The 138676-nt window shown below is 42.1% G+C and overlaps 3 protein-coding genes and 1 non-coding gene across 6 annotated transcripts; 2 read left to right on the forward strand and 2 right to left on the reverse strand.

The window, feature by feature from the left end:
• Positions 1-23637: 23637 nt before the first annotated feature.
• Positions 23638-96264, reverse strand: TXNRD1 (thioredoxin reductase 1). 3 transcript variants are annotated; one of them, XM_030856206.3, is made up of 14 exons: positions 96068-96264; positions 74825-74947; positions 73290-73362; positions 71602-71721; positions 57069-57211; positions 56540-56655; positions 52885-53110; positions 50530-50622; positions 49864-49940; positions 48419-48575; positions 41895-42002; positions 38988-39083; positions 35223-35357; positions 23638-25457 (listed from the first exon to the last, which is right to left on the reverse strand). In XM_030856206.3, the coding sequence occupies exons 2-14, from the start codon at positions 74909-74911 to the stop codon at positions 25395-25397; spliced, it is 1494 nt and encodes a 497-aa protein (XP_030712066.1). In that variant the 5' UTR covers positions 74912-74947; positions 96068-96264; the 3' UTR covers positions 23638-25394. The 3 variants fall into 3 exon arrangements, with proteins under 3 accessions (XP_030712066.1, XP_030712067.1, XP_030712068.1); XM_030856207.3 differs by lacking the exon at positions 96068-96264 and adding an exon at positions 95909-96047; XM_030856208.3 differs by lacking the exon at positions 96068-96264 and adding an exon at positions 94604-94726.
• On the forward strand, positions 63594-65395 carry LOC115852915 (kelch-like protein 15). Its single transcript, XM_030856201.2, is given in 2 exon segments — positions 63594-64260; positions 64263-65395. Coding segments are annotated over 2 exon segments (1776 nt in total). The 3' UTR covers positions 65372-65395.
• Positions 83309-84645, reverse strand: EID3 (EP300 interacting inhibitor of differentiation 3). Its single transcript, XM_030856215.2, has one exon. It carries the CDS (start codon positions 84550-84552, stop codon positions 83446-83448), a length of 1107 nt encoding a protein of 368 aa, XP_030712075.1. The 5' UTR covers positions 84553-84645; the 3' UTR covers positions 83309-83445.
• Positions 96265-103242: 6978 nt separating the features above from the next.
• Positions 103243-103314, forward strand: TRNAA-UGC (transfer RNA alanine (anticodon UGC)). The gene has a single exon. It is a non-coding gene; the product is annotated as a tRNA-Ala (tRNA).
• Positions 103315-138676: the final 35362 nt, after the last annotated feature.

Genomic DNA, 138676 nt, shown 5'->3' on the forward strand with positions numbered 1-138676 from the left:
TTCAGCAGGTGAAGGAATAAATAAATTGTGGTACAGCCAGACAATGGAATATTATTCAGCGCTAAAAAGAAACAAGCTATCAAACCATGAAAAGACATGGAGGAACCTTAAATGCATATTATTAAGTGAAGGAAGCCCGTGTGAAAAGGCTACGTCCTGTAGGATTCCAGTTGTATGACATTCTGGAGAAGGCAAAACTATGGAGACGTACAGAGATCAGTGGTTGTCCGTGGTTGGGGGGAGGGAGGGGTAAGCAGATCACAAGGCATCTTTTGGGCAGGGAAACTATTCTGAAAAATAAAACAGCTCTACCTGTGAATTCCCTCAGGACTCCACCCCTCCCCATGGTCCCCATGACTTGAGAGATCAAAGAGGAAGAGAGCCCCCTGGGTTAAACGGGCAGGAGCCTGAACTGTCTTCTTTGTCACCATCCTTTATTAGGGACGTAACATGAGGGCCCCTTTGTCCCAGCACCTCGAAGGCATTTACCCTCTTTGCTCCAAGGCACTGAATAAGCTCGTTCATTGCGCTGGCGCTGGCGTTAACCATGCGGTTAGGCATAATGAGATCATCCATCCAGAGAGAGTGCTTGTGAAACCAATAAAGGCTGAATTAGCCCCAGCCCTCCCCTCCCCCTGTCCCCCCAGAATAAATCTTCCCTCCTGTGTATGCCCCCCACCTTGGGACATGCCACCAACTGCACTTCATCAGGCGTATTTCTTCATCTGTTTCCCTTCCCTAGACCCTGACAGGGACCCTGTTCATCCGTCATTCGTCGGGCCAGCCCCACCTAGGAGAGGGCAGGTCCCATGCTAAACATGGCAGACAGAGATGAATTAGACGCCGCCACAGCCGCTGGGCAGCGTACAGTTCAGGAGCCTCCTGTCTCATTCATTTCCACACCCTTGGCATTGAGCACAGTGCCTGGCAAAGACAAGACATGCTTGTTGAAGGAAGGGGTGAAAAAATCCCTAAATGACCCCACATCAGTTTACAGAAAGTGCCCAATTAAAATCTGCTTTGGCGCTTTGGCCACCTATGCCCGGGGCCCCTCACCCGGGAGAGCAGTGATGAAGACGGGAAGGGTCCTAGTGACGTAAGGACAGATGGTGTCCTTTGTCATCACAGATCAACAGCCAGTCCAGCCTGCTCAGCGCTCTGATGGCGCAGTGCTGCCCTTTGTCTGAGAGAAATGCAAAGCAGACAACGTTCTTCCAGGAGTGCAAATGTGCCGACACTGTTCTTTCTTGTCATTTTATCTTTTTCTTTTTCCCTTTTCACAAAAATGGGACCATAGAGTACGTACCATTTTGTAAATTTGGGTTTCCCACACCCCAGGCCACGTAACAGCACACAATGAGTATTTTTCCATATTACCAAATTTACAAGTCAAGCAGCGATTTTAATGGTTGCATAGCATTCCACTGTATGAATGTATTAGCCCTTATTTAAACTGTTTCCCTAGTTTGGGATGTTTAGGCTGTTTCCAGATTTTTGCTGGGATGAATATCCTTATTCCTAAATCCTGAGAAGAAATTCCTAGAAGAGGAATTGTTGAGTCAAAGAGCATGTACATGTCAACTTTTGACATTTATGACCAAGTTGCCTACATCTGTCGAGTTCCTGCAGGGAATGGGTAAGCAGGGGGGCCCTGTGAGGTGAGTGGGCAGTTTTATACAGGTCCACGGCTCTTACCTGAATCCCCTGGGACCAGATGTATTTCAGAATTCAGAATTTTCCAGGTTCTAGAGAAGTACCATAGCGTACCTTCTATGTACCGTATTGTATCTCCAGCAGATTCCAGGACAGACCCACAATCCAAGTCATCATTAAGGTTTCCTCCGTGGCCTGTATGAGAACAGAATCTAAAAAAAAGAGTGGATATATGTATAACTGAGTCACTTTGCTGTGCACCGAAACTAACACAACATTGTAAATCAACTATACTCCAATAAAAATTTTTAAAAAATTTTCCTCAGTAAAACACATGAACGTTCACAATAAGTGAGATAAATCAAGATCACACAGAGCCTTGTGGCAGCTCAGGGCAGGTTTTGCCAGTAGATAAGTTTTGGAACTAGAAGCATGTTTAAGAAAGGAAAAGCAACTTTCAGAGGTCAGAATTTTTGCAGTGTAGATTTATGGAGAAGAGAGCGTGGTATATATATATCATTCCGCTGCTTTGTGAGGGATATTGGCTTAGCGGGACAGGAGGACGGAGCGCAGAGTGAGGACGAAGTCGTCAGCTTGGGAGGAAAATCCATCTGTGTTTGGATCCTGCCTTCACCAGCTGCAAGCTGGGCGTCCCTGGGCCAGTAGCTTGCCCTTTCTGGGCCTCATCTCTGAAGAGTACACATACCCCAGAGCTGTGGAGAGGATTACAGAGGACGGAGCATACAAAACACTTAGCGTATCCCTAACTAGTGCTGCATAGATGACAGCAGTTATTAAACTTGCCCTAGTAAATGGTAGCACTGGGAAATACAAGAGAAATGAAAGCCTTTGCTTGTCCTGTGATGTCAGGTGGGACCAGATAAACACTGAGACGCTTCTAATCTGTCAGCCCCCAAAGCTGACCTTCAGGGTTCTGCTCTAACTCTACCCAAGTGGAAGGCCCAGAAATTTGGGTAAGAGGAAGGGGCCACCAGGAGATGCGGTGGAATTTCGCCCAGGGGTCCTGCTTGGCTTGTGCCCACCGTGGTGGTGCTGGGGCCCTCTGTCTCGCTGGCACGCCGGCTGGAGGGGCAGAGCCCAGGCCAGCCCCCCGGACCTCCTCAGAGACCTACTTCGCTGTCCCAGGGTGCAGTTGTTGCAAATGAAGCCCTGGATAGTTCGAAGGCTGCAGTTCCAGAGGCAAGTTACCCCAGTGCTTGGGCAGGACCCCAGCAGGTCCCACACAGAGTCAAGCTGTGGCCTTAAGGACACGGGCGGTCCAGCTGGAAGAGGTGCGAGAGCGGGCGCAGGTTGGCTTTCCGTGAGCGCTGGGGTCCTCTGGGAGACCGCAGGCGGGTGCCAGGGTGGGAGGGGTGGATGAGGGCAGCCGGAGTGGCTGGGGGAACAGAGGCGGGGGGGTGGAGTCAGGACAAGGCATCCTTCCCTGTGTCCCAACCACATGGACCTGGAGGAACGCAGGACTACACCCCTGGGTTGTTTACCAAAATTGAAAAACAGAAAAGGAGAAGGAACAGACTTGTAAAGAAAAGCCTGAAAAGCCCTCTGTCAAATCCCCGCTCTGGACCAAGTTTTACCAGCACAGATTATAGCACCTTGGTTGCTGGACGCTCTCTGCGCTGAGGACTCAGACGGATTACATTTGCCAAGAATAACTTTGTCAGGTCCGAACTGCTTTGCACCAGGAGGTGGGGAGATGGAAATTTTCAGAAGCCCCCTATCCAGTGGGGCCTTTCACAGCTTACCAAATAGACCCCGGAAAACAGCAGACAACTGGCTCATCTGTTTAGAAAGGACTGCTGGGGTTTCTTTAAAAGATTTTTAGAAAATATTCTAGAATCCACTGTGAGACTTCATCAAGTGTTTCTTCATTGCTCATAAATTTTACACAATAATTTGCTTCTAAATGCGCCTTCCTATCTTAATCCGTATAAATTTCCATTCATATTGTTTTAATCACAGTGTTACTAAATTTCATTTATATCCTTTCCCTTTCTATTCCATAAACAGTTTTTCATGTTTTTTATAGTCCTCATGTTGATTCTAATGATAGCATCCATTTCATTGTATTCAATACCACAGGTTTCCTCACCAGACTATAAAAACTCATTTTTCATTATTATAAATAATGCTGCAACAAACATCTTTGTACATAGGGTATATTCACAGACTCACTACTTAAATAAATTTTCAGTTATTTATTCAACAGATGTTTATTGGATTCCTATTATGTTAGGCCCAGGGAATAAGTGAACAAAACAGACACAGCCTCTGCCCCAAAGGCTAAACAGTCTATCCTTTAATAATTTTCAGATCTTCCTGAGCGAGTCTCAAATACAAAAAGGACCCTCTGGATGAAAAACTGTAGGATTTGCAGCCAAGAAGCATCAACTGGGGCCTGTAGAAGTGATGCACAGAGTTGGGGGGAAGCGGGATACCCCTCTCTTACCCCCCCACCAGAGCCTGCAGGAGTCACAGGATGGAGAGCAAAACAGCAGCTCATTTCATTCGTTTGTCTTTTTGTTGAAGTATAATTGACTTACGATGTTGTATGAGTGTACAGAAAAGTGATATCTATATATATGTACGTATATATAGGCATCACTTTTTCACATTCTTTTTCATTATGGTTTTATTTTTTGGCCAGGCCACTCGGCTTGTGGGATCTTAGTTCCCCAACCAGGGATCGAACCCTGGTCCTCAGGAGTGAAAGCGCAGAGTCCTAACCAGTAGACCGCCAGGGAATTCCCTCATTATGGTTTATTACAGGATACTGAACATAATTCCCTGTACTATATAGTAGGACCTTGTTGTTTATCTATTTTATATGTAGTAGTTCGTATCTGCTAATCCAAAACTCCTAATCTATCCCTCCCTCCGTTCCCCTCTAGTAACCATCAGTTTGTTTGCCATTAACAGCAGCTCATTTCTACACGAGCCAGGCTGGAGGCCAGGAGACCAGGGACCATGCACAAGGTGCCTAAGAGGCCACTGCAGCATGAACTTGCACCCCATCATGGGGGCAGGTCTGGGCCTCTGCAGGCCTCTCTCCACCCCCTGGGCCTGCCCCTATAAACTGCTAGGATGTTGAGTGCAGGGTTGGTGGAAAGTATTCTTCCTGAGGACAGGCTGCTCTCAGAGGGGAAAGGATGTGCCGAGCTGCTTAGTACCTTCTCCTGAGCTCCCGGATTGGATAACTGGCTTCTCTCCCGACAGAGGGAAGGATGCGATTGCATCCGGAGCCACTCTCCCCGCCCTCACGCTGCATGGAAACAGGAATGGGGACTCCAGAGGCAGTGGGGAGGTCGTCCAGTCTCTTCTGCTTACAGCCCCCTTCCCCATCCAACACCAGCTCCTGACACCCACCTCCCCTCAAAGCCCAGCCACTGGGACTGGCCCTCCAGGGTTCCGGGACCTTGTCAGCAGGCTGAGGGGTGACCGGAAATGAGCAGACTGGGAAAATGGCAGCATTCCACCCAAAGCCAGGGCCTAAGCAAAACCTCCACCTGCACTTGGTCTGGGTCTGCCGTTTGGTGGGATGACAGATTACAGGGCAGAAAATCGGGACGCAAATCCCTCGGCCACAGGCTGCTTTTGACCGAATTATCGTTACTAAATTAACCTACGGAACCCTTATTGTGTGCCAGGCATGGTGCCAACCTTTTTACATCATTGTCCTATTGAATCTTCTGAGCAGCCCCCTGACCCAGGAGCATTTACCAGCTCTGCTTTACACATGAGGGTAGATAACTTCCCCAGGACCGCGCTAGTGAGTAGCAGCGACTGAGCTCAAACCAAAACATGTCTGATGGCGAAGCTTGGATTCCTAGCCTTTGGGCTATGCCACTGACCAGCACCTGGTTACCCCCGTCGCTTGTGCCTTCCTTCTTGAAAATGCATGATTGCTTGAAAAACCACTGCTCCGGTTACCAAAGAGGAAAGAAAGAAAAAACGTGTCTTTTGACTGATTACATGAGACATTCATGGGCGTGGCTGGGGAAAAGCCAGTGTCTCCTGACGGCCAGATCCGCCATCTGCCAATGGTTCACGTACAATCATGATCACTAACACCAACGGAGCACTTTCTGCGGGCGAGCTCCGTTGTCAGTACCCTACTGACCAAAGTTAACTGATCTAGTCCGCATGACAACCATGCGAGGGAGGTACTGATGTTTTCACCTCATTGTATAGCTGAGGAGATTGAGGTACAGAGAGGTTAAATGACAAGCCCAGAGTCACACAGTACGTGGTAAGCTAGGTTTGAGCCCAGCTTGTCCAGTTTAAGAAACTATTGGTTCAGCCACCCTCCCCTAAATCCTTTTTGACTGAAGAGGAACAAAGCAGCCAGTCCATTTCAGGACACAGGACACTGTGGTGATTCATAGAGGTGGGTCTCCCCGAGGCCCTTTTGGCATAAACACCTCTAGATTTTTCCACAAAATTGTTCCTGGGAAATGCCCGTTATTTCTTCAAATGGGGACGTGGGGCAGTGGGGAGGGGTAGGTTACAAAGTCTCATTTTATTTCTCAGCCAGTAGACTTGTCTGTGCCTTACTCTTATGCACAGGTACTTAACCCTCCGAGCCTCTGCGTTGACCCTCTGATTCTAAAATATCTCTCTGCACAAAACATTCCATTTCCATAATGTGGCCCTTCTTATTTGTGGAGACTTCGCTTCTCTGCAAATATTGACAGAGGTTGTTTTTTCCCGCTGATGAATTAACACACCCCAGCCCAGTCGGCATTCTCTGCGCTATATATGCCTTGAAGCGTACATGGAAGTTTTCTCACTGATTTTATTTGTAGAGAGAACTGACTGGTCCCTGTTGCACTGAGAACAAAGAATGAACAGAACAAGGAGGGATCACAAGAGGCGAGGTTTTCAAGCAAATGCTGAAACTGTTTAATGATAATTTAACTCAAATCCAAACTTTCTAACAAGTAAACGGGGGAAAAGCAGCCTGGTTTAGGATGGTTAGTTTTGCTTTCCCTCCTGGCAGCTCTGATATTCTTCGTGATGACTATAACTTTACGAAGCTCTTTCATGCACACAATCTTTTTTGAGTGCTACAACAACTGTGAGGGGGAGTGATGGAGGCTGTAGGAGGAGGATGACATGAAACAAAGATTAGTTTCTGCTCTGCCTCCCTCCACTACCAAAGGTTGTCTCTGCTTTACATGCTGTTCATGGGCTAATCCACTCACTAGACTAGAAAAGCTAAAAAAAAAAAAAAAAAAAGAAAACCTCACTTCCCCAGACTCCCTTGCAGCTAGGGGTGGCCATGGACACAGCTCTGGCCAAGGAGATAAAAGCAAAAGTCTGCTGGAGAATGTTGGGGCAGCTGAATTAAGAGTAAAGAGGCAGTTCCACCCTTTTTTGCCCCTTCTTCTTACTGCCTTGAATATGGACTTGATGCCTGGAGCTGCAGCAGCCATCCTTTGACCATGAGGGAAAGAACAAGAGAATTGCGAAAAAAACATACTTGGAACCCTGATATCACTGAGCTGCTGCTCCAGTAGCCAAAACCACTTGCCTTGGGACTTCTCTTTATGTGAGAAAAAGAAACATTCCTTTAAGCTCCTGTTACTGAGTGCTTGTTACTTGCAGCCCAAACCGCTCCTAAACAATACCCTTGGGTGTTATTATCTCCATTACTCAGATGAGGAAAGCAAGGCCAGAGACACTGTGTGTCTGGTTTACAGTCCCATTGCTAATCAACAGAACATGAACAAAAGTTTTCTCATGCCTTTTCCTGGGCTCTCCCCACTGTTTCACAGCTGCCTCCACAGTGGTGGCAGAAATTCCATGTAGCAGAAAAATCTATTGGCTATGAATGTCTAGTACTTCATTCAAGCAATTGATATGTCTTCCTGGGTCAGTGGTCCAGGTTTGTGTGCAGCAAGAGGGCATTCTCAATTAATTTCAGACATTAACCAGTAGGGACTTTAGTCACAGAAAGGAAAAGTAAACTGTCTTAGCTGTCAGAAGTCTGGTTTAAGTAATACTGAGCAAATCTTCCCTCCCATCTTAGAGGTATGGTTGAATGCAGTCACTGGTACCCTTGGGTCCTGGCCACCGCCTTCTTGGATGATGTCAGGAGAAATGGACAATTGCTATGTGCGCAAAGGGACATAATGACCCTCAGCCTCCATCTGCCTGTGTAAACACTCACGTGGTCCCATCCAGTTCCCATGTCCCCACCCCCCCAGACTACAGTGGTTCCCCCTGTTCAAATACTCAGGTTCTCTTCAAATACTCATTGTATGTTGTCTCACTTATTGCAATGTAATTAAATAATTATTTATGCAATTATTTGTTTACGGTCTGTTCCCCCCACTGGACTGGAAGCTCCCCATGGGCAGGGACCCTGTTGGTCTTACTCACAGATGTGCCCTCAAGTCTGGCACAGAGCCTTGGTCTCTGAGTGAATAAATGAACAGATAACTAAACGGCGTCAGTGGCTCTTTCTCCTTCCTGTAATTCAGAACCCTAGTCTTTCCACCTAGTTCGGGAAGTTTCTCTTGGCAGATGCAATTTTCCCTCCTCTTATAATCTGGCTTCTATCCTAGGCCTTGAAAGTATAGAGGTGACTCAACCCAATACCAAATGCCTGGGTCCCTTTAGAGTCCTGTGGGGTTTTTCGTGTGGAGTCTTGGAAACAGCTTGGAAAGACATTCTAAGTAGCCCTGAGCTGGGTTTCTCAACCTTGACAAGGCTGGTCATCCGGATTGGATAACTCTTTGTGGCAGGAACTGTCCTGTGTATTACGGGATGTTTCTCAGCATCCTGGCCTCCGCCCACTAGATGCCTGTAGCACTCCCTCCCTACCTCCTCCCCAAACTGGCTCCAGACTCGGCTGAACGTCCCCTGTTGGGGACATTCAGGAGTTGGGAACTACTGCTCTGGAACCATCGGGTTAGAAATTCCCAAACAGCCAAAACATCTGTTAATCAAAGGAAGGATCCTTCAACCTCGCATAAGACCTGAGGCTGTGAACTAACACGTGGCCAAAACCTAGTCCTGGGGCTCCACTTTCTAGGGGAGAGACCACCTCAAAAATGACAGAGAAATTAGGCCTGATGCACATTCCAGTCTTTGAATCATCTTAACAGTTGGGAAGGAACACAACCTGAACAGCAGAGGTGCCCTGGAGCACACATCATCAGCGCCTTATCTGTCTTCAGCACCTTCTCAGTTGATGTCAGAAATTCCCATTTTCCCATGGTCAGGGCGGAGCGCCCCACGCTCGGGTTGCTTTGCTTTGCACGAGTGTGACATTCGACCACTGTGTAAATGTTGGAGCCATGAGCATCCTCAAAGCTACTTCTCTGGGCCTCCATGCCTCCTTTGGAAATTGAGGCTAGGAAGCCCTCACCTGCTCCAAGGAAGAGTGCTGAACAAAATGGGTCCTTGCAGGTTAGAGATCTAGGACCACTCCCTACACCCATGACCTCACTAACGTGTCCAACAAGAGTTTGCTGACAGACGCCACCGTGGTGGGGAGTGGTGAGCTGCTCATCACTCCTTTCTGAGCTTCAGTTTCTGCTTCTGCAAAGTGAGCAGCTTTGAAGCCACAAACCTCTTTGAGAATCTGATGAAAACCAGGCACCATCTCCCTAGGAGATACGCGTGAGCATAAAACATTGCATAAAGTTTCAGGAGTTCACAGGGCCCCTTTGAGGATGCCTGGACCAGGGCAGGAATAGTTGGTTAGAGGCCTCTAGGACTGCTTTCCATTCCTACTTCCTGGGGCCTGGAAGCAACGCTGGAGCAACGCTGACAACACTAAGTCAGCTCCAGGTTGCAGCAACCTGGGGACAGGATGACCGAGGGCAGAAAGGAAGGTGGAGTGAATGACAGCGTGGGAAAGATAGCGTCTTACTGTGCTGGGTCCTTTCATCACATCAAGTCTCAGCTGGACGCGTGTCACCTCCTTACCGCCGCCCTGAGCTGCTGAACCTCTATCAGCGAGAGGCCTCAAGCTCGTCACCTTTAGGAAGCAACGTATCTAGCCAGAATTTAAAGCCAATGCTTTGCTTTCACTGCATTTTTTCAAACTGTTTTTATTGAATTCCCAAAGCAGAAAGTATCAATGGGGATATATAGGAATAGCCACTAAACGTTGTCCCCACCTCCATCCCCAGCCACCAGCTCTTCTCTCCATAGGAGATCCGTATGCCCTCCTTCCGGAAATATTTTATGTGTATGTAAGCATATGCAAATATGCTTTTGCATTTATTTAAAAAATTAATATCTATTTATGGCAAATGAGGCTAGTTCCCATTTACGATTTTGATATATATTTTCTTTTCAAATAAATGTGTTTACATTTAAAAGAAGGGGAGTCACTTTAAGGTATAGTGCTAAGTAAATACACAGAGGTGACAAAAAGTACGAATCGGGTATGGGATGACATGCACAGGAAGTCCACGGGGATCTCTGCAGGGGAGGGGGCTGGGGGGCAGAGTCTTCACCCCCGCCTCCTCCTCCCCCCAGTGAGAGAGGCTGGAAAGTGCTTTGTTGAGGTTCAAGAGTAGCCCCTCCCCAGGACCCCTTCTCCCCTGAAGGAAGGGGAGCCCAGGCAGAGGGCACAGACCCTACTGAGAAGGCTCCCAGCCACAGAGGACATCTCTTGGTAGGACCTGGGCCTCCTGTCTCCCACAGAACGTCAGACCATTTGGGGTCTCTCTGTTTCTACGGTTACATCCAAGTAATGGCGGTTCCATTAGATCACACCTGACATGTATTTGCTTCCAGAAAGGATGAGTCACCTGGACACCGTCCTTCTTCCTGCTGTGCAAGGGGCCTTGGTGCAGACGTGTATACTCGTGCCTGCGTGAGTACCTCTGGGTCCCTGTGTGTCTGAACAAAGGAGCAGGGAAGCTGCAGAAATGCAGCAATAGCTCAAAATTCCTTGTACCCAGCACAGTGCTGGCCTGCCTCGCGGCCCTTAATTGTTATGAATAAAATATTAATGCATTTTATTTATGCACTAATGAATTTCATTATAAATACAATTAACACTCTCATTCTTCTCAGATACAACACCTCATGGATCTAATGAACAAAGTTTAGAGAGAGTCAAATACTGTCATTATCCATAACTGAATTCAGATTTCAGAAGATATCCGCAGACTCTCAAAATCGGCCCTTATAACTCGAAGCGTGTACTTCTCAGAAATAGTTTTAGGAGCTGTGTTGAATTCAAAAGAGGTGGGGCATGCTTACCATTGCACAGAACAATGCTAAGATTAATTTCAAAAGGATCAGATGAAGGGCTTCCCTGGTGGCGCAGTGGTTGAGAGTCCGTCTGCCAATGCAGGGGACACGGGTTCGTGCCCTGCTCCGGGAAGATCCCACATGCTGCGGAGCGGCTGGGCCCGTGAGCCATGGCCGCTGAGCCTGCACGTCCGGAGACTGTGCTCCGCAACGGGAGAGGCCACAACAGTGAGAGGCCCGCGTACCGCAAAAAAAAAAAAAAAAAAGGATCAGATGAAAACATACTCAGAAATGCCTACAACTGTCATAAATAGTCACTCTGTGATATGCCACGTGTCACGCCATTCTGGTCACTTATGTAGTAACAGGCTTGATTTTCTTGCGATCACTGGATTCTTGCTCATTCACTGGTTGGAGGGATGCTGAGACCCTCAGGCCCAGCTGAACCTACCTGAGCATCTTACATAGAGAGTTATTCACTGGAACACAAAACCCCAAGTCCCAGGCGCTGCCTTCAGTAAACACGTGGGCCTCTCAAGGAGCTGTGGGAAGGCTGAGGCCACACCCCAGAAAAACATGTGAGTCTTCTATATTTGGTGTACACCTGTGTAGCTGGGGTTTTTAAAAACTAGATTTTTTTATAGCAGTTTTACGTTCACAGTAAAATTGAGCAGAAGGTAGAGATTTCCCACATACTCCTTGACCCTACACACACACACACGCACACACGTATGCACACACGGACACACAAACATGAGCACGTGCGCACACATGCACGCACACACACGCAGCCTCCCCCACCATCAACATACCCACCAGAACGGTCCATGTGTTACAGTTCATGAACCTACATTGATTGACACATCGTGATCACGCAAAGTCCATAGCTTACATTAGGGATCACTCTTGGTGTTGTACATGCTACAGGTTTGGACAACTGTATAATGACATGTATCCACAATTATAGCATCATACAGAGTAGTTTCACTGCCCTAAGCATCTCCTTTAATATACTGACTTTTCCCCTGATCTACAATCTATAAGCTTTTTCTCATATCATTAAATATTTTCTGGAAAAAAAATTTTAATGGCTGCATTAGTTGAAGTACAGGCTAAGCTGCTATATCAAAGAGTGGTCCAGATAAGATACATGTCTTTGTCTCTCATCCAGCAGATGGAGGGTCCTTGAAGGAACCCTGGTTCCTTCCATCCTGTTCCCCCTTTTGCACTTTATTTGCTGAAGAAACCATGTGTTACCTTTCTACACATGTGTTACCACCCAGAGGTTCTTCTGGAAAATGGGATGATAATGGCCAGCTCTTGGGTCCATCTGGGAGCTGAACGAGATGATGCATGAAAGTGCCTCAGATGGTGTGCAGAGAAGCGGTGCTTTTCTTAGAGTATCCTTATTTCATAGGTTCAGGGGAGAGTAGAGTTTATAACAGTGACAGCGAGCTAAGCCCTTGTGAAGCACAGCTCTTCAAATTCTGCATGTGGCAGTGGGGGAGTTCCACCTCAGTCTTCCAGAGCTGCCTGACACCACACCTACCAAGAATGACCCCTGGCAGGCCCAGCCCTGATCAGCTGCTGATGGCCTTTTCTTCCCTTCCTTTGCTTAATGGCCCTGAATGTGGACTCCGGCAGAATGCCACAAGAATCATAAACAGAAATTTAGACCAAGGCAGTCGTTAAGCTGTGCAAGCCACACAGGAGGCAAGGTAATTGAATTCCTAATCACGTTCCTGTCTTCTCACTTCACCATGAGAAATTCATTTCACCAACTATTAGGCTCAAATTCACTACAGCAGGAAAGGGGCCGGGGAAGGGAGGTGCCTATGACGAAGTCAATCACCACCCCACACCCTAGAGCGGGGACTCGTCCCACAAAATCCCCTTTCCACGCTAGGGCTTTGGGGAAGGGCTGGGGGGTATTGGCTCCTGATAACACCCACCATCAAGTTACCTTACAGGGTTCCTAAACAGGAAGGCACAAAGCAAGGCTGTGCTCTCGTTTAATTTTGTAACTACTCTCAGATGAGGCCTATGTGGGTTCCCGCTGGCTGATGGGGGCCAGAGCATGGAGGGGCCTTTTCTTCCCTGGCTTCCGTGCTTGTCCCCAAGGCAGGGACAGGCCTTTCCTTCTGGTCTCCCTCCTGCTGGCCCCACGCTTGCCCTGGGGTCACCCTCACGTCGTTGAGCATCAGCGGAGGCTCTGAGACACACCCCACGTCAGCTGGGCTCAGGGTCCCCTGGGAAGGTATGAAATATGTAGTGCCCTCTCAATTCCCAACAGACTCCTGGCCTGGGGCCCAGGAATGACAGACATGCGGAGGCTCTAGTCGTAGGTGGGAGTGAGTGGGGCTGGAGTAGAGAGACACGGAATTGCCCTGAACGTGAATCTCAGTGCTGCCCCTTCACATTTTTGGACCTCATCTGCTGAGAGCTGGGTTACTCACACTCAACTAATAAGAATAATAAATAATAAATAATAATAATAATAAATAATAAATAAATGACAACAGCATCCACTCACCCAGCACCGCCGGCCTTGTGCCCCCTGTTCTAAGTGCTTGATCAGGTGCGTAACCAACTTGATCCTCAAGGCACCTCTGGGAGGTGAGCACTGTTATTATCCCCATTTAATGGGGAAGAAAAGAGAGACCCTGAGAGGCTCTCTTTTTCTTCAACTTCCCTGCAGTGCCATAGCTCCACAGTCGGCTGCTCCGATCTGCTGGATATGTGCTGTCTGCGGGGGTCCTTGTAAGACTCGGGCCATGGCAGTGTGTGCCTGCATCTTTAACGTACACAGGCAGTTGTAGGGCTCATTCTCTCTTTTTTTTTTTTTTTTTTCCGGTACGTGGGCCTCTCACTGTTGTGGCCTCTCCCGTTGCGGAGCACAGTCTCCGGACGCGCAGGCTCAGCGGCCATGGCTCACGGGCCCAGCTGCTCCGCGGCATGTGGGATCTTCCCGGAGCGGGGCACGAACCCGCGTCCCCTGCATCGGCAGGCGGACTCTCAACCACTGCGCCACCAGGGAAGCCCTGGGTCAGATCTTTTGATGCAGTCGTTTTGCCTGTGGTTTGTGCTTTTGTTTTTGGCCGCACCTCTCAGCTTGTGGGATCTTAGTTCCCCAACCAGGGATTGAACCCGGCCGGGCCCACGGGAGTGAGAGCGCAGAGTCCTAACTACTGGACCGCCAGGGAATTCCCTATGGTTTGTGCCTTGAGGTCACGGTGTATGAAGTCCTTCTCCGTCTCTAGATCACAGAGATATGTTTGGTATTTGTCATATAAACTTTATGGTTGTACCATATACATTTAGGTTTTTACTGTTTCAAGCCTAGCTTTGTTATACGGTGCTTGATGACGATGCAGTTTTATAGTTATACATAGTGATCGAGTTTCTCCAGTATTATCTGCTAAGGTGTTTGTCCTTTTCTTTTGATTTGCAAGCCCTGCAACTTTTTAGCTCTGCGGCTTTATTTATTCAAGAGGGTAGTTTGTGTTCCAAGCAAAATAACGGAGCACTGCGAAGCAGAAGCGGCAGCCTGCTGTTCACAAGGGTGGACACTAGGGGGCATACCTTCTCTTTCTGCTCCACACAAGCCGTCTGAGCTTGGACAAGACTAAGTAACACCCAACCTCATTTTGCTCACTTGAAAAACGGGTACCACAGTTCTAAGGGCTCTTACAGAGATGAAAACAGAACCACTCACTGCAAAGGAAGTGGCCTGGGGGTGCAGTTGTTTCTCCTTGTCTGCAGCCCCCATTAGTAATGCATCTTCTCTTCATAGTTCCTCTCGGGGCCACTTCAAGGCCTTTGTTCCCCCCAGGCCCTAGTACTTGCAGAGCTACCCCGTCATTCCAAACATAGTGAACTGCAGCCCTTCCTGTGTTAAATATAATGTTTATAAATATATGGGCATTGGATCCAACGGCAGTTGATTGGCTGAAATAATATTACGGAGGCATTTAAAGACTCGTCCATTGCAATTTTTGCTGCACCAATTTTTCTTTTTTTTCCTTCATATTTTGAAGCATTTTGTAAAAGGTCTCAAATGTCTTTATAAACACTAGGTCTTTTGCTCATAGTACTTAGTGGATAAAACAGCCCAGCCTTCTCTGCCTCAGCAACACTAACTCACCTTGTGGCTGTCGATAGCCCTGCTGTATAGATACTGGCTCAAACCCGGCACCTCCCCTGCCTCCTGAGTCTGAGACCCACCTACCCATCTTCCACTCAATCGACCCCACTAAGTCCACTCGAGGACGTGCGGTATTTGTTTCTAGTGCAGGAGCCAAGAACGCAGGCCCTGGGCTAGGCCAAGTGCAAATTCTCGTCCCGCCATTTTCTGGCTGTGATCTTGGGCAAGTTCATTAACCTCTCTATGCTCACTTCCTAATTTGTAAAATGGGACATTAATGACACTGACCTCAGAAAGGCAGTTGTGAGGATTACAGAGAAGGAGTCATGTGTGCAAAGTACCTGGACAAGTACTAAATTCCCTTTTGCTATTACTACTGTTCTGTTCAGAGAAGTTGTCTTCTCCACAGGATGTACCCTAGTGTCTCCAAGATGGGCTTGCTCATAAAAATCACCTGGAGTACTTGATAAAAATACACATTCCCCACGGTGGTTGATTCCCTTGAGGATCTGATTCTGTTGGTCTAGGGTGAGACACTGGAATCTGTATTTTAACAAGTGCTCAAAACCTAGATTCAATCTCGATTTTGTAATCTAAGAATCATATACTGTTTGGCAAATTACAGAATCTCTCTAAGCCTGTTTCCTCCTATGAAAGATGGGAATAAGACCTATGTAGATTATTGTGAGAATTAAAAAAGTAAAGCCTGTATCATTCTGCATAATGCCTGGTGCATAGCTTCCTTTCCTTTTTCTCATCTTAGTCACTGCATAAAAACAATAGCTTCTTGAACTATTTCTTTCTATATTTTCTTTATTTCATTTTGAAAATTGTTTTTAACAATTTTTCTGGGTTTGTGTTTTCTTTTTTTGAAAAAAAAAAGCTCTAAATATTCCTCTGAATACAACTTTAACTGTATCCCATAAGTATTCTCCTTTCTGTTATTTTCAGTTATCATAGTTTTAATCACCTCTTTGATTCAGTTTTTGAAGAATGTTTCTCAATTTCCAGGTGGGTAAGTTTCCTGAATTTATATTTTTGCTTCTGATTTATGTAATCAGATATTATAGCTGTTATATCACATCTCTGTGAAATGGACTCAGGTTTCTTTTGTGGTTTCTACAAATGTTTCATGGACATAAAAGAAAAATGTGTATTTTCTATTTGTAAGGGCAGAGTTAAACAAACTGAATGATCATGTCGGTCAAATAGTCTGTGTTCTCACTGCTTATTTTGGTCTTTTTCAGTGTTTTCTAAACTGGAGCCATTAAAAAACTCACCTTTGTGATTTTTCCTGTATCCATGTATCAGCTATACTGCTATTTAATACATTTATTTTAAAGGGAAACCAATGTCATTTGTCCTTTTAGCTCAACATGAATATGGGTCTAGCACAGGGCGCTGTAGGTTCTGAAATGTTTGAGAATGAACGTGTTACGGGCTGAACTGTGTCCCTCCCCACCTCCAAATCCCTATGTTGAAGCCCTAAGTTCCAAATGTGGCTGTATTTGGAGATGGGGTCTTTAGAGACGTGATTAAAGTCAAAAGAGGGCATGTGGTCGGGTCCTCAGACAACATGATTGGTGTCCTAAAAGAAGAGGAAATTTGGACACGGACACAGCGATGCATGCACAGAGGAAAGGCCATGTGAAGACACAAGGAGAAGGTGACCGTCCACATGCCAAGGAGAGAGGCCTCAAAAGAAACGAAACCTGCCAACACCTTGCTCTTGGAGTTCTGGCTTCCAGACTCCGTCGTTTAATCTGCACAGTCTGCGGTATTCTGATACAGCAGCCTGGGCAAACTAATACACAGTGAATGAATGGGTAGTTCCCTTCTCAGGTGAGACCCGTCACGGAGACCAAAAGTACTACCTATGACCCAACCTCCACTTCAGCCTGCCCATTGTGGGTTTGGGGCCTCGCGTGCGACTCAAAGAGCAAGTGGACTTGCCTCGGAGCTCACGGGGCTCAGACCTCGCTCTTTGCTGAGGGACCCATGCATGGGTCAGGCCGCCTTGGGCAGCAGCGGTTAAGTGTTGCCCCAGGCCCTGCTGGAGACTCAAACCTTCCTCCTGTTTCGAGACCCACAGCCCCTAAATCACCTGGGACTCCCTTTAGCCCGTTTTTAGGCTTGTTCTGCTGAACTGCCCAGCTGGAAGTTTGGGGATTGAGCTGAGGCCACTTGTCTCCTTCTGTCCTTCAGAGTCCTTTTTGGAAGACTAGACTTTCCCTTGCTTTCCAATCAACCAGCTCTCAGAACAACTCCAAGTTCACAGTAGTAACTTTACACATAATTGTGGAATGAAAGCACAGAACTGGGTCCCACTGATTTTATCATTCTTGATAACATCCATCACCTCATCTTTTCATGACAAGTTCCCTCTTTAGCCTCCTTTTATCTCTTACTCTGACCTGCAGTTGCCTAAAATTTCTCTCTCCAACCCTCCTTCCACTCTTTATTCTGACCAAACAGTGCGATAATAACGGTCGACTTTATCACATGCTTACTCTCAGTGCTTTACGTGTTATCGGCTCATTTAACCCTCACAGCCACCCTAGGAAGGTACAATTAATATTCTCATTTTGAAGATGAGGAAACGAGGCAGAGTGAGGTTAAGCAACTTGGCCAAGAGGTGGCAGAGCTGTGACTCTAACCTACACTGCATGGGTCTGGAGTAGGGGAGGACGCTAATCTGCACCGAACCTGGCTACTCATCATTTACCCAGGGCAGGGATTAGGGTGAAGTGAGTGAGGGGCCGAGGGTGCGGAATCTAATTCTGAGTCGTGCAGGGGCCGCTCCTGCTCTTACAGGACCCTCAGTGTGCCTCTCCTCACCCCGTCTCGGCCCCGCGGTTGTGTACTTTCTCTGCTTCCCAGAGCCCCAGGATGATGCCCCAAAGCGTTGGCCCGCTGTTTGAGGCAACTTACACCTCATCTCTCCACCTTTCTCTCATTTTCTATTTCCATGTCTTGACTGCTTGTCTGTGTGGAACATCCTTTTTCCACCCCTTGAATCTTTTACCACCCCTTGTGGATCTAAAACCTGCCACCTGGCACTACAGGAAGGGTCCCCAGGAGATCCCCTTGAAACAGGAGGGGAAGGGGGCAGGGCACGACATTTTAAAAGAATGACAGCCATAGGACGTGATAAAAACTGGTTAGAACCAACTAGGTCCAAGATGGCAGAAGATTCGACTTCCAGTAGACCTTGAGCCTCATTATACGCTCGCTGCAATACATTAGCTAAATGACACACCCACAGGTGCCATGACAGTTCTGACGCTAAAAGGTCAAAGTGGGCGTGGCCCAATTCCTGGAAATCCCCGCCCCTTCCCCCAAAATAGTTGGTATGATCCTCCCACTCATCAGCCTATGAAATTACCCAGCCCATATTCAGGGCCTCTAGCCTTCTGAGATGGCCTGCACTCTGTCTGTGGAGTGTGTTTCCCTCTAAATAAATCCACTTCTTACCTATCACCTTGTCTCTCACTGAATTCTTTCTGCAAGGAGACATCAAGAACCTGAGCTTCATTAAATCCCGAGACCAAGTGTGTGATCTCAATTAAAAGGCCTTGGGTTCAAGTCCCAATCTGGGTTCTGGCTGGGTTCGAGTCCCAGCATGTGGGTTCATGTCCCAATCTGAGTTGCACAGTTTCACCCTAGTCCTGCTCTGTTCTCCTGGCATGGGGTACCTTCCTTTGGGGCAGCTGCTGGTTTCTAGCAGAGCTTTTCTCCTTTTTATCTGCACTCATGCCCTCAGGGCCTCATCTTTCTCAGGACTTTAAACATCCTCTCTGGGCTGACGCCCTGACATTTAACTCTCTATCTTGAACTTCTTTCTGGAACTCCAGCCTCATGTGTCCAGCTAACCGTCCAAAACCTCTACTCGGATGTCTACAAGGCATCTCAACCTCGGCACCTAAAACTCGAGCTTCTGATATTCCTCTCAAACCTGCCCCTCCTCCGCAGTTTTCCCATCTCAGTGAAATGGCACATCCAGCCTCAATGCTTCCAGTGTTGAAGCCCAAAATGTAGGAGTCATCCTTGAACCTCTCTCTCTCTCTCTCTCACATCCCACATCCAATCCAACACTAAGTCCTATTGGTTCTCCTCTCAAATTATGTCAGACTGGGATTTACTCACCATACCTACTGCTACCACCTTGGACTAAGACATCATCTTCTCACCTCTATCACTGCAGCAGCCTCCACCCACCCAAAGCCTCAGGCTGCCCTCAGACCAGCCACCCGTGTGCTCCTGACCACCTGGAAGTGTGATCAGGAAGTGGGGTCACACCCCTCCTCTGTTCAGAGCCCTCCAGTGGCTCCCAATGCTGCTGCTTCTTACTACAACCAACAAGACCCTACCTGATCTGTTATCTCTTGACCTTGACTTTTATTCTTCCCCTCCTTGCTTGCTGGACTCCGCCCACCATGATGGACTTAGACTCATTCCCCCAACATCCCAGTCATTCTCTGCCTCAGGGCCTTTACACCTGCTGACCTCCCTGCCTGGAATGTTCCTTCCCCCAGGATCTCCTTCACCTCCTCCAAGTGTTCAGTCAAATGCCACCTTCTCTATGGGGTCTTCCCTGACCACCTTAATTAAAATTCCACTCCCCACGCCCCACACACCTCCCCTGCTTAGATTTTTCTCCGTGGCACTTATCACCACTTATTCAATATAATGACTTATGTTATTTTTGCCTATTTCCCTCAACTATAATGTAAACCCCTTGAGGACATGGATTATTGATGTTTTTGTTCACTGCTGAACTCTCCTGCCTAGAACAGTACCTGGTACATAGTATTTGCTGAAAAAATGAGGGAGTAACTGTGTACATTCACCCACCCTACCTGACTGCACACACCTTCAGAGTGAGGTCTGTGTGTGTTTCGGTCAAAGTTCTCTAGAGAAAGTGGACCAGTAGAAGATAAGACAGATGACAGACAGACAGATTCATTTATTATAAAGAATTGGCGCATGCAAATATGGAGGCTGGAAGTCCCACCATCTGCCATCTGCAAGATGGAAAATCAGGAAAGCGTTGGAGTAGTTCAGTCTGAGTCTGAAGGTCTGAGAACCAGGACCGCGGAGGGTCAATGTTCCAGCTCAAGCAATCAGGGAGAAAGAGCCAAATTCTTCCTTCCTTTTATTAAGGCCCTCAATGGATTGGGTGATGCCCACCCACACTGGAGAGGGCAAACCATTTTACTGAGTCCACTGATGAATGCAATTTCATTCAGAAACATCCTCAAGACACTCTCAGAAATACTGTTTAACCATCTGTCTGGGCATCCCTGTGACACAGTCAAGCGGACACATAAATTAACCATCAGTGTTCATTCACTCTGTATCCACTGTGCCTTGATGTACAGCACATGCCATGCAGTTTGTTTCTTGTCTCTTCACTCCTTTAGCAATTGCTCTTCCAAGGTGCTGCTTTTGCAATTACGAGGCAGGCTCTACCTCATTTTCCCGACAGACAAGAAGGCGTCCCCATCATGCACGCAGGAAAGCCAACACGGAGGGCTCTGATGCCTCCCTTCAGGTCAGTCTGCATGCATTTCCTGCACACCTACTGTGTGCTGACCACAGGGCCAAGGACCTACCTATTGGCTTTTTCAGAGTCAACACATGCTTCCATGCCCTTCAGCTTCACAGCAATCAGAGTGTGCTTACATGGCTGGGTGTTTTTAAGCACGTAGGAGAATTTACAAAGGAGATGGTGGCAGGAACAAAGTAGCATCATGTTGTAGAAAAGCACATAGTTGGAAGCCAGATGGCTTCTGGTCTCAGATCTGTGTTTAGCTGTTTAACCTTGACCTTGATGTTGATCAGTCAGCTTCACCTGTCCAGCCCTCAGTTTCTGCATCTGTAGACGGACTTGGAGAAGCTGACCTCCCTTGCCAATCTCAAAGCCTATGAAATAGCGCCTGAGAAACGAACAGCTGCAGTAAGGTTGTGCAGTGATGGGATCAGGCTCAGAGACAGCCAAGGGGTCCAGAAAACCCTGCTCTGCTCAGCTCCTCCAGAGACTCTTAGGAGTGCCCAGAGGGCAACGTACGGCATCAGTGATACAGGGCATCAGCAGAACAGGGTCTGCAGGAAAAACCTTGGCTCCTTAGAGTGAATTTCAAATTAAAAACAAAAATTTTTTTAAGCTCTTTTCTTTTTCTAAATAAAATCTTTTGAAATGTTAAAAGTTGAGTGCTCTGATTTTAAGTGGGTTTAAGGAAAGAGGACCTGGCCTGCTTGTTGTGCGACCCCTCCAACTCCCACGTATTCATTATCGACTGCTGTGTCACAATTACTCCCAAACTTAGTGCATGTTTAGCCCATTCCCAGACCTCATATCAAGGATGGACTCATGGATGGTCAGGAAAGGCCTTCTGCTGGATTCTCTGTCTTTAGAGTCTGGTCTCCTAGCTCCTGCGTGAGACCTTGATGGACACATTCCTGCTCCGGGCATTCTAATACTCCCAGCTACCCCCTCCCCACCTTTTAAAGCTATTTGAATAAACTACTGAGTAGATACAAAGGAACATTTGTAACAAACATATATAATGATGCAACAAATGCACAAGTCCTCCACTTGGGTTAGGAGAGAAGCCTTTAGGTCCTGGGTGCCCCTTCCTGACTCCAGCCTCTGCCCTGTCCCTTCATAGGTAACCACCAGCTTAAACTCCAGATTTTCCATTTTGAATTTGTTTCCCTTGTGGTTCTACTCCAACTGTCCATCCAAACACACATACATATTGCTTAGTTTTGCCTGTTTATGTATATAATGGAATCACACTGTACATATGCCTTTGACTTTTTCACTCATTGATCCACTGTTTGTAACATGTATCTTGCTGTTACTTCGTCTTCTGTTGTATGGATACACCGCAGTTGACCTGTCCATTCTTGTTCTGATGAATATTTGGGTTGTTTCCATGTTTCGTTTTTTTGCTATTGCTAACAGTGTCGTGTCTTTTGGTGCATAGATGTGCATCTGTGCTGGGTACATACCTAGAGTATGCACAGGATCTTGACTTTACTGGGTCATGTCAAATCATTTTCCAAAGTGACTGTACCAATTTACACTCCTCACAGCAATAAATGTGTCCCATTTGCACCACAGCTTTGCCAACGTTTGATACTGTCAGACTCTCTAAACTGTGCCACAGAATGGGTCAGAAGTGGTATTTCACAGCAGTTTAATTGTATTTCCTCAACAAGTGACGTTGGCCATTTTTATGTTTATGCCCTTTCTACTTTCATTAACATTTGGGTCAAAGGTTCCTGACACGAGAGATTAACAGTGTCCTGAAGTGGTCATCTCTGATAGGTACAGATCCAAGTGGTAAGGCTCTACCTGCCCACCCAATTACACGAAGCTTTACGTGCCTCCGTAGTGCACGTGTAGGCTTCGTGCTGGAAGCTACGCGGCACACAGACGCAAAGAACCCTAATTATCTAGAAGTGGGCTCGTGCAGGGTAACCTGAAGTGCTCTAGAGAAAGTACAGAGCCCTGTGGAGTACACGCAGAAGGAGCTCTGGCTGGAGGCAACCCAGCGCAGGGGGGTTAGGAGCGGTGTCTTTGGGGCAGAGGTCAGAGGTGCAGGTGACTGGCCCAGGGTCTGACAGAGGGCCCAGAGCCTATTTACAGGGCTTTGGAAGACCCTGAGGACTCGGGGCAAGGGAAGTCTGAGGAATAAGATCCTGGCAATAGTGTGGAAATACACCGGCAGTGTTACGACCAGTTAGAAAAAGCACTAAAACATCTCAGACAAGGTGTTTGTTAGTTGTGCGGACCACACTGCTCGAGGGCACGTGAAAACACGACGGGACCCCAGGCTTCAGCTCAGTCGCCCTTCATGAAAGCTCCCACCCGTCAGAGATGAATGAGGCAGACTGCAAGGTGGTCGAGAGGTCTGGGCCTTTGAAGTCACAGACTTCTCTGGCTTCAAAAGTGTGCTATACCACTACCTAGCTGTGTAACCCTGAGCAAGGATTCCTACCTCTGAGCCTGCTCTTCCATCTGTAAGCGGGCACAGGAGCTTCCTGAAAGGGCTGTTATGTGCCTGGTACATGCTGCAGTAACAAGCACTTAGTGGTACTGTTAGCACTCTGCAGTTACTCAGGACAGAGAGGAACTCTGGGAAGGTTTTTGTTAAGGATTACCACAAGATAGGAGTTTCTGCTCATCAACTGATGCATCAGAAAATTAAGTGCATATGAGTGAATAATCTGGGCCTGACAATAAACATCAATGTAAACACTTACTGAACCCCGGGTATGTGCCCGATCCAGTTCAGAGAGAAAGGAAGGCTCATGTACCCTCACAGTGCTGTTGTCAGGTGGGGCAGGTGGGGCGGTTTTGCCACCTTAAAAACTAAGATGGACAGATCAAGTGGGGATAAGCTCAAAAATGGAATCTGGAATGCCAACACGGCTAAAATGTGAACCTCAGCACACCCACCAGGCCCCGCAGCACAGCATCGATGAAACTTACTCAGCACCTAGTTCTCACGATCGCCAATAGGAGCCCGGAAGTCCATTTGCCTGTCAGCTGAACAGTCCCAAGACCACCATTCAACAAGAGCCACACAGGGTGGATATTAACAGCTTTTAAGGTTTCACATGGTTTCTTTTCAGAAGATTTGTAACAAAAATACACGGAATTTAATACGAGTTCTGATACACGGGGCAATTACGCAGACAAGTCTATAAAGTAGAATCCTTCTCGTGGGGGCAGAACATTCTATTCCACAAAGAAGACAGAATCACAACATGATTAGGCATGATCACCCCGTACTGCCTATCTTCTAATTTCAGAGACTGGCAGACTTGGAGAAAAAAACAAATTTAAAAATAAATAAAGAAAACTGAACACAGTCAGCTGTCGCAATTCCCCTCCCCTCTTTTCCTTTTCCCATTGTCTCCACACAGCCAGATGGGACGGAGGGTGAGGCAGGGCTGTGAGGCAGACAGGGTCAGGGGATCTGCTGACTAAATGCTGGGCAGGCGCTGAGTTCCCTGAGGTGACAGAGAAACGTACTTTCAATCAACCACTCAGTGCTGTAGCGAGATACACACACAGAGGGGAGGGAATGAAAAAGGAGCTACAAGAACTGCTGGTGGGAGGTCTGACGTCCACAACATGTTTAAAATCCAACTTCTGTAGTGGGAAAACGGCCTAAATATGATCCGTCGCCAGTACATTTAGGCAGAAATCTGTAACTGTAGGGTTAATACCTCTTTGTGATAATACGAGTTGGAATGCTAATGGAGCAGAAACACTTCTGCCCAAATTCCACCAAGTACAGTCAACAGAAAAAGCCAAAACCATTTGGTTTTTACACGAAAGTCCTTCATATCCACCTGTGTTCAAAAATAATAAATTATGATATTAACAGCTTTCTTTAAAAGAGTAATTACCACAAGAGTTAAATTGTTAAGTGTGGAAAGACATTTCTCCTATGAATATAGTTCTTAGGAAGGGATAGATGCATAACACACATGAAAAATAAAGCTGTAGTATTTTGTGATTTTAGCTTAAAGCAAAAGCCACCCCCCAAAAAGTCTTTAAACAAGCGTTAAATGTTTCCCATTGCAAAAGAGCTCAGCTCACTTAGACCAGCACACAATGGACTAAACAACGACATTTATTGTTTTTCCCCATTTCGGCTGTGCATCTGCCTCCGTGATGAAGAACAGTGGAGATCACGCTGTACGACCAAGTTCCCTGCATTGGAATATTCCTCCTAACAGGCTGGCCAGGTAGCCATTTCATCATCAGTGGTATAGTGCCTGGGAGCACACCTGGCCAGTGGTGACCACTTGTTTTGGGGAGATGCTCTCTCCCCGGGACAAGCCTAGGAGCCACGGTGCGCCGTCCCAGCAACGAGCCACCTTATTTGCACACGGTGGCCACGACTTGCTTTTGGATAAAAACTGTCTGCTATCATCTCTACTTTCACTAACACGGCGGAGAAAAAAAATTACCAACCTGAGAAAGGTTGACAGTGAGAATAAGAAAACCTACAAAGGAAAGGCCATGCAAAAACTGCTTCGACGGTTCCATCACCACCCACCGCGCGGGCTTGAGGCTGGTGACTTCATGGACGCCCCTCTGCGAAGCGCTGCCGAAAGCCAGTTTCAAGTGCGTCATGCTGACCCCAGTGCGATGCTGCCTGCCACCCACGCGTCACCTCCGGCCCATGAGATCCAAGGGGGCCTCGGGGCTCTAAGCACAGGACACGTGGCTGCTGAAGCCCCAGAACCTTCCGCAAACTTCGCCTTGGACTTGGGCAAGAAATACGTCAGTGGTTTGGAGTCCTGGCAGCAGCACCCACACTGGGGCTTAACCTCAGCAACCGGTCTGGAGGATGTTCTCCCCCGAGCGCTTGGTCACCGACAGTGTCGTGAATACCTGCAGGGAAGGAGACAGCATGAGACTCGGACACGGGCGCAGAAGTTAACTGGGCGCAGCTCAGGTAACACCACGGGACTAAGAATGACTTGAGTGAGTACTTACAACAGAGATGTAATATGACCAAGGTAAGCATTTCAACACCAACGTGAAAGAGAAAAAAATGTAGCTTATATCTAATAAAGCACTTACTTGCATGAGGGTGATTAAAATAATACCCTGGTTGTTTACCAGTTCTCTAAAAGAAATGTACCATGAAATATTCTGGACACATAGAAAGAAGTGAAGTGTACTATCATGAACACCCTTGTGCTCACCCAACTCAGGGAGCTTCGTAACACATGGTTCGAGCCCCATGTGTATCCCCTTCCTGATAACTTTCCCCCTCCCCGCCCCCTGACTGGTGCTTTTCTTTTGTAGGTTTTTAAAAACTTAATATGCAAATGGCAAGATGGTATATACATCCTCTTCTGCTACCTGCTTTCTTGGCTCAATACTTTATTTCTATTATTCACGCATACGGACACAGATAGCTCTAATTCTTCCATTTCTCACTGAATAGTATTCAATTACTATAGTATACGATACCATATTAGAGTATAGTATATATACTATAGTAGTGCTCTCCAACCTTTTCGGCACCAGGGACCGGTTTCGTGGAAGACAATTTTTCCGTGGCTGGAGGGGGGCGGGCAGGAAGGGGGTGACGGTTCAGGGAGTAATGCAAGCGACGGGGACTGGGAGATGAAGCGTCCCTCGCTCACCTGCCGCTCACCTCCTGCTGTGTGGCCCAGTTCTTAACGGGCCACGCCCAGGGGTTGGGGACCCCTGTACTATAGTATTCAATCACTCAAATAGTGAGTATATTACAAATTACATACCCAGGCTCCTTTTGCTGGCCACTCAAGCTATAACCAATATGCTATCTGCAACGTGCTATGACATTCTGGTACATCTCCCTGCACCTGGAGCTAGAGGTACAACTGCTGGGTGCGAGGGCAGGATTGGCTAGATTTCCAAAGTGCCTGACGAACTGATGCTCTCACTTGCAGTGACTGACAAGTCCTCCTGGTTTCACACCCTTGAAACATTGGTCCTTGTGGACTTAGAGCCTAAGAACTTTAGTTGGCTTTGATTTGCTACTACTGAGGATTGCCTATACCAAAAAAACAAGGGCTCTCAAACCTTAAAGCCTGTTCACGCTGATTAAAATACACGGAAATTACAGATTCTAATTTGGCAGATCTAGGGTGGGCCCCAGGAATCTCATTTTTAGCAAGAGTCCCAAGTGATTCTAACGCAGGTTGCCTAAAGACCACAGATTAGAACTTCTTGAGGAACACCAGTGTAGGCAACGCACTGAGAATTTAACGCAGAACTCAAAGCCTAGAAGCCCACTGCGTGGTAAACTAACCATTGGTCGCTTAACTTTGTAGTCTCCCCAAACAGGAAACCTGCAGCTCTCCTACAGTCTATCTGTAACAGTAACTAAGTTGCCAAATCCAGAGGGCACCTTGCCGCTCTCATTTCTCAGCCTCTCTGTAGCATTTCTTGTTGTCGATCTCAATGATCTTCTAACAATTCTTTCTTCTTTTTGCTTCCGTGAAAGCACTCTTTCCTGTTTCCTTCTTTTGTGGCTACTCCTCAGCCATGGCTTAGAGGTGTGCTGCTGAAACACCGATTTTTTTTTTTTAATTAATTTACTTATTTATTTATTTTTGGCTGCATTGGGTCTTGGTCGCTGCACACGGGCTTTCTCTCATTGCGGCGAGCAGGCGCTACTCTTCGTTGCGGTGCACGGGCTTCTCATTGCAGTGGCTTCTCTCGTTGCGGTGCACGGGCTCTAGGCACGCGGGCTCAGTAGTTGTGGCTCGCGGGCTCTAGAGTGCAGGCTCAGTAGCTGCGGCGCACGGGCTTAGTTGCTCCGCCGCATGTGGAATCTTCCCCCCGGACCAGGGCTCGAACCCATGTCCCCTGCAGGCGGATTCTTAACCACCGTTCCAGGTGGCACGTCCCTGAAACACTGATTTTCCCCAGCCCTTAGGGTGTTCAGAGCCCCAGGGCACGTGGGCTGCAGAACCAGGTGCCTGATCTGCTTATTCCAGTGCCACCGTCCACACGTGCACGACATGAACAAGGCCAGGCAGCATGGCCCTAAGGGTCCTTCCTCAGCTCTCTCCCCTTTAGATGCTCTCGTCATGGTCTCATTCAGGCAATTACTCCCTTTTAGGCAGATGGCTCCCGGTGAATGGCAGCGCCACTACTTGATTGACCAGGCCACGCGCCACGCATCTGGAATTGACCCTTCATTGACCCTTAATTCCTCTATTTCCATTACTGCTGATGTACCATCAATTAGTAAGTCTTAGATATGTTGTTTCTTTTCTGTCAAATCTGATCCCTCTTCATGTTAAGTCTGACTGAACTATGAGATTTTTGTTAGTTTCCAAAACATATGGTGCCTTCACCTCCCTGTGATGACACTGTGTGGACCACACATTATACATTCCCGCCCTACTGGACACAGACGTGGAGGGCAGGGGCTTGCTCTGGCCAAGGATACATGTGGAAGTGGGAAGCATCACTCCTGAACAGAAGCCTTGGGCACCAAGGTGCTTTTCCTATACCTCCTGTCCCTCTGCCATTCAGCCAGCTGTGCCCCTAGGAGAGGCTGCCCCACCAGCCAGGTCCTGGAGTGATGATGGAATTGGAGCTGAGCTGCAGCTGTTCCATGATGACCTTAGAGCACCACAAGGAATAAACCTCTGTTTTTATAGGAAAAAAAACCCAAACAAAATCACCACCCAAACTGATCATCTATACTGTCCAGGCATGAAAACATAAAAGGACTTTGTGTAAAATCAATTAAACTTAGAAACTTATTTGGCTGCTGAATACAATTAAGATTTCAATCCAGGGGCTTCCCTGGTGGCGCAGTGGTTCAGAGTCCGCCTGCCGATGCGGGGATGCAGGTTCGTGCCCCGGTCTGGGAAGATCCCACATGCCGCGGAGCGGCTGGGCCCATGAGCCATGGCCGCTGAGCCTGTGCATCCGGAGCCTGTGCTCCGCGACGGGAGAGGCCACAACAGTGAGAGGCCTGCGTACCGCAAAAAAAAAAAAATTTCAATCCAAATCTTTTTGGTCACACCAAGTAAGTTGAAAGGTAACTCTAAGTAAGATTCTGCAGAGTCCATTTGTCCTACTCTAACCCAGACCGACCTTTGAGAACCACTGAGTAAGTGTCATACTGAGACAGGAGGCTATGGCTGATTTGGGAGAGACCCCAGTGGAAGCGAGACTCATCAAGTGCTTGTATCACTGTCAGCACACCTGGACAAGCTTTTTGGTCAGCTGCATTCTCTGATTCCTGAGAAACAACTGGTCTCCTGATTTTTATTTTTATTTATTTATTATTATTATTTTTTTGCGGTACGTGGGCCTCTCACTGTTGTGGCCTCTCCCGCTGCGGAGCACAGGCTCCGGATGCGCAGGCCCAGCGGCCATGGCTCACGGGCCTAGCCGCTCCGCGGCACGTGGGATCCTCCCGGACTGGGGCACGAACCCGTGTCCCCTGCATCGGCAGGCGGACTCCCAACCACTGCGCCACCAGGGAAGCCCTGGTCTCCTGATTTTTAATACAAAGAGGAAAGAGCACAAGAAATCGAGGCCACTTTGACTTATATAGGTCAAAGCAACAGGAATCAACATCAAAAATACTTGTGAATAAAAGGGGAAAATACTTTTGTGTAAAGGAGGAACAATACTGAGAAAAACCCGTGGTCTATTTTAGCCTTAAAAGCAGCAACAAAGCCTTTTTTCTTCCTATATATCAGCAGCGCCTCAAAAAAGTCAGACCCAAGTAATGATGGCTAGTAAAACATTTAAAGTATGAACCCAGAAGAAAAATGTGTGAACAGCTTGCATCCAAAAAAACAGTAATTATAAGAAAAAAAAGGTTCATCCTTGTTAATAAAGATGTGTGAAAATCCTTGAAATAGTTATCTTTCATACTTATTAAAGAAAAAGTTACACTGAATTTTGCAACGTTTTCATTAGCACTCAAATTCAACACTGATGACACTGTAAACTAGTACAATTCTTCTTTGAAAAGCAATACAACTCCCTTGTTTAAAAAATGTGTGACTGTGGATGAGGACAGAACAGAAAGATAATATGCGATAATGAAAATAGCTGTGTTCGGATGATGGTATCACGGGCAATTTAAAACACCATCAAACATGCTCTCTCTCCAATTTTCATAAAGGAAGAAAAATAATGAGGTAGGGAATACATTAAAGCAAATTCCAGGCTTGTGAATTTGCAAGCTTATGTTTTATTTCTCAGGAATTAATTTAGAAATAGAACTTGTAGGACATGTGGTTAAAAAACTAAACCCATCAAAAATGGAAACAAATTAAGGGGGAAAAAAAGAGCTCTTATCAATAGCCAGGACATGGAAGCAACCTAAATGTCCACAGACAGATGAATGGATAAAGAAGATGTGGCACATGTATACAATGGAATATTCCTTAGCCATAAAAAGGAACGAAATTGAGTTATGTGTAATGAGGTGAATGGAACTAGAGTCTGTCATACAGAGTGACGTAAGTCAGAAAGAGAAAAATAAATAACCGTATGCTAACGCACATATATGGAATCAAGTGACTGATGAACCTAGTGGCAGGGCAGGAATAAAGACCCAGATGTAGAGAATGGAGTTGAGGACACAGGGAGGGGGGAAGGGTAAGCTGGGACGAAGTGAAAGAGTGGCACGGACATACATACACTAACAAATGTAAAATGGATATAGTGGGAAGCAGCCGCATAGCACAGGGAGATCAGCTCAGTGCTTTGTGACCACCTAGAGGGGTGGGATAGGGAGGGAGGCTCAAGAGGGAGGAGATATGGGGATATATGTATGCATATAGCTGATTCACTTTGTTGCACAGCAGAAACTAACAACACTGTAAAGCAATTATACGCCAATAAAGATATTAAAAAAAAAGAGCTCTTATCTATTTTTCTTATACTGGAAACCATGCTGATGTTAAAGAGATGGGGGAAGCCAAACTGCTGCTGCTGGTTAGGCTAAACGGAAAAACTGATGGGGTCAGTTCTTACACATATTTTATACGTGCAGAGCTGCGTTAGAATTTTCATAAAAATACATGTAAAAAAAATGAGCAGAGGCAGCTTTTCGATCCCAGCACAAAGAACACTCACAAAAGGGCAAATGCGATAGGCACGTACCTCACATTTCTTATCTGGCCAACACCTCCCAGCCTCACAAGACCCCCTTCACTGAAGACTGTGATCATGTTGACTATTAATAAAACAAAACTTCTGACGTTTGGCACTACAAGTCATTTTAAGACATTTCACAGGGTCTTCTCTCTGATGCTCCTTCTTCTTGAGCCATTTTTTTCCCTCTACAAATAAACTTAAGTTGAAATTATTACTCAAAATGATGTGTAATCAGTTTCCTATTCAACTATTACTGCTCAGATGTCCAGAATAAATTATCACCGTATCGTCCTCACACTGAATAACGCTCGTGCCATCACTGACACCCGAGGCCTTAAGACCCCCTCTCTCGTACTGAAACCAAGGGGCCTTCAGTCAAAACAACAGGAGTCCCTCCTCCTCCTCCAGCAATTCCAGAAGGAAACCCTTTGGAAACTATTTTGCTCCAAAAAGCAAAGCCTCCACTGAGGAATTCATCAACTTTTGTAAGCAATTACTTCTGAGAGCCAAAGGTTGTGCAATTGCCCAGGTTATTCTATCGAAATGGTACAGAAGAGTTCATTCAATGAATCATTCTGCAAACCACCCACAGCTGGCACGGGAGCCGGGCTAGTTCTAAACACTTGAAAGCAATGCCCAGGACCAATTTTCAAATTATTACTGTTTCTAATCCATCCAACGGACTGACATTTGTGAAGTTTGATAAAAATGATTAGGAAACAAACTTTTAAAAGGCATGTAAAATTAAAACCCAAATTTTCTATTATATCAGATACTGTCAAATTACCCTTTAAGTTTCTAAACCTTTTTTCTTCATTTCCATCCCGATCTCATTACGGACTAGTAACAAACATTCTCTGGACTGCATTTTGAGTGGCACTCCTGTACAGCACATGGCTGTTTGCTAAAAAAACAAACAGAAAAAACAACCAGTGGGTCCACTAGCAAATCCAATTACATACTATGCCAGCCAGAATCAGCATTTAGCAAGAGTGCCCCTAAAAATCCCCTACTGATCAAATTTTACTTTCCCTTAATCAAGAAGCTTTAAGGAAGATTTCCGCAGTCAGAATTTTGTCATAAGTGTTTGGTTTTTCAAAATCTAGTTTCTAAGCAAGTTGCTCAAAACCAGAGGTAAAAGCAATCACCAGAGGAGCTTTCTCGAAATATACCTCCTTGCTCCACCTCCCCTCTCCCCAAAACGCTGTAACGATGACTTTTTAGTCAAGCCACATCTTCTGTAATGAAATACCCTGGGGAAAACCAGCTAACACATGCAGTTACTGAGTATCTGCCGAATGCCAGGGACTCCCCTAGATACTTTCTGCACAGCATGGCCCATTGGCCCTGTGAGTTATAGCATCTCCACGTCAAATGCTGTGGGAAGGTGTGTAGAGCATCGTCTGCACTGCGTGGTGTCTCGGAAGCCAGCCTGCCTGAGTTTGGATCTTGGTTCTGCCACTTCCAAGCTGTCAGGTCACTCAACCGCTCTGTCCTCAATTCCCTCAGGTGTTAAATGGAGACACTCCTGCCACCCACCCTGTGGGGTTCCTGTAAGGACTAATAAGTAGGTCAGCACGCGGAGGGCAGGGTCCTGACACAGTCAGTAAGCCCTCAGGAACCTCAGCGCTTCTGCAGTGTGATTCCCCGGGAAGCTGCTCTTTCTACGACTGCTCCCTACTTCAAGCCGCAAATGTGAACCACTCTCAGTTCTTCCCATTTCCAAACAGCGGGCTAGTGCGACCAACTCCATCTCCTATTCCCTCCCGCCTGGACCGTGTCTTCTGACACACACTGCCACGACCCCGGTCAGGCCCCTGCCCCTGCCCGCCTCCAGACGTGCCTCGGAGGGACCTCTCCCCACAGCGCAGGCGGAGGGATTTCTCTCAGTAAGGTGTCTGATCACGTCCCCCCCACCCACCCCTGGACCCCGACCCCGACCCAGCTTTAAAGCACTCTTAGCTGAACTGCAATGGCCCCGGGATAAAGTCAAAATGTCCCGCCTTGGTTTATGAGGCCATGACCTTCCTACCTACTTCTCCAGCCTAATTTTATCATTTTTCTTAGCCCTCTCTGAGCTCTTCAAGCTACAGCAGCGCTCAGGGACCTGAAAGGCCATGAGCTCTTCCACAGAGCTCTCGTATCTGGCGTCCCCTGACCCTAGGGCTCGCCGCACTGGACTGCAACTGGCACTTCCCTCACCTGCCTCCCTGCTCCGACGCACATCCTAAATCCTTGCTGCTCCCCAGGGCCCAGCACAGTGCTAGGCACATGGCTGCACGACAGGTGCGCTCAGAGGGTGAGAAAATAGCATCCAGGGTTTTAATCTCGTTAATCAGCCGCCAGCTTGGAAAAAAGAAAAAGAAAAAAAAGCCCCATCAGAGGAGAAGAACATTCACCTCTGAGCTTCAAGGTCATAAGAGAACCAACAGATGGAGAGGCACAGTGGCAAACATCAAGACTTAAAAAGGGTTCCCATGGTGCCAGGCGTACGGCGGGAACAGGCCTTTGGCTGGCCTCCCTGCGGGCCCGGGCTTCAGGAGGACACCTGCCTCTTCACTGCACCTCTCTGCCCAGCTGGCAGTCATCCTGCCAAGAAGCTGCCGCGCTCTCACTGCTGCTGGCTCACAACACAACACGACACGACACGATACAACACAACCAAGTGAGGCGGCAGGAGGCAAGCACACGTCAGCCTTTTCAACCAGCCCACTGAGAACCAAATTCAGATTAAAAAGTTAGACACTCGCAGAACCAAGTAGGGAAGTTACGTCTTCATCTCTGTCAGAGATGACTGTTCTTATTTTAAAGTATCTTAGACTTTTAAATATACTCACTGTCGTGGGTTGAATTAAGTCTCCCAGAAAGATGTTCAAGTGCTAAGCCCTGGTAATGTGCACATGACCTTATTTGGAAACAAGGTCTTTGCAGATGTAACCAAGTTAAAATGAAATCATGCTGGATCAGCGTGGGCCCTAATCCAAAGACTAATTATCCTTACAATAGGAGGGAAATTTGGCTCAGATACACAGGAGACAAGATCACATGAAAAGCGGAGGCAGAGACTGGAGTGATGTGTCTACAAGCTGAGAAATGTCAAGACCTGCAACCCCAGAAGCTGAAGCGGCAAAGAAGCCATCCTCTCTAGAGCCTTTGGAGGGAGCACAACCCTGCTGACACCCTGATTTCAGACTCTAGCCTCCAAAACTCTGAGAGAATAGATTTCCATTGTCTTCAAACGCCCAGTTTGTGGTGGTTTGTTACATCAGCCCCAGGAAACTAACACACTAAGTGTTCTTGAAAAAAAAAAAAAAATTAAGTTAATTGGCTCCTTCCCTAGACAGTCTCAGTCATTACACTGAATAAAAGACATACTGGGCTTCCCTGGTGGCGCAGTGGTTGAGAGTCCGCCTGCCGATGCAGGGGACACGGGTTCGTGCCCCGGTCCGGGAAGGTCCCACATGCCACGGAGCGGCTGGGCCAGTGAGCCATGGCCGCTGAGCCTGCGCATCTGGAGCCTGTGCTCCGCAACGGGAGAGGCCACAACAGCGAGAGGCCCGTGTACCACAAAAAAAAAAAAAAAAAAAAAAGACATACTGCCTGTTCTTTAAGAGCTTTTAAAATCTATTCTCTTTTCAATTTTTATTTATTATGTTTGAAATTTAGTTTTGCTTCACAAGAACAACAGTTTTCAAAAAAAGAAGAAAAAAACCCCACACAGAACAAAACAACACATACACACAAAGTTTTCTGTGAATAATGCCACTAAACAGGTGCTTATTAATACAGAGGAAGACACTATCCCTACTCAGGGAAAAGGCAAAGAAAAAGGAAATGAGAACATTTTTCCAGGCTGCAGTTCTCAGTTCCATGCCTAAGCCTCTTTATGAGATAACCTCTCCCCACCTCCAAGTTCTCCAGCGTAGACACTTTTTTTGGTTTCCAGGCCCTACTTGGTGGTATCACAATATTCGACTCTTGGAATGAGCACTGACAGGCATGAAGAAACACTGACACCCAGAGGCCCACATTGGTCAATTTCCAGTTCTACTGCCATTTGCTTGATCTTTTACAAGCCTCACTTTCATTCTCATTCTTTAATGTCAAAAGCTCACAAGGTAGACATCATTTAGCCTCCAGGTAGCTCAGGGATAACTAGGATTGATGCTCTTTCTGGGTATGAACAGCATTATTAGCTGACTGCCAGGAAAATAATTTAGGACACATGATAAATAAAAGATTTGAGGCACATCTCTATAAAGCACTCTCATCATTTTTACCATTTAATAGCATGACGGTACTATCTGGTTACCAGGAATGAGAAACATATGAAAGAGAAAAAATCATTTCTAGAGACAAGGCTTTCTTTTGAGATATTCTCCACCACTAATAAGCTCTAAGGAGGTAAAAGTAGCTCGAGTACAGCAGAAAGAACACCAGCTGCAGAGTCCTAGATCTGCCTCCTGTAAGCCAGGTGACGCTGTCACTTTGAAACAGAGCCTTTAAAACGTAGTGACCCACCTCTGCGCAGACGGGGTGGATTCCGATGGTGCCGTCCAGCTGGTCTTTGGTCAGCCCGCACTTGAGAGCTACTGCGAAGCCCTGGGTAACTTCTCCAGCATTTGGACCCAGTACGTGGAAGCCCACAACACGCTCCTAAGGTACAAAAAAGTAATAAAATTATGCGGCTTTTCCCCCCTTAACAGACTGGAATATTTCCCCAGTCTAATCTAAAACCCCCATTCAGAAATGGCCAAGGCTTATACTAATGCTTGCTGCTAAAAGCTGTCTAGGCTGCAGATACTCCAACGTGGGCCAGTACAGCACGTGTGGTCACATCAAGCAAGAAGGGAAAGACAGGAATCGGCCATGGATGATGATGAAGAGACACATGAAAAGCAAAAATGTGTGCAACCCATAAGCAGCAAAATGTTCTGGAAAATGTTTTCAAAGGGCCGTTCCATTGTGCCCTCATCTCCTCTATCTGATTGTCTCAAAGCTCCAGATAAACGACCTGTGGTAGCTGAAACATTGAAGAGCAACCATTCAAATTAAAAAATCATTTACACTAAAGTTTTGGGGGTAGATAGCACAGACTTAAGATCCTTCCAATGTGAAAACACTTTTAAAAAAATTTCTTATTGGAGTATAGTAGTTTACAATGTTATATTAGTTTCAAGTGTACAGCAAAGTGAATCAGTTATGCATATACGTACTTTTCTAGATTCTTTTCCCATATAGGCCATTACAGAGTACTGAGTAGAGTTCCCTGTGCTATAAAGTAGGTCCTTATTAGTTATCTATTTTACATATAGTAGCGTGTATATGTCAATCCCAATCTCCCACTTTATCCCCCCCCTTACCCCCTGAACCACAAGTTTGTTTTCTACATCTGTGACTCTATTTCTGTTCTGTAAAAAAGTTCATTTGTACCTTTTTTTTTAGCTTCCACATAAAGCAATATCATATGATATTTGTCAATCTCTATGAGTGAAAGCAAGAAAAAAAAATATTTGGCAACTCTGAAATACCTGTGTGGGAATTATTTTGGATAAATTCTAAATCCCAACCTCAGGCTACCTCTGCCAAGAGCAGGGAAGCCTGTTGCGTTCTACTGCACAGACTTTCCGAGCCAGCTCGGGGGAAGTGCATCCAGTCCAGCACCCTCACAACAGACCAGGTAGCTCGGGTGGTGAGGTGCAGAGCCTGACCTAAGGTGCCATGCTCCCTGGAAACAATCAGGAAAGGCATTCTGTACGTGATACATTCCATGTTAGACTCTTACATTATTCATCCTGACAGTCAGGGGTTGTGTATATGGATAAATAAAACACAAAATATACTAGGCTCTTAAAATATGCTAGATTTACATGTAATAATATGGATAAATCTCAAACTGAGATTCAAAAACAAAAAAGTGCAGTCTTCTATTTAGCTGAGGATACCACTCTTCTTTAAACCACACTGTATGACATTTATGGTAAGTAATAGGCAGCAAACGTATACGAATATGAACAGGTGAGAGAGTCCAACTTGAGGACAGTGCTGCCTCTGGAGTAGGGAAGGAATGAGGGGTAGAGGATCAAGAAAGAATACGAAAGACAGCACCGGCACCAGCTAGTGGTTAACAGCACAGATTCTACGTTGCCTGGGACTGAATTCCAGCTCTGCCATTAACTAGTAAGTACCCTGGCACAACTATTTAACTTCCACGCTTCAGTTTCCTCGTCTATGAATGGGGATAACAATAGCACATACCTCATAAGGTTATGTAAGGATTAAATAAGTTCGTACATGTGGACCATTAAGTAGTCTCTGGCACATTTCAAGTGTTCAATTACATATAGGCTATTATAAACTGCCTCTGTGATGGTTTATCTCTGATAAGAGAAAAGCTCTGAAGCAAATACACCAAAATGTTAATATTCATTTGAGTCTGGATGGTAGGTACATTCTCCCAACCCTTTCTGTAAATTTTAAGTATTTCGTGTAAAAAAAGAATAGCACACAAAAAGCATAAAAGCCTGGTAAGCAAGTATTATCTAAAACCAAGCACATCTAGACACTGTGAAGTGACCGACTCAAAATGAATAAAGCAAGCCCCAAGGATGGTCAAGTTCCAGAAGCAAGCTTTTGTATGAGACGGCTCATGACAAAAGAGCAATGACAAGTATTCGTCTCTTCTAATACTATCTTTTTTTTGTATTTTTTTTTTTGCAGTACGCGGGCCTCTCACTGTTGTGGCCTCTCCCGTCGCGGAGCACAGGTTCCGGACGCACAGGCCCAGCGGCCATGGCTCACGGGCCCAGCCGCTCCGCGGCATGTGGGATCTTCCCGGACCGGGGCACGAACCTGCGTCCCCTGCATCGGCAGGTGGACTCTCAACCACTGCGCCACCAGGGAAGCCCTAATACTATCTTTTTTAATGAAAATAATTGACAACACTGTCATCCTATTTATCGCCTCAGTCATTTTAATTAAGGTGAGTTTACCGGTAATGAAAATTATTTTTCATATTATATAAAAAATGCCAGGCTTCCCTGGTGGCGCAGTGGTTGAGAGTCCGCCTGCCGATGCAGGGGACACGGGTTCGTGCCCCGGTCCGGGAAGATCCCACATGCCGCGGAGCGGCTGGGCCCGTGAGCCATGGCTGCTGAGCCTGCGCGTCCGGAGCCTGTGCTCCACAACGGGAGAGGCCACAACAGTGAGAGGCCCGCGTACTGCCAAAAAAAAAAAAACTCGATTTGAACAAATGACACGGCAGTTCAAAAAAAACAAGGACAAAACAACTGGATACAGTTAAAATTAAAGACTTGCTCAGTGTGAAACTTTTGAGGTTTCATTGATTGCCTTGTGCAAATGAAGTATCTCTTGCTAGACATAAGGCTGCCAATGAGAACGTCTGACATTTTCTCCTTTTCTCCTTTCTCTTCTACAGTAGCATGGTATCTAATGTATACTCATACAAATGACGTTATTAAAACTTACGTCTAAAAAGATAAAACTCTACATGAAATTGTCCTCTATTTCTACTCTGTATAGCTTGTTAGAGGTTATCATAGTATGTCCAGTTTTTAAATGCATCTATGATGACCTTTTTTGTAGAGGATCCAGGTTTTCCTAGAACCTTGGGTTCTGCAAAAAGCAATCTGCAACTGTGCTACTGTGTACAGTGGTAGTTTCTAAACAGGATATATCAGTTAATTATACTCAAATCCCAAGATAAGAAAATGAGTTTATTAGCCTTTTAACATATGGATTCTTTAGCATTGTTTATAGTTTTACTGGGGACACTTTTTTAAAAAGTAAGATCTCAGTTAAGTTAAAAATACCAATTCTCATAAAGATTCAATCCACATAGGTGAAGGGATATCAGGAGGTACAAACTTCCAGTTACAAAATAAATCAGTCACCGGTATGAAATGTACAATGTGGGGAATATAGTCAATAATTATGTAATATCTTTGAATGGTGACAGATAGGATACAAACTTGGGTTATTACTGTTCTTTTTTGTTTTGTCATTATTTGTAGACAGTTGACAGCTTCGTTGGTCCCCTCTAATAAACACAAGCAGTTCTCAAGTTGTCCCTCTGGTTCCTTCCTCCAGAAAGTTCTGACTGCCTGCCCACTACATCCACTGCAGACGTGAGTCAAGCAGTGTCATCATGGGCCTCTCCCTGGGATAACATCCCAACAGGAGACCTACAGGTTGAACGCTAAAGGAATGCAATGTATGTACCATGTGAAAAATTAGTAGAAAGGTGTAAATAAGATTAGCACTTACACTGTCTTTGATATTGCAGACTATTTTTGCATAACATTTGTTGTTATCTCTTGATGGAATCGTCCATTCCAATGGCCAAAAGTGACTATGGTAAACCTAAGAAGAGGGAAGCACAATTTAGACCCATCATCTTAAGAAGTATGTCTGTCAAACATGAGTTGTGGTGTGAAGACGGTGGAGGCTCTTTAATGTTTAGTAATTAGACTTTCATTAAACAGTAAAATTCATGGATACATAGGAACCTGGTCAGAAGGTAAATAACTTTAAACTCATAGGTGACAAGCCCTTTTGCTATAAGCTCATCCCTTAATTACATTTCAACCTCCAACGAATAGACCTTATGTAACAAGAGCAAACAAATGAGAGAAAGAAGCCATGTAATTACTTGCTGTCTTGCATTAGAAAAAAAACAAAACAAAAAAACACCATCTAGCTACCTCACAGGAATGACAACTTTGGGCAAGAAACAAGTAAGGTGCCAGGAACAATTATAGCAATTATCTAGTTCTCTGACTTAATATTTCCAAAAATTTTCTCCTCTGAAATTATTCACCAAAAGTACTGAAGGAGAGAAGGAAGGAGGGAGGGAAGATGGTACATAGAAGGACAAACAGACATCCTTACTGACATTTCATAAACTTAAGTCTTGGATGACTAAAGGGATTTTTTTCTCCTCCAACTGCTAGCCTCAATTCAAAACATATATGGTTGGCAGGACCTTTTAAAAACATACTGATTATGTAAACATTATATAACATTCTTTTATCTTGTAATATGATGTGATTTTTTTTAATGTGTGTTACAATATTGAATGTGTAGTATCATAGTACTGCAACCATTACACCGAGAAAGAATTGGTTAAAGCAATTACCCCCAAAGGCTAACAACTGCTGCGTTGTAAACATAAGCCTATGAGTAACTGTTTACTATTTCCCTTGCAGTTTTCAAGATTTCAACTCAAATGCATTGTTTTTATAATAAAAAATCCAAATTCTAATAAAACGAATTCCAAAGATTATCTGTGAAGAAACACAGAATATATACATTAAGAACCTTAAAAGTTAAATACCTTCTGATAGCAATCTATCCTCAGCAAAAAATCAGAGAAAGAGACAATGAGTAGCAAAGATGTTCACAATTCTATTTATAACAGTGAAAAACTGTAAATAATCTAATAAAAGAAAGGCTTACCAAATTACCATACAGCACCCCTAAAAGGAAATATTGCACAAGTCATTTTTAAAAGCGGTGTTTTTAGAGGGAAATGGCTTGTGACCTAACGTTAACTGCAAAGTATGACAGAAAACTGCACATAACTTAATCACGCTTTAACTAAAATGTATATACCTACACAAAATTATATATACACACAATATATATATAACATATAAATACTTAGAGATTAGCATATGCAAAAGCATTAATAGCAGTTATCTTTTCATGAATTAAAATTTGTTTTTATATTTTCCTAATTTTTCAAATTTCCTATGAGGATATATATATATATATATTTTTTTTTTTTTTTTTTGAGAATATATTATTTTTTACAATCAGAAAAGAAGTGTTGGGCTTCCCTGGTGGCACAGTGGTTGAGAGTCCACCCGCCGATGCAGGGGACACGGGTTTGTGCCCCGGTCCGGGAGGATCCCACAGGCCGCGGAGCGGCTGGGCCCGTGAGCCTGCGCGTCCGGAGCCTGTGCTCCGCAACGGGAGAGGCCACAACAGTGAGAGGCCCGCGTATCGCAAAAAAAAAAAAAAAAAATGTAGAAAGCTCCTATTTAATACAGTCAACTCATGTTTAGCATTCCTAGTGGAAAAGATGAACATAACAACAAATTATATCATTTTATTATTTTTCAATCCAAAAACTAACTTTCCTAATTTTAGAATGCAACCTGTGATTTTATTTAAAAAAAAAAAAAAAAAAAGATAAGAAGAAGGATTGCCTTCCAAAGCATGTTGGCTTTAGGCTAATATTTTATTTATGTTTTTTGATTTTTGAATTTTATTTATTTTATTTTTTTATACAGCAGGTTCTTATTATTCATTTAATACATATTAGTGTAATATGTCAATCCCAATCTACCAATTCATCAAGAAATATGAAAATAATGTGTTACTGATAGACTGATATTACATGCTACTACTGAAGCATATAATAAAGAAAAGATTAAGAAATTTAAAATAGACTTTTATATTACAAAATTTACTCTGATTCACGAATCTGGTCTTTTAGAAGGTTTTACTGGAAACTTTTTTCCCAAGTGATTTAAAACAGCAGACCCTATGTGCAGCATTATTCGTATATATAAAAGTGGTTATTTCATGTGCATTTTCCTTGACTATATACAGGATAAAAGGTGACTGGCAAAGTTAGTATAAATTAGAGGGTAATGGTAGAAAAAAAAAGTTAATAAGACAGTAGAAATGTAGGTACTTTTTAGTTTCCTTCCTTGTATTTTTAACCATATAAATAATAAAAAGAAACCAGTAAAAGTGGTTTTGAAAAGTAGAACTAAGTATTACTGGGTCAACTGATAAAACTGATAAATGGAAGGCAGGTCAGATAAAAGTATTGTATCAACATCACATTGTCTAAAAAATAGTAACCACTGTGTGGTTATACAGGAAAATGTCCTTGTTCAAGGAAATACACATTCAAGTATTTAGGGGTAAAGGGGCATTCAACTTACTCTCAAATGGTTCAGGAAAAAGAAATACACACAGATGCACAAAGAAAGAGGAAGGGAACATGCAAAGTATAAAACAAATGGGCAAAATGTTAATAATACATGAATCTGGATAATGGGTATACAGAAATTCTTTGGGCTATTTTTCAATTTCTCTGTATGCTGAAAATTATTTTAAATTTTTGGGGGAAAAGTAGTAGTAAAGAGTAGAACTTACCTCAATATTTTCTTCCCCAAATTTCTCCACAGCTTTCTCTTCAGAAAGACCACAAGCACCATATTCCAAAGGAGTGAAAACGGTCGTTGGAACATTTTCATAGTCACACTGTTTCAAAATGGAGGAAAAGAGTTATGACAGAAGGAATTATAACTCAAAAGAGCATATACTTCAAAAAGGTTCAAATTTAGGAGAGGAAAACAGACTAATAAAAACCTACTATGCTGAGAACCATTAACTGATATGATAAAATTTCAGCAGCGGTTTAAAGTCCATTAATACTAGTCATGAATAAACAATTTGCGTGGCCTCTCCACCCATCTACCAACAGATATTACAAGGACATCTTTTCTCTCCCTTAAATAAAGCAGCCAAAAACACCACCAGTGCACCCAATGCTTAAAGTCTCCTATTATCAGTGGCAGAAGTTAACAGACTTTATTGGAAAATCAATCAGGCAATACAAATCAAGAGCCATAAGAACATTTAATAATTTTTGGCCCAATAACACCACTTTTAGAAATCTATAATAATAATTTAATACATAGCAAAAGCCACATGCATTAATTGAGCAATGCCGCAGTTCTTATCAACAGTGGCAATATTGGAGCGGTTTTAAAATGCAAATAAGGAAGTGATTCTGTAGTACATATTTCCAATGCAAACTTATGCAGCCATTAAAATGGTAATGAAGGCCACAGCAACAAAAAAGTTCATGATTATGACAGTATTTCCAAAGCACATTTTAATAGGCGTAGATGTCGGAAGGGTTCTGAAGTGAAACAAGTTTGTAAAATGCTGTAATTAGCAAATAAACAGGTTTCTCAACTATCAGATTCCTCAGAGCCTTTGATATGCTGATGTGAATTGTGAAAAATGTAATTATGTAAGTGCCAAATATGTTTGCCAGTGCTATTTGGTAAAAACCTACCCAGTCACATTTGGACATAGAGGTAAAGCCTAAATTTAAGGTAAGCGCTTAAAATATGAAAAATACAATTCTCCCTCTCTAACACCATAGGGTGAGATTTTTAAAATGTGCCTCCCTCTAGAAATAGCATATATACTCTTTTTTCTCTAAAAAGAGCACAAACCCTTGGAATTCCGATTCAAAAGTAAAGGCAGACATCCACTTACAGCCATAATGGACCAGGTTTACTTCCTGTTTTAAACAACTAAAAAACGGGACAAATATGCAATACTTTTTAAGACACTGATGGTAGGGTGTGTGCGGCACTGTGGTCCCTGTGAGAAGGGAAACAAATGAGGTGAGACCAGCGATTGCTCTAGCCTCCTGCCCAGAGCAGTTTCCAGGGCTTGGTGCAAAGAGAGGGAACAGAGTGCAGGGTCTTCCTGAGTTATGGAGACAGAGATCCCAGTTCAGGGAAGCCAATGTGGCCCGAAGCCGCAGGGCAGAACACCAAAGTGGGTAGAGCTGCACAAGGAGAACTTAAGATCTGCAGAGAGGGCCTCCTGAGATTTGGGCTGAGGACTGATCTGTAAATGGATGCCAGAGGAAAGCACTCAAGGGTGAGGAAAGAACCACTGGAAATCAGTGAGCCCCCAAATGACCAGAGCTCTTACAGGACGGGAATCAGTTTCTGTTCCCACAGGCCAGAGTAGAGAAAGAGTTCGTAGTAAGAGGAACGGGGGCAGAGTCCTTGAAAGGGGAACAATTGAGTAGTGGAACTAAATTGGGCCTAAATGAAAGGCTGCTGTTGACAAACCTTAAAAAAGCTGAAAAGCAAGCTACACGAGGATAAAATTAATCCCCTGTAACATAACGGGCCACCAGAACAAAGTCCAACACTATATAAAGGAATTCAACAAAACCCAGCCCCCAACAGTGTAAAATGCACAAAGTCTGCATCCATCCAAAGTAACACAACATGCAAATGAGCAAGAACACACAAACTAATACCAAGAGGAAAATCAATCAACAGAAACAGACACTGCAAAAGAGAGAAGGGGATTAGCAGAGGACATTAAAAGAGCTATTACAAGGACTTCCCTGGTGGTGTGGTGGTTGGGAGTCTGCCTGCCAATTCAGGGGACACGGGTTTGATCCCTGGTCCGGAAGGATCCCACATGCCATGGAGCAGCTGAGCCTCTGCGCCACAGCTACTGAGCCTGCACTCTAGAGTCCGCGAGCCACGACTACCGAGCACGCGTGCTGGAATTACTGAAGCCCGTAATTACTGAAGGCTGTGAGCTCCGCAACAAGAGAAGCCACCGCAATGAGACGCCCGCGCACCGCAACGAAGAGTAGCCCCTGCTCGATGCACTAGAGGGAGCCTGCGCACAGCGGCGGGGACCCAACACAGACAAAGATTAAATAAATAAATATTTTTGGTTTTTTTTTTAAAAAGGAGCTATTATAAATGTGTTCTGTAGACTCAAGAAACTAGAGAAAAATAGGAATCCGCTGAGGAGAGAAAAGGAAAATATATTTTAAATAAGTAAAACTCGTAGAGATGAAAGAAACTGCTTGAAGTGCAAACTACACAGAATGGGATTTATATCCCAAGACAGTGCAAAAGAAAAGATCAGTGGACTTGAAGACATTGCAATAGGCTCTCTAAAAAAATAAAGCACAGAAACAGGGAGAGAAAACATGAACAGAGCATTAGAGACCCACTGAGGGAACCAACATTCATTAATGTGAGGCTGAGGGGGAAAAACGAGGGGGAAAGCAGAAAAATTGAATGGCTAAAAAATTTCCAAATTTGATGAAAACTATGAACAGATAAACCCCAAATCTCTACATACCACCAGCAGAATGCCGAAACATGCAATGATCAAAATGCTAAAAAACAGTGATTAAAAAGAAAATCTTAAGAGGAACAAAGATAAAAATGATGGCATATTCTCTTTAGAATCTATGCAACCAGAAGACAAGGGGCAAATACTTAAATAAACACTGTAAATCTAGAATTCTACATTCAGCAAAAATATCTTCAAAAAAATGAAGGCAAAATAAACTTAAAAATAAAAAAGCCAAGGAATTCCCCTTGAGCAGACATGCACTAAACAACTGTTAAAGGAAGTTCTTCAGGCAGAAAATGGTATATCAGACGGAAATCTGGATCCACATAAAAGACATTTTTTCTCCTTGGTCTCAAAATTCAGTTTCCAATTGGCTTAAATAGACTATTGTGGCCTAGCCTGAGAAATGTAATCCTTGTTTTTAATACTTTATTTGGATAAAATACTTTGCAGTTTTCACAATAAACAACGTAATAAGCTTCTAGAACACAACCCATCCTCAAGTTGCAGATATGTGTACCGTGGTTTCTCTGTAGTTTCCACATAAAATAGTTTTACATTTACTGTAAAATTGAACTAATTTACAAAGAACCACTTTAAGTAATAATAAAGATGCTAGGGCTTCCCTGGTGGCGCAGTGGTTGAGAGTCCACCTGCCGATGTAGGGGACACGGGTTCGTGCCCCGGTTCGGGAAGATCCCACATGCCACGGAGCGGCTAGGCCCGTGAGCCATGGCCGCGGGGCCTGTGCTCCGCAACGGGAGAGGCAACAGCAGTGAGAGGCCTGCGCACCACAAAAAACAAAACAAAACAAAACAAAGATGCTAACATTTGCTATTTGTGAAAATAAAAGTATTTCAAGTGTTTGAGAGCAATTCTAAAACGATCCAAGAGATAACTACTGGTCCTTGGAGATGACAGCTGGAGTGCCCATCACACTGGGTTCTAAAGCTGGTACGTGTGCCTTATCATCTGGCTTTTTAAAGAGTTTAGTGGAATGTCCATCATCTACAGGCTGACTCAGCTTTATGATCTGTTCTGTTTTTGAAATGATAAAAACATTTTTTTCATTCCTTCATTTATGTATGTTCCCAAAATAACAGAATATTTAGTGGCAAATATTTTTAGCAGCTTTGAAAATGACTTTAATCATCTTGTTAAAAAAGATTCATTTAAATTTTTCCAATATATTTTCCACTTCATTTTATTTAGTAGAAGCACCTCTGTACTTGGTGGTGGATTCTTTAAGTCTTGAGACATCTGCTCTATCCTCAGCACATTTTATAATCCATACTTCCCAAATCTTCCTTATCTCTTAGGCAATCAGATGTGGACTGGATTTATGCCTTGGCTACCTCCAAGCACTGTGACCTTGGACAATTACCTAATTTCTTGTAAGATGTCATCATTTTCCACAGCTGCCCTAAGGTGGAATGAGGTATGTGTATACAGCACTTATTAGCACAGTGCCAAGCACGTCAAACATAGCTGCTCTCTGTCCCCTTTCCTCCCAACACTCTTATGAAGCAATGAATATGTTATCAATTTTGAGGAAAGGCACAAACACCTATGATTCAATTTGGGTTCTCTTAAAATCCCATAACAGATTTAATTTAGGCAGGTGTTTATGTTAAGCTGAATTTTTCAACGGAGAGCTGCTCCTTTAAAAGGAAGGAAGGGGGCTTCCCTGGTGGCGCAGTGGTTGAGAGTCCGCCTGCCGATGCAGGGGATGCGGGTCCGTGCCCTGGACCAGGAGGATCCCACATGCCGCGGAGCGGCTGGGCCCGTGAGCCATCGCCGCTGGGCCTGCGCGTCCGGAGCCTGTGCTCCGCGGCGGGAGAGGCCACGGCAGTGGGAGGCCTGCATAACGCCAAAAAAAAAGTAAGGAAGGCAGATGTGGATCCTCTGACGTTCTCAGATATGTGGGAATGTTCTATTAATACATACTGGGCAAAATTAAAAGGATTATGCAGTTCTTTAAAAACAAAACAAAACCGTGTAATTTCCCCAAATACAATTAACCTAGATATCTATTAGCATTTCAGCTTTGTTTACTGTATTTGAAGGACAGACTGGTGAGATTTCAAACTCAGGGACTTAGCACCACCTGTTTATTTTCCTGTTCGGTAAAGCACTTGTCATATTAGTTAGACTAAAAACAGGGGAAAAAGAACAAACAACAAAAAAAGAGTCCTTTAATTTCAATTTACATTAAATTCTGATGCTGATAAAAGCTTAAGGCACTTTAAGAATTTGCTCTACCTGGCAGATGCTAGAATACAGTACTATTCTCACACACAGAAGAATATGTCCAAAGTAAGTGGATTCACTATTCTTTTTTTTAAGGAATTTTGTGCTACAATAATTTTAAATTTATTTAGTACCAAATTTTTGTATATTTGCTCTCTGGTTATTATTGGCATAAAAAAAATCTCCTTCCATTTTAGGAAATCACAAGGACTCAAGGTCAAAAACAAATGCACCTCACATTTTATTTCTTAATACCCCTTTCTTGGTTTACCATTACTCAAAAACTCCAACAGTTAAAGAGGTAGATAAGTTTATTTCAAATAGTGATATGGGGGCTTCCCTGGTGGCACAGGGGTTGAGGGTCCGCCTGCCGATGCGGGGGGCGCGGGTTCATGCCCCGGTCCGGGAGGATCCCACGTGCCATGGAGCGGCTGGGACCGTGAGCCGTGGCCGCTGGGCCTGTGCGTCCGGAGTCTGTGCTCAGCGGCAGGAGGCCGCAGCGGTGAGAGGCCCGCGTACCACACACACACAAAAAAACAGTGATATGAACCAACTACTATTCCCTGGATGATCAGACAACCCTGGATTAAAAACCCTTTTTAACCTCAATCCTGTTATCCTCAAAACATAAGATTTTATCATGCTACAATCCAAACCAACCCCAGGTACATTCAAAATGCTTGTCACAAATTCTACTAGCAGTATTCTTTGAAGTTTCAGTCGCTGTAACCCAACTAAATCAACCCATGATGTCTTATGCACAAGGAAAATGGGTAGTGACTAAATTCTTTACAATCGATATTTCTAGAATCCTTTTAAAAAAATAGTTAGGGAAGGAACGTTGGTAATGGGTAGGGGATATAAGGGAAACCTCTATACCTTCCTCTAAATTTTGCTGTGAACCTAAAACTGTTCTTTAAAAGGTCTTAAAAAACTAATTAGAGCATATTTATTCTTTTCTTGCCATCTAGTCCCATGAGACACAACCAAGAGTTTCCATTTCCTGCAATGACTTTTAAAATCACTTACATATTCAACATTCCAAGAGCAGAAGATCTGCTTTTGGAAAGGACAAGGGAAGAAAGCCTGAATATTGGTTTAAATAGCTCTGCACATTGACATTACTACCTAGATCCCCAAATCCTTTTGCAGCCTAGACAGGGGCCATAAAAAGATTTAGAAAATTGTAACTCAAATTGGTAATAATGAAATTGATGTAAAGTGCAACTATTAGGAGAATATGGAACATAATAGTGCTGAAACTTGATTAACCAGGCTCATTTTATTCTTAGTGTGATTCTAAGAGTGACAATTTCCATAATAAATCACAAAGGTACAGTGGTCTTAGCAATGTCTTGTCTGGAATAGAGTTAATAAAGCACATCTAGGATGCCATCATCAAAACAACTAAATTATTCAAGACCTGGAAAACTTCACAACCACCCTACACAGAGCACCGGGAGGTACCATTACAACAGCATGTCCGTGGTGACAGCCCCAACACTCACCTTGACAGTGGAGCTCCCATACAGCCTCCGCGCCAGCAACCTTCCTGCCTGGATTGCCACTGGGGTGAGCTCCAGCTTCCCCTCTAACACATCGCCAATGGCATAGATGTAAGGCACGCTGGTCTGCTCTTCATCCGTGACAGGTATTTTTCCAGTCCTGCAAATTCATTCAGTTAAAACCATCATCAATTACCACTATTCAGTAAGTAGATCAAAATCCCCTTTCTCCCAAAGAAGCCCCAAACTGTGGCTCTAACTGAGGGCAATGTTCTCATGTATTACCAAAACAACAACAAAACTCAGAGGAACCAAAAGCTTAGAAATTCTAGCTATTCTGAAAATCAGAGGAATAAGAAAACTGTAAGAAACCCTGGGATGGGAAAAGTAGAACACACTGGTTAAGAATGAATGAGGATTCTAAAGTGTGATAACCAGGTCTGTTAGTTATTACCTCTGTGATGTTGGGAGGGCTATTTAACATCTCTAAGCCTCATTTTCCCACCTATCAAATGGGAATAATGATAATGGGAATAATTGGTGAGAAGAAAAGGAATACCATCATCTACCTTAAGGGGCTGTGAGGACTGAATAAGAATGTGTATAAAACATTAAGCACAGTAGTCCACGGAGTCCAGTAATTACAGAATAAGTGTTAACATTATACAAAATCTAAACCTTGGCCCCAGTTGGAAACAGGTGAGTAGGTTATTAAAATGGTGGAACACTTGGTCTGCTAAATCTTATCAGACCTCCCTAACTCCTTTGTCTCTCCAACCGAAAGGGGAAAGAAAATAATAAAGCAAAAATGTTCACATTAAGATTAAGAAATCTCTTCTGTATAAATGTTATTCCTGGAAGGGGGTAGAGGGGGCACCCTGTATTTTCAATTTCCAAGGCAGCTAGCCTCTCAGAGCACTTGTTTTTACTTGGATATAAGAAGGGTGATACTGGGAAATACCCCATGCTACTCCTGTAAGCAGACAACAGAGTCTCAATTACCCAGTGCAGTGGTATAGTCCAAAGGGATTTTAACTTATAAAACATCAAAGTTTTCAGACTCGTAGCTGTCACTAGAAATGTAGCGACCACTCTAGTGATCCTAAAACTTGGTAGCTTTGAACATGGTTCAGATCTGCATATTCAATGAAGCTTTCAAAGCATATACCTGCAATTCACTGGGAAGTTGGATCTTTTTCTGTACACATATACATTGAAGAAACAAAATGCAAGCCAGCGTACCTCTCATTTAGATTTTGAAAAGGAAAAAAAAAAAAGACAAATAGGAAATATCATGATTGGCACTGAAAGAAGAGTCTTCTAAGCTTAAAAAGGGAACGCTCCAACTATGGTAAAAACTAACTTTAAAATCTAAAACTCCAGTATTAATCGACCTTATAAATAACTGAAATAGTACTTAATAAAACATAATAAAGATTTTTTCTTACTGTTCATTTAATTTTACCCCCACGTTTTCTAAGCCAATTTCCCTTGTGCAAGCATCTCTTCCTATTGCCAGCAATACCTGAAAAATTATTAATATATAGTGACTGTTAATAGAAAGGCTTTGCATGAGTTATTCAATCATATTTTTTTCTGTTTATTAAGGCGATGTGATTCATTTTCCAGACCTGGAAAGACATATTCTATTAAGATAATAATGCAAGAGTTTAAACAAATCAAAATCATTTAAATTAAATCTTCTAAACATGACATAGTAAAAAGCCTCACCCATTTCTTGTTAAGAAAAAGGGAGTTAACAATTCCTTAATAAGTCTAGCCAAGTATAGCGACAAAGACAGCATAGCCTATGACTGAAATAAGTTATTTTTTTAAAGTGGTGGGCTGGGAAAATGAAAGAACATGGAGCAGAGAAATTCTAGCTCATTTTTAAATGTTGATACCTTTTAATAGCCATCTGATAAACAGTATTTAAGTTATAGTGGAGAATATTTGAATCCATCCCTGTACCAAAACAAATTATAATATCATAAGTAATAAAGGTGTCTTAGAATAGGAACAGAACCAAGGGTTTTGGAACTAGCAACCCAGCAAACATCCAGTGAGCACACTATCTGTTTTATAATTAAGTAGGACCGAGGTCCATTCCTTACCGTATTATACTCTCCTTCGATGGTTTTGTCACTATCAGTGGACTTAGCTACCACCCTGAGTCGGCCTGGTGTCCCTGCTTCAATTTGTTCAACCTACAAAAGTGATAAAGTTTTACTCCACGATAAAGACATGTATCAGTATCAAGATGGCTAATTATGCCCTCTCCTTCTATCTGGTTAACCCGAAGTTAAAACATGAAATTTGGCTTGGAAGGTCTTTTATGTCCCACCTCCCTCGCATTAACATCTTTAGGATGACATGTGGTTCTTTTATGTATTTCCTTCTTTCTCACTGCTTAATGTTTGCTAGAGGGGCTTTCCTTCAAATAGTTCTCAAACGGAATAAAATTCAGAGAGAAAGCAGGAAAGGAGAAAGCCAGAGAAAGTACACTACAATCTCTAAAATTAAACCAATGACTTACTGCTTCTGCCAGGCTCCTATCTTATGACTTACCCAGAACCATTAATCCCATGCTGCTCACATTCGTACATTCCCTTTTGACTACATATGTTCAGCTTTGTCAACAAAGAATAGACACGGAAATAGATCAATCACGATACAGATAAGAGCCAGAAAGCCCTAAAAATCATAGTGGGTGAGGGGGTATGTGTGCTTGTCATAACTAGGGGTTGTCTTCAGGTGAGGACGTAGGAAGGCTGAGCAAGCCCTGGTACTTGTGCTCTAGCAAATGAGTCTGAACATATTAACCTACTACACATAGACGTCAACAGCCAAATCATGGGTTTCTGTATAATACTTACTGAAGAGACCCATAAAATCAACTGCAATTTCTACCCTACCTTTAAAATACAATACACTCTGTATGGGAAAACTGTGAAGCGTCATTTTATTTTCAACGTCAACAAATAGTAAAGATTCCCTTCTAAAATTCCTTTCCTTTCTTACGTAGTTAAGCCCCTTTGAACATACTGGAAATGTCTTTCCGTTTAAATTAAAATATTCTAATTTTTGGAGAAGAGTTGAATTGGTCCATGGCTTAGATTTGCTTAAACATATTAAAGGCCTCATCCCTCCCTCAAATTCCTTTCTGCCTCACTCACTTCTGTGTTCCAGTCAGGCCTTTCCTGTAACTAGCACATTTTCTGCCTTTAGAACAATTTCATTCCCCATGGCCTTTTTGCACATGCTATATTCTTGCCTAAAATGCATTCTCTTTCCCTCCTCTCCACAGAAGGCTTCGTCCACTGGGTCACTTTATAATACAGCCAGCGTTCACCACCTGCCTGCGGGGATCAGGGACACCCTGGTAACCCCAGCAAGATATTATGTACACAGACACAAGTTTATTTCACTAGGGATAGTCCACCACATTCTCAAAGGGCCTACAATGCCCCAAATGTTAAGATATTATAAAGGAAGATGCCACTTTTCTATCAGTATAGCATATACATACAGCTGCCATTTTCTAATCATCGTCGTAATGCTAATGCAATCTTCATGAGAACTCTAAGATAGGTGCTATCAATTATCATCATTTTACAGAAGAAACTGAGGCCCAGAGAAGTTAAGTAATTCTCCCAGAGTCATAATAGTAAGAAACTGGGAGAACAGCGTTTGCACCCAAGTCATTCTGATGCCCACGCTCATCAAGAGATTATCGGCATCAAGAGATTCATGGTCCCACAGAAAACCTATGTTATTAACCCAATAAGCAATTTTTAAAATGACAGCTAAAATTCCTTAATTTTAACAAAACAGTCCCATCCTTACTTGCCCTAAAGGAAACTGTTACTTTGAGGTATGCAAAGTGATCGATTTTGCCACTCTTATGTATCAAAACATTTGTGGTAATGTTAACAAGTCTCAAATATAACTTGGCATATTATTCAGCATTTTCAAAAGAAGATTACATGAGCAAAACAGGCCAGCCCACATAACAAAATTAGATAATCACTTCCAGGGAGGCCAGAATAATACAATGCATCTGTGGACTATACTGTATACAAAATAGAAATGTCTTTTGCAAGAAAAAAAAAAAAAACCAGTCATCTTAAACTCTTATTTAAATAACTGGTATGTAGAACGAAACAAGTATAATAGACCAAAGATAATAAAATAATGGAATGCATAAAGGAAAGCATTAAGCAGAAGAGAACTAATAAAGGTGGTAAAGTTGAGAAGGGAAGGAAATTATTAATCTGCAAACAAGAACAAAGCTATTTAGGTGGTAGGAAGGTACCAGTTTATACACCTAAATCACACAAGTTGAGGAATTACAGCATTCCCAATGGTTTATAATGCTGAAAGGAGGCTTCTATCACTCACCCCAACTCTATTCTCTTGCCTTTTAACATGAGTATAGAATCAACAAACATATAGGCAACCCCACTTACTTTTATTGGTACAAACTGTCTTATAAACTTGATACCATGTTCTTCCATATGTTCACCGATTTTGTTGGCCATGTCCTGGTCAAACCCTCTTAGGAGAATGGACCGTACCATAACAGTGACATCTAAACCAATGCCAGCAAGAAATCCAGCACATTCCAAAGCAACGTAGGATGCTCCAACCACCAGGGTCTTACCCGGGCAATAGGGTAAAGAGAACAGATCATCACTGAAAAAGAAAAATTTTTTTTTAAAAGGAAGAAAAGAAAGAAGAGAAAAATGTTCATATGTGAATAATGACCATATCGAAGTAGACCTTTTTACTTTCCTAAGAACAAGACACTTTTAAAATTAAAAACATTCAATTAGCTACACACATAATATTTGAGAAGATTTGATAAGGTCTTAGACACTCTCCTTTCTTGCCACTTAGCTGCTCTGGAAGCAGCTCGAGCTACCATGGCTCAGCACAGTAAACCATACAACTCTGACATTAGCCCAACTCCCAGTCAAACACATTTATTCTGTACTATCCAGAATAATTCTCCACTGACGTGTTTACAACCATACATTTGCAAACCCAAACTCCCACCCTCCTCCCACCACTCAGCTCTCCCTGAGGTACAAACCCGGTGTTACTTCCCCTCACCTACAACACCAATTATCAAGCGGGGGAGAGAGGGACTTCCCTGCTGGTCCAGCGGTTAAGACTCCACACTCCCAATGTAGGGGGACCAGGTTCGATCCCTGGTCAGGGAACTAGATCCCGCATGCTGCATCTAAAAGATCCCACATGCAGCAACTAAGACCCAGCACAGCCAAATAAATAAATATTAAAAAAAAAAAAAAAGAGTGGGGAGAGGGGTGGGGAAAACTTTCAACATATGGGTTTTATAATATGAAAACCAACTACAAAAAGACACTGATGAAAGAAATTAAAGATGATACAAATAGATGGAGAGATAGACCATGTTCTTGGATTGGAAGAATCAACATTGTGAAAATGACTCTACTACCCAAAGCAATCTATAGATTCAATGCAATCCCTATCAAACTACCACTGGCATTTTTCACAGAACTAGAACAAAAAATTTCGCAATTTGTATGGAAACACAAAAGACCCCGAATAGCCAAGCAATCTTGAGAATGAAAAAAGGAGCTGAAGGAATCAGGCTCCCTGACTTCAGACTATACTACAAAGCTACACTAATCAAGACAGTATGGTCCTGGCACAAAAACAGAAAGATAGATCAATGGAACAGGATAGAAAGCCCAGAGATAAATCCACGCACATATGGACACCTTATCTTTGATAAAGGTGGCAGGAATGTACAGTGGAGAAAGGACAGCCTCTTCAATAAGTGGTGCTGGGAAAACTGGACAGGTACATGTAAAAGTATGAGAATAGATCACTCCCTAACACCATACACAAAAATAAGCTCAAAATGGATTAAAGACCTAAATGTAAGGCCAGAAACTATCAAACTCTTAGAGGAAAACATAGACAGAACACTCTATGACATAAATCACAGCAAGATCCTTTCTGACCCACCTCCTAGAGTAATGGAAATAAAAACAAAAATAAACAAATGGGACCTAATGAAACTTCAAAGCTTTTGCACAGCAAAGGAAACCATAAACAAGACCAAAAGACAACCCTCAGAATGGGAGAAAACATTTGCAAATGAAGCAACTGACAAAGGATTAATCTCCAAAATTTACAAGCAGCTCATGCAGCTCAATAACAAAAAGCAAACAACCCAATCCAAAAATGGGCAGAAGACCTAAATAGACATTTCTCCAAAGAAGATATACAGACTGCCAACAAACACATGAAAGAATGCTCAACACCATTAATCATTAGAGAAATGCAAATCAAAACTACAATGAGATATCATCTCATACCAGTCAGAATGGCCATCATCAAAAAATCTAGAAACAATAAATGCTGGAGAGGGTGTGGAGAAAAGGGAACACTCTTGCACTGCTAGTGGGAATGTGAATTGGTTCAGCCACTATGGAGAACAGTATGGAGGTTCCTTAAAAAACTACAAATAGAACTACCATATGACCCAGCCATCCCACTACTGGGCATATACCCTGAGAAAACCATAATTGAAAAAGAGTCATGTATCAAAATGTTCATTGCACCTCTATTTACAATAGCCCAGAGATGGAAACAACCTAAGTGCCCATCATCGGATGAATGGATAAAGAAGATGTGGCACATATATACAATGGAATATTACTCAGCCATAAAAAGAAACGAAATTGAGCTATTTGTAATGAGGTGGATAGACCTAGAGTCTGTCATACAGAGTGAAGTAAGTCAGAAAGAGAAAGCAAATACCGTATGCTAACACATATATATGGAATTTAAGGAAAAAAAAAATGTCATGAAGAACCTAGGGGTAAGGCAGGAATAAAGATGCAGACCTACTAGAGAAAGGACTTGAGGTTATGGGGAGGGGGAAGGGTGAGCTGTGACAGGGCGAGAGAGAGTCATGGACATATACACACTAACAAACGTAGTAAGGTAGATAGCTAGTGGGAAGCAGCCGCATGGCACAGCGATATTGGCTCAGTGCTTTGTGACAGCCTGGAGGGGTGGGATAGGGAGGGTGGGAGGGAGGGAGACGCAAGAGGGAAGACATATGGGAACATATGTATATGTATAACTGATTCACTTTGTTATAAAGCAGAAACTAACACACCATTGTAAAGCAATTATACCCCAATAAAGATGTTAAAAAAAAAAAAAAGTAAAACCTGACAGAATCTTCTAGCAGAATGAGGAAGATACAAGACATAAGAGATCATAAAAGCATTGTTGGGAGATGAGTTTTTTAAAATATGAGAAGGGAGCCCATCCAAGACAGCAATGACAAGAGTTGTCATCTGAGCTGCCCCCGATGAGGCTCAAAGGATAAACTCCTATTACAAAAAAAAAAGAAAAAAGAAAAAAAAAAGCCTAAAAACAAGTAATTTATAACACCATCAGAAAACCAGAAAGTCCTGGGCAAAAAGCATCCAAGAAGACATACTTATCAACAATGTCTTAATGACTTCATAATTCAAAACTCCTGAACAATAATGTCACCATTATTATCACTTGATGGACAAAAATAAACCACACAGCAAAACTTTCCTGCTTGACTCACTGATTTCAGAAGGTCCCTCTACACTGACAATGCAACCATACAAATGGCAAAGGAGTAAGGAAAAACTAGGATCTGAGAAACCTAAATGGCCTGCTATCCTCTAATTTTTTTAGCATCTACATAAAGGTAATATGTGATTCTAGTTTTGGAAAAACAAAAACGTATCTATCAATTATTTTATAAAATGTGAATATCCATCTGGTTTTATATAGTATACACGTATAACATATACTCACACAAATATAAATTTCAAATATAAATATTGTAAGCATGTATCTATATGTTAGCAGCGATATTAACTCTTGGTGATAAGATGACCAATGTTTATAGTTCTGAATTTTAATGTTCTCTGGTTTAAAACAGTTTTTCCTTTCTCTTTTTCCTAATTCCCTGTCCCTCTGGACAAAAATGTGGTGGAAAAACTAAGTTTCAGGAAAAGGATTAAATTTGAAGAAAAAAGAAAAAAATCCCCTTTTCTCCCTGCAATTTGTCCTTACCTGCTGATGCAGTATTCTTTGTCACCAGGGATACCCAAATAACGTGGCCTTTCACCAGTGGCAATGAGAAATCTCTCTGCAGAATAAATCTTCTCTTTGCCTTTGTTGTTTGTTGCCTACGAAGGAACCAATATATCAATTCTTAATAAATTATTATCCTTTAGAATTGTAAATGTTATAATTAAAAAGGCTGTTATACCACATTGCCCAATTTGATCCTCATAAAAATTTGCTAAAGCAGTAAGAAAGAGATACTAAGACTCTGAGTAGTTAAGGGATCGCTCAAAGTCCCAATGCTAGGAAGCGACAGAGCCAAGACTCAAATCCAGCTAATGTGGCCCCAAATCCAGATTACCCTTTACTACACCACAAGAGAAAGTCCCTAAGAAGTAATTGCAAAATCACCAAACTGGACGGTCTGGGTCACAGTGGCCATCATTTTTATTAGGATAATCACCTTCTCTTTTCCTCCCCCAACAAAAGCTTAAAAACACACCAAAAACAGCTACGTACACTGTCACATGGTTACCTTAATCCTATGAGGCCCAACAAACTGCCCATATGCGTTCTCATAGGTGACCTTTTTCTCCCGCAGAGCCACACGGTAGCCCCAGTTCAGAGAGCCAATGTGATTCTGGACAGCTTCTGTCATTCTCTCCCAGTCATGTTTCACTGCACGAGAGTAAGACAAAATGTTTAGCTTTTCTGCTGCCACCTGGTAAATATCATTTCCCGGTAACTACTTAGTCTAAAAGGGCAAGTCCTTCATTTCAAGCACATAAACAATCTTTTCAACTATTTTTCCCTTTTAGAAAACTACCAGACCATTAAATAGTGCAGAATCTCTGGCAGTTCTTAAGACTAAAATAACCATACCCAAAGCTTTTTCTTCTTTATCTAGAAACGAATAGGAATTGTACCTTGGATTGTGAACACTGACTGCTGGGGTAACAAGGTACTTAGGTTCTTGAGAACCTAAGATTCCTAAGATTCTGAATGTGTAACAATCTCTAAGAGATTCTGATGTAGCCAGATTTGGAGTTACCAAACTGGTTAACAGTGTCTAGACCAGGGGGCTGGCAAATTAAGGCCCCACCAGTCAAATTCAGCCAATCACCTTTTCTGTAAATAAAGCTTTACTGAAATCCAGCCACGATCATTTATTTCCGTATTGTCCAGGGCTGCCTTCATGCAACAACTGCAGAGGTGAGCAGCTGTGACATAAGCCAGATGGCCCACAAAGCCTAAAATATTTACTATCTGGCCCTTTACAGAAAAAGTTTGCTGATCCCTAGTCTAGACAGAGAAGTTTAAGAGCCTGCCTCATTGCCTCCCAAACTTCCCATCTCACCAAAGAAAGGAAGAGTCTTAAAATTCTACCATAAAATGAATCCTTTGAGCCAACGCACTAATATAATATTGAATTTCAATGGATAAAAATCAATCCTGTCATTCATTCATTACTAACTTCAACAATGATGATGAAAAAAAAAAAAAGATACGGGTAAAATATACTCTGGTGGTAGAAGAAGGCAGGTTCTGGGGAAGCTGTGGTTTGGAAGGAAGGAGAAGAGAATCAACATGCATTGAAAGCCTCTGTCACAGAAATGAGCGTCTGAGTCTTAGAGTCAGGGCTAAGTAGCTTGGTCAGGCAGGAAGTGATGCAATCAATTCTATGAGTACCAGTGGCCAGCCGCTGGAAGTAGGAATGACAGCACAAAAATTGGCATGTGGCCTCCCAGAGCACAGATTATAAACATTCAATTAATAGAACCATAAAATGTCAGAACTGGAGCAAACCTTCAGAGATCAGTTCAGCTGGGGAGAAAAAAAAAGGGACCTTGGAGGCCATGTGGTCATGAGGCCAGGAGGATTACGTGCTGGGGCGTGAGGGATTCTGCAGGGAGCCTCAACCAGCCTGTCCATCCGGTGTCCGTCCACCACCACTACAAAAAGCGGAGGCAGGGGCTTCCCTGGTGGCGCAGTGGTTGAGGGTCCACCTGCCAATGCAGGGGACACGGGTTCATGCCCCGGTCCGAGAGGATCCCACATGCCGCAGAGCGGCTAGGCCCGTGAGCCATGGCCGCTGGGCCTGTGTGTCCGGAGTCTGTGCTCCGCAACGGGAGAGGCCACAACAGTGAGAGGCCCACATACCGGAAAAAAAAAAAAAAGGAGGCAGGACTCACTGTTTCCCCACCAGGAATGGAACAGAATAGTGTAACTCGCTCCCACTTGCCAATCAACTAGCTGCAACAATTACCAACATTTTACCAATCTCATTACATATACGTCTTTTAACTAAAATATTTTAAGCGAATCCCAGACATCATTTTTGGTGGTGGCTTTGGCTATCACTGTGAATTAGGGATGCCCAAGGGCCAGTGATGCTATCCTCCGCTACAGTTCCTTACAATTAGGAACTGTCCAGTGCAATGTGCCAATAAAGCCCCAGGGAGAAACAACAGATCAAAGGCCAGATTAATTTCTGAAACTTTACAGTGGTAGAAGCACTAAGTGGATTCTACTCTGCTAATCCTACAGGAGATACCATATTCTAAAAGAAGACATAGCTGGGACTAAATAATAGTACCAATAAATTATTTCAATGACAGAAATTCAGATTCAATGATCAGACCTAATTCAACCTTAATTCTGTTGTTAAAGCCTTCCTTTGTAACTGTCAGGCCCCACCTGATTTCCAAACTCCTTAAATCCCCTTTCTCTACCAAAGTTCCTTCATCCTCTGGTACAGTAGGCAGGCACCAATCTCTAGTGTGGTTATGCTCAGGCAGAAGAAATTTAAAAACTGCAGCCTACTAGTGGTTAAGAATCCGCCTGCCAAGGACTTCCCTGGTGGCACAGTGGTTGGGAGTCTGCCTGCCAGTGCAGGGGACACGGTTTCAAGCCCTGGTCCAGGAAGATCTCACATGCCACGGAGAAACAAAGCCTGTGCGCCCCAACTACTGAGCCTGTGGCTCTAGAGCCCGAGAGCCACAGCTACTGAAGCCCGCGCACCTAGAGCCCATGCTCCACAAGAAAGAGAAGCCACCGCAATGAGAAGCCTGCACACCACAACGAAGTGCAGCCCCCGCTCGCCGCAACTAGAGAAAGCCCGCAAGCAGCAACAAAGACCCAACGCGGCCAAAAATAAACAAATTAATTAATTAATTTAAAAAAATAAAAGCTGCAGCCCACCAGTTTAGGATTCAGCACCAAGGTCCTCCACCTGCTCCTATGGTCCTGGGTCTTGCATTCCGTTCTGATAACTGAGTTTCTGTCTCATAAAATCCAAATTCCTACTTTACATCCTGCTGGTAGTAAATGGATCCTTGTTGGACTGATTACATGCCCAGAACCCCAGTTCTCTAGGGCTGCCCTGCCTTCCAGTAATGCCCCAAGTCCACTGCCTTCCTGCATTCCCAAATACCACCTGGATGCTCCCCAACCGCACTCAGCCCATCCGCTGGCATGGCCCAGCATTCCCCCTAGGCCTCCTGACTCTGCTGCTTGGTCTACCAGCTGTAATCCAACGCTGAGCCTCTGCGATGCTGATTCTAGCTGGCGAGGCAGGACCTGTATTTCACCTGGGTGTGCCCTTACGCCCACCTCAGCAACTGGGTCTTAAAGCCAACTCTTGGATGCCCCGGATCCGCCCCCCTCCTACTGTACACCCCTGGGTTCGACAATACTAATCAAACTACTAGCATCCTTACATCTTCGCCTCACCTGCTCACTTGCACCTCAAAGTCCCTGAAGGGGCACAAATTCCTTCCACTATATACACAGGGAAATGAAGGATGGGTGACCTGCCCAGGGCCACACATAAACTCATGGCAGCACAGACATGTATGTGAACCCTCAGGTGTGTGGTAGGCGAATACGTACATCCAGAAATTCTGCAAGCCCCCAACTGCAAACCAATGACCTTGCTTTCTCTGGGATCCTAAAACTTCACAAACGCTTAATTTTTTAAAGGCACACTTAATTCCTGAGCACAAGAGAACTCAAACAGATAAATCTGAAAAAATATGAAGCCAATAAATCTTTCAGAAACTTCCGATTCATCCAGTTTACACGACTGAGCTCACATAATTCTTTTCTCGGCACAGTCTCAGCTTGGAGCTTTTAGGAAAAGAGCAGATCACAGGCTGAGTCCTGGATATGTCACCCCCCCGCCCCAACTCCATCACCAGGCAGATTCAGCTGTGCTGCCTGGTCCAGGTCCAAAGGGCCCTTCCTCCTTCACCACGCTCAGAACTATTTGCAGTGTCAGAGAGGACAGTCTTCCAAGAAAACGGGAGTGCTGTTCTTTGGTCCAGGACATGAGATTAGATGTGTTTCTTTCTGAAAAATGCAAAATAAGCCTTCATGCTTCATCTCTTGGGAACACGGACCAGCAGCCTCTAGGGGTTTCTCATTTGAAAAATACACCTCCCAAGTTTCCTTCTTCCTCGAAGATCTAATGACGAAGTGATGTTTGTCTAAATCCACTGTATTCTTCACCACAAGCGTTTTAGCACAAAAGGAGGGAGGCAACAACTGCTCCCCCAGTTGGTGGGCTCCCTCTCCCTTGGTGTTGGCCCCGGCAGGCACAGCAGGCCACTCCCGTGACGCCCAGCTCTGGTTCCCACAGCCAGGCCACAGCCTGCTCCTGAGGCTTAATGAGAAAAGCTGAAGATGACAGTAAGCGAACCACCGGGCTTCCATTTAGGAAGAGTGAGGGGATTTAAACAGTAGGCACAGCTCTTCAAACAGCTCGCGTCAAAGACTCTGGGATTGCTGCTGCTGACAAAGGCGTACAGGGGTGGGAGGTATACAAATACCAAGTTGTATGCTTCTACCTTAAAATCTGGAAAAGGGGAAGAAACACCAAAGAGCTAACTAAAACTGTTAAATTAGTTGAACAAATAATTTCTGTAGGGATAGAAAAATAACGTAACTTTGATTTGGTTCAAGTTTTAAAACCCCACGGAATTCAGGAGCTTCTGCTGGTTTTAATGTGCAGATCTGGACTGTGCTGGTAGTGGCTTCTTTATTGCCTCGTCTTTGTACACTTATTAGTTCCTCATCATATAATTTAGAAATAAGTTCAACATAAATAAGTAAAGGAGTTATTATTGTTACGTGACAGCTACCTATATATTCTGTTGCTGGAAAGAAGGTTCGTCAATTCCTCAAGTTATATTTTACCACCCACCTGATTACTGAATTTATTAGAATTATACTTTGTTGACCCTGTTAATAAAATTCATTTGGCACACGCCTATACTTATCTCTTAAAGATTCTAAAGACCCATTATATGTACTTTCCTACATTTCTAACCAAACTAAGTATTCTGTTCCACCTACTTCATTTTTCATAAGAGTTGACAGTTTTGAAGCTAACATCCACTACTTCTGCATACCAATTTGAGTACTAGACCTTATATGAATGAATAACATTTTCATGACTCTGAGTTATAGCTCTCCAGAACTGTTACTGATTGAGATTTAAGGGCCAGTGGCATTCACTATGAAGAAGACACTATATGGAAATTATTACAGCACAAATCAAAATTTGCTTGGAACAACCTTATTTTTCCCAATAAATACTAGACTTTTTCAGATTAGTATTCTTGTTACATGTCCTTCTCTTTAAGAGGGAAATAAACCGTTCAAATATACAACTTCCTGTAAGATCCACAAATGTTTCCTACAACCCATTAAACAAAGAGCCAAGAAAAGTGCTTGGCGGAGTCTGCTCCAATCTACTGACGCTCTGAATAGGGAAGAGTTACAAGAAGCAAGTCCAGGAGGAAGGGACAGAAACTAACATTCACTGAGTGGCAGGTATTTTAATCACACTGTTGAATTTAATCCTCACCACACAGGTAGTACATAGCAGAGTCAGCACTAGTGCCCAAGTCTGTCTACGCTAACAACCTACACTTTAATGGGGCAAAGGAAGGATCTTAACCCTAGGTGCTCTGGGGAAAGAAGTCTCACTGAGAATACTGGTAAAAAGAGTATGTGTGGAATGATGGGGCTGAGAGGGATCACAGATCTTATGAGAGTGGTTAGAAAATAAAATGAGTGGTTCTTAGGTTTTCCTCCCAAAGACCCAGAGGAGTATGGCCTACAGACCACATATAGAACTTGCCCCTTTTGGGGGGACCATGGTGAGGAGAGGTAAACACAGAGCCATGTCAAAAGCTCTGAAAGTACCCGCCACTACAACAGCTCCTAAAACTCTGGTCCTACAAAGGAATTGCCACTGAAGCCACGAGGGCTTAAAGAACACCACTTGTGTACACTCCATCTGCTGTGAAGTCAGTAAGGCTTCAGTCTAAACCTTAGTGCTGCCAATTTCTCAGCTATGACACGGGCGCACTATCCCACCCCCTAGAGCTTCAGTCTCCTCGTCTGCCAAATGGAACAACGGGATCTCCCTCCAGGGACAGCAGGCTTACATATGTACTGGAATAAGATGGAATGGAGAGAGAAGCCCAGAGACGCCGTCGTCGACGTCGCCAGTGCCTGCACCTCTGCTGCTGCCCGCGACCCCCCAGCCCCTCTCTCTGCCCAAGGCCCTGAGTCGGCCCTACCGCCGACCCCCGCCGGGTGCTGCAAGGCCCCTGGCGTTGGCAAGGCCAGGCCTGGCCCCGACGCCGCTCCGCCTCGTGCAGATCCCGACTGTCTCGAATCGCGTCTCAGCGCTGTCTTCTTTCCCAGGACTGGTTTCGTGGGGGCCGCAGGCGCACAGACTCGCCCCCCGCCGGAGCGGCCCCTTATAGACGTTCGAGGAGCCAGCTGAGTGCCGTCCCGGCACCTGACCACCCACCGTCCGGCCCGCTTCTTCCTGATGCAGACTGCCGTCCACTAGAGGCTGGACGGACCCCCGAGCTTCCAGGGTATGGATTGTGAACAAGTTGGTTTTGTTTCACATGTTCATTTACAGCGCTTTTGTGTTCTACCTTTCCAAAATGAAAGTATATAGCTTTTGGATTAATGGAGTGCTGATAAAAATTATGATATTAATTTCATCTTGTGCATACTTTGCTGTGTTAGGTGATTCATGGCAGGGGACGTGGAAGGATTCTGTTTCTCCATCCATGACACCAGGGTCTCTGCTGGGTTCAGAGCACTGTATGAGGAGGGACTGCTTCTTGATGTCACTCTGGTTATTGAAGATCATCAGTTCCAGGCCCATAAAGCACTCTTGGCCACCCAGAGTGATTACTTCAGAATTATGTTTACCGCAGATATGAGGGAGCGAGATCAGGACAAAATTCATTTAAAAGGTCTAACTGCTACCGGTTTCAGCCACGTCCTTCAGTTTATGTACTATGGAACTATAGAACTGAGTATGAGTACTGTTCATGATATTCTTCAGGCTGCCATGTATGTTCAACTTAGAGAAGTGGTGAAGTTCTGCTGCTCTTTTCTATTAGCAAAAATCTGCTTAGAAAACTGTGCAGAAATTATGAGACTCTTAGATGATTTCAGTGTAAACATCGAGGGAGTCAGGGAGAAGTTGGACGCCTTTCTGCTAGACAACTTCGTACCACTCATGTCCAGGCCTGATTTCCTGTCTTATCTGAGCTTTGAGAAGCTCATGTCTTACTTGGATAATGATCATCTGAGCAGGTTCCCAGAGACAGAGCTGTACGAGGCTGTGCAGTCTTGGCTGTGGCATGATAGAAGACGCTGGAGACATACCGATACCATCATTCAGAACATCAGGTTAAGACATCAGAATTTTATAGATACTCCCGACAGCTGCGCTATGAAGTTGACCAAGCCTTGAATTACTTTCAGAACGTTCACCAGCAGCCTCTGTTGGACATGAAATCAAGCCGCATCCGCTCTGCCAAACCCCAAACTACAGTATTCCGAGGCATGACTGGACATAGCATGGTTAACAGTAAAATACTTCTCTTAAAGAAACCAAGAGTCTGGTGGGAACTGGAGGGCCCACAAGTACCTCTGCGTCCGGACTGCCTTGCTATCGTGAATAACTTCGTGTTCTTGTTGGGTGGGGAAGAACTGGGCCCAGACGGCAAATTCCATGCTTCTTCCAAAGTGTTCAGGTACGACCCGAGACAAAACTCTTGGCTCCGGATGGCAGACATGTCTGTACCACGTTCAGAATTTGCAGTTGGTGTTACTGGAAAGTTTATTTATGCTGTAGCAGGCAGAACCAGAGATGAGACTTTCTATTCAACAGAGAGATATGATATCACCAATGATAAGTGGGAATTTGTGGATCCTTATCCAGTTAACAAGTACGGACATGAGGGGACAGTGCTCAATAACAAGTTGTTTATCACTGGTGGAATCACCTCATCTTCCACCTCCAAACAAGTGTGCGTGTTTGACCCCAGTAAAGAAGGGACCATAGAACAGCGGACCAGGAGAACTCAAGTAGTTACCAACTGTTGGGAGAATAAGAGCAAAATGAATTACGCTAGATGTTTTCACAAGATGATTTCTTACAACGGCAAGCTTTATGTCTTCGGTGGTGTCTGTGTGATCTTGAGGGCCTCTTTTGAGTCTCAGGGATGCCCTTCCACAGAAGTGTACAACCCAGAGACTGATCAGTGGACCATCTTGGCGTCCATGCCAATTGGTAGAAGTGGCCATGGTGTGACTGTGCTGGACAAACAGATAATGGTTCTTGGAGGCCTTTGCTACAATGGTCATTACAGCGATTCTATTCTCACTTTTGATCCGGATGAAAACAAATGGAAGGAAGATGAGTACCCGCGGATGCCCTGCAAGCTGGATGGTTTACAAGTATGCAACCTGCATTTTCCAGAATATATACTGGACGAGGTCAGACGTTGCAACTAATGGCATCTTTCTCCCTTCAATAAAGCCAAACAAAAAATTTGTTTGCGACAAAGTAGTTAATTAAAAAACATAAAGAAGAACCCCACTAGTTTTACTATCAAAGCCATTGGTCTAATACATGAAAATGTTTTCATTCTGTTCTCGCATCCTTTTTATTCTTTTTAGTGGTCTCAAATTCATGCAATAAGTCAATTCTAAGCACTAGCTCTTGAAACTACTTCCAGAAGCAGTTTAATAGAACGATTCACTTATCTGGGAAGTTGATGTTATGCTTTAAACATTTCTTTCAAATGTCAGTGTAGGAGTCAGGAGTCTTCTAAGAGAAGACCTGATAAGTGTCACTGGATGTAATTTCAGTTCCTATCTCTATCTGAAATCTTTTTGAACATTTATTTCGGTGTATTGCAGTCTGTTAGACTTTTTGATTTTATTTTTTAAGTTTAAAACTCTTGACCTTTTTGCATGGCTTTTTGCTGAAAATGCAAAAATATAAATTTTCTACAAATTTAACTTTTTTATATTCAGAACACTATTTCTAAGCTGCCTTCTCTTATCTGCATTGTGTTAGTGAAAGCATAGCCACACTTGCTTACATCTTATGAATATATAAGGCACATCCCCCTTTTATGCGTGGTTAGGATTCTATATTTTTAAGCTAGTGCACTTGCACACACGGTTTGCCATACTTGTTGTATTCTAGATGTAACGTCTTTTCGTGTATTAACATTTTTAGAAAGTTAAAATAACTGGAGTCCTCGTTTGGTATCAGAGTAGCCTATCTTCAGTCCATACTGATTCAGTAATACTCAAACTCCTTATATTCCTGAAACATGTATGGTTTCATGAAAACTAACATTTTATGTTTTATTTTCAAAAGTAAACGTTAGTGTTGCTTATCAATGTATGTCTTCTTTTTGAAAATGTTTTTCTTTGCAGTCTGTTTAATGTTACGCTGTTTTTAGTGAGCATCGGAGTGGTATATGGCAAGCCCTGGCCCTGCAGCACGCAAGCACTTTTAAAGAGAATTTAGGTAATACCAGAGTCCTAAATAAAGGCCCCTTAAAAGTAAGTGCAACTCCCATTCTTTACATTCAATAAGGCTGCTGCATCTGTTATTGAATGGAAAGTAGCAACTTGTGGAAAATTTGAGCTCAGTTTTGACTTAGAGGTAAGGAATAGAATTATAATCTTAACTGGTCATATCTGCTTGTTTATTTAGTACAAAATATTTAGTGGCACTGGGGATGTAAGCCCTCAGCTTTTGTTTTATTTACTTAAAGCTACTAGCATGAAAGATAGTAAGTAACCTCAAAGTTCAGAATGGATCAAGAATAACTGTTTAAAAGCATTTATAATAAGTGTTTTAGGGTTAGCCGCACCTTTCAACTCTTTAAACTCGAAGAAAAAGCATATAGTTGTCAAAATTAAGCAAGAATAACCAGGGAGTGGATCATCCAAACTGATGCCATTTTCTTCTGAGTAGACTCTATATATGATACAGACTAGATCTACACTGGCAAAACCTGCCAGACCTTAGGATATTGGTGCAATATTGCAATGCCTTCTATATGGCTGTTGTGTAAATTTTCTAGTTTCACTTTTTTTTTTTTTTTTTGCTGCTGCCGCCACTGAACATAAAATGGAGGAGTGAAATCATCGAAATGTGAAGACTTGTTTCATTTTTGCAATTAAAATAGACAACTATGAAAAAAACCTGATTTTAAAACTACAACTGGAGGCTAGAAACAGTCAGGTACATAAGTAGTTTTTTAAAAAGCGAAACATTGCGATTGGCTTTAGAAATCAACTTAACATTCTTTTGTATATGAGACTTAAATTTTTATTAAGTGGTCCTATCATTTACTTTCAGTTTCTAAAAACGAAATTCAGTATCCTGTTTCCCATGGTAATATGGGTAAAAGTCTTTTTCTACATCTTAAAAATCATTTTTAGTCATTTTACTTTTGAAAACTAGGAGTTAGATTAGCCGTTTAATTCTTTTTCTAATATATTAGTTGGCTTAGTGTTTTATATGTGTGCCGTCTTGCTTTAAAGAAAATAACAGTAATGTCTTCATTATTTTCCTCATTGTTGTCTTTTGCTGGAAAAGACCAAGACAGGGAACCCCATCAGGCTTTTACACTCCAGTGGTGGTTCTCTTTAATTGCTTAGATATGACTTCGTAGTCCTAGTTAAAGTAAGATCTGGGCAAACAATTGAATATTCTTGGTCTTCATTGTAAAAACACAAGGCCAAGATCGAAGTTCATGTTTTGGAAAATTTGTGAAATCTTTTAACTTGAACTAACTCTGGGTTTAGCTTCACACGTAAGTCATGTCTGACCTGATGTCAGCTGTAATCAGTTTTGAGCTTTAAGAATGGTTGTTATTGCTTGGGTTCTGAAAATATGAGAAAACTCTTCTGTTTATATGTAGTGCTAATTTAGCTTATTTTAAATCCATGATTAACTTACATGCCCTTTTTAAATTATGGTTTAATTGCTGAAAGAGATTTATTTTTGTTATACTAAACTATGGAAAATTTTTTCATAGAATTTTTTTCAAGTTTATTTTTTGTGTGCTTCATTTGGAACCATTTTTGTTTATATACATTATATGTGCTCAAAATAGTTTTTTTAAAATTCAGTAAGATTTAAAACTATACAGTGTAATTGCTGTGATCTTTGTGTGTTAATTTTCACTTTACATTTTAAATGCCAGACTTTACAAAAATAGCTGATTTTTGTTAATTGCATCTTAATTAGAAACGTTTGTTCTCTTCCATGTCTTTGACCTTCTAAGTTTTTATTTTAATCTGCTTAAAGAAAATCCTTGCACTACAACCTTTTCATAAAATTCAAGATTCTCACGTTGAAGGTTTTGTATTGGAAGAAATACTACTGGTTTTTAAAAAGTAAAGCTTAATTAATAGAATTATTAGCTTTTCTTGAGACAGCTTTCTCTGTGTCCTCATTACTCTGTGTGAGTGTTACTATAATTTGTGAAATATTGACTGAGCCCTTCACTTATCTTTTCTAAAGCAGCACCTCTGGACACCTCATTCTGGGAAGCCTGCTCGAGTCATAGTAAAGGACACACATTTGTGTGGGGAGAAGTGGTAAAAATGGTTTCGTCTTGATTACATGAAACTAAGCTTTAAAATACTTTATAACAAATTATTTGAGCTGCATTATCTAAACATGTCAAACGTTCAGTGGGACTATTTTTATATATGTATATGTGGTTGTAGGTCATAACATTTCAGTTTATAATATAAATTGTTATTTCAGTTTATAAGCTATCTCTCAGAAAAGACTAGCTCTTTTGAGAATACGTAATTTAAAATTTTAGACTGAAGTAAAACAACATAGATAATAGTGTAAATTAGATATAAATGAGGGCTATATGGCAGTAAAACTGCTCGTGCCATTTTTCCTGTTTGCCTATTATACATTTTTTTATTTTTTTTGTACTCTGAACATTTTTAGGGATCATACGTTCTATCAGATTAGAGTTGGCTTGGGGATAAATATCTTCTAAAAAGAGATTTATCTTAAAAATGAAAGTTCTGAAAAACTAGTTTATCAAGAGTTTATAAAGTCAAATATTCAATAGACATAGACTGGAATAGGTAAACTCATGGAAGTGGTTTCCTTTCAGTATACCAGTATAACTTCAATATTACACGAGTAACATTGAGAGAATGCTGTCAGCTTTGTTTGTTCCTCCTTAATGTTCTTAGATTTTCTTTTTACATCTTTGGGAACAACTACATTAAAAACCTTATTAATCAGTATATCAGTAAGGATTAGGTGTTTGCTTTCTGAAGGAATGTTCCAGTGAGGTGATCAGAGAGGTTATTTTCTATCTAACTTGTATATGCCCTATACCCCTTGGGCATATTTTGTCTATAGAAAAAATATTTTGACCTTTAGGTACATTTTGGGCCAGTAGTCAAATAATCCTAGGGCCGATTTAAAAATCTTAGAATAATTTAAGGTTTGCCTTTTATACCTGTTTTGGAAGTCTTTACATTTTTGTCAGGTAATTTTTCCCAAGCCGTGAATATAATCTATTCAAAACATGTTTATGCTATCCATTCTGTTTTTAAATTGAAAAAAAATGTTAAAAGTGTTTATGAAGAAAAGTTTAAATAAAATACTTTTAATCTTAAAAAAAAAAGATGGAATGGAGAATAAAGAGGAAAATGAGATGATCTGACTTTAATCACGACTCCTGTCCTGCAGGACCTCGATGAATCCATAAGGCTGGCAGGAGGCTGAGGTAGGTAGTGGGGAAAGATGGTAGCTTCCTTTCTGCTCCAGCTATGGTCTTTATCTCCTCTCCCCATTTTCTTCCCGCTACTATCCCAACAATCACAAAACATCTGTTCCAACTTGCCCTCAGCACAACTGTGCAGCTCCCTAAGCTGGTCCACATTCCTCCTCCTACCCTTGTTCCAAACCACCCAGGGTGTTCAGCCCACAGCAAATGTCCTCGTTTATGTTCCCCACATGCTCCCTGCTCTGGAGATGCCAGGGTATTTACTATTCTTCAAATATGTACCTCGTTCCTTCACTGTCTAAATGAACTGACCTTCCCCTCCTCTGCTGGCTGTCAAGGACACAACATCTAAAAAGTCATCTCCAGTCACCTCTTAAATCATTTACCGATCCCACCTCTGGGCTCCCAGGGTACTTAGTTGGTACATCAATGATAACAAAACCTGTGTACCTACAGATTTGTGTTATTTATCTTTATAAATATTTGTGTATTTCCCCAGCAGAGACTCAAGTACAAAGAACAAGCACTTGATAGTAATATTATATAACTTCACTAGTAGGATTTCTAAAAAGTCTACTAAAAAGTCTAATACATTAACTGAAGAGAGACTCTGTTGTTAACTGGGTAGTACATTGATAGTAGGCTCCCAGGAAGGCAAAGAGTGGATTAACAGCAGACTCAGTTGGGCATTCAGACACGGGAGTAAATAACTTGGGAGGTGGCGGGGAGGGTAGAGGTGAAAAACAGAGGTGGACCACCAGCAGATGAAGTGTTAAATTCACGTTCCATAGGTCAAGAGTCTGCTCAACTGCCTTTCTGTTGGGCAAGGGAAAAGGACATGGAGCATGGCACCTTAGAACCAAATAACAAAACTCTCAGTACCAGTCTCAGGCCTCCAAAGGTCACTGACAGAAAGTAGCCTTCTAAGGGTCTGAGGAAAGAGATATGACCCCAGCATAAGAAAACTTCAAGTTAAAAGCATCAACAAAGGAAGCATGACTAGGTTAGAGGAAGAGCAAAAATTTTCAAAGCATGTGTTTATACCTTTTACACATGGGTATCTAGTAACTCTTAATTAAAACTCAGAAAAAGCCACAAAACAATTTACCCTAGCTGCTGGCTAGAAGATTTTCCCTCCAATGTCCCTCAGAACTAAAATCAGATAAGGGTTGGAGTCTCACTCTTCAAGGATATAGTGACCTACGTAATTAATTAGGCAGGAAGCTGTGCCAGACCTCATTTTATTCTTCTACAGATAATGTCATCTACACCTTCTAAAGTCAACGGATTCCTGTTCAACTTTTCTAGGGTTTCTATGGTAGTCTAAATATTTTTAATCCAACAAAACCCCCCCTTCTCAACAAACAATCCCCCCAAATATCAGCTCATGGAACAGACTTTTCTGGTGAGAGAAAAATGTAATAGCTTCAAAGGAAAGCAAATGTAGTTTGCACTTCCTTAGGAAACTCTATACAACTATGAGAATTTATTTGAAAGAATTCTGGTTTTCTATTATAAAAAGGTACTCCAAGTGCAATATCTGTTCTTACCATACATAATAATAGCTACAGAGCTAACACGACACAGGATAACCCCCGTGATTTTATCCATTAAAAAAACAAACAACAGGGCTTCCCTGGTGGCACAGTGGTTGAGAGTCCGCTGGCCGATGCAAGGGACACGGGTTCGTGCCCTGGTCCGGGAAGATCCCACATGCCGCGGAGCAGCTGAGCCTGTGAGCCATGGCCGCTGAGCCTGCGCGTCCGGAGCCTGTGCTCCGCAACGGGAGAGGCCACGACAGTGAGAGGCCCGTGTACCGCAAAAACAAAAACAAAAAAACAAACAACAGAGACGAATTCCGGGTTACTTGTAGATGGATGGCGCATTGCAAGATCCCAGCTTGAACCCCTCAGAAGCACAAACGGAAGAGCAGCTTCCCCCACATACCTATCTCCTCGACGTTCCACCCGTAGTTTCGAGAGTCTCGGAGGGCTTGTCCTAACAAAGCTGCTTGGTGCATCAGTTTTTTAGGTATGCAGCCCACATTCACACATGTTCCTCCGAGACCTGCAACAACATTGAGAAATCAGTTTATAGCCCGTATTACAATCCTCCAAAGAAAAGAGGCAACGATTATTACTAACATCACAGAGGAGGAGATTTCCCTTCTATCCCTCTTGAGTTCTTGTGGTTGGACTAATAATAAATTTGACATAACAGATCCCCAGGAGAAAAAGAAAGAAATTTTAATTTGTGCACATGAAGGTTTCATAGAAATAGGACCTAAGAAGTAGCCAAAGCAGGCCATTTTTATACTTTTTAGACAAAGAAACAATACATTTGTGAGAAATTGACAGGACAAAGAAACTTAGGTTTTGGGTGCCCAATTATTTAAGCATCTAAACAGAGTTTAGGCTTGGGACGAATTAAAGAGGTGACAGGTTTGTGTACAATAGGCTCTTCAGCTCCAAATTCCGTATCTTTTGTGATAAGGCTGCCTCTCTACCTCCAGATGCAGGAAGTGCACCTTTCGCATGACTTATTTCCTGCTTTCAGACACAAAAAGGAGAGCCAGAGTGTCCCTCTTGCACTGGCCATTTCTTAAGTAACTTTAATTCAAAATAATCAATATGCCACTGTGTGTATTTTGGGGTGGCCTGCCCCAAGCACCAGTGCTATTGTATTAAACATCATAATTTATTTGCTTAATGTAGCCAATACTTTTTATATGAGTTTATTCCTAAGTCTCGTGACATTTCTAAGTTCAGAGAGCCTTATAGACCAAACACAGCAACATTACCCTAAAATGAAAATGAGCAGATTTCCACAACTTCCACATACTTCAAAGATTCAAAGTTAATTGCTGATAAAAATGCCAGAAACTGAAGCCTTACTTTGCGTACAACCTTACACTTGCCACCAGCCCTATGAGTAGAACTGATAAAGGGGTTGTTGAGCTGGGCGTGGCTGGACTGCAGTGGGCCTGGGAGCACACAGAAAGTTTGGTGTATACGAGCATCTCTTTACGGAGGCGGTCTATAGCCTTCGCTGATTCTCACCAAAGGATTCACGACACCACCCCCTCACCCAAAAAAAGTAAAGATTTAGTGTCCCTGAGTTTAAAGAACATGGTGATAACTTGTCTCCGTTAGGCAGGTGGGGAGGTAGCCAAAATGGCATGAGTAAGACTGCAAGATGGCAGTGGACTCCACAGCGAAGGAAATCGAAGCCCTCTCAGGAGAATGCTTAGTCGAGTGTCATCATGGAATGTGAGCTCCACAGGCCAGAGGGACTACACCCAGCACCAGAACAGTGCCCGACACAGAAGTGACACCTTCACAAATATTTGATGAACGAATTAGAAATTGTGACGCTGTCTTATCCAGACTTCCTGCTTCTTCTTGCCTCCTTCTAATTTGAAGCAGCTGAGTCATCTTGATAAGACTTACCTACTTCAACATTTAACTGGAGTCCATTTTAACTTAGCACAAGTGAAAGAAGTACATGTTTGGGGTTTTTTTCTTTTTGCTTATTTAATTTTTAATTTTAAAATTGGACTTTAGGGGCCATTTAAACCAGTGCCAGGGAAAAACCTGCTCCTACAAAGTCACTTCTAAGGTATTTTAAAAGCCTACCCCATCTAGTTCCAAGAGGGGTTGGAGTGACAAAATCCAGGACCATCACCTTCTTGCCATATTTGGCTGCCTCCTGGAAAATAAAATTATTAAAATGAGTTGGAATGGTTAATATGATGGACTGGAAATGGGCTGTTGAAAACCCATGTTATTTTTACTAAGCTATAATGCCTAAAGCATAACCAATCATTAATACCTGAGAATTTCATATACCAAAACGATTAGTGCAACTCCAAGGTAAAAGTTAAGCAATACTTAGTCAATAAGGGTAGCTTTAAAGAATATGCAGATTACAGTTGCAGAACTGTCAGAGTCAGCTGGAATCCCTAGAATCTTCTTATGTAATTCCAGCCAAACGATAATAAAGTAAGCAATAATCTGAAAACTATGTGGCCATTTCTAAGCAAGTGGTAAACAGGCAGTAAAACAGATATACTGATAGTCTACAATCCTTGATTCAACCTGTATCCAGTAAGACAATATTTTTATAAGTACTTCGAAGTTTTATCTACTTCAGTTTCTGAACAGAATACTGGAAAAGTTTTTCTTCTGAAATTGTCAGATTTCCTAAAATGTTCACGCGAAGAGCCAGTGGAGAAGTTGATGATCTCTCTAAGGTTTCCAAATCTATTTTAGGGGAGTGACGACCATCACAAGTTCATTTTGCAGAGTATCCTTTATCTTTCTCAGAGAATAAGCTTTGTGTATTTGCAACTAGACCTCCAAAGCTTATTTGAAAGGACTGAGTCTATGTGTCCTTCAAAGCCACCACTGCTAGAATAAAAAAAATCTGAGATTACTCCTGAATCATTTACAGCAAAGCAATGCTTGATGCCAGACATTGGCCTGCTCCCAATTTGAACAGCTTCATTTGAATCTACCTTTACTGATTCACCACAAGCTACACCTTAGAGGAGGACAACTACCTCATCTTTTCAAACAAGGTGATAGGGAACAACGACAGGCACAAGGGCCCCTCACACATGGAAAATGTATCTCAATACAGGGCCAGGAGCTGCACTCCTAATTTCCTGTATTTATACATCCTGTACTCCATCACCTCCGGGCCACAGAGTTAGTGGATACACTCTTACCTCATTTCGTACACAGGGGAGGCAAAAACTTTTAGTAATTAAGCTTAAGAAATCCAACTGCTCTCCATCTTCCTATTGGGGAGGAGGTTCTGTGATTAGGGAAATCATCAAAGCGAAAACAACTAATAATTATCGTATTTATAAAGAATAAAAATATATTTATTTCTTTTCAAGCCATTTGCATACAAACCCCTTATTATCTTAAAAAAAAAAAAAAATCAACCAAACTTAAAATGAATGAAAATGTGTCCCAGAATACTGGCCCCAGTATTTTTATACAAAGAATATACAGCTGAACCTGGAAAAATGTCCTTAACGTTCCCTGCCCAAGTTAACGTATAAAACATCACAAGAGTAGCTCAAATTCCACAGGGGACCTGGAGAATGTTGTCGGGGATGTGACTATTCTACCCATATCCCAGAACACACAAGAAGCCTTGCCTTAGCGGCCGCCAGTCCTCCTGAGCCCCCTCCAACGATGATGAGGTCATAGTCATAGGACTCGGGGAGATCCTCGGGGCCGTTCATTTTCAGTAGATTTTGAAGTCTGCCCTCCTGATAAGCCTAAAGAAGAAAAACAATGGAAGTAAAAATAACTTAAAAGCAGCAATGTCTGAAAAGTTTTGTGAAAAACCTTTCCTCAAAGAAAAGCAAAGGAAAAATATTGATTTACATCATAGCATGCAATGGAAATGTTCAACCTTCCTTCAAGTGGTCATCAGTAACCTGCTTTCTGTTAGGACTGTCCTAATGCATCTCCACATCACAGACAGCTACTCTGAAGTGTCCTCATAGTACACAAAACTAAGGCCCTGATGGTCCAACAAAGCAACTTAGACCTAAATTAAGTTTGATCGGCTCTTTTTTCCTAGAATTTTTAAACTAGGCTTTAAAAACATCGGTACTATACGTTTTTAATAGACCCAATACAATTTGGCAATCATTTTCACTTTCTAGTCAAAGGTAGAATAATGAGTAGGCTAAGGTCACAGATTAAGATAGGGACCTGGTAAATAGCAACTGAAACAGGTTAGCCAAATATTTAAAACTTTTTCTACATTGTTTAGGTAAAGCATAAAATCTAGAAATTCAGAACAAAATCACTAATTGACACTGACCTGAACAAAATGTTAAAAGTCCCTGCTTTCATAAGACATTTTAAATAAATGGGGGAAAAAGGTTAAATAAATAAACAAGTGACCCTTAAAGCTCATTTCTTTAATCTGCTTATGTATGAAGCCTCCTATATTTAGTAGTTTCCATGTACTTGGCATTTATAATATAAACGTTAGACTTTTAATTTTAAAACATCCTTTGATTCCACTAGTTTTAAAACACATTAGTTACATTTCATATTAGCATGGAACACTGTTTCGGTGAATATTTAAAATTATTTCTTATTTTAAAAATCTGGGGCTTCCCTGCTGGCGCAGTGATTGAGAGTCTGCCTGCCAAAGCAGGGGACGTGGGTTCATGCCCCGGTCTGGGAAGATCCCACGTGCCGCGGAGCGGCTGGGCGCGTGAGCCATGGCCGCTGAGCCTGCGTGTCCGGAGCCTGTGCTCCGCAACGGTAAAGGCCACAACAGTGAGAGGCCCGCGTACGGCAAAAAAAAAAAAAAAAAAAAAAATCTGCTAACATGAGAGAATGATTGGAAAAGTTGTTAACAAGCACACAAAAATGTTTTTCTTTTTTAAGTCAAGTTTTAACATTGGTAATCAAAAAAGCCCCCAAATTTACCAGCCCAGACTGCACATTTTTCTCCTGCCTACCATCAGATGTGGGGGACAAAAGGCAGAACTTAGGAACAGTAGAATTGGATGCTTGGGATGTAGAAGGGGGTGCAGTATGGAAAGGTGGAGGAGGCGCGGCACCGTGGCTGCCCCCGGGGCAGCGTGGCAGGTACACACCATGGCTCAGGGATTGAAGGGAGAGCACCTGGAAACCAGCAACAGCAGGGGCAAGCCTGCATCACCCTGACCGTCTGTACAAAAGGTCTAACATGAGAGGCTGGCTGGCATTATGGCCGAGGCTCCTCCAATGCAAGGCACTGTGGGGAGAAAAACAATTTGGTAATGACAGCCCTTCAGATCAACGGAGCAATATAAGCCTCAGGTCACAAGCGTTCCTCTCTCTAGCTGATCTCAGAGCGGAAGGGCTGACCTGCTGTTTGAAAAGAATTAACAAATAGATGCAGCTAGATGTTCTTCTGGAAAAATAACCATTTTTAATCTCAGCCTCATTTTATCTGCATGTACTTAACACAGATGGTGCCAAAACACAATCACTGGCTGCCTAAATAAAAACCACCTGTTCTTATAACCGCCTCCCCCAACACATCTACTGAAACAAAAGAAGGAAAATGCACTGTCATGCTGGAAAGCTACATACTCCCTCTACCAATGTTTATAAAAATCTGTTCTGTACTGAAATTTTGTATCAGACCTGGGTTCTTATGGTTCAAGTTTAAATCAAATTATATCAACCGGGCACACAGATTTTACCAAGAAAGCTCTCAGTGAGCCTGAACATTTTTAGTTCTGTAAAGTAAAATCAGCAAGACAGGCAACTGAGGCATTCAGCTGACCCCAGAACTAAACATGATGTTTTAAAATTTTAATCCAACTTAAAACTGAAGTTGCTGTCATTCAACTGCAAGGAAGTGGTTGCCCATCTGAGATAAAAGTAAGATAGACAATATAAGACAGCTCTCTCCTCCACAGTGTAAGGAAGGCGCACACAGATGGGGTAAGGAGACACAAGAGAAAAATGCCCCGCGTTCTCCAATTACGACTGCTAGAAATATTGGTAACTACTGACCAGAGAAGCTGATAACAGGAGTTCTCAAACTCTTAGTCTCAGGATCCCTTCAGAACCTTAAATTATTTAGAGCTTTGGTTAATGTGGCGCTTAGTATATTGGAAACTAAGGAAAAAAATGTAATACCTTAAATATTAAAATACTTTAAGTTATTAAAATATCTTTAAATTTTAAATATCAAACATCATTGTTAAACATAAACAACTGATTAAAACATTTTTAATTAGTGAGAAGAGTGGCATTATTTTATATCTCTGTAATTCTCTGTGATGACTATCTTTTCTGTGTTCAGTCTGTTGCACCACTCTGCCTGCCATGTAGCCTCTGGAAAACTCCATGGTAGACTTGCAAGAGAATGAGTGAAAAAGGCAAAGAGCACCTTAGTATTAAGATAATTCTGGCCTCAAGGACTTCCTGAAGGGGGTGGGCAGAATGAAGACCACAGTTTGAGAACCAAGGACAGCAGTGTAAACATACACCCCCCTCCCCCCAGTAGCTGTTTGTGAGGTTTACAGATTGTATATTCTTCCATCTGCCTCTCAATGCCTTTCCTCCACCCCACCGCTAGCAAAAACTGTGCTCCAGACTCCCCCAGAAAGGCACAATGCTGAAAGCAATTCAGATTTCTTTAAAATCTGAGTAAGTCATCTTTATTTTTCCCCCAAACATGACTCCTATCCTTTGGGCACAGGCTTTTGTTTTTTTAACTATTACACATGAGCTCTGGTGTGGAAGTGACCTAGGTGAAAATACTTGCTCTATCACTCTCAAGGCTAGGTGACTTGGGCTCATCACCTAATCCTTGGGAGTCCGTTTTTTCCTTTTGTAAAATCAACATTCCCCCCACCCCCACCCCCAACTGCTGAGCCTGAGGTAAAGCATATTGGCACCGTGGTTGGTAGGAAAAATCCCTTCAGTCACTAATTCTCCCTTTCCTACAAAAGGGAACCTGCCTGCCCAAGGGGCTAAGTCAAAAAGCTCTGGCATGTTTTACAGATGTTGTCCCCTGCACTTAACCTGCATCGCCTCTCACCTGAAATGCCCTCTTCCCATCAAATTCTGATCCAGTATATCAACTGCATGATGTTTTATTATTTTTATTCAATGTACATAAATATGTCACCCTTTCTAAAGCATTCCTTTAGGCTCTTTTACCAACATCCTAAGACACCAACGTAAGGCCCGTTTCTTCCATTGTTTCCCTAAGGTTCCCAAACAACATTCTCCTGTTTCTTGCAACTGTATTAACACAGGTTCTCAGAGCACTTAGTGAAGACTGTTCCGCGCCTTCCTGTCCTTCAAGATTTAGCTGGAAGCCTTTACTTGACTGTGCCCAGCAGGCTGGATCCTCCTCTGATGCCCCTGCTGGCATCTTCACGCAATCCCATCAACTCTACAAGGACAAGCATCTTGTCTCATTCCTGCATCACCAGTGCCAACTCCACATGCATGTGATGTTCAAAAATATTCTTAGAATAAAACACCTGGGTGCTAATTCCTACTCTGTTATGTATACTGAGAGGCTGGGCTTCAGTTCAGCTTCCTCATCCCTGAAAATAAAACTGTGGGAAAACACTGAAAAAGTACCAGGGGTGTAACATAATAGGTTAGGAGCTTGGATTTAGTCCAAATCTGAACCTGACTTTGTCACTTATGTGATCCTGGGCAAACTGCTTAAATTCTCCTGCCTGGGTTCCTTGTCTGCAGTGACTATATAAACGATACGAACTGCTGACTGCTTGTTTCCTTTGAAATCTGACTGCTGTTGCCAGCACGTTGGCACCCACTAGGCGATATACCTCAAGCCTCTGCTTTGGAGGATTATGGGCCATGAAAGAAATAAAACTAAATGATGGTTTAAATACTACAGACCTTCTGAAGAGCCTGGGCCCCAGGCCTATAACAGGAACTGGCAAACTACAGCCTGAGGGGCAAACCCAGCAGGCCTGTAGTTTGTTTGTTTTTTTCACAGCCCCTGAGCTAACAATGGTTCTTCTTAACATTTTTAAATGATAAAGGAAAAAAAAATCAAGAGCAATACTTAATGATACATGAAAATTATAAGAAACCCGAATTTCAGTATCCATAAATAAAATTTTATTGGAAAACAGCCACGCCCATTTGTTTCAATATTGTCTAGAGCTTCTGTTTTTGCAACAAGAGCACAGTTGACTAGTTTCAACAGAGGCCATATGGCTCACGAAGCTTAAAATATTTACTACCTGGCTTTTTGCAGAAAAAACATTGCCAACTCCTGGCCTAGGGAAAATTTCAATCAATGCTGACAGGTGGTGCTGGGTGAAAACTATCAAACGGTAATACTGAGGTGAATACAAATCAGAGAACTGTCTTTGTGCCCAGTCAGTGAAGTAGAGATGCTTGCTACACTACCTTCCTCCTAGGAGGACCAGGGAGGTTCTGGTTAACCATCTAGACCTGCCAGCTATCATGTGCCTAAAATGTTTAGAGCCACAGTAATATTTAACATTCACTCTGTATCGAGTATTCTGGCAAATGTCTCACAACAAACAGATGCCATTTCAATGCCTCCTCCCAGGGGCCACCCTGACCCAGCCTCTCAGCCACTCTCCAAGCAGTTTTTCTCCAGAGCAGTCATCACTGACAGAATTACTGTGGTCTCCCACTCTGTGACAGGCTCAACAATGGTCCCCTAACACTGAAGTCCAAACCCCAGATCCTGTGAATACATTACCTGTAAAAGAGTTTCTGGAGATGTGATTTAAGAATCTGCGGATGGGGAGATTTTCCAGGATTATCCCACGGGGCCCAACTTATTCACAAGTATCCTTTTAAGAGGGAGGCAGAGGGAGACTGCGTTACAGTAATCAATGTGAAGACAAAGAGGCTGCACTGGCAGCTTTGAAAATGGAGTAATAGTGTATCAAGGAACACAGGTGGCCTCCAAAAAGGCAAAACAGATTTCTCTCCTCAGAGCCTCAACAGGAACCGGCTGTGCTGACACCCTGAGAAACCGATTTCAGACTTCCAACCTCCAGAACCGTAAGAAAATTAATTTGTGTTGTTTTTAAGCCACTAAATGGTAGTTCGTTACAACAGCAATAGGAAACTAATACAGCCATTAGAATATAAACTCCATGAGAGACGGACAATTTTCAGTTCACCACTTTCCACCACCACCCCACCCCCCTGCCTAGAGCTGTGCCTGGCACAGTTGTTGAGTGAATTAACAAAGTACCGATTCTAATCACTTGGTAATGGTTTCCCCACAACAAAGGCAAGAATATGAGAAAGTCACGACATCTAGACTTAAAGCAAAGTGTATGAACCGTGACAGAGATGTCACCATGGAAGGAGGCAGCAGCGTGGACTTTCTGACACTGATCTACTACTGAGTGAGGGACTAACATGAGTGCTCACAGCGAGCCCAACCTTGGGCTAGATGTTTGGTATATATCATCCCATTTAATCACATGCCATTCCCATTTCAGAAATGACAATAAGGAAACCCTTAGAGGGCTTCCCTAGTGGCGCAGTGGTTAAGAATGCGCCTGCCAATGCAGGGGACACGGGTTCGAGCCCTGGTCCGGGAAGATCCCACATGCCACGGAGCAACTAAGCCCGTGCGCCACAACTACTGAGCCTGTGCTCTAGAGCCCAGGAGCCACAGCTACTGAAGCCCATGCACCTAGAGCCCGTGCTCTGCAACAAGAGAAGCCACCGCAACGAAGCGTAGCCCCTGCTCACCACAAGAGAAAGCCCGCGCGAAGCAACGAAGACCCAACGCAGCCAAAAATAAAGAAAATAAATTAAAAAAAAAAAAAGAAACCCTTAGAGATTAAGAAACTTGCCCATGAGTCAATAATTATACCCAGGTCTAAGTGATTACAAATCTCTTGCTTTTCTCACTATACCACACCCATTAATTCAAAGTACTTGTCACATACATTTTCTCATTTTATCCTTACTGTAAATTTAAGAGAACAGGTAATTATTCCCACTTAGCAAATAAAAAACCTAAAGGTTTGCGGGTTTAATAATTTGCCCAACGTCTCCAACTAGAACGTTACAGAGGATCTGATCCCAGGTCCTTTGATCAGAGAGTGGTTCTGTCAAACAACAAAATCCTAGTTTAAAAGATTTCCATAATATTCTCCTGAAGTTCAGCTGATTTTACTGAACCTGCGAAATATAAGGCACTCTAACTATATTAGAGGGAAACCAGCAGACTTGCAGCTTGGTTCATATCTAATCTCTATAATTATCTATTGGTCAATTTTCCTTTTTTCTTCAAGATAAACAATCGCTTTAATTTCCAAGTGATGAGGCAATCTATGTGTCATGACAACCAATTAAAAGTAGAAACAAGTGGTCAACCTGATTTATATGTTAACAGCTATTACTTTAGAGAAGACCCAGAAGATTACCTTCCTCCCAAACCTCCACATTCTGTTAATGCTTTTAGTCATCACTAAGTTTCAAATACTCCTGTAAAGGCACTTGGTGTTTAAAGAGAGAACTGGTGGTGAGTAGACCTGAGGCAAGATCTTTTTGCTATCACTAAGATTATCTTTTCCCCAAACAGCAAAGCTCTGGAAAACCTAAGGAACCCAGTTGGTAGAGGCATGCTAAAGGGAGGATCAGAGACCAAATGATGCTTCCACAATTGCTAGATCAAAGGGTGGTAGACACTGGGAAGGGTGAGCATCCCTTCATATAAAAAAGGGGAAAAACTGACTACTTCAGAAAATAATTGGCCCAGTTTCATGAGAAATTTCTCTTTTTGCTAAAAACCTCCACTATTACTGAAGAACCTCTCCATCTCAATCTTCTCTTGATCTCGAAGTCATTCATTCAGTCTTTGGATTTCCCTTCCCTGTATTACATTTAGACTTGGTGGGAAAGTTTATCATTACTGCTATGCAAAGCAGATACTTATCCACTTGCCAAATAAGATTTAATGGCAAGACCCCCTGCTACCAAAGATTTAGTTTCTATAGGGATCAAGGAAAGCATAGGCATGCTCACTGCACCTTCAAAACTTGTTTTCTTAAAGACTCAAATTTTCAGCAGTAGCGTCCAAATAAGGTGGTAATTTATATTCTTAAAACAATTACAAGCAACAACACTAAAAAGCCTTTATGGCTTTATGCTAAGTGAAGAAAATGAAGAAAACTTGGATTAATTAATCATATATTTCTGTTTAAACAGGAAGTTTCCAGGCATTTAAAGCCCTACTTAAGAAATCAAAATGGAGTTGGAAACAAATATTCAAAGCTGTTAACATGATGAAACATCACTGATTCTGAGGGACACTCTGTATCAGCAGAAATTACAAAGGGAAGCTAGGGGCCAGAGAAGAAATGAAGCAAGTACGTGAAGACTATGTAACTGGATGTTAAAAGATTTTGTGTTTGAAATAATCTGGCAAAGGTTACCTTCTACTCCTGAGGTCACTAACAGATGAGGTATGCCAATTTCTGCCCAGTTTAACATTCAAATGGAGTAGTCTTCCAAAAAATCTTACAGGTCTCTCTGGAGCCATAACTTCTCACAATTCCATGTATTTGGCCTCCATATTTCTCTGCGAGACTACCTTCTTTACCTTTGACCAATTCCTGCTTGCCTTTCAGCACTTAGTTGATGGCTCACCTACTACAGTAGAGATATTCTACTTTTGTTGAGTCCAATTGCAGGAGAAATTATTTCAAATATGGATACCCACTCATTAATCTTTCTGAGTCTTCTTTGCAATGAAGCATGGCATCTGAATTTTTTTTTTTCTTACAGTATTAACGTCACTTAGGCTCTGCCCTACAGAAAGTCTTCCTTGACCATTTTTTCCACCCACTCTTCTCCCCAACCTGGTCAAGAGCCCCATTTGGGATTCCTGTGGTTCCCTGGAGCAGAGGAAGCAAGGCAGTAAGTATCACAGAGCACCATAACTAATTTTTTTTGGAAAATTATCAAATACCTTTTAATTTATGGAATTCAGAACTGACTTTTATTATTAAAGCCTTAAGAAGCATTCAAAATAATTTTCCCATGAACATGCCAGTGAGATTTTTTTAGCAACAGAAGATCATGACAACTTTATAAACTACCAAGAAAAATACACTGCACAGTGAAACAATTTCTGATGTTCTTGAAAATACTTTTTCACTTTACAAGAGATACAATATGTGTTTCTGTTTGGATTTTACTCTCCATTTTGAGATGCTTAAGAAAAGCCACAAAATGTCTCCTACACTAAGAACAAAAATCTTTAGTACGAGTTTGTGATCATGGCCTCTGAGATTTCAAAAGTTGCCACAATATTTTTCCAGTCCTGTAAACTCAAAGATATAACTCCTTGTTTCCTGCAATGGGAACTGGAATCATTCCCCTCACCCACATGGTTAATATTAATGGGCTCCAATATTGGCAGCCTGTCATGGTCAAGCCTTATTCTTGCAAAACCATCCCTTATAATGAAAGAAACATAAAATATATTCTCCACAGTACGAGAGAAAGAGTTTGGGTCAATCACAAACTCAAAATAGGACACGGGAGTATCAGGATACTTCTGAAAGTACGTTTGCAACAATCCCAAGATTCTTTCTACTTCTTTTTCTGTCGCTTCTTGATTACTACTCAGGTCCAGCTTCCTCAGCTTTGTAGGCATATCCCCGTTTTCTTCCATTCTGTGAACTCTTTTCCGGTGCTCAAGTCGGGGCTTCCGCGCGGAAGGCTCTGATTTGAATGAACCGAATATAAAGTGGAATGTTTCAGCTTGCAGCATCCACGACGTTGCTTCCTTTTGTACTGTCTCCCAAAAAGAGCGAACTATATTATCATCACAGTCACTCAGCGCATCACGTCCATCATCTTCCATCCAGTTTAGACCCACAAATATAAGCAGAAAATCACAAAATGCCACCTGATTAAAAAGGCTCATGTCAGAGTTTAGCTGCTTTGCTTTTTCTTTACCCAAATCAGAAGCCAAAACAAGAAACTGAGCGTCGAGGGCCGCTTCTCTCGTTCGACTCACTGCATCAAACAGGACATTGGCTTCTTCGAGAGCTTCGGTTAAGGACTCGCTCGTCGTGTTCACTATGTCATCACGGTTCTGCTGGACGTTATAGATGAGCTGCCGGTACTGCTTGCGGATACTCCGGCATTTCTCCTCATCAACCAGCTCCAGCAGGCTTGGGTCGATGTCGGCCTCCCCACAGCTGAGGTCGTCAGAGCAGGCATCAGCCCCCGCCTCCGCTTCCACCTTCATCGGCTCCTCCGCCGCCTGCTTCCCAGAGCACGCACCACCGGTAATGGTTACCACCGGCTGCTCGCCCTTCTCTACGTCTCCCCTCAGGCAATCTTTTTCCTCAGCCATGTCGGCGACCGGTAGCGCTCAGGTAACGGCCTTCGCAGTGTTTCGGCCAACGGCGGAAACAAGGGGTCAGCCGGAGCGGAGAAGGACGCCTGACCATGCGCACTAGCGGAGTCCCGCCGGCCCCGCGCCCGGCGCGCCCCGCCTCCCAGCGGTCCCGCCCCGCGGAGCCCAGACCCCTCAGTGTTCGCAAACAAGCCCCCGGCCGGCGCAGAAGGCGCGCGAGAATGGGTCCCACCCCCACCCTAGTAACATCGCTCGGTTCAAGCGACAGCTACTATTTTGGCGTTTACTGGCAGTGTCCTCTAGCTTTCAAAGAAACGCTTGGACAATCTTATGACAAAATTATGGGGGACCAAACGTCCCGTGCTTTAAAACATTTGCTGTCACATGTTGCGGCAGCGCTTTTTCGCTCTGATTAAAAGACTTTTTAGGGGGGGAAACTAAATCTGGCTAAATTATAAACTGCTCACAAAGCCAAAGATCGTGGCCTGCGGTATCTCCATTACAGATAGGCTGAACTCTCAGGGTCCATTTGCAAGGTGGTTGCTTGGAACTCCGTCTTCATTATACTAACGTAAATTGTGTTAATTACCTAGGCGGGCCCTCAAAACCTTCAAAAGCCAAATCCTCTCTAACCTACCCCAGTGGGGGGCGGGGTCACCGGGTAAACCAGGGTCCGGACTGGCGCAGGCGCGAAGGTGCACTACCCTACCCCACTCCCACCCCCGCCCCCCGTCCCACAGCGTTACGCAAAGCGATCTCTGGTGCTGCGCCACCCAAGGGTACAAGAATAAAGTGGACAGGGTCTCCATCAAAGAGCTGTTCGGAGGCTTGCCAAAAGTAAGGGTCACAGACTCCGAGTGGGTAGTAAATCTGAACCCTAAAAGGTGAGAAATCTGTGAAGATTTTAGACACAATCTGTTATAAGGATATGAATGTGAATGCTGTAAGTCGGGTGACTAATGTATGTTGGAAAAATACACCCCCCAGTTCACTAGGAAATCACATACAGTTGGAGAAAGGGCTTAGCTCATCAGTCACAAGAGCGGAAGGAGAGAGGGAAAGAAAGGGAGAGAGACCACCACATTGCATCTGAAGCTCTGGTTTCAAGGCACCAGGAAGTATATTGGCCCTACCTTCCTTCCTATGCATCTACACTGGTTCTTTATTTTTATTTTTATTTATTCATTTTTTTTGCGGTACGCGGGCCTCTCACTGTTGTGGCCTCTCCCGTTGGGGAGCACAGGCTCCGGACGCGCAAGCTCAGCGGCCATGGCTCACGGGCCCAGCCGCTCCGCGGCATGTGGGATCTTCCCGGACCGGGTCACGAACCCGTGTCCCCTGCATCGGCCGGCGGACTCCCAACCACTGCGCCACCAGGGAAGCCCTACACTGGTTCATTTTTCTTTGACATTAGCATAAAGTTTCTTGCAAATACATGAACAGCCAAGCCTCATGTTAAGTTACTTCAAAATAGTTACTCTTCGTTCACCATTATTCTTTTTAAGTAGGGGTAAAATTCAGAAAGAAACATGCATTTTTCAAAAACAGCATGCAGTACTGTTACTTGTGCATATACATTACCCTGCCCTATTAGACTGTTAGCTTCCCTAAAGCAAGAATTTGGTTATAAATCTTCCAAGCAAAGCTATTTTCACATGGAGGCATTTGAGTATGCACACTTGAAAGTGTAAGCGTAGATGAAAACCTTTGTTCCAGTACCTATTGCCAACTTATTTGGAGCAAAAGATTTCACAGATTAGTGGAAGAAATAGATCTTACACACTGACAATAAGTTGGGACTTCCCTGGTCGTGCAGTGGTTAAGAATCTGCCTGCCAATGCAGGGGACACGGGTTCGAGCCCTAGTCCAGGAAGATCCCACATGCCGCAGAGCAACTAAGCCCATGCGCCACAACTACTGAGCCTGTGCTCTAGAGCCCGCGAGCCACAACTACTGAGCCCACGTGCCTAGAGCCTGTGCTCCACAAGAGAAGCCACCGCAACAAGAAGCCTGTGCACCGCAACAAAGAGTAGCCTCCACTCACCACAACTAGAGAAAGCCCGCGCGCAGCAACAAAGACCCAACGCAGCCAAAAATAAATTAATTAATTAATTTAAAAAAAAAAAGTAAAGACTGCTTTTCAGAAAGTCAGCCTTATCTCTTCCCTGAAATGAAGAAAAAGCAAGAGAAAAACAAAGCTGGGGACCAGGATCATCAAAGGGCCATATCTTAGCCCCAAGTCTGGCCAATTACAAACTAATACTTACCCATCTTAAATCTTTGATGAAAGCACATAGTTCCAAGTTCCAAGTCCAAAACAGTTTGCTTTTATAGTTAACCATATTCTTGGGAACTTCTGATATCCATTTCAAATTCAGTAAAAGTGATTTATAAAAGAACTCCAAAAGATAAGCCAACCTTCCCACCCTAAGGTGCCTATTTTCTCCTGGCTCAGAGGATGGAAAACAGACTGACACCAATTTGCTCCATACACAGCCTTTCTTCAAACAATTTTTAAATGCCTTAGAAAAATAAATTAATTTTCCCAACCTACTTATAAAGTATTACTGATGTATCACCTATAGGGATGTCACAGGAGATAACAGCCCACACAACTTGCTCGGAGCAACAGCACACATCAAGACCAGCATCATATTACTAAGTTGTGATTTTCAGTGCTGAATTTATTCTCTGCTAGATCCCTGCTCATAAGAACCTTGGTAACATGTAACTTAGGTCATCCTTAGAAAGTCATACTTGCATTATACTCTGCCTTTTAAAATCTGCCTCTAGAGTGCAAAGTTTAGATGTGGCTACAAAATAAAAATCTCAAACCTAATGATTTTCCCTGATCATTTGAAGAATGGGATTTCTGCACTTGTGAATCCTTAAGTTACTAAACGGTGATTTTCCAACCCGAGGTCCAATTACTAGTAATAATTATATAAATGCAGCTTAAAAAGAATGCACAGCAATACATAATTTGTTATACCAGTAAACTTCTCTGTGACTCTTAACAGAAGGCAAAAAGTGCAAGTACTTCAAAGAAATCACTGAAGTCTACCTTCTTCTTGTAGTAAGACTAGTTCAGGTCCCTTAACACACAACTTGCCTCCAAAATAATTTAGCTTCCCTCTTCCCCCTTTTTCTCTTTCAGGAGTTGCTGCTAAGGCTCCATAGGGCCTCCATTTCCTTTCTTCTTTTCTTCAGTTTTTTTCTCCAGTATTACTATTCAGTCCCTTTGCTAGGAGTTCAGATTCATTCATTCCAAGCATTCTTAAGCTCTTTCCCACAACCCCTAGTGTTCAACACAAACATGGTGGTGCGGATGAATGTTATAGGTTATAGGTCTCTCTATGGTCAAATTTTAAAAGTCACATAGGACCCACTATCTTTTCCAGTGGGGTTTTACTGCCTGATTAATCTACAACCAACAGATATTTAAGAGACTTCTGAGCCAAAGCCAAGAACCAGTCAGGTTTGAGTCCCGCACTCTAAAAGATATGCTTATCCTGCTGTTAGCTACCTCCTGACACTTTTCTGTTCCTCCTTTCACAGCAGTTTTTCTCCCCTCATCCTGCCAGGGTATTGATTTATTACTGAGCTGTGAAGAGATGTGGTGAAGGCCTAGCTTGATTTGCTGGAGTAGCTGGATGTTAGGTATATGTTCTCTTTCATCTGAATTTCCTTTTAGGTTATGTTTGTGTGTGTATATTTTTGCTTTGTTTGGCTTTTCAGTATTAAAGGTAAACCTTCCAATGATCAAGGCAGATATCTGTGTTTTTTAAACGAGTTTCTGAAAAGACCATGGACAGTGGAAGGAGGCAAACCTGGGTTCCAATCATGACCTATTAGCTATTAGCACTACCTTAGGTTGCTTAACGTGTCAGCCTCCAGTCTCCTCATTTGTAAGATGAGAATACTAGTACTCACATCATAAAGTTACTGTAAGTATTGAATGAATGAGAATTACGTGATAGATATGACAATATTTTCAACTATTGAACAGGTACTTAAATCTTCAGTTATCCCAAAGATAGCAAGTGATTAATAAACATTAAGACACTAAATAGGAAAAAAAAAAAGTGTATACAAACCAGTAGCTTCACTCCTGGGATGTTGTTTTAGGAACAGAAAAATATTTTAAAGGCTAAATATCCATAAAGAAGACAGAGAAGTATATCTCACTATAATAATACCAGTGAAAAGAAATTTGTCATATAAAATTTAAAAACCTACTAGGGCTTCAACTAATGGAACTGTGTATAGCACTTTGAAGGGTAAACCACTCTACTAGAAATTCTGAATCAGGGCCATGAAGAGTCCGAGATTATATGCAAAATTCCTTTCTTTTTTTTTTGGAAAATTTATTAAAATTAATCAGTGTGGGTTTATTTAAATTCTAATGTCAGTTAAATGGCATAGAATTTTTTTTTTTTTTTGGCTGTGCCACGTGGCATGTGGGATCTTAATTCCTTGACCAGGGATCGAACCTGTGCCCGCTGCAATGCAAGCCCAGAGTCCTAACCACTGGACTGCCGGGGAATTCCAGCACAATTCTTTATGTATATTTTTCTCATAAGTAGCTCCTTGGACTTCAGCAGATTCTTTGTAAACACCTGGTATCTAAAAGAGGCTTTGAATAACTGTTCTATTCAAATAAGAAGGCTTTGCTGTTAGTTGAAGTAAAAGATAAAATGACAGTCAAGCCCCACAAAATAGTTTGGACCTGCCACTGAAATACTTTAGAGTATATAAAACCTCCGCCCTTGCTCTGTGGTTGAAAGTCATATATTTAACTGACACTTCAGAAAACCAAGTGCTGGCTGATTTGCCAAGCCTGAAGAAGTAACATAAACAAGGGTGTGAGATGAGAATAGAGAACGCTTCCCCTTGTAAGAGCCATTACCAACTCTCCTGGGACACCTCAGAAGTCAGCAATGATCAGGAGCATCATTCTGATAGACTAAGGGTAGGAAAGCACTGGGTATTCGGCTTCTAAAGGAGGCAGCCTTGAAAAAGCTCAGCTCTGGAGCTCTGGGTTAAAATCAAAAGTAGTGCTTTCTTCGGAGTTTGAGTTTCCTCTTTTGTAAATGTCTTCTATCCGACGTCTTCTCTGTCATACAGAGCGGCCACGACTCTTTGTAAAAAATCATATACAAACATCTGTTGACAAAGGTATTTTAAAATATATACATTGCCCTACAGACTTGAGTTAGAGATAACAAAGACAGAGCCTAGCTCAACATCGAGAACACAGGGGCTCAGTAAACAGTAGCTAGATAGACATAATGTGACTTTCTTCTCAACTGACCTGACACAGCTACATAAACTGAAGATGGACAATGCCGCTATCATACAGCTCTTTTAAAAGTCTGAACTGCTTTATATGCTGCCTAGAACCTCTCCTGAACTATTATACTTAGGGCTTAATCGCTAACGGAGACAGTCCACTTTCACCAAATCAGACACCTTGTAGCTAAATCCCTCACTGAAGTCAGTCCTCTGGCCCTACCATCAACCATTCATTCCACAGGTATTTACTGAGTGCATACTAGGTGTTAAAATAACACATGGAAGATACAAAGATAAACCATTTTCATCCTAAAGGAGGATGTTAGCTACCTCCTGACACTTTTCTAAAGGAGGGTATAATTTAGCAGGCACAGAGGAATGCAGTTCCACTCAGCAAGCATGCTATACACAAACGCCAATTTGCCAGAGCTATGCTAGGAATACCAAGATTTGCATGGGCTCAGCCATGAATCATGAGCACACAATCACACCAGGGAGATCAGGCACGCATCCCAATAGCGATAACACAGAGCCAAGTGCCAGAAGTGTGAGAACACCAGAGTGAACTTTACAGACAGGCCTGCGCTCCATCCTGGCTCTGCTGCTTTATTAGCTGTGTCACCAGGGCATACTCCTTAAGTTCTGAGGGCCTCCATTTGCTCATCTGTAAAACTGGATCACACCACCTCCTTCACAGGACTACTCCTGGGAGGATTTCAGTCAACTAGGTACCACAGCATTTAGGGGCTATCACACAACAGACGTTCAATAAATGGTAGCTGCTATCATTGACAGACATTCATTTAAATTTCTGATGAGCTCTAAGGCAGATCTAGAATCCCAGGCACAAGGAATAAGTCTAACTCTTCACTTCTGATATTGGCAGGACTCCTCCTTTCCCAGGGACAGGGATTTGCGGGAGTGCTGCGGGAGCGGAGGAGGGAGAAACAGGCAAATCTGGCCTTGTACTCTGACACAGGTAGGCAGTTGGAAAAGTGGGTCTGAGCAGGAAGAAAAGTCGAGAAAGAAAATGAAGAACAGAACAAAGGAGGGAAATTTTAGGGACCACAGCTCCAACAGTATTCCCACGAGCTTCCAGTAGAGATAAATGGGGGCAGAGCACGAGATCACCAGAAAAGCAGGTTGGGGCCAGACCCTGGAGGACACAGAAAACCAAGTTAAGAAATATATACTCATTCTGGATGCAGATCTGGGGGCAGCAAAGAAGCAATCAGGAAGATGGTTCTGCAGCAGATGGACTGCAAGGACAGGGAGATCAAAAGTGGGCAGCCAGTTAGAGACCGTTTAGGTAGGAGGCAACAGTACCTGAAGTAGCCTGGGCAAAAAGTTAATAGAAGAAGTGGGCACCTGTGTGGGAAACCATCAGGCCCTGGTAAATGAACAGACAGGAAAGGTGAGAGGAAATCCAAAGCCTGGACCAGAAGAGTGACACCACTGTACAAGGACTGACAGACAGCAAAGAAGAGGCTTGTGCTGTCACCTGGTTAAAGGGGGAGAAGGCACTGGGTCTCACCATGCATTCACAGCTAGTAAAAATTTTACTGTATAATCAGCACCAAACAAATTCATTGTACTAACAATCCATGCCTCTTGTAAACACTGTTAGTCCTTACTCTTACCTTCTTAAATAAACCAGAGTCAAAGCAGTCCTTCAATTCTCCTTAGGCCTCAACCTTAACTAGGCCAAAAAGCACATACACTACTAATCTCCCCGGAAGGGATTATCTGAGAAGAGAATCAAGTTTTCTGCCCATTTTGGTAGAGTATTAAGAAAGAAAGGGAATGGCCAGAGTTATTAAGTTACCACTCATTTCCCGATGTCTATTCAGTGAGGAGTCTGGTTTCTGGTAACTTTTAGAAGTTAGGCTTGAAAGGAGACCTGCCTGTTTCAGTGCCTACCCCAGGCCCAGAACGTGGGGGGCTCCCAGCCTGACCACAACACCATCACCTCTGAGCTCCTCCCACACTGGCTCCATAATTCCCTTGGATGTTAATCATGCACCACTTTGTGTCCGTCTTGGAAGAAATTAAGTCCCATGTTGCAAGTTTTAGTCTTAATCTCCCAAGATTATTATCTCAAACTACTGAAGGCTTAACTATGTCTGGCACTTTGTATTCCAATAAGCACTCTCTCACTCACTTTGCTTTACCTCTCAATACCACCGACAGGCATTCATTTTATATGAGTGGTTTCAAAACTCTGGAATCCTGGAGACACTGATTTACATGTAAGAATGAGTCCCTGTAGGAAAATTTGCAAGCTTGCTCTTAAGAACTACAATGTTTATGAAAGCCGTATGTCTTTGTGCAACAGGAACTATATTCATAGTTCTTAGAATTTAGTAGCTAGCTAGTGCTAATTTCACATGTGGACACACAAGCCCTGACCACAGATAGCACAGTTCCCCATTTTTCTATTCAGGTAGGAAGTGTTACTTGCCTGTTGAGTTACTATTTGCCATCTTCTAACTAACACCTTTTAGGTATTAAATAGTAATCTTTTGTTTGGTTTTCCTCGATTCTAATTATTTAGCAACTAATCGTGACCAAACTACCTTATACATTAAAGTAAGTCTCAAATGTGATATTTATCATAAGAATTACCTGAGGAGGCTTGTTTAAAATAAATTTAAAGGCAGAACCTAGCCCCTTCCAGAGGGTTCAATGAACAAGATCTCGGGTAAAGCCCAAGCATGTGTGTTTAACAAGCACTCCAGGGGACTCTGTGCAGGTGGTCCATAGTCTACAGTTTTTTGAAAGGCACTAAAGCCTTCATCCTGTAGGTAGTCATCTAAATGTATCAGTTCCTTGGAGTAGGGCTGTACTCCCTGGTCTCCCATAGCACACTGTGAAAACAAGGTAGGTTTTGCTGCTGCTGCTATTTATTGAGGAGAAAGGAAGACAAAGGAAGAAACAATATTAAGAGGAGAAAAGAAAAGCACATGTTTTAACGAGCTCCCTCCCTCTCCATTATTTAGGTTGCAACTAAAGCAGGAAATCTTAAGCTTTTTTAAGGTGTGGACTTCAGGATTATAACACTAATTCTATAAGCACTCAACTCTCCACTAAATAAATGCCTTTCTCCACTCAAACCCAATGTTCCCTAAAGAATTTCAAGACCTACCATTTAGTTCCAAACGTGGGCAACAATTATCTAGAAATTCACAAACATTTCAAAGCAGTAGCCTTACCTTGTTGTGTCTTCTTCCATATCTTAGTACTCATTAAAAACCAAAAATATATCAAATGATACAAAGGAGAGTGGTAAGTTTACTTAAAAGAGATGTTCATTTTTTAAAATTTAATTATAACTTGGTGGTAGGCTTTTCATGCATGGCATCGCACCTCACTAAATGTCTGAAATTAACTATGATCATATAGAATTGAGAATATCAGATCTTACCAATAAAGTAGGTGCAAAGCTTATAAAAAAGTGATTTTACTTTTTACTCCCACTGGTGTTAAAACTAGGACCATATGTAGAATTTATATAAAGATCAAATGCCTATACAGCTTTTTAAGTACAAATTTATGACACAGGCAGAGAAAAGATCAGACAGGAAAGAATATTAACAGGACTTTGTCTCATTTTACTTGCAAACTAAAGGTCTTGAGTAACACAGTGTATTTTATACCAAGCTAAAAGCCTTAATCTCCATTAATTATTTTCCATTAGTTTACTATTTGTCTTTGAAGTCTATCTCCATTTCTTATATCCATTCTTCAAAAAGGTAATAAATAAGATTCTTTTAAAAGAAAAGGTAGTAAATAAAAATACAAATTGTTATAACCTTCCTAAACACACACACATCTAAATACATTGTTACATTTAACTGAGGCCTCAGGCTTACTTCTAAGAGGCAATGTTCAAGTATAAGATCCATTTCTTTTTTTTTTTTTTTTTAAGATCCATTTCTTAAACATTACATTGATACAGACAAGGAGGACAAAAAAAATCAGCAAAAGTTAAAGCTATACCAAGGTGATAGGATTCTAAGGCTTTCTAACCTGGTCATCCACGTTGCATATCTCCCCCAAATGTGCACCCAACCTCCCAGCATCTTGCCTTTATGGCAGGTCATGACCCATCCAGCCTCCCAGCATCTTGCCTGTATGGCAGGCCATGACCCATCCACCCCTCAGTGGATGGTCCTAAGGGAGGACGCCACCACACTCACCACCACCCAAAGGAAAGATTTATTTCTCTTCTTTCCCTCTACCCAGTTGTTAACTCTGGGCTAGAAAAGAGATACCTGAAGGGAAATGAACTTACTCTAGGAGCTTGCTGGTTGCTCTCCCCTGAGCCTGGGGTTTCTGGGTTTCCCTCCCTGAGAATTAAAGAGGAAGACGATAGGGACGGACAAAGATAAAGCATTTCTTGACCCACTTTTCTCAGTACTTCTCTAAACGACTCACTTTCAGCAGTTTACATTGCTGCTAAAAAGTTTTGTTATTTGGATTTACTGGGAAGGAAAGAAAAAGGACACTTTAAAAAACCTATTTAAAAGAAGAAAATAGGCCGTCTGCCCTTCCACGCTTCCCACTTTTGAAATGTGTGTCTCATCCACGTCGATTAACACGTGAGCTGGCCCCCACGTTTCTTTGTCGTTTTCTAAGGATGTGCTCCGGTTGGAGGTTCGCTCACAATCACCCTGGCTTTGAGACCACGGCCGGATCGATGAGCTCGTTTGCAGTTCAGGCGGCAAAAGAGACGTTAAGTTCCCCTACCTACCTTCAGGGTTGGACCATGGCCGCCTAGCTTTCTCCGTTTCACAAACACAACGGGTATGTCGGTTTTCAAGGTCAGTTCGCAGAGCGCTCCCTCGAGGCCCCGCCCGTTCTCTGGGGCGCAAAAGCAGAGCGGATCCGGTCAGTCTTTCCGCCCGGGGCCGTGGCGGGAAGTGCGCGGCGGGGGCGGGGCTTCCGCGTCCCAAACTGCACTCGCCCGGGCGACAGCCCAGGCCCCAGCCCCGGCCCTGACCTTGACTAAGGCCGGCCACCAGCTCGGGTCCCGGACCGGCGCACCTACACGCGGGCTGGAAACATGGCCTCGAGGCCAACTAACACCTCCCAACTTAATCTTCCTTTGAACTCTGCATCGTATACACAGAATGCCAAAAAACCAACTTCCAAAGTTTCTCTGAAATTTGAAACCTCGAGGCAAAATTAAGAACACTGCCCACTTGGGGTGCTTTTATTAGAGAACCTTGAAATAATACAGCAACACCCTAAATGACATGCTTGGTGCAAATGGTCCAATTTTACAAACGGGCGAACTCAGGTAAAGAATGAGTCAGTGAGAATTAAAAATAGACTCTAGTTATACTGACATCAGGTCCATTCATGAGACAAAAACCACACCAGCCCCCAAGTATAGCTGTTTGACAATAACAATAATAATAGCAGCTAACGATTCTGTAGTGCTTTGCATATGTTAATACTTAATCTTCATAACTACCCTGTTGAAGTAGGTCCAATCAGGTCCATTTCACCAATAGGGAAACTGAGGCACAGAAAAGCTTCCCTACCCAAATTCAAGCAGCTAGTCAACAGCAGAGCCAGGATTCAAACCAGGCAGTGCAGTGTAGCCTTTAACCCCTACCCTGTACTGCCTGATACAGTGAGATAAGCGCCGGTTCCTCTTAGTTGTCTCCTTTAACAGCCTAGGGAAAGTCACAGGAGTCTAAGCCTTGGTCTCCCCACTTGAACACACGAAGACACACGTGATTTGCCAATCTCTCACAATTTCTGAGGATTCAGTGGTGTGAAAATTCCTCGAAAGGCATCCTTTAATCGTTATACTCGCTTAATGCTGACAAGGCTCTGTCAATCTATTCATCATATTATCACCTACATTTCAAGACTCGTGCATTAAGAAATGATACAGAAACTATTTTCTCCGATATTCTGCAAACCGTCTCTATAAAGAAGAGCTGGAGACAGGAAACCACCAGCCGACAGGGGGCCGGTCTCACCTACCAACACGCCAAGCTTTCACCGACCCGGGCGAAACAATGAACACCGCCAAGAAGCTCACCCGACTTAAGAGAAGCCTCGGCCCTACTCAGACACGCATTCAAACGTCTCCCCTTCCCCGGCATCCACAAGGCACCCGGCAGGAGGATGCTCTCGGCCCAGAGTGTTCACAGCCCAGGGGCTTGGGGCTTCCTCCGTTTTCAGTAAACCCGAAGCTTACACGAACAGGAGTCCTTGGGCACCAGGCGCTCCTTCAGACGTCCCAGCACCTGCTGCTCCGGTGCAATGCGGGACTGAAGCAAACTGAGGAGGAAAGGCTGCGGGTTCCCAGTAGCTCCGAGAAGCCGCGCCCTCCTCTGAATGGGCGGGCAAACCGCCAGAGTCAGAATGACAAAGCAAAAACCCACTCTTCGTGCAGCACTGGCAACTAGGCTGATGCGCTTAGCAAAGTGGGATCTCCTAATTGGGTGACAGCATATCCTCTTCCTGCTCACAGCGCGCCCAACCCAAGAAAGGAGCAAAAACAATTTAAGAAATATTTGGAACCGGAACCAAGAGTGTGCCTTAATTGAACAAAACTGGACTATGCCCTCGGGCAGTGACTCCCGAACTTTGCTACTGATTGTAATCATGCGAGGATCTTCAAAAACGCTGCCGCCTGGCTCCCACCCGCAGACATTCTGATGTAATTGGTATTGCTTGCGACCTGGCCATCTGAGGTTTTTAAAACTCCCTGGATGATTTTAGTGAACAGCAGTTTGCGACCTACTGCCCTAAAGTAATGGATTAGTCAGTCTGGTGATTCCCTAAAGGAAGCGATTAGGCTTTAAAAAAAAAAAAAACTTCTAGTCCATCCTGACTAATTCTGAAAAGAAGTGACAAATTTTCACCAACACATAACTTCGCTTTATAGTACTTCCTCCTTATCCCACTCAGATTTCGGTTCGTCATGTTGTTGAAGGAAAACTGCGTATATTTAACTCCAGCCATGCCCGGCACCTGCAGCCAGCTACCCGAGTGAGCCACACTCCCTCATACTTCCCTGCTCTTACTCATATTCTTACTCAGCACCTTGTGCTAGCAGGTAGCTATGAATATTTGATGAAGAAATAAATAAATGAATGTCTTTCCCACTTCTTTGTCTGGATACTGCCAGACTGAAACACGCTCAGGTTGCTGGTTTCTAAAGGCTCCGTGAAGCCACAATTTGCTCCTTTTGAGTCCCCTCCCAGGTGCAAGGCAGAGGCTTGTTGCAGCCTCTCAGTTTCAGAACGCGTTCACACACACACACACACACACACACACTCACACACACTCTACACATTGTGAGGGAGGGAAAAAACCCTCTGCAGACACAATGGGACCCAGAGAGGACTTTGATCAAACAGGCCTTGCTGAGTGCCCCTAGTCTACCACACCTAGTTCATGGTATACTTTAGTTTTCTATGGTGATAGTTGTTCTTCCTGAATAGGCCCTTTAGGCGGTTAAGGGCAGAAGGTAGAAAGTTCTTCCTGAGGTTTTGTTTCTTAAAAATAATCAGCCCCAAATCATCCTCAAACCAAAGAGACACATTTGGGGGTGGAAAGTTTTGTTCCCCTACAAGGTGCTAAACTGACACTCTGGTGGTTATTTATGTGAGTGCCTAACCTGATGCTGGGGTCCTTAGAAGAGAAGATGGGTCTAGCACATAGGTGTTCAGGAAACAAGATGACTTAGGAAGCAAAGAATGAAAAAATGTGAAGGAAAGACAGCTGGGATTAAGGCAGAGAACTTACCATTTACTCCCAGCTGCTGTGCCAAGCTTTGTACTAACCAGTTTACATGCCTTCTTTCATTTAACCTACACAAAACAACCCATGAGTTGGCGTCATAACTCCACATTCTTAAACATCTATAGAAGCTACAGTTTATTGCAAAAGCATGTCTTAGGATACAGAGGGACTTTAAAATCATTTACCTTAATGTGCTAAAAGCAAGTGATAAGGGTTGACTTCTAAGAGCCTTCTGGGACAGACAGGTCCGAGTTACCATAGTTAACATTTTCTAATGGCATTCCAGAAAAGGCTAGATAAGGCATTTTAACTTTAAACTGTTCTTAAGTGAGCAGATTATAGCACAAATCCCAAGAGCAGCTCCATGTAGTTATTTTTTAAGTTAAAAAAAAAATCACCATTAAAAAAAGCTTCACTTTCCTTTCAAACCCAGATGCCTTACCCTTGTCAGGAAATAGAACGCCTTAGTTCTATTTAGTTGCTGGTCAATGGAAGAAGAGCCGCTCGCTGGCACTCACACCCCCCTCCCCCATTTCTCATCATGCAGCATTTGTTCTAGTGGTACATCTTGCATCTCTTGACTGGGTTCATGTTATTCCTCCTGCCTAAAATTATCTTACCTCCCTAAGGGCCTACTCCCTCAAAGCTCATCTGAAATGTCATCTCCTGTGGGAGGGCTTGCCTGATTTCTACCCTGTGTTTATCGCTCCTTCCCTCTTCTGTGTCCCCAAACACCTAAAAATAATTACAAATCATCTAAAGCCAAGAGAGTTTTGAGAAGGCAAAACCTTGCTTGATTTATCATGCCCTCCCAGAACCTGTTATATATTGTAAGTATGCAGAAAATGCTGGAAAAGACCCTCTGTTCCTGAGCTGTCATCTAAGGACACTATTAACAGGTCTATGAAGGTGTTCAATCAAGGGTCCTCTTGCACTAAACTACCATTCCTCAATAAGTCTTTCTCATACATACACACTGAGCTAGAACCACCTTCCTGACACCCAGATCTCTGCGCAATCCTCCAGTAGTTCTCTAGGAACCTCTAAATAAAATCCAAACTCCTCAATTGTACTGAGTTGGCAACGGCCACCCTTGTTAAACCTAGATGTCCACATATTCTGTACCCTACTTAACCAGAAAACATTGCTGGAGAAAACACAGAAATTAAAAGTAATTTCACTTTAGGGCTTCCCCGGTGGTGCAGTGGTGAAGAATCTGCCTGCCAATGAAGGGGACACAGGTTCAAGCCCTGGTCCAGGAAGATCCCACATGCTGCAGAGCGACTTAAGCCCGTGCACCACAACTACTGAGCCTGTGCTCTAGAATCTGCAAGCCACAACTACTGAAGCCTGCGCCCCTAGAGTCTGTGCTCCTCAGCAAGAGAAGCCACCGCAAGGAGAAGCCTGCACGCCGCAAAGAAGAGTAGCCCCCGCTCGCCGAAACTAGAGAAAGCCCACGCACAGCAACGAAGACCAAACATAGCCAAAAATAAAAATAAATTAAATAAATAAATTTAAAAAAAAAAAGAAACAGCCAACGCAAGAGGGACACTCTGACTCTCCTTTCTGTCTCACTGAAAATAGGAAATAAGTCACTCATGTGCACTCCTTGCATCTAGAGGTAGAAGGACACCCTTAACACAAAAGATAGGGAATTTGGGGCCAGGAAGCCTATATAAACAAACTCATTACTTCTTTAATATACTACCCCAAGCCCAAACTCTGCTGATAATCGTCACTAGTTGGGCACCCAAAACCTAAGTTTCTTTGTCCTGTCAATTCCTCACAAATGTATTGTTTCTTTGTCTAAAAAAGTATAAAAGCTGCCTGCTTTGGCCACTTCTTGGGTACCATTTCTATGGGATCTCCGTGTGCATGAATTAAAATTTGTTTCTCTTTCTCCTGTTAATGTCTTGTGTCAATTTTATTATTGGTCCAGATATAAGAACTCAAGACAGGTAGACTGGGAAATTTCCCCCTCGCCAACACTCACCACCCAGTTCTACAAGGGTTAAGTCGGAACCCAATTCAGTTGCCCACCAACCTGAGAGGAATTCAGGATGGAAACAGGATGAAGCACTCCGTGCTTTAGATAAACAGGCCCTTAAATAGCCAGATGCGTATCTCAGGAAGAATTTTAATGACCCCAGATTCTTGCATCTTCTCATATTTAGCTAAGCACTTAAACTTGAGATATCTGTTCTTTGTGATTAGCAGTAATCTTTTACCAAGACGTATGCTTGACAGTGTGTATTTCCTAGCCAAAAAAAAAAAAAAAAAATCATATATAAACGGGTCTCTCCCCTACTTCTTCGGAGCAACTCCTCAGAGTTAACTGAGTGCTGTCTCTGGGCTATAGTCCTCAATAAGACCCTGAATAAAACTTAAACTCACAACTTCTATGTTGTGTGTTTTTCTTTAAGTCGACAACACCTACACCTTGCCATTGCCTCATGACCTGCTTTCTACTTTAAGAAAAGAGAATCAACCAGACAGAACTCCCACCTATTTCCCTTTTTTTTTTTTTCCGGCTGTGCCATATGGCATGCAGGATCTTAGTTCCCCCACCAGGGACAAACCCGTGCCCCCTGTATTGGGATCAAGGAGTCTTAATCACTGGACTGTCCAGGAAAGTCCCAAAGTCCCACCAACTTCCATCTCAACCACCAAGCTGCCATATTCCCCGCCTTCGCTCTTGATTTAATGAAGGCCAGCCTCTCCACTTGTGTGCGCATTTTCATCTTTTCTTGACTTCTCAACCTTCGATAACTTCACTCCTCCCATTAGCCTCCCTCTCTGGCATCATCAGTTTCTTGTTCTCTACCTGATCATTCCCATCATCATACAAGCACACTGTAATGTTCCCATTTTTTAAAGTCTCCCAAGATCCCATATGCCCAATTCCAGTAGTTACCACCCAACATCATTTCTCCCCTCACAGGGCGAAAAAAAAATTTTTTTGGAAAGGATTCTTTGTACCCTGAGAATAAAGTAGGGTAGGGAGGTCAGGAAAGATCTAAGTATATGGCACTCGAGCAGAGACCGGAGTGAGATGAAGGAGCAAGACTTAAGAGGGGAAATCTTTCTAAGCAGAGGAAACAGGAAACAGCTCCCTAAGCTGGGAGCCTGCCCAATTTGTCCACAGATCTGCAAGGGAACCAATGTGTCTACAGCTCAGTGAGTGAGGAAGAAAGTGGTAGGTAGTGAGGTCAGAGGAGTAGCCAGGGGTCAGATCCCAAAGGCCATAGTCAGAAATTTGGATCTCATTCTTAATGTGATAAGAAGCCAAAGTGTCACAAGAGAGGAGAGGGAAATGATCTAGTTTGTATCCTTAAAGGATTGCTCTGCTGTGTGGAGGAGAGACTAAGGTAGGGACTCAGCGTGGAGGAACACAGACCAGTCAAGAAGTTACCGTGGTGGTCCAAGCTGAGATGATGAAGGTTTGGATTAGTGAGTTGAGAACATATATCTGAAGATAAACCTAATTAGTTTTACAGATGGATGGAACGAGGGGTGTAAAAGAAAGAAAAGAATCAATGACTCCAGGGTTTTGGCCTTGGCAACTGGGTAGATGGGAGCACTCCCTGATGAAAGGGGGGATACTCAGGGAGGAGGAGAAAAGATGGGAATGGGAGAGATGGAAAGCAATAGTTTGGGACAAATGCATAGTATGGTTTGAGAAACCTACTGTTATCCAAATGGAGATTTTGAGTAGGTAGCTGGTATGCAAATCTGGAATTCAGGGGAGAAGTCAGGGCTAGAAATAAAAATTGTTAGTCAAACAATAAACAATAAAAATTGTTAGTCAAATATAAAAGGTATTTAATGACATGGATATTGCATTGTAGATAATGTTGGGGTTTTCCAGAGAAACTGAGAGAGAGAGAGAGAGAGAGAGAGAGAGATTTTTTTTCTTTCTTTCTTTTTTTTTTCTGGCTGCGCAGCATGCAGAACTTCCCCAACCAGGGATAGAACCCATGCCGTCCCTGCATTGGAAGCACGGAGTCTTAGCCGCTGGACCACCAGGGAAGTTTGAAAGATTTATTTTGAGAGAATGACTCACAGCATTTGGTGGCTGGCAAGTCTGAAACCTACAGAACAGGTCAGCAAGCTGGAAATTCCAGCAGTCTTAATGTGGCAGTCTCGAGTCTGAAGGCAGTCTGGAGGCACAATTCTTTCCTCTGCAGGAGACCTCAATCTTTTCTCTTAAGGCCTTCAACTGATTGCAGGAAGCTCACTCACATTATGGAGAGTAATCTGCTTTACTCAAAAGTCTATTGATTTCAGTGTTAATCACATTAAAAAATACCTTCACAACTACATGTAGACTGGTGTCTGACCAAACAACTGGGTACCATAAAATCAGCCATCACATCATGCGACTAGATGAAATTACCTAGTAAGTTAATGCATTTAGAGAAATGAAGACAGTCCAGGACTGAGCCCTGGCAAAGTGCAAAGGAGAAGGGTCCAGCAAAGGAGGCTGAGAAGGGAGGTAGGAGGAAAACCAAGAGAATGTGCTAAATCAAAAGCCAAGGAAGACGTGCTCCGAAAAGGAGGAAGATCAATTATATCAGGTGCTGCTGAGAAAACCTGCAAGATAAGGACTGAATCATGGAAGTTATTGCTGACTTTACTGAAAATGATTGGGGGAAAGAAAGCCTAAGTACAAGCGGTTCAACAAGAAACAGAGGGCTTCCCTGGTGGCGCAGCGGTTGAGAGTCCGCCTGCCGATGCAGGGGACACGGGTTTGTGCCCCGGTCTGGGAAGATACCACATGCCGCGGAGCGGCTGGGCCCGTGAGCCACGGCCGCTGAGCCTGCGCATCCAGAGCCTGTGCTCCGCAATGGGAAAGGCCACAACAGTGAGAGGCCCGCGTACCGGTAAAAAAAAAACAAGAAGAAACAGAAAAAAGGGACAAGGAGATAGTATAGCCAACTCTTCCAAGGAGTTTTGCTATAAAAGCAGAAAACAATGGGATTTTGTCTAAGAAGGAAGTTATTATAGCATGTTTCAATGCTGAAGAATTAATCTAGTAGAGGAAATTTGGTGATTTCCAAAGAGGAAAGGAGCAAGATGAGATCTGTAAATTACAGAGGCAAAGTACTTTGACTATATACATCTATTATGCAGCAGACTTAAGTCAAATCTAGGTTCCATCACTGATTAGACAGTCAAATTACTAAGCCTCTCAGCTTTCTCATCCTCTTTCTACAAGGTCCTCTGTGGTCCTTCTACCTCTTTATCTCACCCAAACCTTCCCTCCGTCTCTATGCCCCAGCCATTAGCCTTTTTTCAATCCCTTTAATTAATCTAACCACAGGCTTTGCTAACTCCCAATCACTCAACACGTCTTAGTTCAAACATGTCTCAGTCACATAAGCCAAATCCCCCTATGAAATGCTCTTGTGTTACCATGTATTCTTTCTGATTAGTACTTACCACAATTGCAGTTATATTTTTAAGTATGCTTATTTGATCAATGTCAGCCTCCCCCTCTAGAACAGCTTAGTTCAACAGAACTTTCCATGATGATGCAAATATTCTATATTAGCATTGTCCAACCCAATAGCCTCTAACCACATGTAGTTATTGAGCAAATAAAACATAACTAGAGCATATGGGGATGTAGCTCAGTGGTAGAGCGCATGCTTTGCATGTATGAGGTCCTGGGTTCAATCCCCAGCATCTCCATCTGATTTCTCCTTGTTTAATCCTTGGAAAATATGGCTAGTGCAAGTGCTGATCTGAGTTTTAAACTTTATTTATATTTAATTAATTTAAATGTAAATAGCTACATGTGGGCAGGGATCAGGATTATTTATGTTCACCACAGTGTTCCCAGCACTTAATATAGTGCCCACACTTAGTAATTGCTCAAAAAATGTTTGTCGAAAGATTCGATCTGTACAGTGGGGATATTACTAGTTAACTTGTAGATTTCATATTTTTCTAAGAGGAAAGGAAAAAGAGTCTTTACATAGTAACTGTCAAAGATTCTCAGTCCTCTTATAAAGGTGAATCTGACCTTCAAAAATTTGATCAATCCCAGAGGGTGGCTGAGAACATATTGGGTATCTGAATAAAATAACACCTGTAATATGCCTAGGAGTGTGCCTAGAACATGTGGTGGTCCATCAACTTCACAGAGGGCAAGCAAATAATGGTGTAGGGAAATTGGGGAAGCAGGTGATATTTGAACCATACCTGGAGGAATAATAACGGTAGTAGTAATGGGAGTGGGAGTAATACCTAAGAATTTTTCAGTGCTTACCACATGCCAGGCATAAACTTGGGTCTTTACATGGCTAATTTAATCCTCACAATAATGCAATGAGTAAGATACCATTATTTCCCCCATTTTACAGATATCTGAAAAAAACCTGAGCTATAAAGAGGAAAATTATCTTCCCATGGTCACCTAGCTAATAACTGGCAGAACCGAGACTGATGCCCAGCCCTTGGCTATTACCACGATGCTGTTCAACTCTTTTTTCTTTTCTTTTCTTTTTTTTATTTTCGGTATGTGGACCTCTCACTGTTGTGGCCTCTCCCATTGCGGAGCACAGGCTCCGGACGCGCAGGCTCAGTGGCCATGGCTCACGGGCCCAGCCGCTCCACGGCATGTGGGATCTTCCCGGACCGGGGCACGAACCCATGTCCCCTGCATCGGCAGGCAGACTCTCAACCGCTGCACCACCAGGGAAGCCCCTGTTCAACTCTTAAACAGAATTTTTCTAAGCAGAGGGAGCAATAGGTACAAAGACACAGTAGTAGGAAAGAAATGGTGTGTTTTTGCATGACATGCAGAAACATAAGGGGAGATGAAACTATAAATATATGCTGGATTCAGTTTGGGGTTCCCAAGGCAGCTAAGTGTATGGCTCTTTCCCCTACATTCTCAGTTAATTTTTAAAATCATCCAAGTATTACACCCATATTATAAAATTAGAAACAGAAATTCCAGGAAGTTAAGAATTTTGCCAAAGCTCACAAAGCAGGTGTGTTGGAGATGGGATATAAATCTAGGTGTGCCTATCTCCAAATCTATTGTTTGTCTTACTACTCAATAATGTATAGTGAGGTAAGGGCTAAAAAAAAAGGCAAAAGGAACATGCTCGTGGGCCAAAAAAAAAAAAAAAAAAGATTAATTTTCTGACAAGAGCCAGGTCAGAATTCATCCATGAAGCATCTACCCGAAATCCTGCTTGGGGCACCAAGATCTCTGTGAAGCCTTCTCTGATCAAACAGAATTAGTTACTCCTTTATTTCTTATGTCAAGCTACAGAAAAGCTGTCTGTTTACATGTCTGCCACTCTCAGAACTGTCACTTAGTGAGCACCTCTGTGCCAGGAGCTTTACATGTTCTCATTAATCCTCTTACTCACCCTTTGGGATACATATTATCATCTCCATTTGCAGATGAGTAAACCAAGGATAAGAGAGTGGCCAAAGTTCTGAGAGCTAGTCCAGGACTTATGTCCTCATGCTCTTTCCTCTCCACCACAGTCATTTTCACTCTGGGGGCTGGTTTTTGCACCCCCCGTACTTGGCACAGTGCCTTCCCCATAGTAGGCAGGTTTGAATTCAACTGGCAGGATAGCAGGCTTTCGAATGTTCATGAAGTAAAGAGAAGAGAGTCTAAGGTGTCCTGGTAAACCAGCTTTGGGTGGCAGTTGCGGGGAGAAGCCCTCACTTGTAGCATCTGCCAGTTTCCGTGGTATAAATACCCCCACTTTGGCTGATTTCAAGCTACAAACCTGCCTGCAATATTCCCGAACGTTTAACCATGGCTCTCTTGTGCTGGTAAGAGCCAGCTCCAGCACACCATCTAAAAGCTCAAGGTCATCAGGTACAAACTACTTTCCCTCCTACATGTCTTCTGCATGGCAGCTCTCTACACTTAGACTTCACTGCAACCCCAAAAGGATAAGGATTCTTCTACCTCTGCTAAAGCTCACCTTTATCAGAGCCCATGACCTATTCTAATTCCAAGTACTCTTAGGGACTCCACATCCCTTAAACATCCTCTTCTTAACTTGCATCCCTGACCATTCAATATTTAAGCCTTCTGTCTTCAAATGTGCCCAGGTCTCCTCTTTTGTGAATATTTCAGCTGATCTCACAGCCTCATCTAGCTTTCTGCTGACAAGCAGTATGGCCCAATAGTTACGGGAGCCTCCTCTGACATCACATAACCTGGCGTTTCTGCTGACAGGTGGCATGCCCTTAGGCAAGTTCCATTACCTTTCTGTGCCTCAGTTTGCTTATCTGTAAATGGCCATAAAAAATAGCACCTGCATTTTCTGTGGCAGTTGTGGAAATTAAATGAGTAAGTAGACGTAAAGGGCTCAGAATGTGGTAGGTACTCAATATTTGAGTTGCTATTATCACCATTATGTCCTTAGGCATGGCACAAATCTAGGAAGACCTCAGTGTGGTTAAGAGTTTGGATTTTCTCCTTTGACAATTTAGTTATTCACAGTAACTGTTAAAAATGTGTTACACTAGGGGCTTCCCTGGTGGCGCAGTGGTTGGGAGTCTGCCTGCCGATGCGGGGGACGCAGGTTCGTGCCGGGGGGCTCCCGCGTGCCGTGGAGCGGCTGGGCCCGTGGGCCGTGGCCGCTGGGCCTGCGTGTCCAGAGCCTGTGCTCCGCGGCAGGAGAGGCCACGGCAGTGAGAGGCCCGCATACTGCAAAAAAAAAAAAAAAAAAAAAAAAGTGTTACACTAGACTCCGTTTAAAACTTAATTCAAGGGGGTAACCTATTCATCTTTCTTTTAATTAGCAGTCTATTGTTAAGCATGCCGTTTTTCACAGTCATCCCCTCTCATTGCTCACAGCTTGTTCTTTCTCTGGTAGAAGAAAAATGTGATTTTCTCCAACAACTTGCTAAAAGAAATGCAAAGACATGAGGAACTTAAAAAAAAGTTCCTCATGTCTTTAATCCATTTTGTATCACATGTACCTACATGCATAATGTACAAACACTAGTGCAGAAACATCCCCCTCCTGCATCCCATTTGTTTTAGGTCTCTCAGCGTCCCATTTCAACTCTAGAGGAAAGAAAACCTTTTTAATCTAGAAAACCAACTGGCCAGCAGAACCTCAGGAGGTACAGGCTTTACTGCAGTCAAGCCTCAGACGTCTCGTCTTATAAAACTGGAGATCAGCCGCCCTCACCGCGAGCCAAGGGGTTGTGTGAGTATTAATTAATAGTCTTAAACAGCTTTTAGATCTTACAGATGAAAGGAGTGCCATATACTTTATTATCATTATTAACCTCCAAATTCTTAAACCCTATTAGGTAGTTGACATTGAGAGGAACATCCCCCTCTAATTCTCCAAGAGCCCAAATTCCAGAATCCCAAGAGAGTTTATGACTACGAATCGGTGGTGGAGGGCTATGTTCACCCATAAAGTAGCCTTGAATATTCCTGATTGGCAACTAATACTCCAGAGCTGATTTGACCTAAGAGTGACCTACGTCTCATTTATAACTTGTATTATTAAGACCACCTTTTCCCTCTAAAGACAGATGAGCGCGTTGTGGCTCCTCCACCAGAGTATTTCTGAATTCATTTATCTACAGATTTATAACGCTCACTTATCTTTCAATAATCTCAGGAACTCTTTTGAGGCCCTGTTGCAATAAAGGAGGCTGGACTACCTCCTACTCATCTTGATAGGGTTCAATGTTACCCATTAAGTGAGTTTACTAGGCCTCTAGTTCAATGTTCCGTCATTGGCCTTTTTTTTTTTTTAAACATCTTTATTGGAGTATAATTGCTTTACAATGGTGTGTTAGTTTCTGCTTTATAACAAAGTGAATCAGCTATACATATACATATACCCCCATATCCCCTCCCTCTCACATCTCCCTCCCACCCTCCCTATCCCACCTCTCTAGGTGGTCACAAAGCACCGAGCTGATCTCCCTGTGCTATGCAGCTGCTTCCCACTAGCTAGCTATTTTACATTTGGTAGTGTATATATGTCCATGCCACTCTCTCACTTCGTCCCAGCTTACCCTTCCCCCTCCTCGTGTCCTCAAGTCCATTCTCTACGTCTGTGTCTTTATTTCTGTCCTGCCCCTAGGTTCTTCAGAACCGTTTTTTTTTCAGAGTCCATATATATGTGTTAGCATATGGTATTTGTCTTTCTGACTTACCTCACTCTGTAAAGTCATTGGCCTTTCTAAGAAAACAAAGTATTTTCCAGCTTACTACCATCATGTGATGACCTTAGTATGGTGCCTCTATTTTTATAATTGAAGTAGAAGAAAAATGTATGGAAATTATTGTACTAATCCCTTCAGACAAACCAACCTCAGCTGTTCCACAGGTGAGCAAAACCAAGATGTTACTAGAATCATGAACTGGATTCTTGACTTTCAGCTTCCTAAAATAATTTCATTTCCCCATCTTCTTATATGGCTAAGTGACTAAATTCTGGCCAATAGGATGTAAGCAAAGTGTCATGTGCAACATTCAGAAAATGATCTTAAATGGAAAGGACATGCTGTCCTTCAACTCTTCTTCCAACTGATGGCTGGACTTTGGGCACTCATCTTGGGACATAAGATGGAAGACAAATGCTGAGGACTGTGGAACATGAAAATAGGAGGACTCAACATTGGTTCCAACACTGTAGAGTACCATAAATGCCCTGGACACACTACCCCTATCTAAACTTCTTTTAGGTGAGAGAGAAATAAGCTTACATTTAGTTTAAGCCACTGTTATTTTAGGTTTGCTGTCACATGTGGCAAAACCTAATCCTAACTGAAACATTTACATTACACTATAGGAAACACTTACATTTACACTATAGGACGTTTTAAAATAAATAAATAAATAAAGCAAAGGAAGAAGAAGAGTTATTCAAAATTTCCCCATCTGGATGCAATCAAGATCTAACTCTTGGCTCAGTCCGCAGACTTTCCCTAAGTGCTTCTGTTTTTTCCCACAGCTGCAAACCTCACCTATAGATTAAACCTTTCCAAATCTGTATCTCCCACTCATCCAGACCTATGTACCTACTAGCCTATATATCCACATTGGACAATCACAACATGTCCAAAACCAAATTCATCATCTTCCCTGGTCCAAACCCTGTCTCCTTTCTCAATGACTGATACTACCATCCTCCCTCTTCACGGCAGAAACTGAGGCAGCTTGCCTGACTTCTCCCTCTGCTTCAGCCAACGCTGGATTGTGATCATCTGTCTATTAAAACCTCCCCCTAAGGAAGAACCAGATCTTATTCACCTGTGTTTCCTCAGTACCTACTGCATGGCAAGACAGATGCACAATATTTGAGTGATTATTCATATTTTGTGCCTTTCTTTCCAGTCTTTTCCTACACTTTTTCAAGCAAGATATGACTATTCTATAAAAACTATTTTAAACTCTTTGTTTTTTCATTAAACATTATAGTACTGAAAGTTTCCCCATGCTATTAAATATTCTATGTGAATCTTTTTTTTTTTTTTTTTGCGGTACGCGGGCCTCTCACCATCGTGGCCTCTACCGTTGCAGAGCACAGGCTCCGGACGCGCAGGCCCAGCGGCCATGGCTCACGGGCCCAGCCGCTCCGCAGCATGTGGGATCCTCCCGGACCGGGGCATGAACCCATGTCCCCTGCATCGGCAGGCGGACTCTCAACCACTGCGCCACCAGGGAAGCCCTATGTGAATCATTTTTAATGGCTGCATAATAGTACATGAATTAGCAGCTACTACTAAGCACTGACTATGTGTCAGGAACAGTACTAGGCATTTTACACACAATCTCACTTTATAGATAAGAAAACAAAGGCTCAGAGGAGCAAAGAGTCCTCTACTTGTGATGACTATGACTAATAACCCACAATAGACAATGAGCCCATGAAAGGCAGAACTCATATCCTTTATGTATAAGGGCAGGCCCTCCAGTATTTGTCAAAAGAATTAAAATAATCAATAATTTACTAGAATGTGTATCTGGCAATTAAAAAGATTTATCTTGCCTTATAAAAAGCTTAATCTATCCTTTTCATATCTGACTACAATGGGAAGAGGACATTAATTAAACGCCATGTTAGATGCATTACAAACACCCTATTTAATCCTAACGACTCAAACAGAGGAGTAACACTATCCCATCTGCATGGATTTGAACCCAGGTCTGCATAATACAAAGATATATTTTCTACTTCCTATTTAAGAGAAATCCTTTTATAAAATGTGTAAGTTGTTTTCTTAAATAGATAATCAGCTTCCCTACTTGCCTTGCATTCATTCCAAAACAGAAATTTACTTAAATAGAAGTATATATGTATGGATTCTGATGTGACTTCTATATAACCATTGGTCTCCATCCTCTTGATCCATTTATACAAAAGCAAAGCACGCATGAGGGGTCCAACCAATGCAGTGGTTATTTCCGTAAATAGCACTAATACAGGTGTAAAAACTGGCCTGGTGTGTGAGGTGTGTGTGTGTGTCTGTGTGTGCATGCATGTGTGTAGAAATTAGTGGGGGAGTACCATGTCCAATAAGGTCATAAGCACAGCTTAGCTCAGAGAACAGTTCAGCATTGATTAAGAGCCTGGCCTTTGGGCCAGATTCCCTAGTTTCAAGTTCTAACTCTGTCACTTACTGGTTGTATGACCTTGAGCAAGTTCTTTAACCTCTTTGTGCCTTTATTTCCTTTTCTGTGAAATGGAGAAAACAGTTAATATCTCGCAGAACTGTATGACTGAATTAGTTAACACTTGAAGTGTTTATAGCAGTGACTCATAGAAATTGCCATATAAAGGTTTCCTGCGAAACATGAACAGATAATAGAGATAACAATAATATAACATATGGAAAAATTTTGCTCCATTAGTAATCAAAGAAATACAAATTGAAATAAAGCTATATTTTTTTACCTCTCAAATTGGCAAACGATAGTTTTTAAAAACTTATTATTTCTAAGACTCACTAAGAACAGGGAAAACTCATTGAACTTGTGGAGTTATCAATTAGTACACATCACTTAAAAGGCTCTAGAACTTTAGAAATGTTCATACTCTGACCCAGATATTCATTCCAGTAATTATCCTGAGAAATAATTCTAAATACAGCAAAAACTTTATGCCCAAAGAAAAATATTTCTAACTTGTTATTCCATAGTAGCAAAAAATTGGCAACAGATTATTTGTCCAACCATAGTGGAATGGCTAAATAAAAATATTATATGGAATATTTCATAACTGAGAAAATTATTAAGAACTTGTAATAACATGCAAACTATTTTAATAATAAAACAGAATACAAGATACATAAAAGATACACAAAAATATTAATAGTGGTTATCTCTAGATATAACTATATGTTATTTTTGTATTTTATTATAACGCAGTCTCTATATTTTCTCAAATGAACATTTCTGCAGACCAAACCAAAATGCTTAAGGAATATCTTAAGCCTCATTCATAAAACAAACAGAACAACCTCCATGGATCCCCACTTCCTATAGGATAAAGTCTCTTGACTTTTCCACTTTTATCTCTGATCGTTCTCTCTGTCAGGCCCTCCTTACTACATTCGCTCTAAATGAACAAGCCGTGATGTTTTCTAACTTGTTTTTGTTTACGGCCGTGAATTCCTCCCTTACTACTTTTTTCCACTGGGAGAACACCTATCAACACCCTATCACAGCTACTCTGTGATCCCACAGCCTTTAGAAGAGAGACAGATACAAATAAGCAGAATGACCTTAAAGAACGAGACTGCCTTATTCATCTTTTTCTCTCCAGCCAGTGCTTGGCACATAAACAGGTGCCCAAAACACATCTGCTGAACGAATAAGCATCAGTACCAAAGTGGTGAGACCTGAGCTAGCCTGGGCTCCTCTGCCTGTAGGGGCTTTTATTTGTTTAAGGCAAGCAATCTCTGAAGAGGCGACTGGGAAACCAGATAGCCTGGGCTTGACACAGCAACACTGAGCAAGCTACTAAAACGCGGAGCATCTTCTTCCTCACTTGCGAAGCAGAATTAAATCCAGCAACCCCACAAGGTCATTGTGAGGACTGAGTGAGAGAGATGTGAAACACTGGCATAAAAAAGGAATGTTAGTTCATCAATATATCTCAAATGTTAGTTCCTCTCCCTCTTGCTGAAGGCATTAAAGCCGTGCCTTCTATAAGCAGCCAGGGGACAAGGATGATACACCTCAGAACCCCTGGGCTAGTAACATATGGCATCCAGATCCATACTTTCAGCAAACTGTCACACATGTCCTCTCAAACCTTATATCTGCTTTCCACATCGATAGCTGAAGAATGGTAGCAGCTGCCAGACCAAATTAAGATGATTACCTTGATGTTGTCTGTTACTCAGATCAAAGTCACTGGGCAGACACTCGAGACCAAGATACAAGCTTTCATGTATCAGCCAGCCCTGTGAGTGGCAGCCAAGGTACAGCTGCCACGGTGGCAGGTGGCACAACCTCCGGTTACAACAGCCATCCTCACATCTAGGAACACCTACCATAGTATCAGTGCCATGAAAACCATACACAAGGCAGGTAGCACGAAACGTTCTGAGGATGGAGGCAGTGGAAGTAGAGGGGAGGGACCAGGAATTACCAGTGGGTTCACTGGCAAGCCAACTATCCTATTAATACTTTTCCATGCTTTGTTTCCTCATCGTATGAAGGTGATATTACCTACCTCACTGATGGTATTTTGAAGATTAAATACGGGAGCATGCATAAGCCTCTGGCACAGGGAGGATAGGATTTGTGACCATTACCACAGCCCAAACACAGATACTAATGCCATGCCTTCCGGTGCTGAGCGCCCCTCTCCAATACCAATCACAATAGATCTGAGTTCACCTTGACAGTTGTTCTCAAAGAATAACCTTAATTCATGTACACAGGCTCAAAATTGGCCCAAAAGAAGGAAGAAAACCCAGTCTCACAAAGACAAGTAATTAGAAAAAAGAGAAATACTTAATAGATTTTTCAGATAATTGTGGATATTCTTTTTTGATACTACACCAAAACTCAACAAGTGGTGGTTGATTAAAGGTTAGGTGCAGTGTGGAATCTGAAACCATGTGGATGAGGTTTTCATACTCTATCACATTAAAACGCATTGGTCTATCTTACACTTTGAATGACTCTTTTACCCATGAATGACTTTGTAAGATCATACATTGACCATTAAGAAAATATTCATTCACTAAGCTATGCAGCTCTTCCAAATGTTGACATGTTTCAACCAGAATATTTTTAAAAAATTATATTCATAAATAGTACCACCAACCTCATCAGAAAAGTCTTTAAGTATTAAAAAGCTGTTGAGCTCACATGGCAGATACAACTTCCCAAATTCTAATATTCATGTGAAAGGTCAAATGTTATCATTAGCAACAAACACTGTCAGTTGTTTTCCTTGAAGTGACAGACTTGTTTTGTTCATTTTGGAGGAAATGCCTGCCAAGTACTCAAGTTTGAATAACCATAGTTTGACTGTCAGTTATTCTTTCAAGTATATATGGTGTTCCATGAAAAAAGCAGCTAGTTCAGTTTGCAACGCAAACTATTAATTGCACGAGTGCTTCTTCTTGAGAAAATCATCACACTCCTGTGGCAAAACACTTTATGCATTCTTTTCTCATCACACAGAATATTAAAAAGATGTATACTCAAAGGGTTGAGATTTAATAAAGTTAATAATGTTTATGACTTCATCGAGAATAGTCTTAAGTAAAATAGACATTTTCTTTTACTGTGTGTGTGTGGTGGCGAAGAATATAATATAAACTAGTATAGTTTGGTACCCCTAGTTTGATTCATGCTAAGCCATCAGCAGTTTTACCCACCATTGCTTTGCACCGTCAATGAAAATGTCAAAACAGTAATGGTAAATAACATTTCAACATTATTATGAAAAGTTTTGACCTTGAGTATCCCCAAAGGTCACAGGCACCCCCAGAGGTCTGCAGACCACATTTTGAGAACTGCTGGCTTACTTTATAAATCCTGATCTGTCCCTGCAAGCTGGGAAGACTGTGAGCATGAACAGGAAGAAAGCTTCTTATGTGTGATGAGGCAACAAGTGAGGACACAGAGCACCATCCACTCCCTCATCTACTAAGAGGTTCCCACTCTTCAACCACAGACAGCTTCAACCTATCCCAATACACATGCTTTTAAAGCAGGACTTTAGCAAGGGGGGAGTGGGAGCTCCCAGCAGTGACCTATATATCTATGGCTCACAGGGCGAGAGCTTCCTGTCTGATTAGTGTTGGCAGAATCAAAATTTCAGAGAAGTTGATGCTTGCCTTAATTGATCTCCCATCCACCTTTTGGCACCCTTGCCAACCTCCTTGCCTTCTGACTCATGCCCCTCAAGCACCTGGCACATCCATCCTGCCTATCCTCTTCCAGTGTTACCTCCCTTACTTTTCCTAACCTTAATGGACATGTTCATTTGCTTTATCTTGTTAGTTTAATCACCTTTTTTTTTTTTTTTCTAATTCACACCAAGTTGCAAGTGACTTAACTTTCCCAGGAAAACTTTTATTTTTAAAAGGCTACTTTTTGGCCTGAATGAAATTTTAATTATTGGGATTTCCTTTCATATACTATGGAGTGTTTAGGAGCAAGAGTCTTCCTTGATGGAATGATAGAAAGCTCACCCTAGGAGAGACAGACAACATGGTATTACGGAAAGAACATAGACTTCTGAATTAGGCCTGGGTCCAAATTACAGATATATTAGTTATATGACTTTAGGGAAGTTTTTTGACCTCTCTGGGACTCAATTTCTTCACCTGTAAAATATAGATAATCTCTTCTTGTAAGGATTAGTGACTTTGTATATAAACCCAGCAGAGTCCCTATGAAACAGCAGGCATTCAATAAGAGGCAGCTATTATCTGGTCTGTGTTAGGGAATCTGTCTTTAGAAGCATCAAATAATAGTTTCCTGCCCCACCACTACCTCCTTTCTGCTGAGCCTAGAAATGAGCTTTCTATCCTAGTTACCATGTCTCTCTCTAGCTGAGTCTCTTCTCTATTGTTTTATTCCTTTGGAGACTGGGCTGAGACTATAAATGCTTAGGACTCTGCTTCCCCAAGCTACTAGGCCTGAAGATTACCTATACTTCCTGATCTGGAAGGACCCACTTTCTAGAAGAGAAATGATGATGCTGGCCACTTGATCAGATTCTTAATAATGTCTGACTGCTGAGTCTTTGGGATTTTCTGACCCACGAACAAAAAGCATGATTGCCCTGGTCCTAGGAAGAGGCTATCCACTTTCCTCTACCTACCTTTCTTTCCCCGGGATTTCTAACCGTATGCAACTATTTCCCAATGGTTCCTTTCATGGATCTTTATCATTACTGGTCTTTATATGTTCTTGCCACAGTTTCTAAATACACCTCAATTTATATTTAATTAAAATATTATTTGATATGACTTTCCAGAAAGGAGGCAAATTTGCAAAAATAATAAAGTTACCGTAAAACTAGCAAATACTGTACCTGTAACTAGACTCAAGGTTAGTAGAAATAATGATTTCAACAATAGGAAGCTCAGAGTAATACCAAGGCTATAAACTAAAGACTAAAGGTAAATATGATTAGTGCTAGGGGAAAGCTCTGCCTAAACAGTCAAAAAGAGGAATCAAGTGGTAAGAGCTTATTAAACAATAAAAACCTCAAGGAAGAAAAATAAAAACAAGACAGAACAGATTAAATAAAATGTACAGTCATCAGATATAATTTACATATTAAACAGAATCTTACCTGCTTGATCAAGTTCGAGCAAAAAATAAGGAACAGATATAGATTTAAATAACTTCTTTACCTGGAAGAAGTTGAAAAACAAGGGGGAGAATGTAAAAAAAAAAAAAAGTTATAACCAACAGTAGAGTCTCTTGCCCACGTTTGTTACTTTCCTCCTCAATCAGCCTTCTCCTCTGAATACTTTCTAGTTCATTTTTATGTAACCCACAAGATACTCCCTGTTAACAGAAAGGTATTTAAGAGGGTATTTGAAATCTGTTGATTCTAATCTGTTTTCAGTGATTCACCTGTATGGCCCCATAAAATATATTTTACATGTTTAGTGACTCAGTCTACCCCACTATAAAATGGGTTTAATACTAACCATGTTTAAAAAGGCACTGGAATACTTAAGGTTTCCAAAACATCATGTGGCAACCCTGAGAAAAAACACATCCTACTATAGTCAAAGTATTATTTCTTTTTGGCCAAGTAACTTTTAACCAACAAATCAGTTACAAAAGTCATATGAGCAAGGTTATATAACTTTTAATGGCAAACTCCCAAATTTTAAAGATAAGAATCCTTTCTAAGAATGATGGGCTATATAAAAAGGGACTTGAAGGAAAGGGCAAGGAAAGCTATAGCTGGAAGACTGCATGGACAAAAGTCAATTCATTTGCCAGTGCTCATTTTCTAAGACTAAAAATAAAAAGGTCATAACATGAAAGCATGGACTCTTAAGACTTCCTTATCTGCTTAGTTTTAAAAATAAAGCATTTGCAGTTTGTTACTAGAAAAAAAAGAAAAAAAAGTTTTCCAGATTTAGAGAGTAAATCCTAAAAGTAAATTATCAAAATTTCAAAATTATCAAAATATGATAATATGTGAAATTTTAGAAAATATACTCTCTAAATTCCAGAGGACACATGACCCCACTTCGAGAAACTATTTTGTAGGTTATTTTAACTCTGATTAAACTTAAGCATTGTTCATTAGTATAAGATTAAAGATCTGTACTGAATATCAGAAGTGCCAGTTTCTAGTGTATTTTTATTGATAAAAGTAGAGAATGGTAAATTTTGTCTGTAAAGTAGACACACTATGGAGAAATGGCAGTGGATCTGGATATCAAGCAGTGGATAAGCTGTAATGAGACATCATTTGCTAATTCCAACTGCATACTTCTGACTTCCCACTGAAACAAAAATCACATTTTCTGAAAAGGTTGGGGGGTGTGTGTATCTTTGCCCTTTTTTTTTTTGAATTTTATTTTATTTATTTTTTAATACAGCAGATTCTTATTAGTCATCCATTTTATACACATCAGTGTATACATGTCAATACCAATCGCCCAATTCATCACACCACCACCTCCACCTCCCCGCCGCTTTCCCCCCTTGGTTTCCATACATTTGTTCTCTACATCTGTGTCTCAATTTCTGCCCTGCAAACCGGTTCATCTGTACCATTTTCCTAGGTTCCACATATATGTGTTAATATATGATATTTGTTTTTCTCTTTCTGACTTACTTCACTCTGTATGACAGTCTCTACATCCATCCATGTCTCTACAAATGACCCAATTTCGTCCCTTTTTATGTCTGAGTCATATTCCATTATACATATGTACCACATCTTCTTTACCCATTCGTCTGTCAGTGGGCATTCAGGTTGCTTCCATGACCTGGCTATTGTAAATAGTGCTGCAATGAACACTGGGGTGCACGTGTCTTTTTGAATTATGGTTTCCTCTGGGTATATGCCCAGTAGTGGGATTGGTGGGTCATATGGTAATTCTATTTTTAGTTGTTTAAGGAACCTCCATACTGTTCTCCATAGTGGCTGTATCAATTTATATTGCTACCAACAGTGCAAGAGCGTTCCCTTTTCTCCACACCCTCTCCAGCATTTGTTGTTTGTACATTTTCTGATGATGCCTATTCTAACCAGTGTGAGGTGATACCTCATTGTAGTTTTGATTTGCATTTCTCTAATAATTAGTGATGTTGAGCAGCTTTTCATGTGCTTCTTGGCCATCTGTATGTCTTCTTTGGAGAAATGTCTATTTAGGTCTTCTGCCCATTTTGGATTGGGTTGTTTGTTTTTTTAATATTGAGCTGCATGAGCTGTTTATATATTTTGGAGATTAATCCTTTGTCCGTTGATTCGTTTGCAAATATTTTCTCCTATTCTGAGGGTTGTCTTTTCATCTTGTTTGTAGTCTCCTTTGCTTTGCAAAAGCTTCTAAGTTTCAGTAGGTCCCATTATTTCCATTACTCTAGGAGGGAGATCAAAAAAGATCCTGCTGTGATTTATGTCAAAGAGTGTTCTTCCTATGTTTTCCTCTAAGAGTTTTATAGTGTCCGGTCTTACATTTAGGTCTCTAGTCCATTTTGAGTTTATTTTTGTGTATGGTGTTAGGGAGTATTCTAATTTCATTCTTTTACAGGTAGCTGTCCAGTTTTCCCAGCACCACTTACTGAAGAGACTGTCTTTTCTCCATTGTATATCCTTGCCTCCTTTGTCATAGATTAGTTGACCATAGGTGCATGGGTTTATCTCTGGGCTTTCTATCCTGTTCCATTGATCTATATTTCTGCTTTTGTGCCAGTACCATATTGTCTTGATTACTGTAGCTTTGTAGTATAGTCTGAAGTCAGGGAGTCTGATTCCTCTGGCTCCATTTTATCCCCTCAAGACCACTTTGGCTAATCGGGGTCTTTTGTGTCTCCATACAAATTTTAAGATTTTTTGTTCTAGTTCTGTAAAAAATTCCATTGGTAATTTCATACGGATTGCATTGAATCTGTAGATTGCTTTGGGTAGTATAGTCATTTTCACAATATTGATTATTCCAATCCAAGAACATGGTATACCTCTCCATCTGTTTATATCATCTTTTTTTTTTTTTTTTTTTTTTTTGCGGTACGCGGGCCTCTCACTGTTGTAGCCTCTCCCGTTGCGGAGCACAGGCTCCAGACGCGCAGGCTCAGCGGCCATGGCTCACGGGCCCAGCCACTCCACGGCATGTGGGATCTTCCCGGACCAGGGCACAAACCCGTGTCCCCTGCATCGGCAGGCAGACTCTCAACCACTGCACCACCAGGGAAGCCCCTTTCATCAGTGTCTTATTGTTTTCTGCATAGAGGTCTTTTGTCTCCCTAGGTAGGTTTATTCCTAGGTATTTTATTCTTTTTGTTGCAATGGTAAATGAGAATGTTTCCTTAATTTCTCTTTCAGAATTTTTATCATTAGTGTATAGGAATGCAAGAGATTTCTGTGCATTACTTTTGTATCCTGCAACTTTACCAAATTCACTGATTAGCTCTGGTAGTTTTCTGGTGGCATCTTTAGGATTCTCTGTGTATAGCATCATGTCACCTGCAAACAGTTATAGTTTTACTTCTTCTTTTCCAATTTGTATTCCTTTTATTTCGTCTTCTTCTCTGATTGCCATGGCTAGGACTTCCAAAACTATTTTGAATAACAGTGGTGAGAGTGGACATCCTTGTCTTGTTCCTGATCTTAGAGGAAATGCTTTCAGTTTCATTAAGAATGAGGTTTACTGTAGGTTTGTCGTATATGGCCTTTATTATGTTGAGGTAGGTTCCCTCTATGCCCACTTTCTGTAGAGTTTTTATCATAAATGCGTGTTGAATTTTCTCAAAAGATTTTTCTGCATCTGTTGAGATGATCATATGGTTTTTCTTCTTCAATTTGTTAATATGGTGTATCACATTGATTGATTTGTGTATATTCAAGAATCCTTGCCTCCCTGGGATAAATTCCACTTGATCATGGTATATGGTCCTTTTAATGTGTTGTTCGATTCTGTTTGCTAGTATTTTGTTGAGGATTTTTGAATTGATATTCACGAGTGATACTGGTCTCTAATTTTCTCTTTTTGTAATATCTTTGTCTGGTTTTGGTATCAGGGTGATGGTGGCCTCATAGAACAAGTCTGGGAGTGTTCCTTCCTCTCTAATTTTTTGGAAGATTTTGAGAAGGATGGGTGTTAGCTGCTCTCTAAATGTTTGATAGAATTCACCTGTGAAGGCATCTGATCCTGGACTTTTGTTTGCTGGAAGATTTTTAATCACAGTTTCAATTTCATTACTTATGATTGGTCTGTTCATATTTTCTATTTCTTCCTGGTTCAGTCTTGGAAGGTTATACCTTTCTAAGAATTTGTCCATTTCTTCCAGGTTGTCCATTTTTTTGGCACAGAGTTGCTTGTAGTACTCTCTTAGGATGCTTTGTATTTCTGCGGTGTCTGTTGTAACCTCTCCTTTTTCATTTCTAATTTTATTGATTTGAGTCCTCTCCCTCTTTTTCGTGATGAGTCTGGCTAATGGTTTATCAATTTTGTTTATCTTCTCAAAGAACCAGCTTTTAGTTTTATTGATCTTTGCTATTGTTTTCTTTGTTTCTATTCCATTTATTTCTGCTGTGATCTTTATGATTTCTTTCCTTCTACTAACTCTGGGTTTTGTTTGTTCTTCATTCTCTAGTTCCTTTAGGTGTAAGGTTAGATTGTTTATTTGAGATTTTTCTTGTTTCTTGAGGTAGGCTTGTATAGCTATAAACTTCCCTCTTAGAACTGCTTTTGATGCATCCCATAGGTTTTGGATCGTCGTGTGTTCATTGTCATTTGTCTCTAGGTATTTTTTCATTTCCTCTTTGATTTCTTCAGTGATCTCTTGGTTGTTAAATAACGTATTGTTTAGCCTCCATGTGTTTGTGTTGTTTACGTTTTTTCCCCTGTAATTCATTTCTAATCTCATAGCATTGTGGTCAGAAAAGATGCTTGATATGATTTCAATTTTATTAAATTTACTGAGTCTTGATTTGTCACCCAAGATGTGATCTATCCTGGAGAATGTTCCATGCACACTTGAGAAGAAAATGTAATCTGCTGTTTTTGGATGGAATGTCCTATAAATATCAATTAAATCTATCTGGTCTATTGTGTCATTTAAAGCTTGTGTTTCCTTGTTAATTTTCTGTTTGGATGATCTGTGCACTGGTGTAAGTGAGGTGTTAAGGTCCCCCACTATTATTGTGTTACTGTTTATTTCCTCTTTTATAGCTGTTAGCAGTTGCTTTATGTATTGAGGTGCTCCTATGTTGGGTGCATATATATTTATAATTGTTATATCTTCTTCTTGGGTTGATCCCTTGATCATTATGTAGTGTCCTTCCTTGTCTCTTGTAACATTCTTTATTTTAAAGTCTATTTTATCTGATATGAGTATTGCTACTCCAGCTTTTTTTGATTTTCATTTGCATGGAATATCTTTTTCCATCCCCTCATTTTCAGCCTGTACGTGTCCCTAGATTGGAAGTGGGTCTCTTGTAGTATATATATGGGTATTGTTTTTGTATCCATTCAGCAAGCCTGTGTCTTTTGGTTGGAGCATTTAATTCATTCACGTTTAAGGTAGTTATCGATATGTAGGTTCCTGTGAGCATTTTCTTAATTGTTTTGGGTTTGTTTTTGTAGGTCCTTTTCTTCTCTTGTGTTTCCCACTTAGAGAAGTTCCTTTACATTTGTTGTAGAGCTGGTTTGGTGGTGCTGAATTCTCTTAGCTTTTGCTTGTCTGTAAAGCTTTGGATTTCTCCATCGAATCTGAATGAGATCCTTGCCGGGTAGAGTAATCTTGGTTGTAGATTCTTCCCTTTCATCAATTTAAATATGTCATGCTGCTCCCCTCTGGCTTGTAGAGTTTCTGCCGAGAAATCAGCTGTTAAACTTATGGGAGTTCCCTTGTATGTTATTTGTCGTTTTTCCCTTGCTGCTTTCCATAATTTTTCTTTGTCTTTAATTTTTGCCAGTTTGATTACTATGTGTCTCGGAGTGTTTCTCCTTGGGTTATCCTGCCTGGGACTGTCTGCACTTCCTGGACTTGGGTGGCTATTTCCTGTCCCACGTTAGGGAATTTTTCGACTATAATCTCTTCAAATATTTTCTCAGGTCCTTTCTCTCTCTCTTCTCCTTCTGGGACCCGTATAATGTGAATGTTGTTGCGTTTAATGTTGTCCCAGAGGTCTCTTAGGCTGTCTTCATTTCTTTTCATCCTTTTTTCTTTATTCTGTTCCGCAGCAGTGAATTCCACCATTCTGTCTTCCAGGTCACTTATCCGTTCTTCTGCCTCAGTTATTCTGCTATTGATTCCTTCTAGTGTATTTTTCCTTTCAGTTATTGTATTGTTCATCTCTGTGTGTTTGTTCTTTAATTCTTTTAGGTCTTTGTTAAACATTTTTTGCATCTTCTCGACCTTTGCCTCCATTCTTTTTCGAGGTCCTGGATCGTCTTCACTATCATTATTCTGAATTCCTTTTCTGGAAGGTTGCCTATCTCCACTTCATTTAGTTGCTTTTCTGGGGTTTTGTCTTGTTCCTTCATGGGGTACATAGCCCTCTGCCTTTTTATCTTGTCTATCTTTCTGTGAATGTGGTTTTTGTTCCACAGGCTACTGGACTGTAGTTCTTCTTGCTTCTGCTGTCTGCCCTCTGGCGGATGAGGCTATTCTAAGAGGCTTGTGCAGGTTTCCTTATGGGAGGGACTGGTAGTGGGTAGAGCTGGCTGTTGCTCTGGTGGGCAGAGCTCAGTAAAACTTTAATCCACTTGTCTGCTGATGGCGGGGCTGGGTTCCCTCCCTGTTGGTTGTTTGGCCTGAGGCAACCCAACACTGGAGGCTACCTGGGCTCTTTGGTGGGGCTAATGCCGGACTGTGGGAGGGCTCACACGAAGGAGTACTTCTCAGAACTTCTGCTGCCAGTCTCCTTGTCCGCAAGGTGAGACACAGCCACCCCCCGCCTCTGCAGGACACCCTCCAACACTAGCAGGTAGGTATGGTTCAGTCTCCTATGGGGTCACTGCTTCTTCCCCTGGGTCCTGATGCACACACTACTTTGTGTGTGCCCTCCTAGAGTGGAGTCTCTGTTTCCCACAGTCCTGTCAAAGTCCGGCAATCAAATCCCACTGGCCTTCAAAGTCTGATTCTCTAGGAATTCCTTCTCTCGTTGCCGGACTCCCAGGTTGGGAAGCCTGACGTGGGGCTCAGAACCTTCACTCCAGTGGGTGAACTTCTGTGGTATACGTGTTCTCCAGTTTGTGAGTCACCCACCCAGCAGTTACGGGATTTGATTTTATTGTGATTGCGCCCCTCCTACCGTCTCACTGTGGCTTCTTGTTTGTCTTTGGATGTGGGGTATCTGTTTTGGTGAGTCCAGTGTCCTCCTGTTGATGACTGTTCAGCAGTTAGTTGTGATTCTGATGCTCTCGCAAGAGGGAATGAGAGCACGTCCTTCTCCTCCGCCATCTTGAACCAATCTCCTATCTTTGCCCTTTAAAAACCCAGACTTCATAGTAGGATCACAATAGGATGTGTTATGCAACAAGCAGGAAACTAACTTTATGTAGAAGTTAATTTCCTTGTGGGCAATTCCAATTTGAATTAATGCATTTCTCATTCTAGAGAGAAATATGAATTAATCAGGCCAAGTACAAATATAAAAACAAAGTTTCACCACTCTGACTCACTCACATCACAACTGCTAAATGAGATAATAAAAAGCAAAACTGAAGGAAATAACCTGGGGGAAATTCTATTCCAAGGTAATTTTTTTTTAATGAATGTGAACAGCCAAGTATATAAGTTGTACCCCCCTCAGAAGAAAATCACTGTTTTTACCAGGAGAGGCACCTAACCATCTTTCATGGCCAAAGACATTGAAAATTCATTTCCATATTAATTGAATATCTTATATTCTGAAAAGCTAAGGAACTGCCAAGGTAAAACCAGAGGATATTTGTCCAGAAGTCCTGGCATACCCAGAAATTATTCAGATAATGACATTAAATTATTCAGATAATGACATTAAAGTTGCCAGAATAATTATACATTTTAATAAGTGTGCAAATACCTACCACGAGCTGTGTAGGAAAAGTTCATCATTCCCACAGTACAGGCAATTAAGTAAAACTGCCTAAATAAATAAATAAATGGCAAGGCTTTACCTTTTTAGACACAGGGCAGAGAGCTGAGAAATGAGGAAGTCAGGAGAATTCAGGGATAAGATAGTAGGAATGAGAGTAGTTACAGGTCAAGGAGATCTGCGATTGTCAGGAACACATAATCTGACGGCCTATCACTAGCAGCAACCCTGACCACACTAGCCCAACCCTTCATTGCAGAACTAGAGCAGAGTCAAAATTGGAATTTTCTAATTCTTTACTAGTGTTTTAAAATATAAAAGTAGAGTGACCAAAACTGGCGTATGGCAGGCACTCAGTGGTGGTTGTTATTAATAAAAGTGTACACTGTAGGCCTCCACGTGCTTTCACATAGACTTGAAACCATCTGGGCCTCACAATGAAGCTGTGTATTTTACAGACACAGTAGATAAGGTGGCACTGCCATCCTCATTCTATGGTTGAGGGAACTGAGATTTACGGAAAGAGAACTGAGGTCTTTTCAGTCCAGGTGTTCCTTCTGCTGTACCACTGTGAGCATGCAGCTATGAAAGGAGAGGCTAGGCTAGAATAAGAAACCTCTTTTTAACAGGATCAGTTGTGCCTGGAACAGAGATAGATATTTGTTGACTGCGATTTAACCAAGGCTCAGAATTGATAGAATGAAGATCACCATCCCAGGTCTTAAGTCTTGATAGGAAAACAGGAAGAGCAAGTAGTTCTCTTATTTAATCAACACTTTAATAGCATTTACTATGTACCAGGCATGTTCTATGGCTTTTTACAAATATTTACTAATTTTATCCTCACAACAAAGTTCTGAGATAGGTACTATTATTATCCTTATTTTACAGATGAGAAAACTGAGGCACAATAGGTAAATAACTTAACCAAGGTCACACGGCTAATAGGATGCGGAACCAAGATCCAAACTCTGACTTCAGAATTCAGGTTCTTAACCTTATTTGGTAACAGAGAAGATTAGACAACCACATAATTTCAGAACTAAAAGGAATCTCAATCATCAACTAGTCTCAGCTCTTCATTTTAAAGATTAAACAAGCGAGAACAATCTCAAAAGATCACCAGAGCTAGATAACTGAGCCCCCAGAGGGCCAGAATCATACAACAGATTTCTAATACCCAGTCCTCTTTTAAATTCTCTACCATTTACTGCTTATACTAATCATTTAGAAGTTAGCATGGGTTATCTTAGATCATTTTTCTTTCTAAACATATGTTCTGCCTTCTCAGTTTGAATAAACCCCCTAGGGATGGGACCTATACCTACCTCTTGGTAACCCTACTCCCAGTATGATGTCCCACACAAAAGGCACCATGATGACATTAATAGGGATGAAGCCTCAGGTGACAATGAAGCAGACTATGTTCAGGTGAAAAACAAAGGTGAAAGGTTCTGCCTACTTTGCTTCCACTGCTTGCCCGCCTTCCCTTTGTTCTTATTTGGAAAAAGAGAAACACACACACACACACACACACACACACACGCACACGCACACACACGCACACACACACACACGCAGAGCCAAAAAAACCTGTCTCTACATAAGGCTTCCAGAATAAAAAGTCTTCTGAATTCAACCTCTCTGAGAACTGGAAAATAAGTCAAGAGATAAGCAAGCTGAGGGAAAACTGAACTTAATAAATTACCTGGACAGATAGTTATGTTTACTTAAGACTCCATCGTGTCTAGTCCTAGAGCAACCCTGAATATAATTTAAAGTTAAACTTCAGTGCTATTTAAATGCCCTCAACCTTCCTATTAAGCACCTGATCAAGTTTGTCTTTAAATCCTCAACTTCAATCTGTGGTTAAATCGAGATGGATTAAACCAGTCCTCTCCATGGCTGTGATCACTGACCTTGTCTAATAATCTAAGATCATGAACCAAGTAGGAAGCACAGTTCATTCTCTGCCCATAATAAACCAGAGCATAAAGAGATATTTATCCAAATTTGGAGTACCTTAAGTAACAGCTCCTTAGGATATAGTGCCTATAGACGTGCCTAAAAGGGAAGCAAATCACCTGGTTTGGTAACTCCCCTACCTCATCTTCCCTGACCTTGACTACCTGACGACTTCTAGTACTTTGCAAAAACTCAGAAAAAGATTACTCAAGCAATGTTTTGTTCTCATATCAACACTCTCCAAGTACTCGGAAGCAAGTTACACCTACACACACACCCTTCCTAGGGTGAAATCCAATTGTTTACACCTGAGCTCGAAAGTCTGTCAAATTTCTATCATTCAACAATTTGTCACCACCTGCCGAGGTTAAAGCCTCACCTCAGTACAGCGCTTGCACGTGGACTTGCTGAGGGTGACCTCAGGGTGGCTGTCGATCCAGGCATGCAGCTGGGCGCTGGGGCCTGTGAGGGCTGTGCTGGCGGACCCTGAGTGACCACTCACGCCGGTGGTTGAGCTTTCTGGTGAAGTTGGACTAAAGAGACGATCCTTAGCTACAATAGAAACAAAGACGGTAATTATCAGAAGGAAAAACACGATGTTGCATTTTCTAATATCAGGTTCGCTCAAAGAGTCTCACAACTTCAGCCCCAGCAGCCACACTAAGGGATCTGAGGAAGGACTCCAACGCGGACGACACATTTAGCTCTGTCATCTGACTGGAGACTTCTGGCAACTCATTCGATATTCCCGACTCTTTTTTTTTTTTAATTTATTTATTTTTTAATTTATTTTTGGCTGTGTTGGGTCCTCATTGCTGCGCGCGGTCTTTCTCTAATTGCGGCGATCGGGGGCTACTCTTTGTTGGCGGTGTGTGGGCTTCTCATTGTGGTGGCTTCTCTTGTTGTGGAGCATGGGCTCTAGGCACGTGGGCTTCAGTAGTTGCGGTGCGTGGGCTCAGTAGTTGTGGCTCGCGGGCTCTAGAGCACAGGCTCAGTCGTTGTGGAGCACGGCATGTGGGATCTTTCCGGACCAGGGCTCGAACCCGTGTCCCCTGCATTGGCAGGTGGATTCTTAACCACTGCGCCACCAGGGAAGCCCCTCCCAACTCACTTTGCATACTCAAGATTAGTTCTCAGGGGATCCTGACAAATGATAGCAAGAGTCTGAACCATCCCTGGAGAAATAGTAGAATGCTCTGAACACTGAGGGCCACATTTACCCGACTCCTACTCCTATCCATGGCTTACATGCAGAGAGGCCCTGAATCAGACATTATGTCCCCTTCTCACACAGCCCTGCTCAGAGACACGGGAATAGACGACTCAAACCAAGCCTTACTCCTTTTCCTCCAGCTAATTCCTGGATAAGACACAGGATCTTTAGTACACAGATGCAACAAATTTTCAAAAAAATACTTTTTTCAGAATCTCTGTTTCCTCTCCAGGAGTTTGCTGGGGTCCAATTTGGCACCATAACAAACATGACCCGGCTGAATGGTATGTGATCCCCACATGACAGCACCGTCATCCTGCACAGCATCACCAACCAAAACCACTGAGAGACTGCTGCCTCTGGCCTGTAAGTATCTTAAACTAGCTGTCTACTTCAGGGTCCACACACAAACCAAGGTCAATCCTACCCTTATTACTTGCTCTGCAAGTTATTTCTTCTCATTTCTGCTTGTCTGAGACTTACCCATTCTCCAATCTCTTCATCATCTTCATAGTTCATATTCATGTTTATTAGGCAGGGAGTGACTATCTAGATGCATCACCTCATTTAATCCTTACAAGGATACCATTAGGTAGGCACTGCTACCATCATCCCTATTTTGCAGATAAGGACACTTACTCAGAGAGGTTAAGCAACTTCCCCAAGGTTGCACAGTTTACAGTAAGTGATGGAGCTAAAATTTCAAATCTAGGTTGTAATTCTCTAGAACCCATACTTAAAAAAAAAAACAACCCAGCTTTATTGACATATAATTCATATACCATAGCATTAACCAATTGAAAGTGTACATACAATCAATAGCTTTTAGTATATTCAGAGTTGTGCAGCCAACAACACAACCAATCTTAGAACATTTTTATCACCCCAAAAAGAAACCCTGTACCCATTTGAAGTCACCCCCTATCTTTTCCCAGCAAGCCCTCCTCCTTTACCACCTCTAAGCAACCACTAATCTATTTTACAGAGTCACACAATAGTCTTTGTGACTGGCTTCTTTGACTTAGCATGGTATTTTCAAGGTTCATCTATGCTGTAGCTTGTATCAGTGTTTTATTTTTTTTAATTGCCAAATAATGTTCCATTATATGGATATACAACATTTTATTTATCTTTTCATGAGTTGATGGACATTTGATGGACATTTAGCTGTTTCCACTCTTTGGCTATTGTGAATAGAGCTGATGTGAACATTTGTGTACAGGTTTTTGTTTGAACTCCTGTTTTCAATTCTTTTGAGTAAACATCTGGGAGTAGAATTATTGGGTAATGTTAAGTCTTTTGAGGAATCACCAAACTGTTTTCCAAAGCAGCAACACCATTTTACATTCTCACCAGCAATGTATGAGGGCCCCAACTTCTCCACATCCATGCCAACACTTATCTGTCTTTTGGATTCTAGCTATCCTAGTGGGTGTGAAGTAGTGCATCACTGTGGTTTTGATTTACATTTCTCTGGTGGCTAATAAAGTTGAGCACATTTTCATGTGCTTATTGACTATTCGTATATGTATTTCTTTGGAGAAATGTCTTTTCAAATCCTTTTCCCATTTTATAATTGGGCTATTTGTCTTTTTATTCTTGAGTTTGTAAAATATTCACAAATCTGATATCTGATCAGATATATGATTTGTGAATATTTTCTCCCATTCTGTAGGTTTTTCTTTTTTACTTTATTTGATGGTATCCTCTGAAGCACAGAAGTTTCAAATTTTCTGTTTTACTTTTATTTTTGGCTGTGTTGGGTATTCGTTGCTGTGCCTGGGCTTTCTCTAGTTGCGGTGAGTGGGGGCTACTCTTCGTTGCAGTGCGCAGGCTCCTCGTTGCAGCGGCTTTTGTTGTGGAGCATGCTCTAGGCGCGCGGACTTCAGTAGTTGCAGCACGCGGGCTTCAGCAGTTGCAGCGCGTGGGCTCAGTAGTTGGGGTGTACAGGCTTAGTTGCTCCACGGCATGTAGGATCTTCTCAGACCAGGATTGAACCCATGTCCCTTGCATTGGCAGGCGGATTCTTAACCACTGCACCACCAGGGAAGTCCCAGAAGCTTTAAATTTTGATAAAGTCCAATTTATCTATTTTTTCTTGTACTTTTGATGTAATATCTAAGAAATCATTGTCTGATCCGAAGTCACAAAGGTTTTACTCCTATAATTTTCCCCTAAGAGTTTTATAGTTTTAGCTCTTACATTTAGTACTATGATCCATTTTGAGCTAATATTTGTGTATGGTGTGAGGAAGGGGTCCAACTTCATTCTTTTGCATGTAGATATCCTGTTTCCCAGTACCATTTGTTGAAACGATTATGCTTTCCCTATTGAAATGCCTTGGCACCTCTGTCGAAAATCCATTGACTATAAATGCAAGGGTAGAGCCCATGATTTTAACTAGTATGCTATACTGATATACCTAGACTGATATTTAAACAAAGTGTTAACAAAATCAGCTAATCCCAAGAAATGTTAACAATAGTTATCTCTACTAAGCTGAACTTGCACTTTTCATCATATACTCTTTTACATTATGTGTTTTAAAACATGAATATGTATTATTTTCATAAAAAGTTTTTTAAAAGCTAGTCAGTTATAAATTTTAAAAGCTAACCCCTATTATATTCTGTCAAGACAAGGGTCAACAACTAAGAGACTGTTTTTTAATGTACTAGACATTCAAATATTACTAACACCTGAAATATAGATAGAAAGGTGAAAAGGGATCTAGAAATCCTCTTATCTCTGAAATATGAAGAATGGATGCTTCTTAAAGAAAAACTAAAATCCAGTCAATTAGTTATAGGATCCCAAAAGAGCAACTGGGTTTTGTATTCATGGCAGAATATTCCAGATCAGACTATACCCTTAGTATCTGTCCTCCATAAGCTTGTAGTCTAAGATAGGCTTCTCAACCCTTATTTGCGTCAGAATCACCTGGGTTCTCTAGGTCTCACTCTTGACCTACTGAATCAGAATCGCAAGCCATGGGGCCCAAGCATGTATATTTATGTATGTGTATGTATATATGTATGTATGTGCACACACATAACTATACATATATTTTAAATGTTCACTGGTTATGTACACTCCTAATTAAGAACTACTGAACTAAGGCAACATGACACATGACTACAGCCCAACAAATGATACTTTGAAAATTTTTAATTAAGCTCTGGTTTTTATTTTGCTTATTTTAGAAGGCAAAGCGGAAATAAGGATTCTTAGTGGTAACATCTCATAGAAAGAGAATCACAGGATATGAGCATGGGAAAGACATTTGGGGTCACTAGGCTAACCAATTCGTTCTACTGATGAGGAAACTGAAGTCCTCAGGTAATTAATGGGCGTTAGAGTCAGTGCTACCACACAAGCCTCGTGATTCCATTATGCCTTACTGACTCCTTTGATTTCACAGATGACTGACTCTAAAAGAAGGTGACAATTCCTTACAAAACATCTATGCTAAGGGCCCCACCCTCCTATTAAGCTCAGATATTTGCCAATACACAGAACACAGTACTAAGTACCATTACAAGGAAAGGAATATCTTCCGTAATCAAAAAGAGCTGCAATCTTACAGGGGAGAGACTATTTACCAAAAATAAAAATAAACAAACAGATGGATAAATAAGTAAATAATAAGAGATTGCACAACTAATCAAAAGCATCAGAATTTTTCCCTAAATTCCACCTCTAACAAAAAAGGCAAATAAAATTTAGTTAACAATTTTATCATTTGTTTCCAAATTCCCCCCCTCAATTTTGAAATAAAATTTGAAACAGCACTGAAAGAAATACATTAAGTAAATGTTGCAAGAACTACACAGGACTAGTTGGTCAGGAAAACTCAGGTAAAATTGTAATTATAAGTTTCTTTTATTTTGCCCCAACTCTTCTGCCTAAGATCAATTCCTAACGTTTAGATCCATCAAGTACCTACTATCCACTTATAAAAAGTCTAAAGGGTAATAATATAAAATATGCTCCATACTTAAACATTTACAAGAATTATGTACATCAGCAAAAGAGATTGGATAGCACAGAAATAGACAAATATAGAATAATTTATGATAAAAGATATCACAAAGCAATAAAGAGAGAATGTATTTTTTTAAATAGTATAGTAATGATGGCTTGATAATTTGGAAAAAAGTTTTTTCCCTTATGTCTTACTATATAACAAAGCATGTTAAATGGAACTTTGAGATCTCTGAGGCAATAACTTCCTAAGCTTAGAAGTAAATACAAAGGAAAAGAGCAACAGATTACACTGCAAAATAATAATAATAATAATGTTTTTAAGGCAAAAGAGTAGCTTAGGGAAAATATTTACATTTAAAAAAAAACAAAACAACAACAACAAAAAAAACAAAACAAAACAAAAAAAACCTCAAGCAAATTGGTGAGAAAACAGCAGTACCACAAATGATAAAATGAATAAAGAACAGGAATTCTTTAATTCATTAGAAATTTAATTCATTAGAAAGAAAAGAGCAAACCTAGAATAAAAAGGTGTATTTATTTTTATTTCATAATCAGAAATGCAGATTAAAGCAATGAAGTGTCACTTCTTACATATTAAAAATGGAATTCCCATTGGTGGTAAATGTACATTGAGGAGAGTCCATGGATATAAGGGGGTATGTAAATAAGCTATTACTATTCTTTTGGAAAACAATTTGACAGCGTGGATCAAAAACCACTAAAATGGCCATATCTTTTAACCCAGCATTCTCACTTGTGGGAATTTATCTTAAAAAAAAATCTAAAATAATGAAAACATTATATTCACAAAAATGATCCCCACCTCCTAGTCTTCTCGCAGAAGCTTTCAGTAGTCTTTATTAATATACCTAGCATCACCTAGTTAATGGAACACTTCCAAATTCCTTTTTGATACAAGTTCTATAACTTTAGGAATAATCATGTTAACTTCCTGTAAAATCCAATGGAACAAAATAGGCCACTGACCTAACACTCTCCACTCTCTATCTCCTGAATGTGTGTATCACCTTTCTAGAGACAGGGACAAAGTTATATCTTGTTACAGCTGCCTTTCTGCCTCCAAAGGCTATATCACAAACAGATTCTATCCCTACTCTCTAGCCTACTTCACCTCTTTCTATTCCCAGTCCTCAATCCCCTCTTTTTCTCTAATTAGTCCCAACAGTTTAATTACAGTATAAACTGTATACTGTACAGTTTAGTAAAAAATTAGAAATAACAGATGTCCCACACTGGGAGAATGGTTAAATTATAGCAGCTGTCTTGTTCTTCAATCATTTCAATGGCTGCATACTATTCAAGATTCAAAACAATATAGAAATGGTTTGACATAATGATAATTAAAAGGAAGCAGAATACCAAATCCTATGTACTGTAGTTTTGCAATTATGTGAAACTCTGCATGTAGGAATCTGAAAAGGAATCTGCAAAATGGCTATACGAGTTGTACTGGCATGACAGGATTGCAAATGGCTTTTCCTTTCTTGTATTTCTCAAACTTGAGAACAATTTTTTTTGCAAAACCTACTGACTGGCCACAAATTGCTACATATGATCCTTAAATAGCTCTTGGAGCCAAAAAAATTGGCTGAATAAATTTTAATAGACTTGTGTCGGATGATATTATGTTTCAACATTAAGTCCAGTGGGTTTATGTGGAAGAGTAATTGTTCTCATGAGGCACATCCTGAAATACTTAGGGTGAAAGTCATGATGCCTGCAACTTGTTCCAAATGGTTCTGGCAAAAAGTGTGTGTGTGTGTAGAGGGAGAGAGAGACTGGGAGGGAGAGAGAAAAGAGGGTGTAAAGAAGAAAACTAAAACAAATGACAGGAAATGTGAATCTTGTGAAGGGAATATGGGTATACGTTATATTATTCTTTCATCTTTTCTGTTGACCTGGGTGAACTGCTAGACTGCTGGGTTAGCAGCTTTTAAAACTTTCCTACAGAGCCCATAGTAGAATATTCCTGCTTGGATTTGTGGGGAAAGTCTGGTTCATTGACCTTCATCACCTTCAGCCATGTCCCTGCACTGAGGCTGGTTTGTGTTTGAAAAACTCAGGAAGTTGTATGTCAGCTAACCCTAGAGACATTAAGAAGCTCAGAACCAATCCCTGGGACTCATTTCTTGATTTCCATTGTTCAGGCAAATCCCAACGATTTCTCTGATGCAACATAAACATCTCTAAAATCAGTGGCTCTCAAAATGTGGTAGGCACACCTTAGAGGTCCCTTTACCTCTTTAGAGGTAAAGCTATTTTCATAATAAGATACATTTGTCTTTTTCACTGCTGGGGTTCTTAATAATGTTTAAGAGTAAAGGACAAATTTTTGAAAACCACCAACCTTGACATTTTGAAAAGTTTGAAAGAAAGAATGTGAAAAGTGGGGTTTCATTAGGACCCAAAATTTTTATGTAGGTTTGCAAGAAAACCAAGTTCTTCCCTTAAACCTAAGTGAAGTGAACCCAAGTTGGCTTCTCTTTCAAAGCCCCTGAAACTAATTGGAACAGGGCAGTCCTCTAGGCCTCGTTTTAAAACATTGTTGTTGTTCTTTTGTTATGAGTTCTAATTCCAGGACACTTAAAATGAAGGAGAAGGAGAAGAATAAGGAGAAGGAGGAGGACACAGAGAAAGGAGAAGAAGCAGAAGCAGAGCAGCAGCAGAAACAGCTTGACTATAAGGAAGAGATCCATCAACACTCCCTCCTTTCTGGATCCTTACACATTGCATGAAGCTGCAAAGGCCTGTGTTTCTATTTGGTGGTCATGGCAACTAACAAAAAAACAGCAGATCATCATGAGGGTTGACCGATTACACTTTTGAAAGGACCAGATCAAGGTCAAGAGGTTTACACCAATCAAAGGATGAGAGAAATAACCTAAGAACTTCAAAGCCGGGAAACAAGGGGGAAGGCGAAGAGGAGCCCAGCAAAGAAAGCAAAATGGCAAGGTTAAACACAGACTGGAGCTGCCACTTGTTAGAACTTGAACTTCTGCCACTAATTAGCAACATGATCACTTCAAATGTGATGATAAAAATTTTATAGCACTCCATTCAAGGATTTCTGCAGATCCCACAGTTCTTAACAAAACTTTTTATTCAGTTCAAATGCAAAGAGTTTTGCAAACACATCACCACTCTCAGATTTTTAAAAAATAAATTAATAATTTTTAATAGTATTTTATTCAAACCACGGAAACATGGGATATTATTACAGTTGAGTGTAACAATACACCATCAAGTAAGAGGTTATTCCATAAAAAAAACCTAAGAGTAGGGAAGCTTAAGTGGGGAAGCATATATGATCTATAAAGTGAAGAAGACAAGATAATTGTACGTGTGTTTTAAAGTCTGCAGGGTATGAGACATGCTAGAAAAATAAAACACAAGTATTTGTGGAAACACAAGGAAGACTAGAAACTTAATGGGACATGCTGATGGCTCTCTGACGCTGAATATAGTAAATACATCTTAGTTTTTAGTACTATTTATTTACCACATTGAAATCAAACACTGGGATGGTTTTTAGTTTTGAAAGGGGTTTTTAGTTCTTACAAAGAATCTGCCACATGAAGTACTAATTATGTTAGAAGCAAGCTGCTACAGAAGGGCCTACAACACCCTGGTTATAGCTCTTCTTGTAGCTCCTTCCAAGGAGTCTTATTAGAAGATTAAAATTAAACCTGGGTTGTGGTGGGGGTTCTAGCCTAGAAGGAATTTCCCACTTGCCTCACTCCACAACTGTATTCTTCTTTTTTTAAATAAATTTATTTATTTTTTGGCTGTGTTGGTTCCTCGTTGCTGCACGCAGGCTTTCTCTAGTTGCTGCACGCAGGCTTCCTCTAGTTGCGGTGAGCAGGGGCTACTCTTCGTTGTGGTGCGCAGGCTTCTTATTGCTGTGGTTTCTCTTGTTGCAGAGCACAGGCTCTAGGCACACGGGCTTCAGTAGTTGTGGCATGCAAGCTCAGTAGTTGTGGCACACGGGCTTAGTTGCTCCTCAGCATGTGGGATGTTCCTGGACCAGGGCTCGAACCCATGTCCCCTGCATTGGCAGGTGGATTCTTAACCACTGCGCCACCAGGGAAGTCCCACAACTGTATTCTAATACGATTATACGCCACGTCCAGGATTCAATGGCTATACGAACCAGAGAACACACATTGTGAAAGTAAATATCTCTTCCCCAAAGGACTGGTTTATGATGGGAAAAACTATACCAGAAGATCAAGTGTGTTGTTACTGCAGCAGACTCTGTGTGGAGGTGCGAGTACGGTTGGTCTTAGTTTACTGGATCACTCGGCCCAAACATCATTCTGTCAGGGTGAGGATTTACCACAGGAATTTGGAAGGGTTATTTAAGGACCAAATGGTGGGACTTCCCTTGTGGCACAGTGGATAAGACTCCATGCTTCCAATGCAGGGGGCCTGGGTTTGGTCCCTGGTCGGGGAACTAGATCCCACATGCATGCCACAACTAAGAGTTCTCATGCCACAACTAAGGAGCCCATGTGCCTGCCTGCTACAACTAAGACCCAGCACAACGAAATTGATTAATTAATTAATTAAAACTATTAAAAAAAAAAAAAAGAACCGAATGGTAAAAGAAAAAAATATCCAACTTTCTCCTACTGTTAAATTTCATATTGATGCTGTTAATAAGATAATAAAATCATTTTAGGGACTTCCCTGGTGGTACAGTGGCTAAGAATCTGTCTGCCAATGCAGGGGACATGGGTTCAAGCCCTGGCCCGGGAAGATTCCACATGCCACTGAGCAACTAAGCCCGTGTGCCACAACTACTGAGCCTGTACTCTAGAGCCATGTGCCACAACTACTGAGCCCACGTGCCACAACTACTGAAGCCCGCATGCCTAGAGCCCATGGTCCGCAACAAGAGAAGCCACCGCAATGAGAAACCCACGCACCACAACAAAGAGTAGCCCCTGCTTGCCTCAACTAGAGAAAGCCTGTGCGCAACAATGAAAAACCAATGCAACCAAAAATAAATAAATAAATAAGAAAATAAAAAATTTTAAAAAGAAAATCATTTTAAAGGCAATACTAGAGAACTTTTTTAAAATCAGAAATATAAACACTTTAAAAATATTACATGAAAGAATAAAATTTTAAAGTTTTCCTTAGTATATTATATTTTTTAAATGATTTAAGAAATCAGATTTTTCTCATCTATGATGGATATACTCTTGACTTGATAATGCTCTCTAGATTTCAATTTCTTCATCTACGAGATAAGAGTTGGTCTAGATATGTACAAAATTTCTGCAAAGATGTCTTTTCTGGACATAAAGCATACACATGGAAGAAAGTGTAGGTGCTATCTTTCATTGTACAACATACCCACTATCAAATCTGAATTACAGTCATTAAAATACAAAAGGAATATGTGGAAATGACTAAGCTGATCCCTCACACTCACACACTCACACTCACACACTCACACACACAAACCCCCACCAAATACCACTTAAAAGCTAACTAAAAGAAGTTCTCTTATCTATACTAGACCATTAATTCTCATAATTTCACTGAACATGCTTCAAATATATATACATACAGAAATATTTTGTATTTCTCTTATTCTTTATGTTACCTGAGTGTTAAAAAAATGGAAAAGTCATAGTATACTAAAATGTCCAGCCAATATGACCAACATTAGACTTTTAAAGAAACTGTCTCAATCTTTCCAGTTTTCTCATAAAAGGTTTAGAAATAAGAGATAAGGTTGCATTGTGTTTGAACAGATTTTCTTTTAAGGACTTAAGAGAAAACTATAGAGTGCTCTTGCCTTCTGAGATGGCCCTCACTCTGTCTGTGGAGTATGTTACTCTCTAAATAAATCCACATCTTACCTATCACTTTGTCTCTCATTGAATTCTTTCCATGATGAGACATCAACAACCTGAGCTTCTTTAAGTCATGAGACCAGGTGTGTGATCTCAGTAAAAGGACTGTGGGTTCAAGTCCCAATCTGGATTTTGGCTGGGTTCAAGTCCCGGCTTGTGGGTTCAAATCCCAACCTGATATGCATGGTTTCAGCTGGTGACCATGAAGGGACAGTGATAAGACTACAACAAATAGGGAGGAAATTTCTGCAAAAAAGTGAGATGGACCTTAAGATCTTGGCACCAAATATCGTTGACTCTATCATTGTATAGAAAATTTCATCTCTAAAAGGAAGAAGAAATACAATCCTGCAGCCTGTGGAACAAAAACCACATTCACAGAAAGACAGACAAGATAAAAAGGCAGAGGGCTATGTACCAGATGAAGGAACAAGATAAAACCCCAGAAAAACAACTAAATGAAGTGGAGATAGGCAACCTTCCAGAAAAAGAATTCAGAATAATGATAGTGAAGATGATCCAGGACCTCGGAAAAAGAATGGAGACAAAGATCGAGAAGATGCAAGAAATGTTTAACAAAGACCTAGAAGAATTAAAGAACAAATACACAGAGATGAACAATACAATAACTGAAATGAAAAATACACTAGAAGGAGTCAATAGCAGAATAACTGAGGCAGAAGAACGGATAAGTGACCTGGAAGACAGAATGGTAGAATTCACTGCTGTGGAACAGAATAAAGAAAAAAGAATGAAAAGAAATGAAGACAGCCGAAGAGACCTCTGGGACAACATTAAACACAGCAACATTCACATTATACGGGTCCCAGAAGGAGAAGAGAGAGAGAGAAAGGACCCGAGAAAATATTATATTATTATAGTCGAAAAATTCCCTAACATGGGAAAGGAAATAGCCACCCAAGTCCAGGAAGCACAGAGAGTTCCATACAGGATAAACGATAAACCCAAGGAGAAACACGCTGAGACACATAGTAATCAAACTGGCAAAAATTAAAGACAAAGAAAAATTATGGAAAGCAGCAAGGGAAAAACAACAAATAACATACAAGGGAATTACCATAAGGTTAACAGCTGATTTCTCAGCAGAAACTCTACAAGCCAGAAGGGAGTGGCATGATATACTTAAAGTGATGAAAGGGAAGAACCTACAACCAAGATTACTCTACCCGGCAAGGGTCTCATTCAGATTCGAGGGAGAAATCAAAAGCTTTACAGACAAGCAAAAGCTAAGAGAATTCAGCACCACCAAACCAGCTCTACAACAAATGCTAAAGGAACTTCTCTAAGTGGGAAACACAAAAGAAGAAAAGGACCTACAAAAACAAACCCCAAACAATTAAGAAAATGGTCATAGGGGCTTCCCTGGTGACGCCGTGGTTGAGAGTCCGCCTGCCAATGCAGGGCACACGGGTTCGTGCCCTGGTCCGGGAAGATCCCACATGCCGCAGAGCGGCTGGGCCCATGAACCATGGCCGCTGAGCCTGCGCGTCCAGAGCCTGTGCTTGGCAATGGGAGAGGCCACAACAGTGAGAGGCTTGCGTACCTCAAAAAAAAAAGAAGAGAAAATGGTCATAGGAACATACATATCGATAACTACCTTAAATGTGAATGGATTAAATGCTCCAACCAAAAGACACACGCTGTCTGAATGCATACAAAAACAATACCTATATATATGCTGTCTACAAGAGACCCACTTCCAATCTAGGGACACATTCAGACTGAAAGTGAGGGGATGGAAAAAGATATTCCATACAAATGGAAATCAAAAGAAAGCTGAAGTAGCAATACTCATATTAGATAAAATAGACTTTAAAATAAAGAATGTTACAAGACACAAGGAAGGACACTACATAATGATCAAGGGATCGATCCAAGAAGAAGATATAACAATTATAAAAATATATGCACCCAACATAGGAGCACCTCAATACATAAGGCAACTGCTAGCAGCTATAAAAGTGGAAATAAACAGTAACACAATAATAGTGGGGGACCTTAACACCTCACTTACACCAATGCACAGACCATCCAAACAGAAAATTAACAAGGAAACACAAGCTTTAAATGACACAATAGACCAGATAGATTTAATTGATATTTATAGGACATTCCATCCAAAAACAGCAGATTACACTTTCTTCTCAAGTGTGCATGGAACATTCTCCAGGATAGATCACATCTTGGGTGACGAATCAAGCCTCAGTAAATTTAATAAAATTGAAATCGTAGCAATCATCTTTTCTGACCACAATGCTATGAGATTA

The sequence above is a fragment of the Globicephala melas genome, chromosome 10, assembly GCF_963455315.2.
Source record: "Globicephala melas chromosome 10, mGloMel1.2, whole genome shotgun sequence".
Taxonomy (NCBI): domain Eukaryota; kingdom Metazoa; phylum Chordata; class Mammalia; order Artiodactyla; family Delphinidae; genus Globicephala; species Globicephala melas.

What these genes read in the sequence shown, in the direction of transcription:
- TXNRD1 (XM_030856206.3), bottom strand. Translation starts at nt 74,911, where the DNA reads ATGAACGGCCCCGAGGATCTCCCCGAGTCCTATGACTATGACCTCATC. An exon ending in ATGGGAGCTCCACTGTCAAG is followed by an intron (nt 42,003 to 48,418) that starts GTGAGTGTTGGG and finishes ATTTTGAAACAG; the next exon opens with TGTGACTATGAAAATGTTCC. An exon ending in TCCACCCCGTCTGCGCAGAG is followed by an intron (nt 25,458 to 35,222) that starts GTGGGTCACTAC and finishes CCTTCCCTGCAG; the next exon opens with GTATTCACGACACTGTCGGT.
- EID3 (XM_030856215.2), bottom strand. Translation starts at nt 84,552, where the DNA reads ATGGCTGAGGAAAAAGATTGCCTGAGGGGAGACGTAGAGAAGGGCGAG.